This window comes from Xiphias gladius, chromosome 6 (assembly GCF_016859285.1).
Source record: "Xiphias gladius isolate SHS-SW01 ecotype Sanya breed wild chromosome 6, ASM1685928v1, whole genome shotgun sequence".
Taxonomy (NCBI): domain Eukaryota; kingdom Metazoa; phylum Chordata; class Actinopteri; order Istiophoriformes; family Xiphiidae; genus Xiphias; species Xiphias gladius.
In genome coordinates, this window is record NC_053405.1 from 10,414,102 (window position 1) to 10,536,217 (window position 122,116).

General features: G+C 40.1%; 6 protein-coding genes across 8 annotated transcripts; 2 read left to right on the forward strand and 4 right to left on the reverse strand.

The window, feature by feature from the left end:
• Positions 1 to 15,614: 15,614 nt before the first annotated feature.
• arrdc2 (arrestin domain containing 2) lies at positions 15,615 to 28,028 on the reverse strand. The gene is made up of 8 exons (XM_040128524.1): positions 27,918 to 28,028; positions 26,709 to 26,963; positions 19,033 to 19,250; positions 18,827 to 18,929; positions 18,470 to 18,726; positions 18,253 to 18,361; positions 17,390 to 17,655; positions 15,615 to 17,070 (listed from the first exon to the last, which is right to left on the reverse strand). Exons 2-8 carry the CDS (start codon positions 26,959 to 26,961, stop codon positions 17,017 to 17,019), a joined length of 1,260 nt encoding a protein of 419 aa, XP_039984458.1. The 5' UTR covers positions 26,962 to 26,963; positions 27,918 to 28,028; the 3' UTR covers positions 15,615 to 17,016.
• A 3,143-nt stretch (positions 28,029 to 31,171) lies between these two features.
• Positions 31,172 to 35,288, reverse strand: si:ch211-198o12.4 (uncharacterized protein LOC555550 homolog). Its single transcript, XM_040128525.1, has 8 exons — positions 34,775 to 35,288; positions 34,414 to 34,523; positions 33,362 to 33,450; positions 32,939 to 33,039; positions 32,160 to 32,278; positions 31,743 to 31,932; positions 31,582 to 31,667; positions 31,172 to 31,352 (listed from the first exon to the last, which is right to left on the reverse strand). Exons 1-8 carry the CDS (start codon positions 35,286 to 35,288, stop codon positions 31,224 to 31,226), a joined length of 1,338 nt encoding a protein of 445 aa, XP_039984459.1. The 3' UTR covers positions 31,172 to 31,223.
• Positions 35,289 to 37,171: 1,883 nt separating this feature from the next.
• uba52 (ubiquitin A-52 residue ribosomal protein fusion product 1) lies at positions 37,172 to 39,584 on the forward strand. The gene is made up of 5 exons (XM_040128224.1): positions 37,172 to 37,284; positions 37,709 to 37,820; positions 38,295 to 38,381; positions 38,773 to 38,875; positions 39,431 to 39,584. Exons 2-5 carry the CDS (start codon positions 37,718 to 37,720, stop codon positions 39,522 to 39,524), a joined length of 387 nt encoding a protein of 128 aa, XP_039984158.1. The 5' UTR covers positions 37,172 to 37,284; positions 37,709 to 37,717; the 3' UTR covers positions 39,525 to 39,584.
• A 3,213-nt stretch (positions 39,585 to 42,797) lies between these two features.
• LOC120790561 (homer protein homolog 3-like) lies at positions 42,798 to 91,548 on the reverse strand. Its single transcript, XM_040128223.1, has 11 exons — positions 91,400 to 91,548; positions 91,160 to 91,287; positions 70,940 to 71,096; positions 68,452 to 68,583; positions 67,562 to 67,669; positions 60,696 to 60,704; positions 57,815 to 57,951; positions 53,642 to 53,798; positions 47,435 to 47,545; positions 46,407 to 46,487; positions 42,798 to 44,436 (listed from the first exon to the last, which is right to left on the reverse strand). Exons 2-11 carry the CDS (start codon positions 91,162 to 91,164, stop codon positions 44,251 to 44,253), a joined length of 1,083 nt encoding a protein of 360 aa, XP_039984157.1. The 5' UTR covers positions 91,165 to 91,287; positions 91,400 to 91,548; the 3' UTR covers positions 42,798 to 44,250.
• Positions 91,549 to 96,238: 4,690 nt separating this feature from the next.
• On the forward strand, positions 96,239 to 103,385 carry ddx49 (DEAD (Asp-Glu-Ala-Asp) box polypeptide 49). 2 transcript variants are annotated; one of them, XM_040128101.1, is made up of 13 exons: positions 96,239 to 96,353; positions 97,063 to 97,186; positions 97,796 to 97,881; positions 98,224 to 98,345; positions 98,740 to 98,927; positions 99,838 to 99,978; positions 100,418 to 100,493; positions 101,010 to 101,086; positions 101,225 to 101,322; positions 101,486 to 101,560; positions 101,990 to 102,078; positions 102,334 to 102,405; positions 103,124 to 103,385. In XM_040128101.1, exons 1-13 carry the CDS (start codon positions 96,239 to 96,241, stop codon positions 103,298 to 103,300), a joined length of 1,440 nt encoding a protein of 479 aa, XP_039984035.1. In that variant the 3' UTR covers positions 103,301 to 103,385. The 2 variants fall into 2 exon arrangements, with proteins under 2 accessions (XP_039984035.1, XP_039984036.1); XM_040128102.1 differs by lacking the exon at positions 96,239 to 96,353 and adding an exon at positions 96,436 to 96,535.
• A 22-nt stretch (positions 103,386 to 103,407) lies between these two features.
• Positions 103,408 to 120,063, reverse strand: LOC120790518 (regulator of nonsense transcripts 1). Of its 2 annotated transcripts, none has more exons than XM_040128100.1 (24): positions 119,667 to 120,063; positions 119,152 to 119,294; positions 117,556 to 117,645; positions 116,785 to 116,952; positions 115,754 to 115,934; positions 115,339 to 115,500; positions 114,919 to 115,003; positions 114,554 to 114,652; positions 114,243 to 114,351; positions 113,789 to 113,948; positions 113,371 to 113,489; positions 113,077 to 113,241; positions 112,440 to 112,554; positions 111,846 to 111,989; positions 111,147 to 111,360; positions 110,886 to 111,003; positions 110,150 to 110,306; positions 109,720 to 109,862; positions 109,095 to 109,269; positions 108,524 to 108,605; positions 108,182 to 108,346; positions 107,720 to 107,940; positions 106,923 to 107,045; positions 103,408 to 106,377 (listed from the first exon to the last, which is right to left on the reverse strand). In XM_040128100.1, the coding sequence occupies exons 1-23, from the start codon at positions 119,835 to 119,837 to the stop codon at positions 106,926 to 106,928; spliced, it is 3,306 nt and encodes a 1,101-aa protein (XP_039984034.1). In that variant the 5' UTR covers positions 119,838 to 120,063; the 3' UTR covers positions 103,408 to 106,377; positions 106,923 to 106,925. The 2 variants fall into 2 exon arrangements, with proteins under 2 accessions (XP_039984034.1, XP_039984033.1); XM_040128099.1 differs by having other exon boundaries at positions 114,916 to 115,003.
• Between the last annotated feature and the right edge of the window lie 2,053 nt (positions 120,064 to 122,116).

Genomic DNA, 122,116 nt, shown 5'->3' on the forward strand with positions numbered 1-122,116 from the left:
AACAAGTTGCTTAGTTGTGGAAAAGAGCAAAGACCACCAACATAAATCAGTTACTCCAGATTATTCTCCCTTAACATAAATATTCAGAGCAAATGTTTCAAGACTGCAACCCAGATGCCCCACAAGGAGACCGAATGACACGAACAGTGAATAAAATCAAAACCAAAAACCTGCTTCTCTGAGCTCTAGGTCACAGCTGCCGTAAATAAGTTTTCTGTGGGAAAGGACACAGTAAGGAGACACAGGGGAGGAACAGTAGCATCATTTGGGAATAAAAGTAGAGTGTAGAAACCAGACACAGCATCACACTTGAAACCAATACATTTGGTTACACTTGTCTTGTTTATTCCTTAAGGTGTTGAGGCAAGTATATAAAAACAGAACCAGGTTCACTTCTCTATGAATAAGCTGAGTTGAAAAATGTCAGGCAATCTGCACAGTTTGCACAAAACATCAACCTGAGACATCTACATTAAGTGCACTTAACCAAAGCCTAATCCAGAGCACTTCGTTTGCAACCAGAAGGTTACCCATCTTCCAAAACTTTCTAAAATTAGCACAATTCATAAAAATGTATGTAAGGTGCTCTGTGCATTAGGATCATGTGGAGAAGAGATGACAAGAAGGAGCTTACATAATAGTAGAAATGGTCATTTAAAAAGTGTGTATAGAGAAGGTAAGATGATCAGAGACATTTATTTTCAGCTCTAACTGCCGTGATCACCAACCAAAATAACCAGAATTTGATGCTGGTGGTACATAATGTTCTTTGTTTCTGTAAACAGTTTCATGAAAGATTATCACTTCAAAAATTCTAGATAAATTGTGAAACTGGATGATTAAATGTCTCTTTGGTCATAAAATGAATGTATTTCAGAGGAGGAACTCGAAGGTGATTCCTTATGGAGGCCATTCCCTTCACACTGAATCGCTATGGGAAAAGAAGAAATACAGCACTAAATCTCATTCTCTTGTTCCCATTCTTCTTTTTTTCTCAGGTCTCCAAACTTGACCTTAGACTATGTTTGTCTCCTTGTCTAAATCTTATTGACAGTGACAACAGCTCTGTTTACATGGGGGCTCTTCCCTCAATTAATCTTTGTTTACTTACCCATAAAGCCTGACGTCAGAACCCAGGATAGCCCTTCCTCTCGAGGGACGACCATAAGAGGATGAGCTGTGAGAAGTGAACATGATTAAAAAACCCACAGAGAGATAGTTTCTGTGTTCACTTTGTTGGATGTGTTATATAACATATACAGCTGGCATGACAACAAAATAAAATAGTTGACCACTAATTGACCTACGCGGAGCACCATAGTGAACAGGATGATCTGGCAGCCAGCGTACGAAGATCTGATGTACATGCTGTGGAAAAAAAAGTGAGAAAAATAATTGTCAAAAAGGAAAGGGGGCTGAGCAACATTTTTCTTGGTAGCACTTTATGCTAAGTCCCCCCTATTTAGCATTTATAAGCAGTATGGAAACACTTAATCAATGGTTTCTAACACACTATAATGTACTCTTTACAGCTGTAAGGTTATTTTATGTGTTTATTAATTTCATAGCATTTATCAACAATGTCTTCTCCTATGAAGACATTGTTGATAATAATGATAAATAATGATATAAATTATTTTAGATTATTACAACAGTGCTTTACTGTATTGTCATTCATTATCTTTTTATACACCGGCCTGCACTTATGGGTGCCCACAGGAGGAGTTAGAGATGTTGACAGGTACATTAATAAACACTTATATCCGCTTAAAAAGACATTATACTGTGATATAAACCGCCCATTGCATCTCTATACACTGCCTATGAATGCTACTTTACTTTGGTAATAACCTGACAGCATGATCATCATTTCCAACCTCCACTGTTCAAGTACAAATTTCTAAATAATGACTTAAACGGATTGATCATTGGTGCATGTGTAAGATACAGTAAATAATGGAAGCTAGTTAGTTCCAGATTTGCTTAATTTAACATTGTGGCCACAAGAATGGATGTGTATAGGTTAGGAGCTGAGTCTATCTCCTCTTATACTAAATTAAACCATCAAACTGTGGAAAAACAAGAATGTGGTTCATGGATCGTGCCATCCAAAGACCAAAAAAAAAAAAAACCCTCTTCTTTCCATAAGCTACAGAGGCATGAAGGTCCCTGACAACCATTTAACAAAGCATGGATAATCTGGAATTTTAATTCAGAAACCGGTTTATTTTTAACCTTAAATTTCTCCAAGCAAAGTCAACTGCAGCAAGACAAATTCACATAGATAGATAGACAGATAGCGTAGATAGCATTGAAAAGCATCTGAATATATTTTGATGGAACTGATGAAGGTACAAGATTGTTGAGTAGCGCTACCCAGCTACAGTATATTTCCCTCTTTGCACCATATGGAGCCAACCAAAATTGGGTGACACTGTTTACTAAACAAAAATTTCACTATAGCCATACATTTTCCATGGTCTAGCATTTGAAGGTAGATTTACTGTCAGTGTAAAGGATGTCTTGTTTTGTCCCAATACCAAAGGAGTTCAGATGTATGTCTTGACATCTGATATTTAAATGGAAAATTTTCTGCTTAGTATTTAAACATTTCCACACTAGGATGTTGTTGTTTTTTTCCTGATGAATGGTACTGCAGGATGGCTACCATACTATGCATACATACTATATTCGATAAAAGGTGCAGTTGATTGAATTCAGCAGCAATTCAGGCTGATGATTAAATACCTTTGTTGTCATAAAATGAGCATCTTTCAAAAGTTTTGAAAGGTTTTCAAAGGCTTTCCAAAAGTGGAGAGACCTCAGAGAGTTGAAAGGCATGAAGACGGATGTGGAGGTTGCTCTGTTTCTGAATGGCAGGTGTAAAACATTAGTTTTGCTATGTTTCCCTGAGCCAATAGTCCAGTATTGTTTTGTCCATCTTGCTAATGTTTGTGACAGCTAGTCCCAACTGGTTAGTTAGCAAGCAGGTACCTGTGTCACATTTGTGTGCATGGTAACGTTAAATTACTGGCCCATGGACATTCAGGCTACTCTCTAGATTACCTAGATATGGTGTTGGTGTGATGTTAGGTATAGTAGCTGGAGAGTTGTGAGTATTGTTGTCTGCAGCTGGTGTGCCGGCAACCATCTCTTCCTCTCTGGATGTTAGCTTTGCAGCAGCACTTGTAGCAACAGTTCGCTAACCTACAACCTTTGCTCTGTATCATGGTATTTGTCCATACAACATGTGAAGGGTTTTATAGCAACGAAGACCTAAAAACACAAGTTTGCTAGCACAGTGGATATTAATTTTCATTGATGCATAATTTGAAATGCTCTGCCAGTAGTTTTGTAAGAACAATGTAAACAACTAACTCTGGCCAGTTTTAAGTGCATTGTGTTTTGGATGCTGTGTTTGTGTGCACTGTGTTTGTTTGATCACGTTTTGTATTCTAAGGTTTGTTTTACTTCAGCTATGAGAAAGGGAATCCACTTCCACGCCATATAAGATGCTCTGGATTCCGCCATTGTGTCGTTGCCCTGGCAATGCGTGTCCATGCAGTAGGGGGGCGGCGCTTCTGAAGGAACACTGAAGGGAGGGGTGTATTTGTTTTGCTGTGGAGCTCAAATGTCAACAGTCTTTCTCCAGAATTGCTTTCTCTTTCTTTAAAGCATGACATCTGCTGCCATGTGTTAAAGACAGTGAGTGAAATGGGTTACAACTCATTGGTGTTCATAAAAACACACAAACAAACAAACAAAATAAACAATAAGACAATAAACCCTGTGTCTCCTTAATGCAAACGTGAGAAAGTAAACAATAAACAATAGTAATTCTGTTTCTTTCCACTTATACACTTTAAAGTGGTTCTGATGTTTTTCCTGTGTTACTCTGGTTTCCATCAGCTCTTGTTGACTGCAGGCAGGGCAGTCTAACATCGACCCCTTATGTCTCAGCCAACCAAAGCCCATCTCTTACCCTGCAGGGAGTTACACCTCCCCTCAGCAGATCAGATCACTCCAAACAAGGAGCCTCTCATGGCGGGGCAACAAGTCCTACACAGGCTGAATCAGATTACACTCACAATAACATTTGCATGCCACTGGCAGTGTGCAGGAGTACAGTAAGCTATATACCCAGTATGCCCCTCGTCAGTGGTAAATTAATATATTATTGATTCAACATATAAGCTTTACTTTAAGAGTGTAGTGGGTGGAGGTAAAGCTACTGTGATTTTCATTAATGCCATATACTATTAAGTAGCTTAAACCAATAACAAAGCATCATATTTTACCGATCATATGTTTTGTGTGTAAAAATGTAATAAGAAATGTAACATGTGACTATAGCCGTTAAAAGTACTGCTACTAGTAAAAAGTACAAAATTTCTTCTTAAATGTTGTGGAGTAGAAGTATGAAGTAGCATCAAATACAAATACTCAAGTAAAGTACAAGTACCTCCAAGGTGCACTTCAGTAAAGTATTTGAATATCAGAAGTAAAAGCATAAAATCTGTCATGCAGATAAAAAAAAAAATGTACTTACTTTCTTCCTTTAAGAACAGCATGATGAACAGTGCACATACTTTGAGATTAAAAACAGTGACATGGGGGGAAACTGATTGGGGCTCATCAAAAACAAACAATTGACCCAAATAAACAAAAACAGGAATATTAACATCATAATGATGCTTGCACACATTTAGGACGCAGGACACAACACAGCCACTGGAGCTTCGGTCAGTATGAGACCAACATCACCATGAAGGTTCACATGGACCCTTGGAATTTATAATTTATACCATGATGTTGCAAAAAAGGCAAATAATGCTTTTATGCCAAGTTTATGCAGGAAGACACTGATGCTATTACTCCATTTCTCAGTTAGTTTCTAATGATTTCAATTTCATTTCTAATGCATTTCATTTCTAATGAATGCAATGTTCAGGCACCAGTGAAAAATAGTTGCGTCAACACATGACAGGTTGTTTAACTTCCACTTTTAGAAAAGAACTGTTTTACTTTCTAAAATGTTTGAGTATTTCAGTTTGTCTTTATTTTCGGTTTAATTTTCTGAACTATCTGTATTTCAGTTTTGCTTTTCCCAGGCATCTCAGACTAATTTCCTCTGGTTCATGAGACAGCTTACCCCTGCTGATTTTTGTGACAACAGCCGATTTATTACAGCAAAGGAGGTGAAATGAAAAACATTTTACACACATATTCTATGACACTTTGCATCACATAAAAAAAATACAGATACCTTGTGCACTCACTTGTATAGTAAGAAATAAAACACACTCAGTGCTCTTGTCAGCAGTGATCATGATGGGGTTCTCTTACTTCTCAGCCGAAACAGAATTGCCAAGAGGAGGGAGTATTTTAACAAGCGGATACAGTTACCTGTTGAATACATCAATTTGCTGATGTCAAAACCCCAGTTCTGAATGCCGTCAACAATACTTGAAGCCCAGTTTCAAAAGACTGATCACAACAAATCAGAACTGCAACTGGCAGCAAACAGAAACCCACAAGTGAAAATGATAAAATGTGAGAAGATTTCAGGTGCTAATCTTCTTCCATATGACTAAGATGACACATCCAGTCCATGGTGGTAAAAACAAATCTCTCCTCTCCCAGAAGAGGGAGGACAGCTTGATACAGCAGTGTAAATTTGATTAAATACTTTGTTGAGTGTTTCAGCTGCTGTATAGTATCAGTCGATTTGACGCTTTACTCTGATGGGACTACTTCATCAGAGTCAGAGATACTGTCCCACCAATGATTCTCTATGAACCTCCCTGTCAAATTGTGTTGCAACAAAGATCCTCGTCGGCTCAGTTTCTTTTAGCCCACTGAAATTAAAAATGTAAAAATGTAAAAATGTGGAATGTAAAGTAACTGTGAAACCGATGGTGGCACGGAAATGAGTATCTCTAGTTTTGCTGGAAGAGAAAAAAAACTGCAAAGGTGTCGCTTGTGTTGGAGGCCTGAGTTTATCTCAAACCTCCTCCTCCCTCTACACATCTCAACCTAATCCAGGGTATCTGGCACCTTGCCCTTGCCACATCCCCTTTTTCTGTCTTAAGAGTATTTACATCTGACTTGTTTTGCTTTCATGGGACATAGTGTTCTTTTTGGCCTGGAAAGGCCGATGATTGGGCAATACGTTCAAGTCAAAACCTATTTGTCTCATCAGCTTACCCCTGCTATTGTTTTCCTGCTCTGCAGCTCGAAGAAAGCTACAGTATGTGCTAATCTTGCGGTCTTTCCAAGAAAAATACATTCCAGAGCACTGCTTTCATGTTTGTCACATTATGGCCGAGAAAGTTTCTCCCTGCTGGCAGGCAGCCAGCTCTCCCAGCCAAACAACCTGGCCACGTGCACCGTCGCATGGGAGGGGAAATAGCTTGCATATGCCTCCTACGCATATAGCACAGAGGGAGTACATTCACACTACGTGACCAGTTGACTGTGTATTTTAACAGGTAGCCACAGCCTGAGCTGACTGAAACCACTCATGGTTCACTGATGCCACTGAAAAGTGGCAGACGACAAAACCAGACATTAAAAATTAAAGTTCTAATTTAAATTCCAAATTCCAGTTTATGTCGCTGTCCAGTGAACAATTAAGTGTTTACTTATGAGTTGAGAAAATGATCCTGCTTCTTCAGATAAATGACCCATTAAAAAACCTTCTGGATTATCTAATGGATTGCTTCAAAGCTGAAAACACCTGAAACCAGTTTTTCTTAGAGAATACAATATCCATAATGCATCACATAGAGCGTCAAAATGAGCTATGATGCCACTATTACTGTATTAGAATTGTACATTGTAAGTGTAAATAGGCCTTACAGATACATTACAGATATATATTTCTCACACATGTTCACTATTACAAGTTATGTAACTTGTTGAATTATGTTGAGTATTTGTCTATATATGTCTGTAAATTAAACCTGAAGAGGCATACTAAAATTGCATACTAGAGCTAAAAGGAAATGTACTAAATGTTTCCCTTCATAGATGGGACATCAGTGCTGCAGTAATTTACTGTCAGAAACAGTTACACAGAGTCTAAAATAACCTGTGTGGCTCACTTATCAAAGGCTGGTAAACTAATAAATGATACCTACTCAAAATATCACTGTTAGGTGTTTGGCAGGTGTTTATTTCAGAGATTTTAGACTCTGAGATCATCACTTTTTTGTTTTATATCTGATAAGATGTCTGATAAGCCATGACTCGTGGTGATGGCACCTCAAGATGCTGAAGATTGATTTATTTGTTAATATTGATCATGTCATGCATTTTGGGGCTTTGTGTGGAGCCACCATTGTTTTGAGGAGGATTCAAAAAACAAAGAGTGTCGCAGAGCTCTGAAACAAAGATAGACGGATCATAAACAACACAAAGCAACAAGTAAAATTTTGTGGAAGCCTGAATTACAGCCGGGGGAGGAGCAGACATAAACAAAGCTGTTCTTTTTGCATGTTGTTGGGGATGTTTGTCTGTTCCTACATGGTATTTTTCCCCTTCCAGAATATTCTTGGGAGCAGCTTGGCATGCAGTTCGCTGCTGTCTGCTCTGTGACCCCTCTGAAGTTACACTGATTTCCATGAAGTCTTAGAAAGGGAGGGGAGCTGCAAGCTGATCCTCCCCCCCCTTAGAGTCAAGAGGGCGTTTATAAGAACCAACGCCGATGTCCTGACATCACATCGCCTACGTCCAAGCAGGACAGAGAGACATGTGGGCGTTACACGGCCAAAAGAGACATTTCATTGGTCAGATCATCAGCTTGATGTTTACATCAAAAGATGAAGTCATGCCACACAATTCATTTTTGAGTATCCTACATATCACACACAGAGATGAGACAGCCTCCAAACAGTGTTAGAGCAGGACGGAATATTTCCTGGAATGTGTTTGACAAAACATCTGTTCCAAGTTTGCAAATTTATATTTTTATTCGAAGAAATAATGAAGAGATTACTTTATGACTAATATGAAAAATTTAAACACAACAAGCAAACAGCCACAATTCAGACTTCAGTGTCTATAAATATAAAGGATATACAGTATCAACAGGTCCCTCAGTAGTTGACTTCTGTCATTGTTGATTGGCTGCCTCTTCTGCTGTAAATTATCTGGCTTGTTTACTTTTAAAGAAAAAGAACTGCTTTGTTTTTACAGCGGCATAATATTCTGACCCAATGCCAAGAAAAACTCCAAGAAATGCAAAGACAGAACCGAGACTGAAGTAAGCTCTTTGTCCATAAAGGCAAAACATATGGACGAATCTGCACACTCAACACCCAACAAGCTCCCTGCAATCCCCTCAGTGCACAACAAAGCCTTATGACGTCTTTGAAAACAACCCGATGATATGTCCTCTCATTCAGGCGCCTGAGCACTGGAGGAAAAGCAACTCTGTCTTGTTCTGGTTTGTCTGGCACTGTTCCCGCCGGTCTTGTTGTTATCTGTTTGGAATGTACGCCGAGAACAATTTTTAACGTAAGAAGAAAAAAATCAGGACAACTGATGTCCTCCAGCATTGCGTGCCTTTTGCGTTTAGTTTTTTATCAGGTAACAGTGATGCTAAATGTATCCTGATAAGACTGACTGATGCTACTTTAAAGTCCCCCTCCCAGACACATTTTAAATTATGTAAAAACACTCTGCTTTGATTAATATTTTGTTTAACATGGTTTTCCGACATAAAAAATAAAAAAAACTCTAAAAAGGGATGGAAGCACATCTATGCTTACTTCCTCGATGAGAAATTCTGGATCTATGAATATTCCAATACGTAAATATCACAGGCCTTGTTCCCTGCCCACCCCCGCTGCTTGCGCTAGGTTGAGCGGTGAAAGAGCAGCACGCATCAAGATGCTTAGCATTAGAGCAAACATCGGAGAGATGCAGCCATACATGTCTGAGTCTGTTGTGAGCCAAATTCGGTGCCTAGCAGACACATCAGAATGGTAAGTCTAGTTAGCATTTTTTATTTGTTTGTTTGTTAGCTTGTGAGCTTGCAACCGGCAGTGACTGACACAGCATTAGTGGTTGCGCTAATGCCAACTCTTGCTCTCTTTACTGTAGGTGTCATTTGCCCCATCCCACAAGTTGACAGGATTGATTCCATGGGTCTGTGACATATGAAGCCAGGGCTATCCGTGTTATTGAGACTGCCATTGGTACACTGCATTTCCGAGATGGAAATACTCAGCCATGGTGTCAACTGCTTATTTCACTCACAATGTGTCTTCTATCATATAAAAAATACCCATATGGGCAAGGTTAAAAACTCCAACTTTTCATTGGAGGGGGCGCTTTAAGACTTCACAGATATGAAGAGTTACACAGCTAGACAGCTGAGTTACAAGAAAGAGGCAGTTTGGTATCAAGAGTCCTTGGTCTGCTGACTGTTTGCCAACCACAGTGTCTCAAAACAAAATATTACTATGTAACTCCATGCGCATTACAGACATAAAAAAAAACAGCTAATAATAGATACCAGAGTATCCAGGGTCAAGTTTAGCAAAAAGTATGAAAATGTATAAAAAACAGCCACAAGAAAGTAAATAGAGTAGCAAAGCAGATGTAAAATTATGTGTGAAAAGGTAGCAAAAAATCTTACCTGTCTCTTCATCTGGACCCGTTTACAGTGGAGTAATGCTAACAGATAAAGCATCATAAGGGCCTTATAACACACTGAATGTAAGATAGAATACTGCATACTACAATAAAAACGGAAATATTTTTTCAAAAACTGGGGGACAATTGTGTCGTTAACATAATGGTAGTATTTCAAATGCACTATACAATAATAAACGTGCATTTGCGCTTTTCACATACTGGAAAAATTGCATAGCTCACCTACACACCAGGCCAAATTACACTTACACACATTCTGTTTTTTATGTTTGAGTTTTTATCCTTTACTTATTCCTATTATTTTATTGTTATTCTAATGATCATTCCTCTTTGTACACCAGGCTCATGAGTATTCCACCCTGCATTTCATTGCACATGTGACAAATAAAACACCTGAATCTTGAATTTTTAAGAGCATTAGTTGTTCCATCATCCTATGAACATAAAAATCACGGACTTTCAAAGCTCATTGAAACTTAGAGTTGGCATGTTTTGAGGCACATGGCCGTTGTCTTAATGAGGTTTAATTTACTTGTGATATTGTCATTTTGGAAACTACTTTAAAAGCTACAATCGGTCACTGGATTTTTCTCAGTATGAGACGTACAGATATGAAATTCAAAGACCGAGGTGAGGAAAACTGATTAGTTTTGTAATAATATTGAACTGCTGTGCAATCCACCCATGTTTTTTCAAAAACTGCTGAAGCCGTATTTAATTTTGTCAAAACTTCCAAGAATCTGTCTTGTTGTGCCCCCTGTTATATTGCTATTTTGTTATAGTGTAAAGCTTTTCTAATGAGCGTCTAATCTCTGTGTTTCATAGCGCACTTATAGTGTTATGAAATTAATACGTACATTATGCAGCTTTGGGCATAAAATAACTCTCATTTTTGCTGTCACAATCAAGACAGATGAAGCCGTAACTGGCATGTTCAGGCCGCAGCGAATGCTGATTACATCAGTTTCTGTGTTGTGTGTCATAATTTTCAATAAGTTATTCTGCTTATTTTGCACTTATTGGTAAAGACAGTTTGGCCTGGCTAAGTCATCATTGATTTTGTCCAACCACTACAGGTGGCAACCTCCAAGATACAACTCGATGAACCACAGAATCAATGTTAGCAAGACTATGGAGAGTCAGCAAAAATCCCAACTAAATCCTGAATAGTGACAACTGAAGATAATGACAGCTGAGCTGACACAGACATAAAGAGGTGTGTGTGTGTGTGTGTGTGTGTGTGTGTGTGTGTGTTTAATCTGTAAGGATTTCACTTGCTCATGGTTCAGGAGGACTGCGACAGTTTACACTGGAGAAACTTGTAAGGTGTTTTTGTGTTTTTTAAACACCTTACAAGATGTTAAAGGGAAGTCTTTTTTTTGCAGAGTACGCTCCCTTGCAGACTTGACCTCCTACAAACAGGAACATAGTTTGACGTCTTTGACATTAACCACAAAAGATGTAATATCCAGAAACTTCCCCATTTATGTGAGAAACCCATGAGCTGCTTGCATGTATGTGTCACCTTAGTGCCATATCAGCAAATCTACGTTTACAAAATATACACTTTTAAAATCTCGGGCTTGTTGGAGCTGTTAGTCTTGTATTGTGTGTCCCACGGTGTCTAAAACTCAATATGTTGCCAGTAGGTCTCCCTCAGCTTAAATGTGCTCTACAGTTAAAGGGCTGTAAATACAGTTCTGATCCTGACACTGTCCCATGCAGGGGAGGCAAGTTGATATGTACAAAAGGACTGGTTGGTGATGCTGTCTCTGGTGCAGCCCTGGGTGTTTCCGTGTGTGTCTGGTGGTCTGATCAGCCAAAGTGTTCAACAGCCTCTCAATGATGTCTGGACAACTACTCTGGCAGGTCACAACGACCCACACACACACATAAGTACACATATAAAAATTGGGATGTACAGCTTTAAAGGTAAAGTAAGATTTATTTATGTCGTCCCAAAATTACAAATTTGGATTAACAATTTGTACCACATACGATGACAAAATGGAGAGCAACAGAGGAGGAGTCCGTATTTCAGAACAGACGGACATGCAATAGATACCGTCTACTGAGTGCATATTCAAGCCACTATATCGTGTTTTCCACAATGTCAGGATTCCTGCAAACAGGATCCTCGTTGGAAATATCCTCTTATCCTTCCCCTAAACAACTAGCTTACAGTACATCTACTTTACAAGGATACAATTTTTGCAGTTCTCAGTTTACAGCTTTGTGGCAACAGTTTGGGGAAGGTCCCCTGTGCCGTGCAACAACTTTTGCAATTCATTGCTCCTCAGAAATGAAATTAGTGATTGGGACTTTGTCTCCATTTGTCTCCAGTTGGGTCATGTGATTATGTTAACTTAATTTAACCCTGAACAAAGACTTCTGAGGAAATGATCACTGTTGGTCAAAGACAGTTTTTGTCAATTCGTGGTTTTTCTGCGGCTTGTAAGGGGCTGAGAAACATACAGGCGTACAGACTTTTTGGAACACATCGCTGAGTGGATTATCCTTCAAACTTTCCTGCTGGAACAACCATAGAGTGATTAGATTTTAAAACGATATCAGTATTTTACATTCTGCTTGTCTTCTGTTTCAAAGTTTGTATATTTTTAATGCTTTAAACGCTGATTTCAAACACTGCTTTCTACGGATCTTGCCCTCAAGAAGAGAAACGGTTCTACATTTGGATTTCAAGCTGAAAATTCTCTCTGCTTTTCTCTTGAGTCGACTTAAGAGTTACAGCTCAGATACAATCAATATTTTACTTAATAAGGTCAAGAAAACAGATTCACAAAAAGATCTGTTGTGCATGTTCACCTTAGATCTAGGGCCACAAAACACCCTGAGGCAAGACTGGAGGTATGCAGGTTAAAATGTGTGACTCTACAGGGAAAAATAGGACATCAACCCACTGAAAAGTGTGACAAGTAACTCAAAACACTGTTAAAAGTCTTGTGGTAGATAAGTGAAGCCTCTGGCTGATATTTAGATGGACTAAATCTTCAGTAATTTAGAGGTTTTAACTATATGAATACATGTAATCAAACCCAATGATCCTCCTGGAAATGTTGTCATTCCAGCTGCAAGCTAGAATGGAGCTCAGTAGAAAGCATGCCATACATACCATACCATAACATAGATGTTAAGGGAAGTGATAAACACAATTCCTGGATCCATCCCTTTAACTGGATCCACATCGAAATTTAATGAGCTCTTCCCTGACCTGTGGGCCATCGCTCCACCACGTTTGGTGCAAATTGATCACTTTTTGCGTAATCATGCTGACAAATAAATCAACCAACAAACAGACATTGTGGTGAAACAATGAACAGCTGATTTGAGCCATGAACAGTTTTTTGTTGTTGTTTTTTTTGTTTTTTATGAAATCAGTTTGATTGACCTATTTACCAGAATTCTCTTGGGGGCTTTTGTGGTTGACATCAAATATAAGGTGTGCATGAAGGTCTCTGTTACAACCGGACCGCTCAGACACAGAGGTACAGAAAAAACATTAGTGAACCACACCATTTAGATGAATATACTGGGTGCAAACAGAATTTGGGCTGTAACTTCACACACCAAACCAGATGGGCAGATTTGAGAACAGCAGAAACCAAAAACACAAAACACCTAAAAGGATAAATGACTCACTGGGACTTACCCTGAAAATCTATGAAAAGCATCACATAAACAAGGATTACAGAAACATGGTGAAATACAAAGTCAAGGAATTTCTCGCTCACTTCTTTCATGACTTCTGTTCTCTACGTGGAAGAGTCCCTTTATAAAGAAACCCACAGGTTCACAGAAGGGTCAACCAGGAAAAGTTCAGGGCAACATACGCCTCGGTGCTCAGTTACTTCAGTCCAATACAAATACCGAAACAATACATCATGCTGCATGTACGGCATTCATTCTAAGTTTAACCTTAAATAGTCAAAGGGTATTTATGCAGTTTAGCTTTACAATCACTAAAGAACAGAACCCTTCATATTTAAAAGCCACTTAAACTTCAGTCCATTAAGATTAATGTAAAATACTTCTGAGTAAAAACAACTTAATTTAATAAGCAGTCTAACCAATTCATTTGAGGTTTATTTAAGTAGCCTTATGATGTAAAAAGGAAAGTTAAGGTAAATTAAGTTCAGAGAATTTAAAGAACACCATATTTATGTTTAGGGGTATGTATTATGGGAGGATAAAGGCATTTTAAACTTTTTGAAGAGATGTTTTTCTGCTTGTGACTGGGTTTGGCATTTGTTTATTACAAAAAATGTTGCATGGCATAATTTTTTCCTGCACAAAATCCACTTTAATTCTGTTTTATTGTTTTTACAATAAAACAGAACCATGTTTTGGTGTTGACAGTCTGAAATCTGAACTTTTGGGAACTTTTTCTTGTCAAGCAATAATACAAATATATCTAATAAGTAAAAATATGAAAACTAATAATCTTTTTGGAACATGAATCTCACAAGAATAACAATAGCTCTGTTTCTATTTGATGTGAAGACTTACTTAACATTAAAAAGGTGACATTCTTCACAAAGTTGTGACTTCAGTAAGTTACTCTTTCTAGTCATAGAAACAGAGTAGGAAGAGCATCTTTCAGAGCATCCAGGTTCAAGCCTACCCCCCCGCTGAGGTGTCTGTCCTTGAAGCAAACCACAATCTAAATAAGTGCTGAGTGCCGATATCTACCGGCTGACAGCTGAGATCAGACTGTCCATCCATCATCAAGTCTGTAAAAATGTATCGACAGACTCCTACCAGGTGTCAACAGACAAAATACTTGTGTACATACGGTAAGCCTAGTTAAACAGAATAATGTCTTTCTATGCACAGAACTACATTAATTCCACGGCTACCACATACGTTGCTCTGCCTGACCTCGGAGCAGCCTGTGGTGAGAGGCGAGAGGAAAGCCTGGGCTCAGTTACAGTTCTGTCATTTGTTTTAATTTAGGGCCAGACCTGATGTTTAATGTCATTACTGGCTTTTCTATTGAGTGTTTTCTTTATGAATTGTTTGGTCTATAAAATGGCTCGTTTCGTCTGATTTACGGTCCAAAATTCGGTTTACAATATTATAAAACAGAGATTAGTTTGGATTAGCTGGAACCACAGGATCTCTGGTATTTTGGCTTGAATAACTGATTATCACAATTGTTGATGGTCGACTAATCAGCTACTTTAGTAATCGTTTTAGCGCTAAATTAGGAAAAAATATATGCCCAAACACTGTGTTTTTGTTTCATTTAGAGGTGATTTTTAGTGACTTCTAAGTTGTTCTCTCAAATTATTGAGTATGAGTGAGGATAAAAGCTTCTCACTGAAACCTGTCCTCAGTACTGCACTGAACACCTCCCTGTCCCTCTATTTTAAGGCAATTCGGTGAATAAACCCCAGAGAATTTCTTCAGCTTTGCCCCTTCATCCAGGTTTACAGCTTTGTGTAACATTGTGTTTAATTCACTGAGCTGCTTGTTTGTTCCTATGTGTTACGTGTTTACAAGTGGCAATAAAAAATAGCTAAGAGTCTTGTTGGAAATTCATGTAAACATAGTACAGAGTGTACAAGAGGACACTAGATGAGATAATTCAGTTGTGATATGAAGCAATAATTTCTGATTCCTTTGGGGGTTTTTTTTTTTAAAAAGAGCAACTGAGGCACCCAGAAAAACTGGATCGCATAAGTTGACAATATTAGAGCTGTCACAGGCACAACTGCTCTCTGTAATTACTGTTATGATCCAATGAGTATAGAGTGTTTCTCCAGTGAACCCTGCCCTTGGCAGTAATATAGTTTTGACTCACACTGTTGAACATGATGTACCGATCCACTGGCACGCAACATGCTAGACGGAGGCCGTCTACTATTTCCCTAACAAAGTGTACAGCTTACATACCAGTCAAGGTTTGAAGGAAACACTGGAGACAAACATCCATTTAAGCTTTTTTATTAGAAAAAACAATTACAAAACTTTGGCAAGATTGTGAATCAACAGTTGCATTTGTATAAAAATACATTCGGTTTTTCAGTGCGTGCCAAGGAAGTTGCACTGCTGACCCTGAAGACCAGTTTTTTTGGAAGTTGAGGAGAAAACATAATCCTCGACTTAGTTTTTGGAATGTTCTTTGTCCATACATTTCAGTGGCATCTCCAGCTTAAGGCTCGACTTGAATGCTGAGCGGTGTGCTCTGGCTGAGCTTCACAACGTGCCCCACAGCACCGAGGCATCTGGCTCCCATCAAAAGCTTCAGACCACATGGCTCAGAGGTCTCCATCTCCTCCTCCTCCTCCTCCTTTTGTTTAGCAGCTGGGAGAGCTAATCTATGAGCCTCGTGCAGCTTTATAGACAAACCGCCCATCCTATTTTATAACTGTACTAAAATCAACAACCACAGCTATCTGACACTTCAGCCCCTTAAGCCTTGCATTAAAAAACAACTCTCGGAATTCATCCACATACACTCCAACTGTTTTCTCTCTAAATTCTTTCAGAATACATTCAGCTCTATTCAAATCTATGAGAGAACGACTCCCTGAAACTCTCATCGGATCTTCCACTGCAGATAATTAAGGCATACGTAGTTTTCCCTTTTGCATATTGTTACCTGCATGCATAAAATACATCTATATCTGCTTATTTGACTTGTCTGCTCCACCATCACACCTTCACATACAGTATGTGCTTAAGTAACAGTAGAAATCATCACAGGCACACGGCCGTTGAGTCACACAATGCATAGCAATGTAGGTTGTTAAAATCTACTGTGTTGCCTGGCAAAGGAGAGTTGGAAATTGAAGGCAATAAGTTTCTTTACGCCACTCAAAGATGACAATGTACTTCTAATCATGTCATCTTATCAAGAGCGATTTTTTTTTCCAAACATCTGAACGCCAGTTGCAACTCCAACTCTCTGGAGTTGCACAAATAAGTGACCCCTCCCCCACCATTATGTCCCAAACTCCTTAAATCTCAAAAATCTCTTCACGCGAGGGAATCGTTGATTGGGAGGTATTTGCAGCTCGCTTCATCAGGAGCCAAAAATCACTTGGGGAGGACAGGAACTGATGTAGAGAAGTTGCTTCCCTCTCAACAGAACAGGAAAGCGTCCACTTTACTTTATGGACTGGAAACGAAGTGGCAGCTCCTCCACTGACACCACGTTCCTGTGAGCTCCTTCTTCTCTCCTGACCTCTCTGTGGCGCTCCAGTCCCTCTCCACAACACTTGGTGGGAACAGGTGCCATTTATCAGAGAGAAGTAATCCAGGAGAAGACAAATCTCTTGATTCTTTTCATTAATTTTAGTCGCTTGACTCTCAGGCAGGGCTCATGGTTCAACACGTCATGCATCGAGGTCTCATGTTGAAGGGCTGAGGGTTGGGGTCAATCTGTAGGTAGGAAATGGAAATTAAAAAAAAGGCACATATAATGAAGGTTAAGTAACCAGAAAATGCAATCTTTCTCCAAGAAAAACATCCAGAGCAATGATACATTCTGCCTACATTTGTCCTACACCCACAGATATATTTTCACGTAGATACTGTTACACAATTCAGCTGTGATTTCAATAGTAACTTTAGCAGGGATGTTTTAAAATGTATGTACATGCACACAAAAAAAAAAAAAAAAATATATCTATAAGCTTTTATATGTGCCAATCAAGCCATCGGTGAGGGTGGGTGTCATTTCCAGCATTTGGTGACTCACCTCGCTGTACACCGGCGGAGGTCGGAAGCGAAACTCTTGGACAAAAGCCATGAGGGGACGCTCCAGGATCCCACTCAGGTCCTCAGCCGGCTGTGGGGCCACCGTGTTGTTGCACTGCTCGGCCTCCTCCTCTGTCACCACAGAGCTGTAATCTGGAGGAGCTGTGGGGAAAAGAGGCAGGATTAGTCCACTGGTCTGACTCAACAGAACAGTAGAGGTCCAAACGTTAAGCTGCTGAGTCATCACTGCAGTTAAAACTCTTAAAAACCCACATAATATTTACTGCCTTTTGCACTAACAAACACTGATTTAATCCGACATGAATCTCGGTTGAATCGAAACCTTTGTTTGTTTATGCATATTGGCATCTGACCCAGTCGTATTTTGGCAGTCAGTGATCATAAAAATAAAACAGGGAACAGGTCCACAAACTGATAGAGGTTAGGGAAGCTCTTCCACAGCAAAAAATTATAAATATCGGAATTCAGTTGTTCCTGTGAATCAAGCTTACTGGAAAGATGTGCGAGAAGAGCGCACATATCCCTGAATGCCGGGAAGGGTATATAAAAATGGTCAAAAAGACAAAAAGAGTGTCATGTGTTTATCTTCCCAGTCTGAGCACTAAATGTTGAAAAATGTTCCGCTAAGTGAGTGAAAAAAAGACTGCCTGTAATGTTGTGTTTGCTATAAACAAGAAAAAAAAAAAAAAAAAAAAAAGTTAACAGATGTTCCTTCCTTGTTTTTGTCATAAAAATAAAAATGTCGCTCTGCCTGCTCAAACCGACACATCTCTGCCACTGCAGTATCAAAAGACACTTCCAGCTCAGAGCTGCATGCGCATCCAGCCTGACACTGACACTTACACTGGCTGCTGACTGACACTGTCCGGCCTGGGATGATGGGATGGATGGTGATGCACCATGACCACAGCAGCAGACACAGCTTTGATGTTCCAGGAACATCAACACACACCTGTTAAAAAAAAAAAAGGGAATGTTAGTTAGATCCAGAGCAGGAAAGCGGGGCGGGAATGGAGCATCCAAATTCCTGAGAAATAAAGCTGCTGTTGACTAAGCTCACCTTGAGCATGTACTCCACTTTGATGATGCGGCACTGCAGGATGGAGGGGCCCACGGGTGGGATTTTGATGGCGCGACCGTGCCAAGTCTCCCGGCTTCTGGCGCCCACGATGTCACCACACAGTGTGGCCACCACGGAGCGCTTCTGTTTCATGGTGCCGCGGGCAATGAACGTCTGGGTCTGAGTGATGTAGGCTTTGGGCACAATTGATCTGGAGGTAGAGTTGTCGAACTCCGCAAAGACGGGTATCACCTCACCTGCAGAGAGGGAAAGCATGTTAGAAATTGCAGACAATTCTAATCTGCCCAACAAAGAATGCGTTTATAGAGGGGGTTCTTTCAGATGCCGGACTATCACCTGGTGTGTAGCCTTTGCGGTCGATTTTTGCCGTTACAGACACCTGTCCAAAGTTGCGATACCAAGCCCGTGCCATCTTGTCCTTCGTTCCAGCCTGTGGCGCCTGGGAATGAGCAAACCCAATGAGCAAGTGCCTCCGAACACCCAGAAAACCCATGAAGTCGGTAATGAAACATTCACGAAAAAGCCAGGGCTGAGATTCTCACCAGTAAGGCCGGTGTGTTGATGTCGATGGGCTCGATGACTGTAAACTCCTTCTTGAGCTTCTTGACGGTGGCCCACGGCCTGTGTAGCTTAACTTTGACCCAGTAGCGGATGCTGCCATGTTTCCCCTCGAAGGAGGTAACCAGTGTCTCCTCTGGTAGCTGGAAGCTGAATGGAAATTCATGTCTGCCAGCAGGAAGGACTGTTACTTCACCGTTATCTGAGGGGGAAGAGGAAATAAAAAAAAAAGGGAAAAATACATTAAAGTTACAGTTCATTCACTTGTTGTTTTGTTTTTGTTTCAGTTCTAGGACTACGGGACTTTCATGGTAGCTTTAATCCCTTGATGACCAGTCTTTTCCTTTCGGTTATTTTCAGAAAGCAAAGCATAAAGTAATAAATCCATTCAGCACAATGAAATGAAGTTTCTTAGTGTTAACTGTGATCGATAATCTGATCATGTGTAAGGTGATCCATGTTTAACGGCTTCTTCTGAATAAGGAAATGAAGTCCGGGGGGGAAAAAAACAAAAAACAAAAAAAAAAAACTAGTTTTCTTTATTAGTTCATATAGATTAAGCTGACTTGGTGAGAAAGTAGGAACAGGTCTATTAGTACAACTTTTGCTGAAACAGAAATCTCTCTGTCTTTCATTGCCATCACATGGCTTCTGTGCTCGCTCGGAGGGCGGTTCTTGCTCCATTGTGCTAACCGAGAACATGTTTTCCTCAAGCTGTATTATATAGCCCATCTCAGCTGCTCTGTTTTTTTTTCCCCACTCACTTGCTGAACAAGTCCAGGAACACGTGTTTGCGTTTAACAAGCTCAATGTGTTTTGTCGCCCTTTGTTAGCTGCAAGCTCGTATTTGATTTCAATTATAATAATGTCACTGTCTAATCCCATTAGGGGTTCAAGTGGGTTGTTGTGAAGATTTTTTTTTTTTTCCCCAAACACACCTCCAAAAAACGAATTCATTTACCACAGACTAAACTGATACACATTATATTATGTGTTTTTAAATTGCTGGTTGGATGCAGGTTTTGAAAGAGGACAAACTGAAGCTGGAAAACAGCATAAAGTCGACAAAAGCCCTGGCTGTGAATTATTTCCTGTCTACTCTTTAAAACCAAAACAACTCTGTTCCCAATGAATGAAGGCGGACACCGGAGGCTCTCCCCCTCAAATCACATGAGAAAAACAAACCAGGATTTTCTTTGACTGAGAAAAAGTCTTGCCGTCAGTACTATTTCGTTCAACAGATGTTTTCACAGTGCCGAGGCTGTGCATAGACAGCTGCTGCAGCATGTTTTGCTCTCTCTTCCTACACAGCAAGATTTTTTTTTTATTCCTGCAATATCAAGCTACGACGCACAACAAAACCTCTCATTTATCACAGCAGCCCCCCCCCCCCCAAAAAAGGCTTAAATCAATGAATGACTGGATGTCTGAATGCTTGTTTTGTGCATTTTCTGAATCTGGGTGTTCAGTTTTCACTTCGTTAAGGAAGTTTTCAAAAAAAAAAAAAAAAAAGGTAAACGTAAACATCTCTTCTTCAAAGGATAAAAGTCATCGTGCTCGACTTTTCTTTCATTCACTGAGCACTACCCAGTCAAGTTTGCATCTACGGCTGAACAAGTTTATTAATCCTGTCCTAACCAACAAAACGTCTCGGATGCGAGGGAAACAGTTAGCAGAGGAACCAAGTATAAAAAAAAACAAACAAGTGCCAGCCTGACTTCATTGGACTTTTGCACAACCAGGGAAGAGGGACTATTTTCCATCATCCGTCTAACCATCATACTGAATCGTGAAAACAACGCCGTCTCCAGTTCACAAACAACTGGTCCCAAACAAATAAGCCTGTCTCACTATTGTTTCGTTCGTTTCGGCGTTTGGTCAGTGAGAGGACGCTGGCGTCGCCGTCTTTCGTCCCCTACATGCGGAAAAACGTTACAAGTTTTACGGGCAGGGTACACCCTCTCCCGTCACCGCGCCCGCAGAGCGGACTGACCTGCCTGCAGCAGAACCTCCCTCCGGTTCAGGTACTCCACCTCGTCGCTGTAGTTCTGGGTGTAGGCGGTGCTGGAGCCGGCGGACCGGGACTCGGTCCAGTGTACTTTGGCAAAACCTTCGGCGTGGAGCTTCAGGGAGTCCACCCTGCTCTCCCCGGTGAGCTCCAGCACCACCCGTCCGGACACCACGTCCCCGCTGCTGAACACCGGGGGACAGTCCACCTCCGGAGAGTCGAAGACGATGTCAAACTTTTTCACCTTGTCGAAAATCATTTTTTTTTTGTTGTTTTTTCCCCCTCAGGATGTGCGAGTCCCTCGAAAACACAAAAGTGAGCGATCCTTTATTCTTGCTCCGCAAGCGTGTAGAAGTGAGTCTTCGGGCTGCGGACGTGTTTTTGTTCACTTGTTTAAAGCTCAAACAGCTGAGCACTTTCGGATTGCAGCCCTATTTGCAGCCTGAAAAGTGGGCGGGTTTTTCTGAATACATTATGTAAGACATCAGGAGAGGTTTGAAGACTGGTCGGCGCTGCCTTCAGGAGCCGTCCTTTGGCTCCGTCTTTTCAGTTGTGCTGTTTTGACCGCTTTCTGCGCCCAAGGCAAAGCCAAAACCGACCAGGGAGGTTTTTCGAACGGTAAAGAGTGGAAAACCTGGAGTGTGAAGGTTTACAGCAAACAGTGCGGCAGCTGTTTCCAATCATAAGCACCCTTCCGGGGGGGGGGGTTGAAATAAGTTGCTGCTGCTTAAAACCGTAAGACTTGCATCTTAGTTAGAAACCACTGCCGTTTTGATTAAATTCTGTAAGTGGGTTTGTTTTGTTTTAAGCATCATTACGCAAAAAAATCTCATCAGGCCAGAAAACTTTTTAACTTCATTTACTAATCAACCTTCAGTTATCACCGAAATTTTGCACATTTACAGGTTGCCCTCTTTGTGTTGGGGGAAAACCACAATCATATATTATTATACAACCATCATTACCAGCCTTGGCAACCCCCCTCATGGTGTTGACTGTTACAACAAAACAAAAAAAAATCCCCACCATAATGAAAACGAAACTAAAAACACATTACATATATGCTCGGGATGGTGCCACAGAGCTGCCGCAACTTCCAATGACAGCAACTCAGTCACATTTTGGCAACTTTAAAAATCCCCGCTCCCTTAATTCTATTTACCACTTAGTTGGGTTACTTCAAGTGCAGCCCTTCTCACAGCTTCCATATTCCCAGACTCATCCTGAAGGCAGCATAATAAAAACACACAGACTGGGTGTGGAGGGAGCAGAGAGGAAAACAGGGCCTGGTGATGATTGATGGTTACAGGTTCTTAGAAGAAAACAGGCCTACTGAGCATGCCTCAATCTGGCACAGATCCTCCCTGCACAGCTCAGAGGAAAATAGTTTCACCCTGGACCAAAGATGTTTACTCCACTTCTTCTCTATTGCTTTGAACATACTGTTACACTGCCTGGGCCACCACACATGGAAAACACATGACTCTGCACAAAACCCTTCAACATATGCCAACAAATCCCCTCGTGAAAAACAGCTACAATTATTGTACCTTCAATAATAAAAAAGGGGTACCATAGAGAAAGCACGGGAGAACTACAAGTCACCCCTTACAGAAAACTTATCCAACAACTGGGTCTCTTGCTTGAATCATAGCACCCATGCAGCCTTTCAACACCTCAAATTCACCTCCAATATTTGTAAACAAAGTCAGTTCTGAGCAGAACGATTTTTTTCCAAACTCCTCTGCAATCAATAAACTAGACAAGGACTTCAAAGTTGGATTACTGTCTTCAATTCAATTCAAAAGCCTTCATATGAAAATCAAGTCTGGTCTGAGAAAAACAAAGTTGTTTACTCCTTTGTTCCCAGGGATGAGGAGTTAGCTGTCCACCGCCACCAACTGGTGATGTGGGGGCAGTGTGCACAGCTGCGGGGCTACCAGGATGGTTTTACAGCAAGATGTGTGTGAATCTGGGAAATGTTGTAAAACTCTACGCAGATGATGCTCATGAGATGTGACGAACTAGTGTCTCCCCTGAAGGACTCACTAAAAAAAAAAACAACCAAACAAACAAAACAAAAAAACAGCTCAGTGGTCCAGTTCAATTTGTCAGTTTTTACTTTAACTACATTTAGAAGCCCTGGCCTGGGGTAAAAATGAAGCCCAGCACGCCACCTGCTGGTGACCAGGAGCAGTGCCTGGCTCTGCCAGGGCCCCATGGTCGCTGGCAAGATGAACATGTGGTTCCCTGCACAGAACGATGGGCCCGATAAAAGCTCCTCCTGCGCAAATGACTCAGTATGATAAACCTAATCATGGCTGAAATCATGTTTGCCACTGCTGCAGACTAAAGTAAACATATTTATCCCCGTGAGTTCATCTCTGTTTACCAGAAGAGCTGCAAAGTAGCGAGCATTATAAAACAAATATTAACACAAGCCCTACATACTTTGGAGCAGAGAGGGGCTTGAGAAAGTTTAATTCCTCTGTGGTGTTTGCAAGAGAAACGAGTCTCACGAGTTGACTCTGAGCTAATTTTCTTTCTTTAAATGAAAAAAAAAATTTATTCATTAAAAAAAAAAAAAAGTTTATGAAAAACTAAAACGTACATGAGCTGAAAATGACAATATTGTAAAATGAATGGAGAAAAGCAGCTGGCTGAAGTGTGGAGGAGGGCGGGGCCGAGGAGAGCCACATGTTTTTCTGGTTGCCACAGCAATGCTGGCTGCATTTTTTAAAACATCCCCCACCCTTTCCCTTTTCCTTCCTTTCTCCCGTCTTTCACCTTCTCCTCATTTCTTGCTGCTGCTGCAGTCCCAACTAAATACCGCCAAACACAACATCCTTATTTCTACTTCATAACATTTAAATGTACGACTTTCTCCAGTCACTTGTATGTGCAAACTTGGTGGGTGCGTAAAACAGATTTTGTCCCTGGAAGGATTTGGGGAATTATATGGGAAGGTTGAGGCTTTGCAAAAACAATTAGCACTGATATTTTCTGGAAAGATTCTGCAGATGACATTGGTCTACACAGAGTGATGGTCCGAGAAACCACCCACAAACCGACTGCAGCTTGGCCTTTTACTAGTGCAAGTAATTGTCTCAAGTCTAGAAAACAAAATTGTATGTAATTTAACAGAAGGGCAAAGTCCATTTATATATCAGCTGTAATGGATTTGGCAGATTTTCTGGGTGAGGGATGAAGAAGAAGACTGGTGCCTTCTAACCTCCGTTCATTTGAAACATGTAATGGTATCCTATTTGTATTAGTATTTGGAAGTCATTTGTAGTTAAACCTAGATTGAGCAAACCAGTTTTTTGGTAGCTCCAAATTGCTGAGAGGGGAAGCAGTGTGAAAACTGCATTATTGAGAAATCGTGATGGTGACATCAGGTCAAGTCAATTTTATTTATATAGCCCAAAAACACAAATTTGTGATTTTTGGTGATCACATCATCTTGTGATGCTTTACGAAGGACGGGAGATATGGATCTTTTATTACAGTATGGGATTTTATTACATTACATATTTAATACATTTTCTGAAAAATCAATTGAGAGATTGTCAGTGGATAAATTAACCAGTCCAGACTGTTTGTTTTTGGCTATGTAATAAAATAAAACACACTTCATCACAATGACTTAAAAAAAAAAAAAGATAAAAATCCACTTTTGCACATTAAAGTAATGAAGCTCATTGATTAGCAACTTTGCCTATGATGGCCTAACAACACCCAGGTATGTTAACGGGATAGATAACATGCTATAAATGGTAGAACAAATTTTCCCTTTATTTAAAAGGGACAAGTGATGCAAAAGAAATAGGCCTATTTGTTTAATTTTGATTTTGAGTCACTTCTGGTGTGAAGCAGTTTTCACACAACAAATACCGTATTTTTATTTGGCAGAACGGGAGGAAGCAACAATAGTGCTGAAGCAATTAACTGATAATTAATGTAATAATCAATTTTATGTTTAACTGTTAAGGGCTGGTAATTTATCAAGTAAAAAATACCAAACATTTGCTTTTTTTCATCTTTTTTGCTTACTTTTCTGAAACTTACGTTATCAACTTAATGTTTTGTTTGTTTTTTTGTTTTTTTTTGCAACTGCTCAGACTATGATAACAGTTAAAAAAAAAAAAAAAATCTATTTCAGCTCTGGTACCTGATAATTGACAATGACATTTTCAATATTTTAAAGCTTAAACTATCACAAAAAAAATAACTGATGGATAATCACTAATTGAAATATTTGTTAGTTGTGGACTTCATCTCAGTTAAGGGGTGATGTCTCACTTTTTTTTTTTTAATCACAGTGTCTGATTTAGCCTGAAATGTAGGCTGATATTAACATATAACGCCTCCCTATTGCAGTTTTAACCACAGTGTAAGTAACACAGCAGTAAATAACCTGGAAATGACACGCTGTTTGAAATGACATTTTGGTTAAGCTACCCTGAAACTTGCGTGGCTGCGTGTATTCTGCAAAAGCAACAACAGCAATAACTCGCCTTTTATCTGAGACTCTGCATCTGGTGTCCATTTATATTTACCTGTCCGACCATATTGGGGAGTCAAACCAAATGTAGGCAACTGCTCACAGAGCATCTAATGAAACATTAACTGCCATCTACAATTTATTTACTCAGCTACTATGGCCTATATTCTCTGCCCCTGTTTTTAAGCTGCCCGGTGCCTCCCACACTGGGGCAATTTCACACGTTACAGTGGTACATCCTGTACAACAAGGCACTCAGTAAACCAGTTGTGTGTATTTGGACTCCGCACTAATGGATTTGTGTTTAATGTTAGGATTATGCTATCTGCCAGATGTATCTGGGTGAGCCAGGGTCGACATCTCTCCCAGGTTTCCATGCAACCCATTTGGCCCAGGTGGCTTCATTTCGCAAACTGCCGTGACTACAAGACACAGAGGCTACCAGCCGGCATGGTCAGAGCACATCAGCAGTTTTACACCCCATTATTCAGGAGAGCGGAAGAGAGAGAGAGATTACTTCTCATCCACCGGCTTCAATTCATGCTGAAATACAGTTAGTATGTAATTCAAAGCAAAGCTACAAACTATTGGTTATATATCTTACAAGAATATTATACAGATGCAGTAGGGGAAAAAAAGAAATTACAGGAACTACAACAAGGACAGCACGAATGATACAAATGCCCCTCGTTATAAAGAAGGGAAGTTACTATTCTGCATTTTACATAACCATGTTTATTTCAAGTCACCTTTGGACTACCGTAACTCCAGTTAGTGCATCCCAGCTGAACCTGTGGATTGGCCCTATTTGGCTTTCTTTGCTAAAAAAAAAAAAAGCAATATTAAAATGCATTCATTTGGCCCAAATATAACTAACTAGGCCTAAATTTACACTTTATTTGCAAAACAAAGAAATTTGTATTATTTAAACTTTTAAATGATAACTATGAAAACAAATCAAAAGATACACTTAAACTGGAACCCTGCAGGATGGCTATGTGGTTGCTTGCAAGAAGCAACCTCATAAGATGCAGCGATGATTCACCCAGGTTTTACTCATTGCCCAACCAGTCTGATGAATAAACACAGTGTTAACTGCATATTAACCGTTCAGGGGACTAACACCATCTGCAGCTTTCACCACTGACCTCGGATCAGATGCTGCCTCTTCCTGAAGTAAGTGATCTTGGAGGTGTAGTCGTTATAGACGGAGTTCATGCCACGGTTCTCCAGCCAGTGTGTCGTGGCCACCCCTCTACCCTGCACCTTCATGGAGTGCACTCGAGTCTCCCTGCGGAGCTCCAGCACCACCTGGCCAGACACCTCCTCCCCGCCGGTGAACGCTGCATCAGCCGGACCATCCAGCTCCAGCGTGAAAGACTTTATGGAACTCAACGTCATCCCTTTGGGGACATTAATAAACAGGATGTAAAATACACATTTTGACAAGGGCCATACGCTAACAAATAACTCTGGTGCACAGTAATGTTGGAATTGTGTGTAGAAATTGTTTTCAAGTGCTGTAAAAACCATGATGCAAATAGCCCGAGCCAGGGGCCTGTTTATGGCTTCTGTGGACACTGGGGGACCCCAAAAACAATCAAATTAAACACTGTGCCGCCCTGTGTTCACTTTTTATGTCATTTTATGCAGTGTTTCTGGACTGCTTTTAAATGTGCACTTGCCATTAAACACAAACTCTACTGAACGTATTCCTCATGGGTCCTCGGCATGCCAGGGCCAGCCCCGCCAGCAAATACTGTTCTCGGGTCTGTTTTTGTTTTTTAAACACGTTTTAGGAATGGTTCATTACCTATAATAACAATGTCACTTTTTTTCTCTTACGTTGGCTCTTGACCACTACTAAACAAAGTGGTTGATTAAAACCCCCCCCCGCGTTTACTAACATTTTTCGTTTAACGTTATAACGTCATGCCTTCATTTAACAGATGCTTACGTAAACGAGTGTGATCGTCATTTTCTTTTCACGATTCCTAAACAAATCAGGCAGGGGTATTGGGTCTGCGCCCTAATACGCGCGCAAATATAAGGTCAAATAACGGCCAATAAGAGATATTCTTCTTTCTATCAACAATGTGTAGATAATCGTCACTGACGGTCACGATTCTCCTCCGGGACAAGTAGTTCTGTTTCGGCAGGTCTTGGTTTTTCCGCGGGTCTCACGTTGTCCACATCTTCTGTTACGCGTGCCGGTGCCTGTTCAACGTTATTCCTTTTTTCCTAAACGGCCGAGCGCAGGTCGGTGCAGCCAATGGGGGATCGAGAAGCGGGACTGCGCTTTATAAACACGAGACGCGAACGTCGCGTGGTTTGTTTTGAAAGTCTCGACGTCTCACCTGCCGGACGGGAGCGGCGTGGCGGTCCTCGCGAACGTGGGCCTGGCGGAGGGAGCTTCGAAATCCGCGTCCACTCCGACTGGATGTTCGACGGGGAGCCGGCTTTTATAAACGGTGGCAGGTTTGGACGCCCATAAACAGAGCGGCTCTCCGTTTTGCACCAATGACGGAGAGCACACGCGGGTCACGCCCACTCACTTTACCCCCGAGGAGGAGGAGGAGGAGGACGAAGAAGAAAACGTGGACAGATTGACCGTATTTTCCGGCTGTACCTTTCAAAATTAAACTGCGTGTGGTGTATTTAATCGTTTACAGGTAGATCTCATTCAGAGATATAAAGACGAATATAATACTTGACAGCAGAATTTGATTTTTGTTGTTGGACATCGGCTTTTATTTTGAAGGCAGTCAGCTGAGCAAGGCTGGCCAGCTGCCGGAGGGCCCCGGATCCCCAGGGACCCCAAAAGCCCCAGATTTATTCCATATCATTTCTGTCAACAGAATTTGATTAACTGCACATTTGTTAGGAATTTGGTCCACTAATACAACATGACGGGTACTCCATCCTTCATCTTGTGGTACAGGTCTTGAAGAGGAGGGAATCTACTTTTAAGATCTCAATTGTTTCAGATTATATTGAGCTAATTTGTTGTAAATTTGTTCCATCCAGTTCCTTTTTATTTTTTCCTGTATGTAGGGTTATTAACACACAGAAAAACCTCAGGCAAGGTTGTATTATTCTGTAACGGGAGCAGGCCGACTGTAAAGCTGCAAGCAGAAATTATTTTCACGATCAATTCATCTGACTGTTCTTTTCGTTAATAACTGATATAAAATGTCAGAAAACAGTGGAAAAATCCCCATCGTTATCCCAGAAGCCCAAGTTAACATATTCAGATGTCAAAAACTGTCAAAACCCTAAAGATGTTGAGTTTCATAGACAACTGTTAAATTACCAAACATCACATTTTAGAAGCTGTTGCCACTAAAGTTTTGGCATTTTTGCTTAAAAATGCCTTAAACAATTAAAAATTGTGTCAACCAACTAATCTGTCAACCAACTAATCGATTAATCAAATAATAAATTCAGCTCTAGAGTACAGGTTGCTTTCTGGGTGCAGGCAATAGTGGGGGTCAATAGAGGCAACAAATTATTGGGTGATAGTCAGTGTGTATAATACTTAAGTATTTTCTCTTTCGTCGTTATTGGGAATATATAAAGAAAAAAAAACTAGCACTGAATATACAAGTATGATATGACACTTGAATTATGTACAGATAGTAGTCTATTTCACAAAGTAATACAAAAAACATGTAAAAGAAGGAACATAATAATAAAGTAAACTGAAATGAAAACTGAAACAATATGTAATGTAAGATACATTTAAAAAGAGAATTCTGAGTGACTTCAGGAAATTGTGGTTTCTCCCGGTGTTTTGAAAGTCATGTGCCTCAGCAGCTGAAAGAGTCACATTATCGCCATGTCACGTGTTGGCTGAAACATGAGTTTATGACATGATCACATCACTCAAGCAGTTTTCCTTGTTAAACTTTTTCAGGTGTAAACGCTTTCAGGAGTTTACCAATTAATGAAAAAAAAATCCATATGATGAATGAATAAATCGAATCAGTGGGGAATTCAGTCTGAAATAAGCTTATTTGGTGTCCTACGGCACTCTTATAGTTAATAGATTTGCTGAGATATTTGCTTGTATTGTGCTCAGATGTCAACAACATTAACATTCAAATTAGCAAGGTCACAGGTGTGATTGAGGAATGTGTCCTTGAGCAGGACCTGCTACCTGTTCACTCTTGAATGTACATTGTTTTTAAACGACCAGGTGGACAAAAAAGTGCCATGAATTATCTAAAAAAAAAAAAAAAAGAATTTTTCATATAATCCGTGGTCTTAAATGAACATTTCTTGCTGTATCTGGCAAGTCTCAGGCAAAATCAAACAAGCACACTCTAGTCTTCTCTGGTGTTTAATCTGCTATTAAACCATGGTCTTGTAGCTTTACACCCTGGACCTGAGCTTGGTGGTCAGTTATCATTCCAGCCCATACCTGGACTGCTGCCGTTTGGCCAGGTTGATGAACTCCAGATTCAGTTTATTTACATCCGCTTGCCTGCCAACTTTTTTTATCAGCACAACCCGCATTTCAGGGTCAAGGCTGTGTTTTTGCTACAACATTGATTGTTTTCACAGAGTCAGTCATGCTTGAAGGAGGAGATGAGAATCTTTCTGCAAAACAGACGCTAACCTTCTTCCTAGCAGTTTAGCATTGATAGTGTAAACAGGGTGGAAGTAGGACAGTTAAGTTCGAGGCTGCTTCCCTCCCTGACCCAAATATGACAGGCGAGGCTAAGGTTTATGTTTAAGCCACCTAACTGCTAAAGCTGCACTTGCACATTGCTTCAATTTCACACTCTGATGGCCCCTGTGCTGTTCTGGGTAAAGGTTTATTTATTTATCATCCTGGGAAGATTATGAACATTCTGATGCATTTAATTGAAAAAACACACAACTCTGAGAGAGGATGTGACAGAGTGGCTTTGGTTGGATTCAAGCTTGAAATTTAAAGGAATTGGAAGTTCTAATGAGCTGGATTTTAAGCATCAGGAACAGGGTTAAAGTTCCACACATGAATAGAATACAACAACACCTCTTCTTGTCGAAGAGGATTCTGGGAAATGTAGGAACCATTTAACCCCTGGAGTTCATCGAGTTCACTACCTGTTGTTTGTTTTTTGTTTTTGTTTATTGTTTTTTTAATCACACACATTTTTAAGGCTGGGCTTAATTCGTTCAGAAACCTTTTTATTCAATTCAATCCCTTTTACTCACTTATTCATTAAGGAATTCTCAATTGATTTTGGGGGGTCTAGAGGACCTGCAACCAGTCTCACAAAGAAGCTAAACATAACCAATATTATGATTAATTTGTGGGATTTTGAAAATTTCATGGTGAGAGAAAATTATCTTCCAGTATAAAATTCAGAACAACTCCCTTTTGAGCACAACTTGTTCCTTGTAGCAATAATTAATGTCTGACCTTCAGAGATAAGCTGCATGTAATGTGTTAGTGTTTTACTGTCTGCTGTTAACAATTGTGCATAGGTGCCCATGTTGAAAAGTACGATGCTGAGTCTACTATCATTACGGCTAATTCACAAAAGGTCTCAGCAGCATTGTAAGAAGCTCAAGCTACAAAGTCAGGAAAAAAACTCTTGACTTTGACTTTAAATCTTTTATTACGAGCTGGGCAAGAGCACAGATGCCAGCAACTTTGTTGTGATTCTCTGTCACTTCTTGACAAAATGGGTGAAGAGCTGGCTGCAGCTAGGGCGCTGCAGGATCAAAGGTTTGGCCGTGTAGTCTTCACTGTGGGTGGTGCTGAAGTGCGATTTGGCCAGTGGAAACCTGATGCCGCTCTATTTGATTAACAGACAGCAACAAACAATATATTCATTTTTTTTTTAAATATTAAACTGAGTAAAGACAAAAATAGAGAGAGTCCAATGCTATTACCAGCATTGCTACTAACATTATTATTGCTACCATTATGACAACAACTACTACCACTTCTGTCACTATTACAATTGTTACAGTAGAGTGGAGAATTTAACCAATTTTTTTTTAGTTTAGTTTGTGATCTCTCACCCCACGCTTTGACGGACAAGGTGTCTGTTTGCAGGCCTTCAAAGGGAGGAAGTCAGCCTTGGTGGTGTTGAGGCTCAGCCCAGGTTCTGCCAAACAGATTAAACACATCCAATATCTACATGTACCTCAATTTAAACACAAAAACAGGACCGATCCGTCACCTGGCCCACTCAGTATGTTGCTTGGCAGCTGAACGGCTGGTCTGGCCTGCTCTCCGTCCTTTATGCCGTAGTGTTCTTTGGCCATGGTTGTGTAGTAAAGGCCTGATAGACGAGAGGGGCTGAATTGTACATGGCTTTTGGTCATCAGGTCAGGCCCTGGCATATATACTGGGCAATCTGTGTGGTTCAGCTATAGAGAGGAATTGAGTCAGCATGATCAAAAATGACGTCACTGATATTCAGCCAAAAAACTTTAACATAACAAACTCCATCAAATCAACGCCACAGTTTATTGGAAAGTATGTGCAAAGGGCCTAAACTAACCTAAAGTGAATTAGGTTTATGATTTATATAAAATTATGTACCAGTAATATAATTTTTAAAAAAATGAACTAAGTAAAAGGACTGTTATCTCACTTTAGGGAAGGAGATTCTGTTGGTGGTGACTGACATCCTCTCTTTGTTGCGACTTATATCAGTGTCCCCCTTCGGTAAAGAACTAGAATTTTGGTTCCTCCTTGTCAGAACAATCGGATCTGCTGGGAAATAAACCAAACAGACTCATTCAGACAAAATAGCTGAGATTAAAATAATAAAGTAGGGCTTCACCTGTAATACTGTGTCATCTTAGTCTGATTGGTTTGAAATAAAAGTAACATAAAAGTCCCAGTAAATAAAATGTGTATTGTACAGTGACACACAGTCTAAGTCATCTAGGTCATCCAGGTGAAACCCTGGATGAAACTGTATTTGTGACAGAACACGAGTGTCAACACAAAAGCAATGTACAGAAAAGTAACTGAACAAGCAGGATACATTATTCTAAAGCTATATGTTACCATTTTAAAGTCGTGACCAAACAGTAACATGTAAATACTTAAAATAACTGTCCAGTGTTGGAATGTGCAGATTAATCAACAAGGATCAAAATCAGTAAAGAAAACTAAACAAAAAAGTACAGTTAGCACTAAACAATATCAGCTCAGTACAGTTCCTTCCAATATAAACAGTACAAAAGAAACATGAGTTCATTTATGTAATGATGATTTTACATTTGATCATGTGGAAGCCTCCCAGTGTTTGAAGGCCCTAAATTTACCTTTGCCTTGGGCTGTTATTAATGTGTTAAAAGTCTTCACCATGGGAAATTTTGCATCAAATCTGGAGTTTTAGTAAGCAATGCAGAAAACACTGACCCGGCTTGTGATAACAAAAGGCTTCTTTGGATGTGGACGACCATGAGTCCTCAGAGAAATTTCCAAGAGTGAGCTTCAAACGCTCTTTCACCAGAGGTTGACTGTAAAAAAAAACCAAAGTAAAAGATAATGCTTTTATTGCATTTGGGTGGGGATAAATTCAACACCAGATAATGTGAGCATTCAAAGAGTGACAAATAATAAGTCTGAAATTTAATATTTTAGACCAATTTAGAATTTTGAGTCAATAAAGTGTCAAATTGAGAGCCAAGACAGGAGCCATGACTTAACCAGTAATGGATCTGAACGGTGACACCTGGCCCTACAGCCATGGTTTCCTCCACTGTTTGGTATCTCTGTGTATAGGATGTAAACTGAGTCACGTGGCGGGATTTTTTTCAGTGAAGCAGAAAAGCTGCAGACCTGCAGACGGTGGGCAGGCTGAATGATGCAGAGTGGGTTGTGTCTCTTTCTACAATCTTCACAGGATCACCCATAGACACAGAGGAGGGCTGGGAAAAAAAAATAAAAACAGTGACAGTCGTGGTCTTCTGATGATAACACTCATTTCAAGTAAAGTCTCATAAAAAGGTTGATACTATGAAAGAGAAAATGGCTTCTCTGGAATTACTGAGCAGTTAGATGGTCAAACTCCTAGTTTTTTGTTTGTTTGTTTGTTTGTTTTTTAGCCTTTTAAACATATTAACAAAACCAGTTTAGGGTTGTTCCTAAATCTACTAGTCATTTTACTAGTAATAGCTAACTATGGGATGTAAACCTATGAGAAAATAGAAATGTACATTGTGAAAAAGGAGGTTCCACAGTGTGTAACAATGTGAATGTTTAGACTGTACCTTCTCAGGAATGTGAGAAAAATTATGCTTTAATGGTAAAAGAAGTATTCAGACCTTTTACACGGTAAAAGTAATAGTACAACAATGTTGAAAATGCTCCATTACAAGTAAATTTATCTGCTAAATATACTTTCAGTATCAAAAATAAAAGTACTTTATGCAGTCCAAAGGCTGCTGTGAGTGTTGGATTATTATCAGTTACTTTTATCAGATAATAATGAGATGCATTTCAGGGTTGTATATAATCTATGGTGAGCTCATCCTACCTATTTTATACACTGTTGGTTTGCTGAATCTATATAAATGTTGATATTTTATATGTTAATCATAAGTGTGGAGTGTAAAATCTCAATACTCAAAGTAACTAGTAACTATACCTTTGTTTGAGTAAAAAGCACGAAATTTCCCCCTGAAATGTAGTACAGTGCAGGTAAAAAGTAGGAGAAAATGGAAATACCCAAGTAAGGTACAATGATCTCAAAATTGTACTTACATACATCTCGAGTAAATGTACTTTGTTACTTTCCCCCACTGTTTAGTCGATTTGGACTAAACAGTGGTGCCTTATTTTGGCTTAGAGTTATCCCTGTTTTAATTAAATATGAAATTAGCTGCTGTTACCTTGCTCACAAGTTTAGCAGCTCTGCTCCAGGCTCCCTGGAAGACTTCGTTGTACTGGGAGACAAAGCCGTAGTGGCGCCCATCTCCTTTTATTGTGGGAAAGCCCTCTTCTACACAGAAATGCATTATTTTTAATTTTTAAATTTTATTACACAATACTTTCCGAAAGATTCAGAGATAGACACTCACACATATTCCTTCATTACAAGGCAATGATTTCGTAAGCCTGAATGTTTACCCACTTCTAAATTTGATGATATATAGGGCTTGCTGCTGAATCCATAATCTATTTTGAGTTTATTGTTTTACCCAGAAAATGAAGTAAAATAAACTGATTAAAATTAAGAATGCTGTCACTCACCTAGATGTTTAACTGTGGCTTTTACAATAGGAGAACCATAGTTCGGAGTGTATGTAGCTTTGTTGGTGCTTTCTGGAGGCTCTTCCATCTGCTGGATCTTCTTGATGGCCTGTGTCGGTCGGATTGGGGCAGGAGGCGCCTGGAAGTGTTGGATCCGAAATTCCTGGGACTGTGTGGTGAGAAAAGCAACTTCCCGAGGGTCTGTTTGCATTTTGAAGTTAGTGCAAAGCGTTGACCACCGTGGTGTGCGAGTCATCTGTGGCAATGGGTGACGGTGGTAGGAAACCCTCGCCTCTGTCAGGTAATCCTTGATGTGCCTCAGGTCCTTGTGGTCCACCTGGGCTGTTGTGAGCTGACGAACCATTTCTACTTTCTTGGAAGAACATGGCTGGAAGTCCTCCCAGAAACGGGTTGAATGTGCATCTGGATTGTGCTTGTCACGCAATGGGATGTTGGTAGACAGCAGGAACTCAACAGGATGGGCTGGAGTCACTGTTTTCACCACCGCTGTCATGTTTGATACCACCAGTGTCCTCCTTATGTTACTGTAACTCTTTGGTTAAGCTAGCCATCTTCTTCTGAAGCGGGTGAAAAATGCTACAATGCCTCACCATGGAAACCTCTGTGCTTTGGAACATGATGATGTTGATCTATGGCTGCTCCTGCAGAGAAACAAATGCATGCCATGGTGTCCTATTACCAGCCTAAATGCAATGAGTGGACACACAAAATATTCAGTTGTAACATTTAATTCCACAACAATGAAGCAAACAAACCATTGCTCACTCTTAAGAAGCGAGGCCAGATAGAAAAATTGAATTTTCCTGGTTATTAGATATGTCGTGGATTATCTAATAGTGCGACTATAGACTTCCTTCTATCTGGCTTTGCTGGTGTTAGAGAAAGGCAGTACTGGCACAAGTTACCTAAACCTATAAGAACCTACTAAATATAGCTAAAACGATTCTTCGATTAGCTGATTGACAATCAAATTAAAATTTTTTATAATTGATTCATAATTTAAGCAAATTTTTAAAGCAAAACTTTCAAAACATTGCTGGTTTCAGCTTCTACTATGTGAAGAGTTGCTGCTTTTCCCAGCTGTCCATGATAGTAAACTGAATATCTTTGGATTTTGGATTGTTGGTTGAACAGACAAAGGAATTTTAACACGTTTAACATTTGACACTTTGTTTCTAGGAAAGTTTGATGTTAATTTTTCACCGAACAACTAAACGTATTAATCAAAAAAAAAAAAATCAAAAGATTAAAAAATAATGAGAGTAATTGTTAGTAGCAGCCCTACTAATAAATATTTGGAGTGGACACACTTCTCTTTTTCAAGAGTCTTTTGCATAATTCAGCATTACCTTATATAAAGTTACAATATCAACTTGCAGGGTAGCATGATTTTGACCTGTAATGTCACCATTTGGGAGTATAATATCAGTATATTGGAAGCATTTTAATTGCTTGCTATCAAATAAAAAAAGGCATCTATATACAAATATGATACCACATTAAAAGATAAGCTTTGGTTCGATATAACATGCATGTTGTATATGGGAAAGTAGGCAAGGAATACAAAGTACAAATTAAATATAATTTAATTCAAATTTTAAAGAAATGCATTTCATGCACAAATTCACACTTGATGCTGTTTGTTCATGCATGTTCACAATGTGGCTCAAAATCACTTCAGTCAGTACAACAGCAGGTGTCAGTCAAACTTCATTTTCGATCAGTCGTGTTCAGCATAGAAACTTACTGTATCTCTAATACACATCTTAGGTGCTTAAAACTCAAACTGTGTTGTTTTTTCAATTAATTTATATACTGCTTGTTAGCTTGAGAATTTCCATTCTTAACCTATAATAGTACATCATAATTTCTTGTTGATTATATTTGGTATTAACAATCTGAATCCTCAAAATCTGACTCATTTAAAATTAAATTGAATTAAATTTAAATTCAAATAACTAAATAACTAAGGCAGTCAGATAACTGTGGTGGAGTAAAAAGTACAATATTTACCTCTGAAATGTAGTGGAGGAGAAATATAAAGTAGCAGAGAATGGAAATACTCAAGTAAAGTACAAGCAAAAGTAATCTCAGAATCAGAATGTGATTTAGTTACAATGGATATTTAAGTATTAGACGGTTTTTGCACAGGGATTGTTTCTGCTACTACATGACTGAGCTAACTGTTCATCAGGGTGATGGTATGTGGGAAGAGGCTGTTCTTGTTCTTATGCTAAGGCTAAATGAGCAATTAAATTTGTTACATATAGACAATAATAAATGAGTTTGTTTTATAGTTAACAGCTTTTTCCAAGAAAAAAGAGAAGATTTCAAAGAGAAATTTAAGAAAGATCTACTCAGACATGATTTAAAAAAAGAAAAAGAAAAAAAAAAGATTTCATTACCAAGGAATCCGAGAAGGAGGAAGTGACGTATTTCAGCGTCAGGTTCTTCCGCTCTCTTTTCGTTGAGGCTCAGCTAGCGGCCGGGTGGGTACACGTTTTGTCCAGCACATTTTCTCGATTTTTAGCTGGTGTCTGAGTTATTGATGCGGTTAAAATATGACATAGTTACCCGAATATCAGCAGCAGTTCGGTATTAAGTATTACCTATTCCGTTCAGAGGCAAAAAACAAAGAAAATTGTGACAAGAGTTCCACGCTAACGGCACGCATGTGGCGAGGCCCTGCACCGAGTCCACTCTGCGGCTAACGTTAGCTAGCAGCGTTACTGAATAACATTCTGCACAATCCATCACAGTCAATACGGCGGTTTAGAAACAGACGGTGTATTTATTACAGTGTAATTTCTTACTTATCTAGTATGACTGGCCTTTCTTTTACTGCCTTTAACGTGAGCTCAGAGCGATACCTAGCGAGCTGCTGCTAGAGCTAACGTCAGTTTTCTCTCTCAGCCTGCAAACATGCAGATCTTCGTGAAGACGTTGACGGGGAAGACCATCACCCTCGAGGTTGAGCCCAGCGACACTATCGAAAATGTCAAGGCTAAGATCCAGGACAAGGAAGGTGAGAGTCACATTTAGCTCTGAACGTGATGGGAGTCTTGACAGTTTGGTAACGTTGGCTAATGAAGTTACACTTGGGCCGTTAGGACTTCTCGAAAACTGTCTTTGTCAGCCGCTCATTATCTTCGAGTTTACTATTTTTACCAAGTGTCTAAGTTTAACTCTTCAAGCTGTATAGTCATAGGACAAGCCAATAGATTTAGTCTAATGGGAGAGAGGATTTCTCGCCCTTTAGTCAGACCATTATGCTCCTCACCTTGCATTTAATGGAACTGACACATACTGTGATTTAAAATCAGAGACTGATTTGTAAGCAGGTAGGCATTAAAGTAAAATATTTAATATTTGACATGTTTAGATCATGGTCAGTATTTTCAGCCAATTGGCATCTCTCCCTCACGTACATTGTATAGGAGTTGTTGTTTATGTGGAAGTGTAAATGCAAGTTGGTTGATAAGTGTTATTGCGTTTGCAGGAATTCCCCCTGATCAGCAGCGTCTGATCTTCGCTGGCAAACAGCTGGAGGATGGACGCACACTGTCTGACTACAACATCCAGAAAGGTAACAGCGTATTTAAAACAGGTCATATTGTCACAGAAAACATGACAAAAAGTTTGTAATTATAAATAAACTCTTAACAGGTAACGATTGAAATAAGTGAATACAGGAGTCACCTAGAAATCTTAAGGATGATGGTGTTACTAAAGTGTATACTTACTATATTTGTGTATTATGTGCTTAATTTTGAAATTAATATGGATTTAACCTTTATTGTGATGGTGTAGATGGCGCAACATCTTTGTTTCACTCTTAAAGGAGATATCTCCACTGTGAATTTTTAAAATGTACCTGGTGTCTATAAGATGCCCAAGTAGAGCAGGCTTCCTGTAGGTCTGTATGTGGATGTGACTGAACTTAAGATTGACATCAAGGTATTTTAACTGCCCACCAGAATCCACTCTGCATCTGGTTCTGCGTCTGCGTGGTGGCATCATTGAGCCTTCACTCAGACAGCTGGCCCAGAAATACAACTGCGACAAGATGATCTGCCGCAAGTAAGTCCAGTCTTGAATATCATTCGATGAGTCTGTTTTGAATTTTGTGTGCAGTGCTGCTGTAATGTACAGTAAAGTGGTTGGTTAGAGTTTAGAATACAACACTCTTTAAATGGCACTGCGAGGAGCGTTCTTTGGTTAGCCAGGGTTTGATCAAATTATGCACATAGCTTATTCTGTAAAAAGTAATGAACTAAATGGAGATGAGCCAAAACAGAACCTCTGATTTGATTTGCAGGTTGTTGTGGTTAATTTGGGTAAACATGGGCTGAAATGACAAAACAGCAATTGTAGGCTCCATTGTACTGACCTTAGTCGTCGGCTGACATGGCTATTAGTGTTGCACTTTTTTCGGGAATAAGCCAGTGGCTCACAGTAAGATTAAGTTTTAATTTTTGATTTTTCAAATGTGGCAAAAAATTCTAATTTTTTTGGCACTAGAACTAAATATCCTTGTTTCCCAAGAACCACAAGATCCATTGTGACTGTGACTATTAACTTAATGTAGGTTCGGGAAGATTTTCCTTGTAGTTGACCTCTGACTTTGTGTTATAGGTGCTATGCCCGTCTGCACCCACGTGCTGTCAACTGTCGCAAGAAGAAGTGTGGACACACCAACAACCTTCGCCCCAAAAAGAAGCTGAAGTAGACAGTTGGACTAAATTGGCCCTGTGTGCCATTTTGTGTTAAAATAAATGTGAGAAAATGATGCTGCTTGTCTGACTTGTATTATTCAGTAAAGCTTTTACAAGGCAGGAAGAAATGGAGAGTATTCGGCTTAGTTTGGATTCATTTATGTAACATATGGTTGTGGGGCAGCGCAGGGTGATCTAACTGCAAGAAAGTTACCAGACTGACTGAAACAAGATGAGGCTCTTGCAATAAACTCATGTTCCTGTTTGCCAAATGAAGATTAAAGATTCATGAGAAGAGTTTGGCAAGTGGTTTATGTCAGAGGCCTGTTCTAAGAAGCCTGTTATCGGGGTAATATAGCAAACCTGCCTCTTGAAACTGGCCCTGGTTGAAACAAACAGTGGGTTCGCTCCAAAACATAATTGGCACTGTGCTGGTTTGTATCAGTGAGGTGTGATTTCCACTTAATTTCAATTTGGCCCCCAAGCTGCATGTGCCATCCTGAATGGACAACACTATTTTGCAGGTGAACAAATTGTCACGTGTCCCGACAGCATTGCTAACAATAGACTATTAAACATTTCATATGGCTGGTAGTGGTGTAATCCAAATGCAAAAGGCACTGTACTGTGAAAGGTTAAGTTTATCACAGCACTTCCATCACCTGCTGCTTCATATGCTACTTGCCCTTGCTGCTACATAGCAGGCGGCATGGCCAAATGGATCGCAGCCGCTGTCGACTAGAAATTGCCAGGTCAAGGTTTGATGAACTGAGTTAGTCCAAGCTGACTGCCGAACAGAATTTTCATTATCAGCTGACATGCCGAATACCAAAATCAGTTCAGTTAAAGAAAAACATGAAATCACGTGGAAATGTAAAATGCAAACTACAGGAATACTGAATAACAACACAACCCCGAGTTTCTTTCCCTCCCATCAAACAAAAAACAGCAGTGACTTTGCATGACTGAGTTTTAATGTTAAACAGTTCTATACAAATATAAGGAAATCATCTCACATTGTCAAATCCAATACAAACACCTGCTCTCCTCAAATTCAGTTATTCTTGTGAAACAAAATTGTGGCCTTGTCAACACCAGTTGACAGTTTTCCTCTTTTTTTATTTACCAGTACCTCAATGAAACTGACCTGAACTAACTGAAGTATTTTGAGGTATTTTGAGTCAAGGTAAAATGTTTTGGACACTGAGCAATGAGCAATTGAAAACTTAACTTTGAGAATGCAATGGAGATGAAAGTTCAGCATCAAACAGATGTGTGTTTATTCCAGTTTATGTGGCTTCAGCATGACAGTGGTGCATCTTTGGTCCTGCATTCTCTCGTAGGGCTGGCAACAGATGTTTTAAAAAGGCCTTATTCCAGGGTATTTAAGGAGGAATCCACCCCAGATATTCAAACATGTTTTTTTTATTGACATTTATTGTAGGATTTTTTCCCCCCAAAAAAAGAGACCGTAGTTAAAAGGAGCTTTACTAAAGTGTCATGTTTTATAATGTGAGCCAGAATGGATTATAATGGAGACAAAAGTGTAATGTATATCACCAGAAGGTGCCCAAATAGTCTGACATATAAGGTGGATTTCTCCTTTAACTTGTTGATACACAATAATACTTACGCTCTAATTCACTTCCTATTATAAAATTATGACACAGCTGATCATATAGTGTACCTTAAACGCTAACGTGCTGTTACATCCATTCAATACTATATTGATTGTGAAAGGAAAAATCAGTCCTCTCTGTTGCCCCCACAACATCTCGGTACAGAGGTCAGACACCAGGGGGGAAGCTGTGTCTTGCAATTAGAGGACACTCTCTCTGCCTCCTTTCTGTGTATACAGAAACTACTACTGCATTCCCATAGTGTTATCGGGTGGTAATTATACACTGGAATAAGGCTGTTGTGAAGCTAAATGTTTCTGACATTAACTTTGAGGAGCTCGTGCTCAGGAGCTGCTGGCCTCTCTGTATTTTCTTCGTGCTTGATAAAAGGCCGGTAACAATCTGTTCTAATCTTTCAAAGCCATGAGGAAAAAAAACATGAGAACAGCTGTTGTTAAAATGGACGAGGACAGGCGACATTACCTACAAATTACTTGCATTAACTATGAACAGGCATCTATGCTAAAAACTTTATTGCTAATTCAGTGATACTTGCACGTAGCAGCTGATGCCAGAAACGCCAGACATTGTAATAACTGGTCAAAGTAGTGAAACCTCAATCTAATTGGACTGAATGTGTAATAAAACCTCTTGATGTGATCAATGCAGTAACATTATATTATTACTATTATTACTCTATTAGGTTTGCTGAAAAGGCTGAGATGCTCATTTTGACTGCATATGATAAAATCTCAAAGTTAAGTAACTTAAACAGTAAATGAGTAGTATAATAAATACACCATCAGTTGAAAATGGTACAAGCCTTACAAAGTAATAATTGCAGGTTAATGTAATAATACTATCACATTGTCTGGCAGTTTATTACATCAACAGATTTCATTAGGACCTGTTTAAAATCCTGTTTTGACATGTTATTATGATTCTGGTGGTTACTGCATCATCAGCTGCAAAGAACTGCTCCCTATTTGTACCTGTGTTACTGTCACATGAAGAAATCAATAACTCATCAGGGGGCAAAAAAGCAAAGATCAATAGTGTGCACCAGAAGTTCACATACAATGCTGGACAGACATGTCAATTAAGTACCCATTTGCTAAAACTATTGCAGTTGTGCTTTTTAACTCGAGCAGTCTGAGGTAGCACACTGCTAAGTAGTGCGTGCACGCACTCACGCACGCACGCACGCACACGCACAGTTTCACATTACTTGGCAGGTACTGGCTTCTGCAGAGCTCATGCAGTGCTCTCATAGTGATCTGTGCTGTGCGGCCTCGCTTAGCCTCTCTCTAGTGTTATTATTACTATTATGGTAAACTGTAGTGTTGGGAAACACAGAAAGTACATAAAGTAGAACTGGACCACTTTGTGAACACAGACAATGTAAACAAATTATAACTTGGCACAAACATTATCAAGTGCAAACTCAAGTTCGACTCATCGACACCAGGGTGGAAGAGCAGCGCATTTGTCCACGGGCCACAGCGACACATTAAGACCTTTCCTGCAAATGCTGATCTACCTAAGTGGCCGGTGGAGAGGACAAATCCATTGGCCGCAGCTTGAATTTAGCATCATTTTAGCCGGTAGCTATTGTTGATATCCCATCTTGCCTGTGATTAACCCATCGATGGACAAGAATAATTCTCATGAAACATGAGCAAAAAAAATGGTCGTACGCTGGCGATCCTCAGAGGAAAGCATGGAAACAGGTTGTTACATCTCTGAGTTTGTTGATGTTCTGGCTGGTGTGAGGCCGGTCCCAGGCTGCTGATTGTGAACTGGAACTGACTTTGTTCAGGGTCTTTGCCTCCATGTGTCCTTACCCTGACCAAACTCCCGGTGGTTGCATCTCCACAGCGTTAAAGAATGACAACCAAAATAACTTCAAGGTTGTTAGTGAACAAAAGCAGACATTTCACTTGTATAGCTTGATTGTTTTTCAGTTGCCTTACTAGCACTCACTTTTGAGATTTACCAGAAACATTATAAGAAGATGTAAATCTAAAAGTTTTATTCATTTATGTGTGGGCCTCAGGCTATTAGTTTGATGTGAAAAGGGCTTCTGCCAAACTGCATTGAAAGAAACCTTTATGGTAAGTCTGTTTGAGGTTTCTATAAACCGAATGTCCAGAATTATGATAAATATTTATATTTACTATATCTATAAAAATGTAACTGTTCCCAGACACAGTTGAGACCTCCAGCTCCTCCGGAAATCAGAGAACCACTGGCTTTTATTAAACACTGTCAGGCCCTTAGTTTCCAATAACAATAACATAAGTAGATCTGCCACTCTGTATTAAATAAAGATAGATCACAAAAAACATAAACTAACAAACAAGTAGAAAATCCTTTGATAGCTGTTGGAAATGTCCTTTGCAAAATAGAAATCTTAATATCAGTTTTGGTGCGAGTCCTCTTTTAGAGGTGCTTTGTCTAGTACTGTGTATTACTATGAACAAATCATCAACTCATTCATTTTGAGGCATCAGTATAATTAGCACAAACAAAGGAGACCATCACTGAAAAGACTTTCAGCTTCTTGCAGCCTCTGCTCTGCAGTTTTACATTATAAACCACCAAGTCAGATTTTGACAAAATACACTTGATTGCTTTGGCACCAAAGAGAGGAGGAGGGTGCTGTTCTCCCAGAGAAGATGGACCTACAGACCTGCTTTCAGAGTTATCAGTGATGGCAGATGGTGAAAAAGGAAAAAAAATTTGTGTAAAAATTATTTTATCCTGCTCAGGATTGAGGGGCTGAAGGTCAGGCAGCTGATGGGAATCGTGACATGGAAAAACAAGTAGCAGTAGCCAATTAGACCATAGTGTCAATTGTGTCAATTATTCCAAGGTTAATGTGACAATGACGCACAGTACAGATGGTTTATTCTGCATATGGCACCTGTAGGAGGTTTCTGGTATTGTGTGTTTTCCTGCACTGATCTTAAAAAAACAGATCCATGAAGGTAAACACCTGTACGTTTTCCTCCATGTTGCCTTGATTTCTCCTGTGCTGTTACATTAGAGAAACACAAATCAAGGCCACATGAAGGAGAAGAGCTCTGACTGTGGAGATGCAGCCCAGCTGCCGCTGTAGCTATTTATCGAAGAGTTTTGCTAGGCTCTGTCTCAGGTCCTTCAGGTCGCAGATTTTGACGTCCAGAACCTCGATGATACGTCGGACCTCGACCTCCGCCTGCTCCTGCTCCTCCCGGCTGGAGGCCAGCGTCTTTTCAGCACCCTGAACACGATCCTCCAGCTCAGCGTTTTGTCTCTCCAGATCCTGCAGACACATTAACTGTTGTTAATGACACTTTAATCATAATGTATTTCTAGATATTTTTTGCATTTGTCGATTCAAAGTGTACATTACATTTGACAAATTCTATGTATTTTTGTGACATTAGCACACGCAACCAGTGCTCTTTATTTCTATATAAATGTATTTTTTGTTGGGCCCACCTGGCAGAGTAGTATTGTAAATCACTCCGTCAAAGAGTGCCATATGTCAAAAATATCAATTTTGAGTGCAGTAATTCCTGCTATTTTGCCACCTCTGTCCACAAATATGCCCTGATAATAAATGTTATAGAGGAACAAAGGACTGGCAGTAACACACATGTGCTTTGTACGTTGCTTTGATGCTGTCAGAATGGTTCCTCTATCTAAAATTTCGGTGAGCAAGGCTGATCAGAAGTACTTTTTTAAAAGCAAAAAATTAGGACATTCTACACAACTGTTTATATCTGCAAACTGAGTCTAGTAATGAGAGAAATACAATCTATGCCAGTGTATGGCTACATGCCCGTACTCATTTAAAGTACGTTTAAACTTCAACGTGAATATACTGTAGTATGCATGTATATTGTAACAGATACTTCCCACTCAAACTGGGACAGAGAGCAACAGCAACTGCAGCCCAACAGCTTTGGGGCAGGTACAAGTAAAGCATCATGCTTAAAATCACTTTGGCAGATACGGTCTACTAGAGCAGAACTGTAGGTCTGAACAACAACCAGTTCAGCTCTTTCTTTAATGTCTGTAAATTTGTAATTTCTTGTTATGGCTGCTGACGGCAATAAGGTTTACTGAGAATTTCCTATCAGGCTTACTTACTTTAAATTGTTTATGCTGCAAATTTAACCGTGCTTTTTTGTGTTTTACAAGGTTATTCTGTATGACAAATGCACAAATGAACAGATTAGGGAACAAACACAAGGGCAGCGAATGTCAAATCTGAATATACATAATTCAAAACTGACACCACTGCTAAAAATGATAGAGGACCTAATCAAGGCTATGCAATATGCAACAGGCATAATCTCCTGCATTAACATGGAAATTCAATACAATGTGCTTTTTCCCTGAAGACCTCAGCTCACCCGTGCCAATTCTCTGCCGCACCGATGAACTGTACTGTCACTTTCACAATTACAATTTTGGTGCTTTGATTTTCCATTAGTTGACTGTGTGGCCCTGTGTGGTTTGGAAAACAGAAGAAACCAGCACATAAGCCGCTCAGCACTCTACAAAACTAGAGCTTCTCACTACAAGAAAGTCTAGTCTATGCATATCAAACCAGGAGAAGTTTGCATTGGTGTAAGACTGGAAAAGAAAATCTTTAAAAGACTGGACTGGTGACCTCTTAGCAATGGAACCACAAGCAACAACGGCAAAAAAAGACGTGAACGTCTCTGTTCACACTTAAAATGAAATGCTTTTATCTCTGTTCCTGTCAATCAAGTACTTTCCTTCTTTTCTGTGATATAATACAAGCTCTACTCGGTTAAGTAATGAAAATGTAAGGGAGGAAAACTGATTTGTGCAGCACACATTTAGGATAATTATGTTGACAATTTGCCGTAGAAATGTGGTTGAAGGAAAAAAAAAAATGCAGGATCACACTAGTCCATCTGAACCACCAACCAGTTCCCTTCCAGAGACCCGATAAGAACCTTTCTTTAAACAGTCAGAATTTCTAAAGATCTTGATGCATGCTTTCAAGAAACTGCTCTGGTCAAAGGTAATGTGGGCACAAACAAAAATCAAAAACAAAGGATGGCGGACCTTAAATTAACAGCATTGTAATCTAGTATACTGAGATGTTGCCTAACCTAAAAATATATTATTTGACCATTAAGAAAAAAAAAAAGCAAGACAGTGTTGTTGACTGCAATGTGTTGAGTTAGCCAGAGTACTCCAGAACAATTTTTAAGGAAAATGAAAAACATACTGAACTTCTCATCATCTCACCTGGAGTCTCTGCATGGCGTCCTCCCTCTCCTTCTCTAGTTCACCGACATCTGTTTTCTTGCTCTGCAGATTGTGAATTTCCTGAAATGGAGTAATTTCAAACTGTCGTAACACCACCTTCACACTGCCTTCCTTATACCCACCCACCGCCACCCAGTTTATCAGAAAATGGAGCATTCATCTCTTGTTTTGCACCAAAATACTTCAATACATACCTAGATGTGGCTCTATAAGAAGCCAAGTCATTTAGCATACACCAGGTTGGGGCTACGATTTGGGACACCTTGATGGTTTTTTGTTTTTTTGTGTGTGTTCTGTGGGTTCTGTCTCTAGGGAAACATCATTTTAAATGATGAGACAGACATTGTTATGTTAATGAAGCCAGAGGACAGCTGCTTTCAGTGAATATTTCACTTTAATATCCCTTTCATTTACCAAGGGGAAATGGCTTTTGGCTGAGTGTACCCAGCATGCATTTAATGGACTCTGACTTGGCCCAAACAAGCACAAAATGTTCACAAGATGATACTTTGGCACCATAAAAATTAACATTAAAGCAGGATTGTAAAAAGTTATGAAGGTGATTCAGATGGGTGTTAAATCCTGATTTCACTTAACATGTAGGTGGCAGCTCTTATTAGACATAGAGTCTAAAAGCAAAAACAAAACATGCTCTTTTGTCTATATCCTCTTGAATTTTTAAACATTTTGTCAAGTTATTATTTTTTGGACAAGACAAAAACAAGATTGTTGAACCAGAAAGATCTTGTTTAAAGCCTTCAAGGTGATTCAGAGAACAATTTCTCAAACTGACACTTGCACTTTTCTAGCTCTCCTAGCTTTATACACTTACAAATAACAGTTTTACTGAATATTTCCAGAGTTTGTTTTCCAAGGTAAATGAATATCAGATGGAGATTCAGGCTCATACATCCAATTGATTGCTTGCACTATATTCTGTGTGCTAGTGCATTTTGCACTTGCTTTCCACACTGAGCTTCCCCACTGAGTAAGACCTGGTGTCTTACCTGGTCTTTGGCACTCAGCAGGGCTTCCAGCTCCTCCAGTGACCGGCTCAGCTCCTCTCTACCAGTCTGACCAGCAGCAGGATGCCCCAGCTGGGCCTCCAGATCTGCCACCTGGAAATCACACACACACACACACACACACACACACACACACACACACACACACACACACACACACACACACACACACACACACACACACACACACACACACACACACAAACAATTAATACATATTTAATGATAAATTAAATTTATATAGTGCTTTTCAATGTATTCAAACATGCTTTACAAGATAGCAGCCTACAACCATTTTATGTTAGCAGCTCTATAGGGCTGCACTTAGGCACAATGCTGCTTTGAGCTAAATGCTTTTTTCATAGCCAGGGAGAACCGGTGTGATGTCTTTGGAGCAGGCATATTAAATCTGACGATTCACAAATCATCTGAAGTATTAATAATAAACTCTCTTTTGAAAACAATTTTATTACTTTGAATCATACTGTAGCAGCAACAAACTAGACATAAGAAAACCACGATTTTCAAAAGTGGTTTCCAACACTCCATCTTGCTGATACACTCAAAGTACAGTGGTCCTCTCAATTCATTTTCTTAGCCTGCAAAAATCACTTTAGGAGATGGAAAGTTTCTTTCTGGTTTAGTTTCAATTATTTAATCTAACCAATTAGTCCTCAGCCTGAAGCTGATCAGTCCAGGTTTCATGGGAATATGTTATTGGGCTTTTCCCATAATTTGCTGATGAACAAAGGTGAGAAAGAAGAATCTGCTTGGTGGATGTAAAAAGAAAAGGGTAAACAGGAGAATGACGATCTCATTTTAGAGGTTATCCCATGAATGGGCATTGAAAAGGTTGTATAAACCTAATGTGTGGTGTAGTTTTCTAAATCCAGAGAAAAACAAATGGCCCTTCACCTCCGGTGAAAACACGGATATCAGCATTAAGAGGTTTTTACATAACAGCAGCAATGTACAAATGCAATAGTATAATCACTTACGAATAACCACACACACCCGCATACAAATTCACATACTGTATGTTTGATGATTACTACTGAGGGAGGGAAACCAAGAGGGTCATCGCCTACCCGCCTACACATTCTCACATACACACAGATGCAGTCAGAAACTAAGAGTGTCTTTAGCTGCATCCATCATGCTTCACTCTGTTGTGCACTCCACAAATGAATCAAGGACATTTCCTTGATTCATTTACTCCACTCATCTCTATTGACTCTCCACAACACACACACACACACGCACGCACGCACAAACACACAGATGCACGCACACACAGATGCACGCACACACACATACCAACACAACTGTGATGCTTCTGTGGATAAAAAGCTTCACTGTCAATTGGTCACAGTACTGACGCCTCCTGTTATGGGCAGTTTTTTTTTTTTAAACTGCTGGAGGGACGTGACCTTTTTCCCACTCTGACCCACTTCCCTGTGTTTAACATATTAATGGAAAAGCCAAAGAGGGTAAGTGACAGTTTGACTAAGCAACGACAAGCTGTTCAGCCTTTGAAGTCTTAACTAGATGCAATTTAAAGTTTGAAATCGACCGTGTATCTACTCAAGTTATGTTTCAGGGCTCTGTTGCTCAACAGTCAGAGCAAGGCACTAACACTCACAGGGTTAGGGGTTCAGTTCCCATAGGCTTTGCTTACTGAAAATGAAAACATTATACTGCATGTTTTGCTTGCTGTGGGTGTAATCAGATTAAGACAACAATCTAATTTAGTCCTGAGTGTTTCAACAGGTTGAAGCAGCAGGCTTTGATAATAACATGCTTTACATGTATTTATTCCAAAACTGATAAGGCCCTAGCTGCATCACGTTGTTTGTTTTGTAAATCTGACACTGGCTCTACTGACCTTTCATATGCACAGTTTCACAAATTATGGCCTGTTACTTATAATAAAAAGAATAATCTTAAATTCCTCAACTGCCAGCCAAATATTCAAATAGGAGAAGTATAGGGAGGATTGAAATAACGGTAAAAATATGTATAGATCTGAAATGAGTAGAGTAGTAAATTGACAGAATATTAATTGGCATCAATTTTAATAATCAATTCATTGTTTTTAATTTAATGTTTTAAATTTATACAAGAAAATCATCGGTCCCAGCTACTTGAATATAAAAATCTGCTGGTTTTCTTCATCTTCTATAAATTGAATATCTTTGGGTTTTGGACTGTTGATCAAACAAAACAAGCAGTTTGAAGACGTCAGCGTGGGCTTTGGGAAATTGCGTCAGCCATCTATCACTAGTTTCTGACATTTTATAGACCAAAGGCTTGTTTTGATTTCAAAGTGGGTCTTTATAGTTCCCATGCTACTCTACAGAGCACGCCATCCACGCCGAGCTTCAGAAGACCGCCGCGGGTTGAAGGGGGGGTTGGGTCCACATGGTCCAAGAGGACTCAACCCCTTTGTATCCGCTTTGTATGTGACAGCTACTGTCCCCAGAGGCACTAGCTCCATCTCTCTGAAATCCACACAAATATACATGAAGGGAGAAATCCTGAGAAAACTGTGATATCTTTTTTAAATTAATGTTCCCAGGAACATTTTAATCTTCATAGATGGACAGGAGATTGAAAAACCAGTGGTGTTGTATGTATATATAAGAGCAGTGAGCTGAATAAGACATCACAGCAGATGCAGCTTCAAAAACAGTGAGCCCTGACTTATAAATTTAAACTATATACCGCAGGGTTAAACTACAAATGTCTTTATGTCTTTATGTCTGGGATGTCTGTGTTCACCTCGGATTCATGGCAGTTACGACTGATTCCAATGATGACCCTGTTTCACTGCAAAAAATAAAAGCTTCAAAATGTCCACAAAAACGTGTCAAACCCTGCCAGTCATATCATCCATCCATATTTTTTTACAAAAATATGGCTTAATGCACTTGTGAGCAGGCAAGTGCAATGGCTTGTGCATGTAAAGAGTACCAAGGGATTGGTGAAAATATATATACCATGAATCAATTTAAATTTGTCTACTGCCAGAGATTCTGTAATAGGGTTTATACTGTGTTATCCTTCACTCTAATATATCTGGAAGTATTAGTCCATTGCAGGTGATGTTGCAGATCAATGAGCAGCTCTGCTTTATGATAACATTACATTTTTTCTTCATTTCTTTAATGGTAACCCTACTTTAATCCCCTCATTTAGCATTTACAAACACTATATAAACACTTAATAAATAGTTGATAACAATAATATATTTATAACACATTAGACATGAGAACATTGTGTCAACCATTATAACTTCTCCTACGAAGACATATTCCATATTATAACAATTACAGTTTACTATAATGTCATTCATTATCTGTTTATACACCAGCTTCCACTCCTTGGTGCCCACAGGAGGAGTTATAGTTGTTGTTAAATATATTAATAAATGCTCATATCTGCTTACAATTACATTATGTTGGGTCATAACCCATTTATTAAATGTTTATATACAGTTTGTAAATTCTAAATTTGCTGGATCAGATAAAACACACAGTCTTGTCTGGTATCCATAAACATTTCCTCGGGAGAATTTCCAGAAAATGTATCATGTCCTCATATATATCTCAATAGCATGAAATAAAATCACATTTACTACAACAGAGGATTTTATTCACATAAAACCTGGCTCACTCATTTTTAGGTGGCATGTTGCTTTAAGCCAACTAACCCAAAAAGTTAGGATCGTGCAGCTTTGTTGGAGGCATGCACTTTGTGGGTGCTTACTATGCTTAGACAGTTTGTGACTTGAATTTGAGAGTCTAAAAATTCATATGCATTTAATTTTGTCCAATGCCTAGAAATTCGATTTGAACCCAAAAACTACAGTTGCCAAAAAAATCTGTGAAAATCAGTAACACAAACCAGAAGGCAAAAATAAAGCCACACTGAAAGCGTAGTTTTTGATGCAAATCAAATTTTCTTTATATTTCCTATTTTAGCTCTTTGTCATATGTTCCAGTGAGTGTAGCTTAGGTTCCTGTTATTATAGGCTGATTTGCAATCATGTATCATACATAATTCAATATAGACCTTGCAATAGACACAATTTCAAATGTTGCAAAATATATCAGTAAAACGTCAAGTCAAAGTGATGACTTAAAAAGTACCAAACATTAGTAAACAAAAGTAAACAAAAAATCTAATAAATTATCCCACAGTCCAATGCAGTATGTCACCTTACTTTTTTTTTTTTTTTAATCCTGTCTTAACACCTTTCATGTCTTATTTTAAACACTTTGAACCGCCTTGTTGTTTAAAGGTACTATAAAAATAAAGCTGCCTTGCCTAAGTAACAACCAACATTTCTCGTTAAAACTGAGCAGGGGTCAGAGTCAACCCTGAAACCCAGAAAGTAAACCGAGAGCCTTTCTGCGGCAGATGAACACCAACATGGCTGATGGTGTGACGAGGGAGAGAAAGCCAGCCAACCCCAGCCTCTCTCCTTCTGGTCCTGTGGTGATTTATCTTCTTCCTGCAACTGGGGCAGAGAGAAAGGGGGAGGGGGGCGGGCAGTATAGGGTGTCCTGTCCCAAAAAAAAAAAAAAAAACATCCCTCCCCCCCTCAAAAACCCCATTGCCAAACCCTTGAGGCCTGCTCTACTTCTAGCCACCTGGTTGACTTTGCTGCAGTGTGTGTGTGTGTGTGTGTGTGTGTGCGCACGCGTGTGTGTGCGTGTGTGTGTGTCTGTACCTGTGAATGCATATATTTTTGGGGAGGGACTTTCACCTGGACTCGTAGAGAGAGATGAAACCACAACGAGGGCTAAAAATAAAAGGGCTGGTTTTCTGTCACTGGGGATAATAGTGTCATTGCAGGGTGGATGCGGCAGCACTGAAGAAACCTTGTTAAGCTTGACCAAGGGCATAATTTCTCTCCCTAAATTAAAGATGAAATGTCTGCATTCTGGCCCTGTGATTATCACGGGAGCCTGTCAACAGAAATATCCCAAGGAGGGGGGGGCTGGATGAAAAATGCATCTGCAGTTTGGAACAGAACAAGCCCGTGTGGGGATTTTAGTGCGATACTTATAGATGTAGGAATAATAATTAAAAAAAATCATCACATCCTGATGCTATTTACACGATGAGTGGTCACATAGGGCAAGCATGACAGGAAACTGTTAAAGGAAAGAACAAAACTGTACACTCTACTTCTGCTTTGCTTTTAGTAAAGTGTCAATTGATCCTGTTTTTCACTTTCTTGTCATTTTAAACCATACATAAGAACATAACTGCATACACATAAGGGTTTGATGGTTTGATGTAAAATTATAACCCAGATCAGGATAAGTTATAAGAAAATTATAGTTAGTTTGCAACTATCTACATGTACTTTATGATTACCCCAATAATGCCGTAAGTAGTGTTTCTTTTTAAACATTTACCAGTTATTATGTTTTATTTTTTTGCTAGATTAGCTTTAATGTATTCCGATTACACTGAAAAGAACAACTGCGCAGCCCTAAATAAAACACAGGAATGTGACAACATAGTTTTTAGGGTGACCTGTTTTTGAAAGATTTGCTGGAGGACAAATTTGCTCCTATGGGTGGGAAATGACTGACAGGAAGCAGAACACCACATAATGCAGCCCAGATATGAAAACACGCATCTCAGCACAATGAAAATAAAACAGGAAGTGTATCCAGGTTTACTGAGGTGGACTATCCTGTTTTAGGCAAGTTGTCGGCTTTTGAGTTTCAATTACTAATTTTTGGTTTTGATGTTGTAATATAAAATGCAACATCACCATATCCCAATAACCTAACACTATATGATACAATGCAAATGTCTTTTATATACTCAGAAATCACAAATTTTTTCAAGAAAGCTTTGCACGCTGTTCAACATTGCTTAAACTGCTTACAGTAGCTGCCACCTGAACTTCTGCCACATGCGTTGCTAACAAAGCAAATCATGTGATGAAGCTTGAGGTAAGTCTCAAAAATCTTGACGACATATTATACCGAGCACAGGAACAGCAGTCACAAGTTGTGTATTTGCTTAGAAACGCTTCAAACCACAACCTTGAAAATGACAGCTGAGTTGAATCAGCATCACCTCAGTGTCTCTACCAAATATAAATTGCACTACTATAAATTGCATTATACGGTGTTATTTTGTACATGCTCTTTACATGGTCACCTGGTCTCGGAGGCGATCGGTCTCCTCCTGGTATTCAGCCAGCTGTTTCTTCCACTGCTCCACGCTGCTGTTGGCTTCCTGCAACGCTGCCACCAGCTTGGCGTTACTGTCCTGCAGTGTGAAGAGCTCAGCCTCCAGGTTTATCTCACACATGGACCTGAGGAGAAGTCACAAAATGATACTGTCTCATTAAAAGCTGTAATAATATATATAATTTTTACATATTCATCAAACACAGAACATTAACATTCATTTTGAGTCATGTTTTGCCAACCAACAAATTTAAATCCAATACTCATTCTCTTTTAGCTCTGTTTTTGGTCTCTACCAACAGCTGAGGGAAATATCAGGCTCTTTAGCTGCTAAATGCTCCATTACATTCACCAGCCAGTTGATATCTTCGTCTGTCTCAGATTAGGTGCTGGGAGCTTGGAGGGGGGCTGGCACCGAAAATGATGAGAGCAGGGAGAGTGAACCAAAACACTGAGCTGAAAGACGCTATAATGCTTCATAGGGCTGTGGCGAACAGCACAGTCAGGGGATAATTATCTGTGCACTTGTCACTAAGAGGGATGTCTTTCACATTTCACATAATCATATGATCTACTACTAATATAAATATTGATCAGTGCAGCTTTAAAGCCATCAATTCCGTTGGATGTTACTGTCAGAAAGAAGTATTGCTGGTGAGGAAAAATGCAGAATATAACAAGGTAATGAAGTGAAAAATTTATATTATGTTATTATAATGTGATGGGACATTTATTTGATTTTGAAGAGCTATAAGCCCATTCATTTCAATAGTTTCAGAGTCATTTTAAACTTGTAATTGCCTGTACCCTTAAAGTGACTTACCTTTTTTCTATTATCATTTAAATATTTTATCTCTTCTGTCATTCATGTCTTTGAGAGGCATCTTACAGTGCAATCCTGCAATGTCCAACATGGCTTCACAAGCTCTTGTCCAAGGTTGATAATTTTTTAGCTTTGGTATTTAATTGAAAATAGTCCCCAGTGAGTGCAATATTAAATTAACAGTGAGGTAAAGCCATATTAGATTACAAGTTTTCTCAAAATTACAGCATTTATCACTTTAGTCACTATAGTTGGGTTGTTTCAGGTGTTTATAGTGCATGTGGATTTTTGAAAACAATTGGCCTGCAACAGAACAGAACAGTGTGCACCTTTAACAGCAGAAAATTACACCATCCGGTACTATGTAAAAACGAAATAGTACATGGGTAATGAGTTCTCCTTTATTAAAAAGTGGGAAAGAGAGATCAGGTTCTGTGTGCCGGAAAAGAACAAGATTCAGCGGGGATAAACCAGGGCGCTTTCAGATGAATGAGGATGGAGTTTAGGAAGCTGAATCTTTGCAGTGACGACCAACTAACAGCTTGGCAACCATAAAAATACTCACCATAGCAACAGGAGAGAAAAGCCTGCATAGACTCCTAACAATCAGAAAATAAAATCGGTGAGATAACAGGATTTAAAGCAGCCTAGGACACATTTTTTTATGCTTCCTGTTCTCAGATGGAAGTTTGAGTGATCAATCATGGCCACCATAATGACAACAATTATGAGCTGCTAAACTCAGCGCCAATCAGGCCTGCCTAGTCTGAAGTCATGGACACATGCACACACACTAAAAGCAGCATGCAAAGTCAAAACTTTGGGCCATGACTCAGGCAAGTGCTAGAAAATGGTTATGAACAGTTTGGTCTCCCGTGTACTCTAAACATGTGACAAACAAACCGCTACAGAAGGGGGAGAGGTAGCGTCCACCTGTAGCGGGTTTCCCGGGCAGACTTCACTTTTCGCTTTGTGGGAAAATGCTTTTAGACTGACCCACTGCTGCTTTTCTACTTAATCAGAGCTGTTATACTTCTTAAGAACTGAAAGCGAGCCTTGCTTACAAACCATCCCAGCCAGTCTGTGATGTTTTCTAACAAAAACAGAGGACCTACGGGTAAGCTGTTTTTTCCGAGTGGAGTGTTCATTCACTGCTGTTAAGGGAACAGTTTGTGTTTCCTGACTTTTAGTACCTAGTATGAGTCAAGCTCCCAATATCCTGGATCAGTGGTATCCACTCCTGTTCCTGAAGAACTACAGCATTGAATATTTGCCATCCCTCTATACTCTACCCACACGCAATCTAAATTTCTAATCTGATATTATAATTTGGTCTCTCCATATAGTAATTTCACATGCGTGCAGACACATTTCTGTCTGTAAAAGTTCAAGCCCCTAGTTTGTAAAGCAGGTTGTCTGTTAAAAATTTCTAGTCTCCATGCCGACATGATTAAGCTTATTTTCTCAAACTTAACAAGGTTCATCCAGAGCCATAGAAGACTTTAAAACAGCAGAGTAATACTGCCCATGATAAGATTATCTTCATTTGTAAAACTGGATTTGACCTTTTAAAATTGTCTCTTGTGAGTCCTTCCATATTTGTCGAAGTGCAATATTTAGCTGCCGGACTACCCCTTTAACTTTGGATTTACTCCCTGTGTGGAAAAGTGACCATATGGGCACCAGAATTCAGTCACCAGGTAGTGGGGGTGTGATTCTCTACTCTGCTGCTGTCAAATCATACTGATTGGAAGTTAGAGACACGGACCTTTCCAATTTACAATACAATTTTCATTTTCTGCCGCCAGGTCTTTGATAATGTGCCACTTTTTTTTCCAAATAGCAGCTTTCATTTCAGAGAGAAACCCTTCAGTTGCAGTGTGGTTACCAGCAACAGTATGTTTTGTTCCCTGTGCCGAGGAGGTCAACACTTTTCACTTGGTTTGTAAGAGGGATACCTCAAAAATGTGTGAACAGCTTTCAGTGAATTGTTGGTGAAAAGTTAAGTCATGAGCCAGAGAACAACTGTATATTTTTGAAAATGTTTGCTATTTTCTCATGAACTACTGCCATCACTTGACTGAAACAATTTTGAAAAGAGTATTGTGATTCAAATCAACATTTTAGAAGCATTTCTATTGTTAAAATAACAAATGTGGAGGACTGTTAAGCCTTACCAGAGGTAAACACTCTTTAGATACGTTGCATTTTAATGTCTTGTAATTGTCATATCCTTTCCTCCTCTAACAGAGAACGGGAATTAGGCACTTTCAGTCAGTATCATTCACAATACAGAGCTCAACAAACTGCTTTGGGCATTTACATCTGCTAACGTAGCCAAGCTGAAGTTTAGGCACTGGATTACAAAGTTTTGTCATAAACTTTCATAAACCTAACAAATAAAATTTCCATTCCAGTACTCCCCCACACACACATCTGCTGCTCTCGCTGTTGTTTCATTTTAATGAGTATTTTATGTCTATTGGTTTTGGTATTATTGGTATGAATTGCTGTTGTTATTCTTATGCTGTATAGTTTGCTGCGAGCCAAATACTCTCCCATAAACATCACAAGTTCTGAACATAACTGTTCACTGCATGCTGTCCCTCTCTTTTTTTGTTGTTGTTGAATACATTTTCTAAATCAAATGAAGGTATGCAGTATGCAGTCTAATAAATGCACTCATGAAATGTATATTATAACATGGTTTCGAATGGATAAAATACATTTTTACCATACTCCTCATTAAACGCAAAGTAAGATTTGCATTAAGGCACTAAGGAGTAAAACCTTTGGTCCTTGTCTCCTGACGGAGGAAGATCACAGTGAAAATAACATCTACAGATCTACAGATACGTTGGGCTGGTAGAGTGCACTAGGTAATGTTATGTGTTGGCTCCCTTTAATGGGGAAGAGAGAGCTACATAAGTTAAACAATAACATTGTTCTTATACTCATTATCGAGGAGTGAACTGGAATGTCTGAAATATGACTGCACACCAACAGTGTGGATGCATGTGCAGCATGGCAAGTAAAATAAAAACTGAAAAGTCAGTTAAGAAGTTATCAATAATGAGATTCTTTAAGGGTCTGACCACATGTTCTGATCATTGCACCATTGTTATTGGTTATTCATATAAACTACGAGAGTAAAAGGCTAATAAGGTTAATAAAAAACTGCTTGAAACTAAATAAAGACTCCCTAACTGATAACCAAACTGAAAAAGTTTGAATTACATTGAAGTGTCAACTGTCAAGTTTGGTGCACACAGAAGTACAAGGTGTAAATGTCTTGAACGACAAAAAAATGATCATCACCCTTCAGACAACATCTTCTTTACCCTCTCCTTCTCTGCTGTCAGCTCCACCTCAGCACTCTTACTGCGAAACAGCTTTTCCTCGCCCGGCCCATTAACTGTCAGCAGCGGCGGAGAGTGACGCTCCTCCGACAGCTCCTAGATCAACAACACATGAACCAACAAGGGACGATAACACAAACGGGACATGAGCTCTGTTATAGAGTTAAAAGGGAATTCAGCAGCAGCTCTGTAACGTAGCGTAATCAGTTTCATCCAGTACAAAGGCTTCTTGGAAACCAATGAAAAAGAAAAGAAAGTTGCAAAGATTAGTCGATTGATCAATTAGTCTATTAAAAATTTAGTCGGTCAATAGAAAAATTTATTAGCATTGCATGTGCATTACAAAGAATGCAATGCATAATCGATTAATTGTCTTGAGTAATTTAAAAAAAAAAACAATGCCAATATTCTCTGGTTCCAGCTTTTCAAATGTGAGGATTTGATTTATTTTCGTTGTTTTACATGACAGTAGAGTGAATATCAATGGGTTTTGAACTATTGGTCAGACAAAACAAGTCATTTGAAGATATTACATTGGGCTCTAGAACCTTGAGATGGGCATTTTTCACCACTTTCTGACATTTTTCACACCAAATGACTAATCATTAGTCAAGAAAATAACAGACAGATTAATCGATAATGAAAATAATCATTAATTAAAGTCATTAGAAGAAAAGGTTATAGATACACCAGCATCTTTTGTGTAATAATTGTTAAAAACTTGATTAAAAAAAGCGACGCTCCTCAGAGTTTCTTGCGATTACACTGTAAATCGTAATGAACTACACTACAGATTTGCTATCAGTGGACAAGAGTCCATTAACAGAAAGAGCCTGATTATAGAACAAGAGCACTTGTAACATGGTAAAACTACACTTTGTCTGCACTTTTTCTACATTATTTTAATCAGAGTGGACATTAAATTCTTTAATATGCCAACATGGCCATATTCAAAGATTACTAATTGTGGGTGTTTCACTGTCGATACAAGATTAAGCACAACCAGGTTTGAGCTGTAAACAGGCCCATTAGTGTCTCTATATTCAGACCTGTCTTCAGAACAAAACGGACGCGACACAGCAGCGAGACAGGACAGAACTCCACCTGTCAGTGTAGATACTGTATGTCTCATCTGGGCTTCTTTAAACAGGCTCTGCGCCCAGCGAGCAGCCGCGCGTGGGGCCCAGCTGCCTTCTCTTCATACAGCCTCAGAGATCTGATTGGACCTGTATGTCAGCCATTTCAACGGGATATGACAGACATACAGTTCCTCGTTCCAAGGGTTCCTCTGGAATTTGTGTGCATGCGCATAGAAATTGTGCACGTGCTGGTCTGGTGAGATATTACATGTGTAAGTTGTACTTTTCACTATATCTTTACCGTGATCATAATTTATAATCACGGCTTTAAACAAAAGCATCTGCCAAATGAACGAATTCTAACAATAAATTAACTTGATGGTTCATTTAAATTATATCAATATCCAGAGACATTAATGTTAATTTCAATCTGTCTTTGTTGGGACCTACAAGATTGATTAGTGATCCATCTGACTGTGTTCCATATAGATTACAGATGGTTTGCAAGCAGAACTACCTAGAACATGTATAATATTATTTAAACTACTACTTTTAAGTGGTGACTAGTATTTGCTTGATAATAATAACTCATAAACTTAGCTTGAGGAGACTTTGAACATGACATTACAGCATGCACATGGCTTGACTCCAGCCTGGCACAGTCAAGTCTAACAGATCTGCTTTGATATTTTCCTTCCCTGCTGCCCAGAAATGGGTTCAAGCTTCCTTTCACACAGTTTTGTGAACCATTTTCCTCAGTTTGAGACTGTGTGTGTGTGTGTGTGCTCAGTGTCCCTTTTTAAAAGCATGCAGATGAATTAGCTCATGCACATTTCTGTACCCCCATTGCCCTCTGTCTTCGTCTTTCTGCGTAGGGCACCTAAACCTAAATTTGTCAATGACCAAGTGCCTCAGTGAAGCATTAAACCCTTCACTTACAGTAGAAAAAGCTTGTATTATTTATTTAAGCTAGTCTGGCTGTATTCCCCTGAGGATGATGGTTTATTATCTGTAGCTCAACAGCTCTCTGGCTGCCCTGATAGATGGATATGTAAATAAAACACACACACAGCCGACTCCATGATGTGGATGAGCGCCATGTACAGAGGAAGGAACCCCGGAGCAGGAAAAAGCCAAGCTAAGGGAACTACAGTCTGGCCCCAAAATCAACGGATTGGCTGTGCGTATCCCTGAATAATTCATACTGTGGATCATGTTTAAGTCATAAATGGGATTACAAATTTACAGCAGTTTTTTCCGTATGTTGTTCCCTAACAGGCTGAGTAGAGACAAGCCAGAGACATTAGAGCTCAAACCTGCAAACAACCAACTACTAATTAGTCCGATTTCAAAGGGACCTGAGAGGAATTTTCATTTTTAAAGGACGTATCCGTTTATTTTCTGCTCTCTGAATATTCAGTAATATCAATGGAGTACGTACTCTGGACTTTCTCACTTTTGAGGAATGAAATTCAGAAAATGGCTGGTGAATTTCGCTGCATGTTGCAATAACCCATGCATCTTAGATAAAATGTGCAGATTAAGTTACATTTTGTGTTGTTGCTTCAGTCGTTAGCACAGAATTTTCTCTTTTGCTGCAAACACCAGCTGGGTTCTGAAGCTAAATTTGTGCTGAAGTCAACTTTGATCAGACTCCAGATGAATTATTGAGCATGATAGTCCATGCCACACTGTGAACACCGCAGTCCCCTAGACAAAAGAAGATGGTTGATGGTTGTGTGGTGGCGTGTGTGCTTTCACCTGGGAGAGCTGAGAGATGAATATGTCCCGTGATGCATCAGGAAAACAGAGAGGGAAGGGGCAAATGAGGAGAAAGAGAAAAAAATTGTTATTAGATAATAAACCATGCATTAAGCACTATTATTTTGATTACATGGGGATCCATCCCGTTCCCAGTTAGTAAAAGCTTCACTGTTAACAAGACTCGACCGTTGTTTCTGCACAGGAATTAATGGATTTGATGTCTCTGATTTGTTTTGAGTTAAGAGCAGAAGAGGGAAATCGGCAGGAGCAGTGATTTCAACTGAATGCTGAACAGACAAAGAAAAACAAACTGTATCAACAGAGGAAGAGGAGGTCAGAGTCCCACCCACACTGTTTGAGTGAAAGCTGATCCCTAGGAAACACAACAACTGTGAGCACTTAGCTACAAAAGATGGGGACAGAATAAAGATGGAAGTGGAATAAGTTTGTTTTTTATTTCATCAACATCATCAACAAAGTGAACACAAACACAAACCATCCACCTCAATACAACCTGAAAATAAATGTGGATATGTGGATGTGTGTGTGTTGTATTTTAACAACACCTCCATTCCTATAGCAGCAACTTCAAAATTTTTCTGAGAGGGGGCTTGCATTGTATTCGATGGGATTCCAGATACTTTAAATATTAAACGGCTTTCCTGAGAGCTTTCATCCTGACGTCTCTGCTCCAAAATTCGTCTTTAGTACATCAACGCCGTTTACTTATTTATCTTGGCATGAGTCCATTTGCTCCCTTAGCTTTATAAAGCTCCTGTTTCTACACGCTGTGTTTGATTGAAACCCAAAAGCTGCATTATTTAATCCTGTGTCCATGCATCATAGGTACATGCTTAGGCTCCCCTTGAAGTGACCGTATTCCCCACTACACCACACACATACTCAACACACAACACACACACACACTTCTTTTTTAGATGGTTTTTTGACGACTGTCATTTCCTTCTGCCTCTGTATAGGTACCATGTATGGGAGGAGATTTAGAGGAATGAAAAGCTCCAATCAGCAAGTGCAAACACATGACAGCTGTTACCTGTCAGAGGAGCGACACAGCGTCTGTATCCTGCTACACGGTTTGCCAGCTGATTAATGGACAGAGATGTTATTTCTTCTGTAATGTTTCAGGCATTTATTTACCTTCACTGTGTAGCTCAGTGGTTCCCCACCTTTTACTGTTTCACAAATGCCACGACCCAGTCAGATGAGCTCAAGTACCCCTTCATTAACACCAAACATCATGTTCCAAATGTGGTTGTCTGAACTGATTTCAAACTGTTTAACACCATTAGCTTTTTTTTCCTGTAGAAAAATAAGCAAAATTTGCGTTTGTGCTACTACCACCATTTAAACCTTTTATCCACTCCTATAAGCAATCCATTTTGACTTGTTTCAATTGAAGGATCTAATGTTAAAAGAATAGTTCGACACTTTGGGGAACAGGCTCATCTGCTTTCCTGCTGAGATTGATGTGAGGATCTCATGACTGTATGGTAATTATGTGGTATTAACCTTCTAATCTAATTCTCTGCAAGAAAGTGAATAAGTGCAATTCCCAAAATGTCTTTACTGTGTTAACAACTGACTGAGTGGTTGTGGGAGGCGTGCCATGATCAGACATCCCATCACTGCTGGTAATTTAAGGGTTACTGGGATAGTAAACATACTGAAGATCAGCCTCACACCAATTTGTAATCATATTTTTGTGTTTATTCTCCTACAAAACCAAATGTGTGGATATTTTTAAACATCATAATTTTATCGATTCAAATTAGCTTAATCTTTCCATTAACCCTGTGGATATCTGCAGACATACCTTCTGGAATAACGGTGGAGAACGACGCAACAGAGGTCCCCTGCGAGATTTGAGTACAGGACATAACTGTTTTCATTGCATGCATGTTATGTCTTTCCTTCATCAATGCATTACTGCATGCCGTAGCTGCTCATCATACCGACCTGTGACGATCAATTCATCTGGTGCTGTCAGAGTAAACGGATCGGCCCAAAATTAGCAGTCATACAGGTGATTGTGTTCATCTAAAAGTTTGTAGTTTTTTGTAGAATTCGCTTTTGTTTTGAAGAGGTATTTTCGCTCCCATGTGTCTGTTCTTATCTTTCTGTAACAGAGTTTTCTGATTCCTCTTCTTGACTGGTTGGATCACCCTCATAATCACATTTTATTGGATGGAATTGCAACTGAAACTTTTAGATGATGTCCACAAACACAGGATTAAAAAAAAAAAAAAAAGTATAAATATATTCTTTGGCAATTTCCAGACGGAAAAAAAACAATGACATTGAAAACATAAAAGGACTACACTAAACACCTACGTGTCTATTAATCTTGCTGGTAAATCTAAATAAATTTTTTTAGCAGAGCCAGATGAGACAGTAGGAACACAACTGTAATGGCCTGGTAGGTGTGTCCCTTTCATCTGTCTTAATATTTCAATATATATATGTCTATTTATCCTCTTTAATCTCGAGGAGAATTATTTAAATTGTGTTTGAGGGCTTTGTGTTTTATAACATATAAAGGCACTAATCCTAAAAGGGTTATGGGTTCAGTTCCCACTGGGGCCACCATAATTTTTAATGTTTTTTTATTGCATAAATCTGTTTATTATCTTTGCACTTGCCCATTTGACAATGCTCTCTGCGTTGCTCTGTTTATCATTCTTCATCTCACCGACTTCACCATCTCCGCCTCCATCTTATCTTCGAGCTCTGCAAACAAGCCTGAAAAGCTGAGGCTTGACTGGCTGCAGATCCCCTGCTGCCAACCACATATCACACTTGGAATATGTGCTTGGTAAAGCCCGAGGTTATATAGATACAGCTCTGCAACCCTGTGGATTGGTTACTAACCACAGCTGTTACTGGCTGGCTTCAGGTGATGCAAAAACACTACTGATACACTGGCTGAGGGAGAAAATAAAAACTGTACACGACACTGCAGCTTCTCTCCAGCATTGTTTAAACCAACATTTTCTTTATTTTCTTTAGTTTGTCATGATGTAAGGTTTACATATTTAGCTACTTATGCTGCATTTTTCCCCCAATATTATTACGAAATGACCTTCCTATTCTTCTACCTTTTGACTTTTTGGCTGGGCTTTTTGTTTTTTGGTTGGTTATTTCCATAAATAGTTGCATGCTTAAAAGTGTAATCTGCACAAGTTAGTGATCTTTCCTGTTTTATTTCTCATTCTCAGTATGTCCAAGTGTCTGTAGAAAGCTTTCAACACCACGCACATTTTGGTGCATAAAACCCATTTCAAACTTCACAGAGCTCTTAACTTGCATTACAGCCCCTTTGGATCCCATCAATACTTGGCTGTACTTCATACATAAAGTAACATCATGTACTCGCACACCATAACAGCTTTGATTGGGTAATGTTTCTATATAACACAGGTTTGGACACTCAGCGGTAAGGTGTTTTACGACATGCTGGGGTGAGTCAGAAGTGAGAAGAGGTGATAATACCCACAACAGCACATCTACAACACCTCTGTTTGCTGCCTGACACAAAATCAATGACTGTTGTCTTATAGATAAAATGAGTACAGGCTGCACAGCTGCTCCTGTCCTTGTCTGAGTTTTATCTTTTCCTCAAAGCCATGCCTAACACTCAACAGGGTCTCCGGTTGCCACGGTAAGTGGATTTAACACCTATGTTTACTGTCCTGTCACTGACCCAGTACTAAAATGAAAAATGTATTCATTGATCATTTTCCATTTCTATTCCTATTTAGGGACACATACAGTGTTAAGTGTTTATGTGTGTGTGTTTGTGTACAAATGGTGGGATGAAACTATGTACTTAAGTGCAGTTTTGAGCTACTTGTACTTTAATTGAGTACTATTGTTATATAATACTTTCTCCTTATACTTCACTGCATTTCAGAGAGAACTATCATACTTTTTCTGCACTACATTTATTTCACAGCTTTAGTTACTGGTTACTATGTGTAGTAAGATTTTGAGATTAACATAATCTTGACTTAAATATAAATTATGGTACATTGCTGTAGAATAAACTACCAAACTGTATATAAAGTAGATAAAAATTAGCTGCATTCGACCAACGACAATAGTAAAATAGTTCATCATCCAGTAATAGAATGGGGTCATTTATCTAAACACTGAGTGCTTTTCCTTTTGATACTTTAATATAAATAAGTACATTTTGCTGATAATACTTATGTACTTTTACTTAAGTAGGATTTTGAAAGCAGGACTTTTACTTGTAATGCAGTGTTTTTACTTTGTTGTATTGCTACTTTAACTTAAACAAAGGATCGAACTACTTTTTCTACCACTGTTGTGTGACATGCAGGGGCAAGAAAATCATTAATTTCTTTGTCCTTTTTGTCTTTTCCTGACTTCTCCACTTTGTTTTACTTTGTTTTTGTAAACTTTTGTAACATTTGCATTTATGTTTTCATCACCATAAGGCACCTTGTAACAATGTTCACTAAAAAAAGGGGGTTTTGTACAGTTCCTGGTGGCTGAGGGGTTAAGACGCATGGCATGTGACTGCAATGTATCCGCTTCATGGACCTTTGTTGTGCGTAACACCTGTCTCTCTGTCTGCTTGTCTCCTGTCTGCAGCATCTCTGTCCCATAAGGACAAAATGCACAAAAGATTTTTGTCTCTGCAGATATTAGAGTAATCAAAAAGTGAGTAATTAATCAATGTCAAACACACTGAGGCAGTAGCAAACTGAACCATGATCTGAAGTGTCAATATTAATCAAAATAGGACAAATTAAAGTCAAATTTGCAGTTTAAAAGAATTAACATGACATTTCTCACTTCAGACAGAACCAAATTACATAATGTATTTGGATTTAAAATACAAAGACTATTGAGTGATTCTCAGGTCTGCTTCTGTGCAGCTCAGTCCAGCATCAATGTTCTGATAAAACTGATATAAGTCCCCTGGCATTGTGAGAAAGAATATTTAAACTCTAAACTCAGTTTTGAATCTATGTTGCGACAACAACATTGTTTCCTCCATGTTTGTACAATTAAATCACAGTCACATCCTCCCAAACCGGGTTGTGTACTAGTTGTGTTCTCATTGTTGATACTGTAAATGTCAGAAGAACTGCCCCAGTAAATATCACTCTATCTTGTAATTACAGGGTGGATTTTGTGAGGGAGAAAAGGTGAAGGACAAAAAGTTGCTACTGCAGGAAAACTTTGACTTCTGAACCTCAGAGTTATGAAGTCCACCAAGTAATCACATACGCTGGCAGGATAAAAGCCGGCCATTGTCCTCTCATCTGCAGCAGCCAGATTCCCTTCAATTATAAATGAGTCAGCTCCCTTCCAACTCTCCCCCATCTCCCCATCCTTCATTCTTCTTTCATTCGTTCTCGGCCATTACTACCCCTCCAAACACCTTCAACGCCGGCGTCGCTTGCTGCCTCCCATCTCCATTTTTCATGCATGAAATCTTTTAATGGAGTTAACCAATGGGAGAAATAATGGAGTGGCCAGATGGGGATCCATCTAATCCCTCGTGATTCTGCATATGTTTAAAATAGAAACACAGCCACTGAGTTCACTGTCATATTACTGCTCCGCTGTTGCATTGGCGTGGGGGTTACAAACACCATCATGTCCCTTCAAGGTCACAAGTTCAGTCGCTACAACCCAAACCTGGTGTACATTCATATTCTTATTAAAGTCTGCTAAGAGCTTTCACTTTCAGTGTCATCTTTTCAGATCATATTTGTAGCACAATACCAGGGGTTTTTAAATCATTACTGATGTCTGCACACAGTTGATATAATTGCAGATATCAGCTAATTTTACTCCTTATATGGGTCAATTATAACCCAAATATAAAAAAAAATTAATTCAGTCAAGTGGAGTAAAACAACCCTCCGTACAGATTAATTAAGTTTTTATGGTAAGACTTGTACTTCTCTGCCGTTTAAGGGGTCTCCCATCACCCCATGACCATGGAGGTGAATGAACCTTGTTTTTGGTGCTAGAAGCATCTCAAAACTCATTTTAAAAAACTCAGCTCGAGTCTTTTTGTATTTTTCTTCCCTCTGATGCCACCGCTGTTGCATTGGCCTGTGGTTTACAGAGCATACAGTTCCCAATGAAAACCGTCCACAATGAGGTTTTTTGGAAAGTGAATTTCCAGACAGGCAAATTTGAAAGTTTTCATGAGGTTATTTATTGTTATGCAATAAAACCAATAATCAATTAGCATAGCCAAACTGCATATATTGCTATTTAAATGTTGCGTTATTATTCACTTATTTTGGTAAATGGTAAATGGACTGCACTTATACAGCGCTTTTCTAGTCTTGTCGACCACTCAGGGCACTTTACACTGCTGCCACATTCAGCCATTCACCCATTCACACACACATCCACACAGCACTCTTTTTTATACATACTGCGCTTTCTACACATACACGCACACACACACACACACACACACGCACACACACACACACACACACACACGCACGCACACGCACACTCTCACACCGATGATACATCGGGGGCAATTTGGGGTTCATTATCTTGTCAAAGGACACATTGACCTTCCGGTAAGTGGACGACCCGCTCTACCTCTCGAGCCACAGAAATTAGATTAGAAATTTTTGGCTGATGAGACCTTGGCCTTTACAGGTCATGACTGATTGACCTCTTTGATATTTTTGTCAGATTTGTTATGATGGGACATTTTTTTTTACTACAATCAAGTACATGAAATTCCCATTTTCTACCTGGGAAATCCAGCCAAAATAACTAAGAAAACGTGCGTGGGTAGACACACAAACGTTTTATGAAAGTACGTGCGTTACCTGCGGAGCTGCAATGTTGAGTGCAGGGTTGGCCAGTTCAAACCTCTCCTGGGATTTCTCTCTGGCCAGACGAGCTGCTTCCTTCACCTCCTTAAACTGCTCTGCAAACTGCAGGAGGAGGGAGAGAAGGGACAGAAGTCACACTCTGAGAAAACCGCCAAGAAAACCTGAAAACTCATCGCTGCAAGAAACACACACTCTTCTAATCTTCCTTCATTACCTGTACGTATATAATAATGTTGGTTTATGAAAAACAAATAAATATCTAACTTTACTTTTTCATGTGGCCACTTCTCTATCATGCAGCTTTGGTCCAGAGGAATATCAGGAGGTAAGAGGTATATTTGTTTAATCTATTGTCCAGGTACTGTGACCTTTGATTCTTTTCTATATGTGCTTCTATGTCAGAAAATTAACAGTCTAGTTAATTAACTTAATTCTGCTGTTACAAGGTATTTCACTTAATAACAGCTTGTGTTGAATGTGAAAAAAATAAAATAAAACTCTTGCATAACACAACATAAGGTTCTCTCATAGCAAGTCGAAATCTTTGTGATAAATTAATATCACGAAAAAAATTGTCCAGTGAAATCTGAGCCAAGGTGAGGAAAAGAAAAAGTATGTATTTTCATATGTGGGAACATTATTGAAACAGATTTTGTAATTTTGTAAGACATTTTGTAAGAGCTGGTGTAACGATAATCCAGCTACATCAGACGCTGATACAAGACGTGTTTACACACAGTGAAAAACGTGGGGGCTTATCATCGAATCGCTGTCCTCTCCTGCTGCATGGTCCATCCACTCTCTCTGTGTAATAACTAATAAATGAAAGACTCTTTGAAGGATTTTGTTTGAATGTTGCCGCAGTGTTTGTGCGCGATGTTTACCTGCTGCAGCTGCTGCTCTGTGGAGAAGCCCAGGCCGTAGACGGTGTTGGCCCGGCTGTCTGCCCACTGGCCGAACTTCTGGGAGGTTTTGGTGAAGGTCATGTTGGGGGTGATGGTGCTGTTGATGATGGCCTGGCGCCACGGAGAACAAAACAAGTATTAAACGACATGAATGAAAAAGCGGGTCAATGATCCTGGTAAGACAAGTGGGACATTGTTATAATAAATATATGATATAAATAACATGACATAAATAAGAACAGAGCAAGAACAGAGAATGATATTAAACATGATGTATTAAATATGTAAAGTGGAGGGTGTTCAACCAAATCTATAGGTTTTGTAGAGGAGTAGTCTAACATAAATATGATATACAGACAGAAGAGAAAATTTGTGGAATTGTTATATTTCTTTCTATGATTTATATTTTATCTATATAATATATATAGTTATATGCTATAAATACAAACTCATATGTTCACAAGAAAACATTTATTATTGATAGTTCACATTCTGTTTTAATAATAATAATATGTTTAAATAATTTGTTATATTCGGCTTCGTCCACTATTTACAACCACGATTTCATTTCACAAATTTCTTCAAAATTTAGGCTTTCAAAGAAAAAATCCACCCCTACAGTAGCTGTGGTGAAGGTGCACTGACTCTGATTCTACCATAACTAGCTGGTGTGCTGCACGTGTACTTGATGTACTGTAGACACATGCATTTATCAAACTACTTCACACGCTAAAAAAGACCGTTTTCAAAAGAAGGTCCTTTTCAAAGACAACCAGTTCACAACATCCAAAGCCAGTGAGGAAGAACATAAATAGTCCCTGTCATCTTTAAAATGCGAAATTCACAACGGCACATTGTTATTTTTTATTTGTACGTACTTGACCTGAAAATATGCTGATTTTGAGCTGACTATCAAGAGTCCACCTTATCACTGTGCAGCAGCTTGTCGCAGCGAACAGGCTGGTGTTGGAGCTTTTTTATAGATACTCATTTGCAACAACAATTACTGTGCACTTAAGTACGGGCCTGATTGTAACATAAACACAAGCTACATTTAAGTTATGCAGTCGTCAGAATCTGGAGCCTTTGACGTTGTGTCACTTACAGTTAAATAATCATCATGGAGATCTGCTGGAGAAAGACATAACGCCTAACAACCAGGTCAGAGAAAGAAAGAGAGCTAAGTGAAAAAGCTTGTTGTGGCGTGTGATGATCTGCTCAAGTACATTCTCAAGTGAACGGTCTGATAGGGTGGCTCTGTTGCCAAATGTATATTTCTTTAGTTTCTTCACCAAAAGCTTCTAATCTCATTACAATAAATTGGCACACTAGTCTGATAGCAACAAAGTGCAGTGTTTTTCTCTGAATTTCATTTTGGTGCTAACAAGATATCCCGTTAGTGCCACGACTCCCTGATGCTTTAATGTTGCTGCGGATGTGGCATTACTGACGTGGATGTGTTATAAATATTCTGCCGACAATGTGCATGATTTACAAATGCATTCCCACCAATGACAGCCACGAGCAAATGGAAAAAAAAACAACAGATCTATTTCCATTCATTTCAAGAATCTCAGGACCAGATGCACAGAGCAGGTCAAATCAAATGAAAGTCTGGAGATTATGACACTACACAAATGTATAGCCTTTACACTAACACCATATGAACTTACCATATGAAAACTAGAAGGGCACTCAGAGAGCACAGACCTGTGCAGAAGTCAACGTCAAACAACATACACCAGACTTAAGAGAAAAAAAATTCAAATTCATAGTAAATGATCCGGATCTGCCCTTAAATTTAACGGGTTCTTCCCTGGACCATGCCCCATCCCTTACACCAAGTTTGGTGCAAAATTGGTTCTGTAGTTTTTCAGTAATTCTGCTGACAAATAAACCAACAAACAGACACCGGTGAAGACATAAGCTCCTTGGCGGAGGTAAAAATACTATAAACTCACTGCTGAGTGCAACAAGGTCAGTAATGCAATCTATGATAAAGCGAAACAAGAAAAACCAAACGCTTGATTTGATTTTTCATGCAGTCCCTCTGTATTATGATACACATCTTGTGCTGGCTTTATTTGACAGAAATATAATTATCAAAAATTTACAGCTTACTAAATACACCGATGTTAAAAATGTACTGTAGTTTAACACACAGTTTATTGGTCACCTTCTTGATATTTCTCCCCCTACAAGGATCAAAGCAGAATCGCTTGTTTTTTTGTGTCTTGACCTGAAAGTGGAACCAGATAACAAGATGTGTGTGTTGTGTGTCTCCCAGTGTAGAACATCTGCTGCCACACTTGAACAACTCCATGCTTACTGCGCTCTAACCAATGAAAAGCGTCTATTATATATATATCTGTGTGTGTGTGTGTGTGTGTGCATATGATGTGACCATTCTGTATGAAGCAGCATGTATGCATGTCTATGTGTCCATACATGTGTGTTGGGCTCACACCTTAGTCCCACCCACGCTGATGATGCGGTAGACACTGCGGCTGGCATCGTAGAAGAAGGACACGGTGACGGCGTGTTTGCTGGCCGGCAGCCAATTGCGTTTGGTGGCCGGGTCAATCTGAAAGACATGAGCTCTGGCGCTGAAGATGGGCTGCTCCCTTTAGAAACACACAGCAGAAAAACAGACCACATTAATTTCATGTTACTCCTGACTTAGTGTGTAAAAGGAGGGGGGCTCTCGGTGGCTAAAGCTGCCACTGTATACGGCCGACTAGTGGTTCTCAGCAACGTATTATACTTAATTAAATTTGCATAATGAAAATGCACAGAGCATTTAAGGGCATTTAGCATTTATTAAGTGTCATTTACAGCATGCTTACAGTATTATGTAGCCCTGGAATGGAAACTAAGGGTATCAGTGTGGCAAGAATGCCATCAATTTTTATTTTGTTTCAAACCTTTGGACAAACAAGAAAACAAGGAAATATCAGGCTTTTTCCATGTTGCATTTTGTTATCTTGTTCATCAATTTGCTAACCTTTCATGGCCTTCATTAGTGTTGTCTTCCATTACTCTGTGCTTAGTATTGTCCCAAGAGCACCTGCTTGAGGTGGTGCACTAGTAATCCCCTTTCTATTAAATTAGATGGGTGTCCTTTTTGAACTGAATCTTATATCAGTAACATTTCCTTTCTAAAGCTAATTTCTACCTTCATTTTATAGTGAGGGGAAGCTACAACTGAACCCCTTTTTCTACAAATATGTAAAAAATGTGTCATTTTACAAATAGGCTCAAAAAAGAAAAGTATGAGCTGTTGTTTCGTTGATTAAGAACCTCTACAATAATGTGGTGGGGGTATATTTTACTTTTAAGAAAACTGACAATTTGTCAGATTTAAAATATAAAAGATTGATACGAATAGAACAAATGAAAACATAACATAACCACATGAGTAAAAGCGTACACGTATACCGTTTGGATTTCACCGTATTTGTTTAAATGTTGTGCTATCAATCATTTTCTAACCATATGTGTCACTTTTATCAGGGGATGAATATATCACTTTCAGTCAGACCTCTTCTTTTGTCACTCGGCTCCGTCGCTAACCGCAAGGTGAGCCTGAGGTCATGAGTTACATGCCCGATTTGTAGGAGACACAAATGTGACTGAACCAGTTTCTCTGTGGAGAAATTCGCCTTGGGGGACCTGGATTTAAAGGTGCGCCAGCTCTGGAAAGTCAGAGCCCATTTTCAGACTGTCACTTCAAGTCTGATGCAAACTGCATCCACTGTTATAATACACTGATGTGTAGGGTTAGTTCTCCGCAAACACAAGAAACATATTTCACTGTCTCCTCTGTGCTATCTACCTACACTAGTTGTGCTTTTATTAAATGTTTTGAGACATTTGTTACTGAAACTTACTGTATGATTCCACACTTAAGCAACACAGTTGAAATGGAAATCTGTTTGTGGTGCTCGAAGAACAGAATTTGAAGAATGATTTTCAAAAAATTCAACGTCATGTCTTACCAGAAACAATGTCTTAGTCCACAGTTAGTGTTATAACTATTAATTGAATAACGTTTTATTTTGTTTACAGGTAATTTTATGGATAATCGTTAACAACCAGGACATTATTGAATTTAATTTTTCAATGCTGTAAACACCACAACTTCCATTTATCTCCATTTTCTCAGGTTGGTGTCAGAAGTCTGAAACAGAAAACCTTGACGAATAAAGCCAAACCTCTGGCTAGCTTTGGTTAGATGCCAAGGGTGCCGTTAGTGGGAAGATCTGTTTTTTGTGATTTGGGCGAACTGACCCTTTAGAGGTTAACGATAATAAATTTTCTAATATTACAATAAATAGTGTAGTTACAACATAATTCTGGCTAAGGAGAAATTTTTATTTATTTTTATTTAATTTAAATGAGCTTCTGGTTTTAATCTTTAATAGAGTTAGCACTGCGAGTCTCCCCATTACACCAGCCAGTTCTGCTGTGACATTGGCTTTGTTCTGTATTGGTGTTATTTTTGGATGGTATATTTTTTTAAGAGAAAGCACTACATTTCAGTTAATAGGCTATCATATGTTGCTTTATGAAAAAACAGAGAGACCATGATAAAAATCCCTTCACAGCTATCCTTATGAGCTATGCAATACTTAGGAAAAATGGAAATGTCACACTCAAGAAACCTTTTTTAGTGCACTGATCAAAGCCACAAGGCTAAAACATCTGTACTCATCATTAAAATTAATTGGATATCATTATTATTTCATTTTGTTAATCTGTTTGAGTGAAAATTGTTGTGACTTTTTCGGTCCTCTGAGTGTACAATGATGGTGGATAAAGCTATAAATAGGACAGAAACACTTCAAATTTCTAAATGTGACTCTGTTCTTCGGAGACCTTGAGGTCATTGATGCTCTCCTGGCGTAATGAGGCTTTTGGTGCACATGAAGCTGAAGATTTGCTATCTACTAGCAGTCCAATTAGCCGCCCTGCTCTCTTTGAAGACAAACTAAGACAAACTCGCTGTGGGGACTAATGGTGGATAGAGGCTCACAGGATGACGAGGGACTGCACAGGCACTTTGGTGAATTCATGCAACATTACACAGCTAATAGAGTTTGCATAATGTTAATGTATGCAATGAGCCGTTCCCATTGCAAGTCACTTATATACCGATATTAATGAGGATGATGTGCACTGGGAGGAGGCTCTGTTCTTTGTCTAAGCAAAAGAAATAACCCTTTATGTGGGTCAGCACTGGCTATATGAAGCATTGTTCCTGCTGGATTTGGTTGGCATTCCTGCATAATGGCATGCAAACAATAGTCGCTATTGTTTCGACACAGATTACTGAAGCTACAGTTGACAATAGGGAATAGCACCAAAGCCAAGGAAGCAGATTTAGGTGCCATCCAGGTCCAAGACAGTAGCAGCTAGAGATACAATAAATATGAATAACTGATGATACACATATGAGTCTAACTCAACTAAATAACATGGAGTCACTGGACAACAATGACAATACAAACAAGGCAAACTAGTAAATTTCTAATTTGTATACACTTGGCTCTAGGATTTGATTTACTGGTTTATTTCAATTCAAATATTCTGAAAAATACCCTCTCAATTCCTCACAGAGGCTGAAGAAATACTGTAACATTGTTTGGTTGCTGCCACATAAACAGGATTTCCATGGTAGTCATTCAAGGACTCAGACAAAAAAAGCCTGAGGTTTGATTTTTAGTTAAGCAGAGCACACAGGCATTCCTAGTAAAATTGTTCTGACCTTTGAGTTTGAGACAGCTTAATGCTTTGGTAACTGTTTGGCTGCTGAAAGACGGCTGGAAGTTTTTCTTTCACAAATATTTCTGTGCGGGCAGAAATAAATGGAAAATTATGTTGCACCATATTTTTCACTCTGAAAAACATTGAAAAATAAAAAATGTAAGTATGCAAATGCTTTCAAAATGAACACACCCCATACAAACTCGTCACCAAATGCTCTGGAAAGAACCCTGTTAATTTGTCTGCCATGAAAAACACTGCTACTGGAGAACTGCTTTCAGTCACTTCTAGGAAATAAAGTTGGTGTAAGTCAAAAAAGTTAGTAAATTTAGCAACAAACCACTGTTGCTTCCAAGCATTCAGTCACTACATCAAATTTAAGTGAATGGGTTATCATCTCTATCACCTTTAAGAGCTACTGTGCACTTGCAATTGAAAAAGGCCATATTAGCAACTATTTATCATGTGAAAATATCGAGGCTAATGTTAGAGACCATGTTAAAACCATGCAGCTCCCCAATATCAATGTGTGTAAGTTTATGTAAGCGAAACATCTATTTTTCTTTTCCTCATCAAAGAAAAAAACAAATATTCAGGATATTATAACAAAGCTTTGTCAGGTGAAAGAATTTGATATGAGGTTTGGGCTACATGTCAAAATTTATCTCACCGTCAGGATGTAAAATCCTTCTCAAAGCACCAGACACAAATCAAGCACATTAACAGCTCCAGGAAAGTATTTAATTATACTCAATAAAACGAATTATCTTGCTGCATAACAGATAACCAGGGCAATAATTGCATTAAGACAATAGGCCAAAAATAAATAAATATCAATATCAAAGCCAAATAGCTTCAATTAGGATTTCCCCTCTATCATATTTTCATCTTAATGAGAAATGATGACTGACTGCTCATCATCTTCCAGCCGTCACGGCAGATCACACAGAAATGAACTTCCCATCATTCATTTGGCCCATCTTGACATTGCTCTGTTAAAAGGCTGTCAAGCTAATCAGCTCACAGACATGTCAAGGTTTGATCATATAAGCAGAATAAAACTGGATTAAATTCTTCCTGAGGTGAAGGATAGCAAACACTACACAGCAGCTTGACATTCACAGAAGCCTGGAAGTCTAAACTAATGCAGTGCAGCAAAGGGAAGTGGAGCCTGGTTTGGTACAGTGTCTTGTGCTTTACACATACCTGATATGATTAAATTGAAATTCAAATTAATTGAAACTGTGTAGCCTTTAATTAAATCAGGTATTGTGAAAGTACAAACGTAAATGACTGGGTAGAAGTAGACAGCTGCTCATATCGAGAGCTTGAAGAGTTGTAAGATAAGCATTCAGTGAGTGCAAACAAGTAAAATGTTAAGCTAAATCTACAGAAATCAGCCCAACATCTCTAAGCTGAAAGGAAGAAAAGTTACTAGATTTAATGTACGTATGCGTAATAAAAGAGAAGGGAGTGTTTTCAAGTCCTGGTTCACAGACACCATCAGCTGACTTCTTTGCATTGCTAGAAGACGTATTCAGGTCATTAACTTAAAGATAAATAACATCACCATAAATGATGTCAGTTAATTCTTGACATTGGAACCAGCGGTTGACAAAACAATCTCAAAAAAAGGTCCGTTTAGTAGTAGCTATACTGGTTCTTTTGACTGTATCACACAATCTTACTCAGCAGATGGCCTTTGCCCACTTTCATGAACTGCAGATTTTTAAAATTTCCACTCCTCTGAGCTCTTCAAGCACTTCTCATTCATGTTGGCTTAAAGGTTGAGACTGAAGGTGCACTCTGGACTTTGAACATCAGTGGGGAAAACAAGAGAAAATATAACAGATAAAAAGTATAAAACAAAGGAATCAAGAATGAACTTGACTTTTAAGTCAAAATGGGTGAGAAGTCTTTAAAATGCTTTGCGAAGCAGTCAGCTACTGTAAAAACAGGCAAACCATAACTTGTCAACACTCCCAAGTAGCTTTTTTTATTAAAACATAAAACTGGTAGTTTGTCATCCTTTCAGGCAAATGGACCTAGTCAGTATTTAAACGTCCATTTCTATGCTGATGACACAATGTTCTATACCTCTGGTTCTACTCCAGCCCAGACTCTCACTTATCTTCAGTCTACCTTTAATGCTTTTACAGATATCACTCTATTTTTTAAAATTGTAACTACATAACTCCTGCTAATCAACATTTAGGAATTTGTTTCAACAGTGGACTTTCACTCTATTCATATCCAACGCTTCATCTGACAATTAAAAATACAACTCAGCTTTCTGTTTAGAATTAAAGGCTGTCTGTCTTTTCTAAGCTGTATAACGATTTTTCAGGTAACTTTTATGTCTGCACTTGACCATGGAGACAGTTTTGAAATGTTTAAAGTTTTCTATCAGCCTTTCCGCAGTTACAGTGGCATGAAAAAATTTCGGACACCCCTGGTCAAAATTTCTGTTAATGTGAATAGTTAAGTGAGTATAAGATGCAGTGATCTCCAAAAGTCTTATTTTTGTTTTGTACAAGTTTCGAGTGAAAAAAGGGAAAGAAAGACCATAAAAAGTTGGGGCACCCCAAGATATTTGAGTTCTCAGATAACTTTTTACCAAGGTATCAGACCTTAATTAGCTTGTTAGGGCTATGGCTTGTTCTGAATCATCGTTAGGAAAGACCAATTGATGCAAATTTTGAAGCTTTATAAATACTCTTTAAACCTTGTCCCAACAATTATCAGCCATGAGCCCCTCTAAGCTGCTGCCTCGCACTCTGAAAATTAAAATAAATGATGCCCATGAAGCAGGAAAAGCTATTAGAAGACAACAAAGCGTTTTCAGGTAGCTGTTTCCTCGGTTCATAACATAATTAAGAAATAACAGGAACAGGAATGGTGGAGGTCAAGTTGAGGTCTGGAATATCAAGAAAACTGGAGTGGTTGCGCACTGTTCTACTGTTCAGTAAAACCTGCAAAAATATGACCTTCATGGGAGAGTTATCAGAAGAAAACCTTTCCTGCATCCTCACCACAAAATTCAGCCACAGAAGTTTGCACAGGAAAATTTACACAAGCCTGACGAATTTTTGGAAACAAGTCCTGTGGACTGATGATGTTAAAATAAAACTTTTTGGCTGGGTGCCAAATTTAATGAAAAGAACACCTCTCCAACTGCTGAGCATGGGGGGATGGATCGATTATGCTTTGGGCTTTTGTTGCAGCCAGTGGCATGGAGAACATTTAACTGGTAGAGGGAAGAATGGATTTTAAAAAATACCAGCAAATTCTGGGAGAAAACATCCCCTCATCTTTAAAAAAGTTGAAATGAAAAGAAGGTGGCTTCTTTAGCGGGATAATGATCCTAAACACACCTCAAAATCCACAACGGTCTACCTCAAGAGGCGCTAGTTGAAGGTTTTGTCATGGTCCTCACAGTCCCCCAGCCTAAACATCATCTATATTTATGGATAGACCTCAAAAGAGCAGTGTATGCAAGACTGCCCAAGAATCTCAGGGAACTAGAAGCCTTTTGCAAGGAAAAAAGCATTTACAAGCTGTGATACTTGCCAAAGGGGATGTTACTAAGTACTGGCCATGCAGGGTGCCAAAACTTTTGTTTCAGGCCCTTCTACGTTTTTGTCATTTTGAACCTGTAAAAGATGGAAATAAAAATAGTAATATTGCTTAAAATATTAAAGAAATGTTTCACCTTTAACTTTATGCCTTTTGGAAATTAGTTCTTCTCTTACACTCTTAGCTATTCGCAGTAACAGAAATTTTGACCAGAGGTGCCCAAACTTTTTAGTGCCACTGTAAATCTAGTCTATTACACTGCGTTACGCCTCATCACTGATGAAAACTTTCATACTCATCATTACTCTTAACATTGGATGGACTACCATCTGTCAGCTGTTAAAAATAAGGGATAAGCTTTTTAATATTCATCTCTAAAGCCTGCACATTGTCTCACATCTTTTCTGTCATTTACTATAAAGTCTGATCTGGTGTTTTTTTACAAACACTTTTTAGCAACAATATTTATTAATGGCAGTAAAATGTAAAGATCAAAAATTAAAGTATATAAGGCCCGGAGTGGCATGTATTGTGTATTACGTTAAACAAATCTCTACTGATGTATTAACAAGTAAGCAGAATCTTAATTTGTAGCTGGTTAATGTGGAGATTTAATTAATTTAATTTATTCTGTTTTGTACTTTTATCTATAACAATGCATTGTATTTTATAGGTTAATCATATTCTGTGTGTGTAAATTATAGCACTCTGATTACGAGATACTTCCCACTGAAATGTGGCAGAGGTAAAAACAAGCAGATGTAGAAAGTAATATAAATTGGATATACATAAGTATAATACAAGAACTGGTTGAGTAAATGCATGTAGTTACTTTCCACCACTGCTGCTTTGTGATCTGAGACGGGAGCCTGAATCCACTGAGGGGTCATCTGGGTCAATTAATGTTAATCTATTCCAGGTCAAATGTACATACATCCACCCACCCCTCCACCTCCTTCATACACACTCACTGCTACTCATCGATGCATGAGTGGAGGGGGAACTCTATTTAGATTACAGCTCAGTGATTAAACGGGTCAGAAACAATGACAATTTTTTTTTCGAGGTGTGAATTGATCTGTTTAGGTGCTACATCCCATTGCTTTTTACAGGATTGAGAGTCAAAACTGCAATGTCTTTGTATGTGTTTTATGCTGTATGTATTATGGAAAAAGAAGGTACAACCAGAAACTAAACTAAAATCTTCCGAAAATGTATTATTGAGAGCTGCAGCTATGGCAACAATTATGATTAACAGTACCATTAAAGCATTATGAGAGCGATAACAAGCCATGCTTCTATAAAAACTTCCCTTTGTGCCCTGTTCTGTGTAAAGATACAGATTTTTTCCCCTAAGACTACTCCTAAGACCCTAAGAGCACTGACTTAAAATGTTACTTCTAGTTTATCTATCAAGGGAAATGCAGGAGGTATTTCACAATTTGAAATATTTGCCCAAAGTACTAAAAGGTCAACAGTTAAACACACCGGTCACAAGTATCCCATCCTCACACCGAGTACCGCCTTGTTCACCCACTGTACATCATTTTATATGAGAAGTAGAGCTGCAACTGACAATGATCTTCATTAAAAACTTTGTAAATTTGAAAAAAAAAATATCTGTAACAATTTTCCTGAGGCCAAGGTGACGTCTTGAAATTGCCTGTTCTGACCAACCAACCGTCCAGAACTCAGGGATATACAGATAATCACATCTCATAAGACAAAGAAAAGCAGCAAATCCCTATAAACGAGAATCAGAGACTAAGTGTGCACTGTTCACCATTAGGGATGGATATTGATAAAAATTTTATTGATACCTATGCCATTATGGATTCTTCTTATCTATCCGATTCTTTATCGATTCCATTACCAATTCCTGATCAATTCTCTGTGAAAAAAAAAAAGTAGGCCTTCACAGGTTTTCAGCGTCAAGGCAGCTGTTTAATAATCTGATTATCTGAGCTATCATCTGTCTATCATCATTTAAAATGGATGAAATGAGAGAATATTTGTACAGCATATATATAATGTTATTATAACATAGGATATTTACCCTCGGTTACAGACGTGCTGCTCTGTTGGGAAGTGTCATATACATGGCATTCCTGGAATTTAGGCTCATGTCGTGTAGAAAGATGTTTCAGCATATTGCTGGTGCCTCCACCCTTACCAGAATATCATTTTACAGACAGTACAACTACCAATGCAGTGTTTCCCACAGGTTGATTGAATTTACTGGTGGTGGTGGGTGGCTGGCGCGGCGTGTGAACGATGTGCATACAGAGACTCATAAAGTTTAGGAGGGGAGAGTGTAACCCAGGTTATTTGCTGTTGCTACAGTTTACAGATGTCCCCTAAACGCCTCACATGCAGACTACTGGTAGCGTTACAATTTACCAATGTCCCCTAAAGACCTGACATGCAGGCTATTGGTAAACACTAGCTAGGCGGCTGTGCACAGAGAAAACCTCTAGTCTCCGCTCAGTTACTGCAGCCCACACAACTCAGACAAGTGTGTGGCCTTGAAGTAGTTAGTTTGAAAAGAGTTAAACAAAGCGCTCTAATGTAAGATTTACCTACATTGAAACCAAGTTATTTTATCCACCTGGGTGACATGCCCAAGTAGAGCCTTCATATGGGAATCATTCTTCATGAAATGAAGGCACACTTTGGACCGTTTTTATTTCTCTCCGCCATGACTCCTTCTTGTTGCAATTTGGAACCGGTTCTCAACTGGAACCGCTTCTCGATTCTTACCATATTTGCCATCTTGCTGGAGAAATTACTTAAACGATTGGTCGATTATCAAAATCATTTTATCTCCATCAATTATTCATTCCAGGGCAAATTTGAATACAAGCTAAAAAAAACAAAATATTTTAAAAATATCAGTCTACATTTTTAGTGCCTAAACTAGAGATGTGGTAAAACTAAACTGAGTTACCTGAAAAATTTTTGAGAGCTGCTTTTCTTAAAGAAACTCTGACACAACAGTCTGTTACAAAGCTACTTTTTCATTTAAGGAGAAGAGCTAGTACATACACCTTTGTATTTTGTTTTATTTTTTATTTGTATTCGGGGTCAGAGTGGTGGAAACAGAAAAAGATGGACAGGCAAAACCTTGGAGACATGGGGGGAGAAAGCTCTGCTGGTATCTGAGCCCAGGCCATCAGGGATATGGGGCTGAATCCTCAAGTGTTGTTCAAACCTCTATTGGCACAACCACTTTTCATGCCTTTCTGGGACATTTCATCTTCTTTTCTGCAAGTCGCTGTATTCATGCACCGCACAAGTCTGCAGCAGTCTGTCGCAGGGAGCTGTCACCACTGGATCATCTCATGATTTTTTGATGTGGTGCCAACTGGCGGCTTAAAAACTATACTCTCCCTCAAGGAAACTTCTGAAAGTTTGCCTTAAGAAAACCTTTACTTTATATTCTGCCATTGTCAGAGGATGGGAGAGTAAAAGCAGCGGAGTCTGAGCTGATGGCTGAAGTTTTAAAGTTTTCTTTAATCCACTTAACATCCTCCACATCCCCCATAAAAGCAGCAAAGACACCAGATAGAGGAGGAGGCACGCAGCCCTGAGGCCATCAGCTACACCCAACCCCCATGATAAATTAATTGCCTTGAAGCATTCAGATGAATTTCAAGGATAAGGGTGTACATACAGGATGAGAGATCTGATAAAAAATATCAGACAGAGCCAAACAAACAGCCCTTTTCCTCCTCCAGTCTGTCTCCTCAAGAGGCTTCTGCGGAGCATTCAAGCTCTTTCTCAGCTTCATATTCATTCAGATGAAATAATTCCTTTCAGGGACAAGAAAATATTACAACGGTATTTGGCTGCTGCCTGCAGCAAAGGCCACTAAAAGAGGGACTACTATAATAGCTCCATCTGGACGAGCTGGAAGACAGACAGTAGGAGGGCTGAGCTTTCTACGGGGAGCCATCAGAGAGAACAAGGAGGCTTTACTACACGTCCTCTGAACTACGTGGCTGCATTCACTGCAGGCCTCCATGCCACGTTTCAAATTACTGCTTGGATATATTTGAATGTGGTTCATTACCTCCTGTAAGAGAAATCACATTTCATGTACAGTAGATATAAACTGACAGTCATGTAGGAAAGTCACGTGCTAAGTTTAACTGAATCAGGGCGATTATTTTTGAATCTCCACCTCCCCAACCATCTATCATGGAAAGGATGCCAGTGTTTAATATTATTCTCACTGCTGTTGTATCAGTTGAAGATTTATTTTAACTTATTGAAGGCAGCATGAGAATCAGGAGCTGACAACACATAAATGAGCCAACAAAGTGGGATATATGACTTGAAAATCTATCAATGTAAAGAAAAGAAAAAAAGTGAAAAATACTCATCACAGTTTTCCTAAATTCCAAGGAGACATCTTCAAATTGCTTTTTTTTTTAACTCAACCAACAGTCCAAAAAAACAATATTCACTTTACTATGATATCTGACAGAGAAAGCAGTAAATTCTCACAAGTGAGAAGCCGGAACTGGGGAACGTTTAACATGTTTGCTTGAAAAGAGACTGAAACCGCTGATTCATTTTTCTGTTGACTGACTAATCGCCACAGCTCTAGTCTTCATGAGTTTCATAATTCTGGACCTGCTCTTAAATGGACCCCCTGCAAAACCTACCTGAACCCAACATGCACAAATTCATTTTTTAAAATAAAATCCTGGTCCAAAATGCGGTGGACCATAACAGACCCAAACAGAGAGCGTCCCCACACTGACAGCAGTGTGACTTACCACCATGGCTGAGAGGTGCACTTATCCATGTCATTTTCCCCCTGCAGTTCACAGTCCCCGCTGTCTGTCAGCCTCAAGAACACATTTCCTCCTCGATGATTATGTCACACCATGCGATCAGACCTGATAGGCAAGCTCACTTCAATCCACTTGGGTATGACAGATACTGACACACAGACCTGAAACCAGTGGCAACAGAACAGGGCCCTACCCAGAATCAAATTAGACTAAACAGGTGGACCTGTGAAGACCTTTAACCCAAGGCCAATCTACTGTTTATTAAAAACCTATAAAAAAGGCTTGTGTCTCTGGCACGTTAACTAATCCAGTGAATGCAGGAGAATCAAATACAACAGCTTTTGAATGTACAAACTCATAACTAGAGTTAATAAAATGTAAGTTAGGTTTCGTGTCCAGTTATGAGAACACAGCATGTAAAGAAAATAATTGAACTAGAGAACGTTCAGATGTGGTGTGTGTAAATGAAAATAAGACCATGTTGCCGATGTTCTGGAGCGACTCTTGTTCATCAAAGACAAGACAACAACCAAGAACTGGGGCGGCTTTGTGGACGAGTTCAGACCCCCCCAAGCCCGAATCACTGAACCCCTCACAGACTTTTAAACGACATCACCTTTGAGTGTCTGAGTGCGGGAGGGTGTGAGCGCTCAAAAAGGGGGTGTGACGCTTTGTGAAATTATGGTAAGTGGACAGAGACATTTCTGTGGACAGTGTGAGGCCGATACTTCAGACTCTGAGTGTTTGTTGTTTGTTCTATATTTATAAATAAAGCACTTCTATTGAACCAAATCAACATATTTTGAAGTCACCATCCTCAGATGGTGAAATTTTGTACACACAAAATGCCGGTAAACAATATGTGTTTATGAATAAAAGGAAAATATCACCTTACTGGCTTCTTTTTTTTTTTGACGCTCAATTGCACTGCCATTGTCGTTTTACCATCACAACGCTATGCATTGTGAGTTGTTTTGTTTTTTTCAACAAGCAAAGTGTGCAGACTGGCAGAGTTTCAGTAAGTATGTCTAAAGGGCTCAAAAAGTCAGCCAGAGAGCCCTGCTGATTTCACAGTGGGGCAGCCCTTTGACGGATAAAGCCAGCACAAAATCTGTCACTTTCGACCTCGCATGTCCAACGGCACACATATACAGTAAAAGCTTTGGACTCCAAAAGAAAAGTGAGCATGCTTTCAAAAATAATGCCATGAATAGTTTTTGTGTATCAACTTACTTGATACAAAGTGCAGTAAAAAACGAATCAAATCAAATATCTGGTGTGACCACACGCCTTTAAAACAGCACCAGTTCTCCTTGATACGGTTTCTCAAGGTACTTGGCAGGTAGGTTGTTCCGAGTATCTTTGAGAACATCAGTGTTCTCAGTCTCAGTGTCTTCTGTCTCAGTGTCTTCAGTCTCAGTGTTTTCTGTCTCTTCACGTGAACAGAGATTAACTCCATGTTTTTGAGATCAGGGCTCTGTGGGGGCCAGACCATATATACAGTATATACAAAACAAATGAGTATCATCAGTAGTTTCATCAGCGTTTAAATATTTCCGTACTTTCACGCTGACACACACCATGGCTGGGTGTATCGTCATAACTGTTTAATCCTTCCTTGCTGGCTTCCTTCATCTCTCTTCTTAACCTCAGTACCCATTCACCGTCCAGAATCCCTGATCTGTGAAACAGAAGCTGCACCCTCCTGCCTGGCCCCGCAGTCCGATGCGAGCAGTCACTTCTGTAGCTGAGAAAATACGCCTGTGAATAGCCTGAGGGTGAAGCTGCAAAACCCACTGCAAAAAAAATCCTATTGGTTGCACTTAAAAGCCAAAGGCTCACACTTGAAATGGCAAATCTGAAATCTCGCAGGGGGTCTGATACGGGATGGGGATGACAAAGAGGTTAAGTAAGGGTCAAAGTGAAACATCCTATTTAAAGATGTATGCAAATAACCTTACATACAGCCGGGTTTCCAGTTGCTGTTTCTCTTTTATTTGATTCTTCAACCTTTTAATATACAGACACTCGAGAGATGTGTGGGCATTTAAATTTCTGTGACTTTTACTTCCTTCCATCTGCGCATCTTTAGAGAAAGAGAGGTGAAAAATGATGTTGCGGCTGGCTGAACTGTGCTTATGCCAAAGACGCAGTATTCTATATCTGAAGGTCAAGCTCGATGTTCTCAGTGGCTGTAACACAACTTTCACTCACAAACCCTGTGTTTGACGTAGTTCTAAAAAATTTAGTCTATGAATCGATTAGTCAAATAAAGAATTAACACATATTTTGACAATATATGGATCTTTCAAGTCATTCATCAAGCAAAATGTCAAACAATAACTGGCCCCAGCTTCTCAAATGTGATGATTTGCTGCTTTCCCCTGATTGATATCACTGTAAATTGAATATCTCTGTGCCCTGGGCACAAAGTCAAGTCAGGTTTATTTAGACTGTATGGCCTAATATCACAAATCACAGATTTGCACAGCATACAGCACCCTCTAACCTCAGACCCTCAATTAAAATACCCACTTAATACGATAAAGTCTGAACTGAAGCTTCATGTTACCTTAAATCCATTTTTGCACAGAAAGAGGACTGGGGATTTTATACCCTATCGCTTACATTGACATCTTGTTAATAAAGGATCAGTATTGACAGGATGAATGATTGCCTTGACCAGTAACCCTAAACGTATGCTTTAACTGAGGTCTCTTGTATTTTTTCCTTGTTGAGGGTTTTTGTTTTGTTTGGTTTTTTTGCGGGGGGGAAGGGTCTGAATCTGTTCAAAAGTTCCTCTTTTCATTTCCACAGACAATGTTTCCTCGCTGAGCTGCAGTGGCGGGATTGTAACACAGCGAGAGAATATTGTAGGAAAAGTATGACAAGGGACCAACAATTTTAACGTACATATGGACATGTGAGTACAGTTTCAAGACAAACTTGAAAAAATGTGAACCTATCCTGTCGCCGGCGCAAGTATAAAAACTCATGTTCAGCCTGCGAGGTTGAACAGCAAGTGTTGAGCCGTAAGCTTGGGTTTGTCCTTTTTGCTGCATCCATCTGAAATGAGTTCAATCTCGATGGGAGCATCGGCTGAGTGCTCCAGCAGAGCATCATTTTTCAACATGTGTTCAATAAGACTACACACAACTTGAACTCTACTGTGGTTTTACAGCCCCGGGGGACTTTGGGCTTTGCAGAAACAGGAAAAGCTTTTTTGCTTTTTCTTCGTGGCAGTTTCTCTCTGTTCCTCTGAAAGTATTTCTCCTTTAAGGGTCTGCGTCCTCTGACCTCTGAGAGCAAGCGGCCGCGTGTCCACATTCCTGAGCCAGCGAAAGTGTCTGGCCCAGTCCGGCAACATGACACGCTACAACTACCCACCAAAATAGCACAGCAAGGAGAAACACCAACTCGTACTGTAGCTGCTCAACAAGTCCCCGTATCTGCAGCACAAACCGCAACCCAACATATACACCTTCCAGGTTTCCTACACTGACACAGAGTGAGGAAAGCTTTGGAGTAAGACAAGTATTATGGTTGGCAGTTTTACATTCCCTTTGATCGGAAGATGTTGACCACCTCACCAAGCATCTCTTTAGAGCTCCGATTTATAAGAGTACACTCCATTACACGACCAGAAGCCTTTAACTGCCAAAACGCTTGGAAAAGTGCCTGAAACTTGAGCTCTGGTTGTGTCAAACAACAGCACGACCCTTCAGCTATCTGAAGGTCAGCTCCTCTTGCAGGAGTCTGACTGATAACTTACTGCTGTCTCCAATCGCGAGGTTGACACAAAGCCAGAGCGCCGTGTTTTGTGTTCAGGATATAAAGGTCAGGTAGAGACAGAGAGCGAGCGAGAGAGCGGGTCTTTCATTTCAATTGTCAGTTATTCACTTTCATTCCGGTAAAACACGGTGAAATGAAGTGAGTAGAAAGAGAGATGACTGTTTATTCATGCCGTTGCAGATGTCTCCAAAACAGCAATTAAGAAGCTCTTCCCCCCACTGAGCAGCTGGTTTCTCCTTGGCTGGTGGGAGGACGCAGACGCTGAGCAGTTTTCATGGTATTACGCTGCAGATTATGTTCCCTGTGAAACCAAGGCTTAGACGTCCTCTGTGCTGTAGAGGGAGGCTCCACTGTGACGCTAGGACAGATTTCAACATTGAATGAGATGATCTTCGTCCTCCCATATGAAACTATGGTAATTATGTAGAATGATTATCATACTGTGACCTAATCTGCCACATACTGTATATACAACTATAAGAAGTGGGCATACTGCAACCTTCTTTGATGTTTCAGAGTTACGGGAATAGATCAACATTTTCAATAATAATTTTATTCACTTGGAAGCATTGAAGCATTTCTTCAAAAAAGTGCCCAACAAAAAATCAAGTAGGGCTACAACTACTAGTTATTTTCACTGCTGATTAGCCTGCAGATTATTTTCTCAATGCCCATTATCCTTTCCCACATCCCACTAATGGGCATACATACAACATACATACATACAAATAAAGCAAATAACTTGTTTTATTTGACCAACAGTCCAGAACCTAAAGATATCCAGTTTACTATCATATATGACAAAGAAAAGCACCAAATACTCACATTTGAGAAGGTGAGAGCTCAGAATATTTGGCATTTTTGCCTAAAAATGACTTAAACATATAACTGATTATCAAAATAGTTGCATTTGAAATTTCTGTCGATTGGCTAATCGTTGCAGCTCCAGAGTCTTGACACTTTTTGGGCAGACCTTAACTCCTCTCCCTTGAAGAGAGCCACCAGTATTTCTCAGTGAAAGTGCTTCTCATGTGGCTGTGGCTCCCTGAGCTGACTGTGTTCAGTGACTGGGGGGGGGGCAGCAACTTCTTCGGTCGACCGGTCAGACAGAAAGGTGTTAAAAACAGAACCTCCACTACATACAGTATGTTTGACAGCTTCAGTTATTTTGAACATTAAGGTTTGACATGCAAAACGTACCACGAATCTTGTACAATGAGACGCACAAATTAAACAGTCCAAAAGTATATGGAGCAGTTGAGCTGCAATGGAGCGACTGACAGGAGGACGACGTGATGAGTGAGACACCGGGCGACAACAGTAAGAGGAGATCGTGCTGACAACATCTGCGACATCATGACAAGCATGAAACTTCCACTCTGTGAATCAGATTTCGCACTTAACAGTACGGTTACAATTTCCACAGATGCTGGGGGAGGATAGCTTTATGGAGACGTGATGAGTGTGGGTTTGGTTCAGAACCAAATAAATGATTGATGATGTAGGGATGGGCGGTTTGATCCCCAAAGTATCAATCGTCTAGTATCAAACAAGAATCAAATTCATTTATGCACAAAAGCGCTTTCTTCAATTTCATGATGTGACTGCCATTAAGAGCAGCCTTATTTGAAATTTTACAATAATTCCTACATTAATATTAGGACGTTTTACACTTGCACTTGTAATTTTAGCCAAATTACATCTATATCCACCACACTAACTAATTAATTATGACTAAATACCCCAGTCTTTGCTGGCATTTCAGCAGATTTTTCTGATGGTGGGCCCAGTGATCTGATGCTCAGCATTATTTGGTGGGGAGATCAAAATCCAAACCCGCAGTATCGCCCATCCCTGCCATGCAGAGCCACAACACAGAGACAACAGCATGTTTGTACCTCTCTCGATGTAGCGGGTACATTTTACAGCTCGCAGACAACTCCTCTGCAGCAGGAAAAAAGGAAAGAGGATCCAAGTTAAAAAGTGAGACAGTGTTACCTGTGGAGGTCGTCAGACATTATTTAGGGATGCCCCAATCAAGTTTTTCTCCCTGGTGGAAGTTATTTGGTCTGCTTATACCCGCTGCCAATCCAGAAGTGAAAATCTTCTACAACAGAGCAGCTGCACAGCACACACTTCAAGTGGACTGGCAAAAACCAATCCAGTTTAAGTCAGATCAGCTTGAGGACCGAAAAACCCCCAAATTCAGAAAGATTGCACTGAATCACAGCATAGCTTTGAAGACTTTCATTGATCAGATAAAATAGCAAGGTACACATAAAAATAGATGGATTCGATATAGACACACTCAATCATGTGATACAATCAAAGCATAACAGCGAAACCACAGCTCCACTTAAAAAAGGTTCCTTAACATACTGGTCACACTGGAAGCTGTTAAAACTGCCTCATTAACACTCATGTTGTAGCGTAGACCTAAATAGTGAATGCACTAAAGAGTCAAGGCGGCCCTCTCAGTCCAGAGGCTCCTCCAAATGTGGCCAAGGGCTTGAGCTTTTGTACGTGCAGATGAGGACGACCCAGCGGGTGCATCATTTTCTGCCCTCAACATCCCATCAGTCAATTGCACACCATTCATTTATCTCATGGCGCATTCAGGGTGGCCCTCTTTAACTGCTTGCCACTTTGTATTTACCAGGCATTTGCCTTTAGTTGGTCATCAGCTTCTGATAAATATAGAAATCAACTGGACGCATGGAAACACTGCTTCAGGTTGTAAATAACGGGGGTCTGACATAAACTACATTTTATTTTGTCAGCAGCCTGTTACAGAAAAATTAAGGATTTCCATTATATCAAGACCTTCTCTCCGTGAAATTATATATTTGATTTGTACACGGACCTTTAAGGACTCAGATGAGATGGATAGGTACTTGAAGACAAGATGTACACAGCATGAGAGCACCTGTGCACCTAACACTCATTTTGTTTATGTGGCTGGTTATTAAGACTCTCCTCCTCCTGGTGTTAATTACTGTCAAGTGGGTAGAAGAGCTGCAGGCTTGTGTCTGCACAGGGTGGCCCCGCAACTAAATCCATGTCCTTTCTGATTTTTATTTGGACTGGGGCATTGGACTCTGCTGCCTCTGTGACGCAGACAGTGATGGAGAGTTGATACGCTCAGTGAGGGCGCCAACAGTATAAACGCATCAAACATTATGAAATCCAAAAAAAAAACAGACCAGCCGTCAAACTGCAAGCTTTTCTGCTATTGCAGATGTTGCACAGCAGGTCTACATACGAGCTGCCGTGCCACCGACATCATTTGATAGGGCATAGTCTACCTGAAGCGTTGTACCTTGGGTGCAGTGCCAGTCTGACTCACTTGCCTGTCACATCCAAATTTACAGATTTCACTGCTCCGTGCCTTTGCGTTGTGTCTCAAATACTGTGCATGAGTGGTACAATATGATGGAAAAATTTGGAAAAAAATCGACCTTGCAAGCTTTGGAGGACCTCCTTTACACACCACCAGTTCCCGTGTCTCATTTGAGGACGAGGCAAAGGCTCAGCATGTCCTTAGGGACATTCAAAGGATCCACCCACGGATTTGAGATGCAGCTGTTTGGGCAATTAATAGGTGAGCGCCAACATTAAGTTGCATCGCTGTGCAGTTTTACTGGTCTGAAAAATTGTGACATCCCAACTCCGCAACTTCCTAAGTAAGTAAGTTGAAGTTGTGAATAAACAGACTATAAGACCATAATGAAACGGCACTTTGCAACCTATGTATGCATTAAAACGTGTTATCCTGTGATAGTAAAATGTATACTATGGTATGATAATTGGCCTGTGATGTAAATTTCTTTTCACTATCACTTTAAAGAGGGAGTACGAGCCACACTGCAAAAGTGTATTAATAATGCTAATAATAAATCTATGAGTAAAACCCCTAATAAAGATAACAGAGCACTGATAATACTCACATATTGTGCTCTTACAGTCATTTGAGAAGCATCTCAATTCAAGCGTCACTAAACTGACATAGAAGGAGGAGGCTGACAGCAGGGACTCTGGTAATGTGAGGAGGGTTCAGGTGTGTTTGAACCGAGCTGAAAGCCTGCATGTACAATGCAACACACACACACACACACACACACACACACACACACACAGTTAATGAGACTGAGCACAGCTTGACACCAGGAGCTTCACACAAGCAAACCCACCAGGAATCCCCTGCACAACAATCGGCCTGGAAGTGGTCCGAGCTCCATGAACTGTGTGTGCGTGTGTATGTGTGTGTGTGTGTGTCTGAAGGATACATGAGTGACCTCTGTTTGAGTGTTTTATCGCATGATCATAAAAATATCACAATCGGTTTTTGAAAACCGTCTGTGTACCAGCCAACGAGTTAAATGTACATCACCCAAGATCTCCCAAGGTGTCATTCCCACAGCTGTCATTCTGGTGTGATTGGACATCAGACGCCTGATGAAACTAGGTCAAGCTCCACAATTGACAAATAAAGGGTTTTGTTTTGGTATTGTCCATCAGGGTGTCAACAGAGAAAGCGACGCAGTGTCACATGTCGACTGATTCCGACCGATTGCTCCAAAAACGCTTTAAAGCAACGGAATTGTCCAAGCGATCAAAGCGCCACACGCTCGAGAGAGTCCTGAAAGTCACCACAAAGTTCACTTTTTCAGCATTTCGCCATTTCAACCGACCACTTCCAGACAACGGGACTGAACGAGCTGTAACATTTCACACACAAATCTCCAACTTACCCCATGCTCCGAGGATCTGGACGCTGTTCAGGGGAAAGATTCCACTCCGTAACTCCTTCTGTCCTTTTTTCCTCGGTCTCCAAACCGATTCCGTCCTTATCTGAAATCCTGGACCTTAAGTTAAATTTCTGGAAGAAAAAAAAAAAAAAAAGAAGACAAATCACTTCCGACTCCAGATTCCCCCGTTTCGCCTACAACAGTACTCCTCTCAAGTCAGTTGTTGTACTCCAGCCTGCTTGCCTTCCTTTGTCCGCGGGTGTCCACGGCGAGCAACACCACGGATCTGTCGTCCCCGTGCGTAATTACGCACCGTGGACCGTTTGGCTCTGCCCCGCGGGCCGGAAAGACGGAGGAATGGCGATGAGAGTGTGACGGCAGAGTGCTTTTGGCTCAAGACTCCTCCAGTGCTTGCGCTACGCTCCCCTCCCGCCTCTGTACCGGATCACACTGGGATCCCATTCAACTCACTCGCTGGGACGGTGGGGCCTCTTCAGCGCCGTCTGAAGGCCACAGTGCGAACGACACACCGGCCCCTCCTCCTCCCGATTCCCACTTTCCACATAAATGTCAGAATGTGTAATATAATATGTGGAAATGGCCCGCGGACAGTGTTAAACGCCCCCTCAGTGCGTATTTATGAGGTAGGCTACAGCGTAATAAAAGCTTGAAATATCTGAAACGAGTGGAGGAAGAACACGAGCCAAATGGCTGTTTGCAACAAAGCCTCAGCAAATAATCGGTCAGATGCACAGTGCAATCCCGCACCCGCTGTCTGTGTCGATCTCGCGTTGAATCAGATACTATTCAGAAGAGAGCTGTTTGTGAAGAGCTGTGTGGCGATCCCCAGCAAACACCACGATGTATGAAACCAAATGGAAACGTTAAGCATCTTGCTGAGAATGGGAAAGGACAAACTATAAGCCTGGAAACCCGACTGTAAAAACACCATAAAGCTCAATAAACCTACTGTAACCTACCAACATTGAGTCCCTACTGGGATATTATGTATTCATACAATGATTTTATTCATTAGGGAGTGCAAGATATTTCATAGCCATGATTATGAGTCTTGAAATACCATGCAGAGCATCAAACCTGTTCCTTAAATACTCTGCAGAGTAATGGATAAGATCAATAATCGTGTTTTGAACCCCTGAACTTTCTCTTCACATGATGTTTTTAAAACTACCCCCATTATTTAAAAACAAACAAACAAAATAACACACAACACGTTTTTTACCAAATCTAACTTGATCTGACATGTTTGGTCAAAAACGTATAAAAGAATTCACATACACATACACCTATAAAATGTAAAACTACAAAAAGTATATTGCACGCTGCAATATTCAAAAGACACTGTGTAAAAATAAATTCATTACATTCCGTAAAGTACAACTAGGAAAGCAGTTTAAAAAGGGTTTTGGGAAAGTGTAAAACTTTCATGGGGTCACTAATTGTTAAAAAAAGAAAGAAGGAAAGAAAGAAAACACAAGACACCCATTTATTTCTGCTCGTTAAAGCTTCAGAGACTTCCTTATAAAACTGGTGAAAATCACTGCCAACATCCTTAGAAAGAGCTGCTTTTCACCTCATTAATTCATACAGGCCTCGGTTCGGCGTCACCACTGATTTAAAATGAATCACTCATTTGCCTGAATATGGGCTGAACATGGGAGAGTGGAGCAATAAATGTAGTGGAAGAGCGATGGGAGCAGCTCCCTTGCACTAATCGTGCTGCTCAGTGGCCTGTTACAGAAATGCAGCTGACTGCTCCTCCGTGCTTCGGGGAGGCAGCAGGAAATATCAGATCTCCGCCTCGCATGCCAAAACGACCCTCGTGTTCATTTAGAAAGACACTTCGCGGCCAGTCCGAGGCAGTTCGCTGCACAGCTGGGAGGTCTGGGCAGGACAGAGCTGATCCTCCAGGCCTCCGCCTTTGACACACAGGGCATTAATCACCTCTGGCAGCCCAGTGCGCGGACACAGATGGGTCTTCACGGTCGAGCTGTGGCTGAATCGGACTCATGGAATTCTTCTTCATGCAGGTGGGACAGAAAGACAAAAACCTGCATGATGTGACAAACAAAGCAGCAACTGCACTGCACATCAAGTCTAGACAGAGAATCAAAGCCTAAATGGTTGCCATTTTCAAAGAAGCTCTAATTGTCTGAACTTTAGTTTGGGTAGGAAAGACAAATGGCACAAATATCAGCAGATCTAAAAAGTGAAAACTTACTTCGTGACCACAGCTAGTTGTATGGTGTGAAAATTCACCTGCGGAGACATGACAGTGGCTTCAGCCAGCCCAGTCTTATTTCACATTAAGGGGTGAAATTGCTGAAAACACAGCTTTGTCTGTAACCTTCACCTGCCTATTGTGAGCTCTGACGTTCAAGTTATGGGTGCAGCAGTTGAACATCAAATGAAAGAAACTGAGACACGAACATTGTCCTCTGCTTTTCAGCTGTCCACGCTCAGTTTTTTCAGATGTCTCGATCATCCTACGAACGCATCACTCCCCTGCTTTTTAACCTCATAGCACTGCATTATCTCACTTTGTGAATATGACATTTGGAAAAAAATATATCCAGACATGGAAAAAGCAAGATTCGAGTCTTGGCATGTGGATTGTTGTTCTGTCTAGAAATGCAAAAGTGCGTAAAAGTGTGGTGAGCCTCGTTGAGGGGCTTAATAATAAAGGAAACAAGAGGATAGTGGTGTTACAGTGGTGTCATCGTGAATGCCTTGTTTAAGACTCATCCAGTGAGGTATCAGTCCATCCTGTTCTCCAGGCTACTCTGCCCAGGGTGTTTGTTTGTTAGACAACATCAGTATTCTCAATAAATCCTGAAGATCTGTCAAGATGTGAGATCATTCCAGATTTGTTTTTTCTTTTTTCAGATTTATGATGCACTAGTTTGCCCGTGAATTTCCCCTGTAGTGTCAAATGCTTGATATCCCGGCCAGTGTGAAGCCCGAATGACCAGACAATAAATTGGAGCTTTTAAATATTACGTTTTTTTTGTTTCATTCCCACATATAATAAAACACAAATGTTGCTAGTTAAGAGGACGGTATTAAAACTTGAATCATCCTGCTCCATCTGTTCGCTACAGCAGCAGCAGCAGCACAGTGAATTCCCGCACGGCTCTGAGACTTCGTTAAAATCAGGAGGCGCTCCCGGCTCGGTTATTTCAGATCAACCACAGGAACCAGACTCGGTCTGAGCAGCGAGAAAGCAAAGAGAACCACTAATAGCTCAAGGTTTAAGTTCAGGGCTTACTTCCATCCAGACCAGCTGGGGATGTAGAGGAGGCTGTAAACCCACCACAGCACACATTAGCCTGCCTCCGAACGTTGCTGAATAAAGCTCACTGACATTTTCAGGCTTGACATGGTAAAATTACGGGCTGCAATAGCAAAAGGAATTTTGAGGCTGAAATTATGTGAGGATAAGATGAATAAATATTTTTTTTATGATTTTTTTTGCATCTGCTGGTCATTATGGGGAAAATGGGGAACACAGACCATTAAATAAACAACATGACACAAAATTCGATTTGTCAGTCACATGGAGAAAGTAGGAGGTTTTAACTGATCTGAAACTCTGGCTTACTTCATCATCAAGCTGTGAATGGGGAGGATTTAAGACAGGCCATCTCTATTAAATGGCTGAAAGGTCATTTTATAGTAGTGAGCAATACAAATGTGTGTTGATATGAGGCCTCAGAAAACAAGAAAGAATGAATTACATTTCCTCAAATATTTTCAAAGCTAATGTATCACAAATACAACAATTCCTCTGGGGTTTGCACAGCTTTCTTATAATAATCTGTCTCATCCATTGACCCAGCTCTGCTGGCGCGTGCAAATAATAACCTTAATGACCAACTGTATTATCCATACTGGTCTATCAGTGTTGGCTGCAAGTCAAGAAGCAAGGAGCAGGTGATGAGCTTCAAAACAAATTGACAAACTGTGCGCAGGTGTAAGCAGCCGATCAGCGGGTTAGCAGTCTTTAGTACTGATTTTGTGATCCTGCGACAACTTTGGCAGGTTAAAGCAATTTGGCCACGAAAAAGCTTTCATATGCTTTGATTTTACTGCCGCAGCGCTGAGGGGCGAAATAAACAAAGCCAGATCGGATTTAGAGTACTGTGGAGGTGTAAACAGTTGAGCTCATCTGGGCACCTGGTGTTACACAATAACATGTCATTTCGCTCTGAACAAGGCTGGATTACCAACTGGGCAAAGCTGAAAAGTGTCCCAAAAGCCCCAGTGTGTGGATGGTCTGTGCTCATTTTATTCCTTGAAAATGTGTTTGTGAAAACGCAGCCTGAAATGACAATATCGGCTGAATTTGAAATGACGAGATCCTATAGATCCATCATTGTTACCCAACCCAGAGGCCCTGTCTTGTTGAAGGACCCTGAGCCCCCAAAGCTGGTTTTAATACCTACTTAAATTACTGTAAATTAGCATTGTGCTCACATGGTGCATAATCTCTTTAATGTGTATGTTTGAAAGTGCAGGATACATACACAATGCACAGAGGGATGGTGGCGGGGTTGTCAGTTGGGTCCCACAGGTCAGTTTTGCCCCAGGACCCCAAGTGGGTTGATAAAAAAAAAAAAAAAAGACTGGTCAGTTTATCTAATATTGATAGGCGACGTGTCACGGCTCAACAGACAAGGTATGCATATACACTACCCCAAATTATTATATGTGACCCTATGCGATTAAAGCTATGGGGGAGGCTTATGGGTAAAAAACGAAGGTGGGATCCGCATTTTTGTAACGGTGGTTACAGTGTGTCAGCATTATCTCCAGAGACGGTTGACCAGCAGAGGGCGGCAACACGCCCCTCCCGCCTACCCTACCTGCAGAAGAAGACGCCGGCGTCGCGTTTTTTCTACGTGGTAACACAGCGACCGTTGACGTAACGCACGAGGATGGTTTACTCAACATTAAAATAGAGTACCTTGGTGATTTTTTTTTTTTTTTTTTTTTTTGGGGGGGGCGACATACTGTAAACAGAAGTGGTCTTCAAGCTTCGGGGAACGTGATAAATCCGACATGGGTGACTTTTCGTCGCTGGGGCTCTCAAACTGGCTGGTCAAGCAGTGTAAACAGCTGGGAATCAGCAAACCCACTCCCGTCCAGGAAAACTGCGTGCCAGCTATCCTAGAAGGTAAGACAAAGCGGTGTCAAATCTTCGGGTTGAAAACATGTCACCAGGCTGTCTACCTGTAATGTAAATATCTTCTTACCTGACTTTGAACAGCCGGATCAGCGGTCCCGACAAGTAACGCAGATGCCCATTGGAAAAAAAATAATAAAAGTCATTTGAATGCTCAGCGATTACCAGTTGAGGTAAAACCCCTGGAAAGAGCTGAGTACTCAAAGTTAGCGAACACTGTTGTTTTCGTGCCGACAAGATTATATTTATAGTTAATGTTTTTTAGAACTGTTTACTTTGTTTTCAGTGATTCAGGGGTCTTGGACGAGGCTACTTACCTTGAATTTTCTCAAATGAAATACACAATAGTGGTTGTCAACCAAAAATAAATCTAAAGTCGGAAATTCGAAAATGTGTGGCATCAAAGTGTAGCCGAACTTACCAGAAAAACCTCAAGATAAAAAAAAAAAAAAATGCCTTTAATGGTGATCTTCACGGTTTGTGGAATTTTTGCGACAAGCTTTGACGCATAGAAATCATCTTTTTTTTTTCGGTGGAATTTGAGCGCCGGCCATTTCAGGCCATTAGACGAGGAAATAATAAATAATGCCTTGCTGGGTGAAATCCTTTTAAGTTACAGGACTGGTGCCAAAGTAGACCCGGACTCAGAGCAGGTGAATGAAGGTGTTCTGTGTTTTTGTTTGTTTGTTTGTTAACACAGGTCGGGACTGTATGGGCTGTGCCAAGACTGGAAGTGGGAAAACAGCAGCATTTGTGCTGCCAGTGCTGCAGAAACTGTCAGAGGACCCATATGGTATCTTCTGCCTGGTGCTCTCTCCTACCAGGTCAGTGCCCTGTAGTCTCAGGAGGGAAGTTTGGAGACAGAGCTTGACTTCTACACTTTTACATCCAAGGCCGTATTAATTGCGGTAGCTATTATTACATGTAAGCTTCATGGTCCATGTATGGATGGTTCATTTTCCTGTTTATTACTGGCTATGTTAGATCGTGTCTTTTCAGTGGCGTGTGCTAGGGATAAATGTTTTAGTGATCTAAAACAGCAGTGGTAAAGGACAGGCTTGTGTGTCCTTCGGAATAAAAGTTCAATGGCTCTTTGTCTTAAACTGAACCGTCTGAATATTCAGGTCCTTGGCATGTCAGATACACATGAGCCACGGATCTTAAATAATATTTCTGAGATATAAAGAGTCTTATTCCGAACCACAGACCATACCTTAAAGTTAACAGTCAGGATTTCAACACAGGCGATTATCATTTCAGCCCACGAGGACGACACAATACCAACTGTTTTTCAAATAAATCTGTTTCCATCAGATCTGTAATGCGTGTGTTATTGATACTTAAGCTAAGGTGAATAGCATTGTGACCAATATGTTGAATAAATTCCCTCCCATGTTTCCAGCTGATAATGTTGTAAATATGATGTCATGCAGGGAGCTGGCCTATCAGATCGCTGAGCAGTTTCGAGTCTTGGGCAAACCCCTGGGTCTGCGGGACTGTATTATCGTCGGTGGCATGGGTAACTACATACCGTGCATCACTGGAGGCTACAACAGAAGCACGTGGGCTGCTCTGTGAAGTTCTTGCTGTGTCCATGTATAATTCACAGCACCCACATCTAAAATAATGTTTGTTTTGGCTTTAAATTAATAAAGAAACTGCAGTGGATATCAATCAATTTGCAGTCATCAAAGCAGATTTATCCTGTCTATGTGAATAAGATCCCATGTATCTACACACCTCTGTCATGTTGCTTTATAAAGACCATCACTTAACATGGGAACCCCGTTGCTTTAAAACTGTTGGTTCTGTCTGATGGCTCTCCTGTGTGCTGACCTTCTCTCTGCCGCGTTACTGACAGACATGGTGAGCCAGGCGCTGGAGCTGTCCAACCAGCCTCATGTGGTCGTAGCAACACCGGGCCGGCTGGCCGATCACATCCGCAGCTCCAACACCTTCAGCATGAGCAAAATCCAGTTCCTGGTGAGTCCAGGAGTTCTTTTTAAACTCATGTTTATCTCAAGTAGACCAAGCAGTAAATAGTTTGCTAAACTGTGAATAAGCAGTTGTTAATGTCAAAGCACACTCACACACACACACACACATTACTGAGCTGTTTCATTTTTAACCCCTTCGGAGCCACAGTATCATAGACATCTTTAATCGTTTACATGTCTTTTAAACAGCTCACTGACATTAGATTTTGTACAGGTCTTTTAAATTAAAATAAAGTAAAAGTCATAAAAATTTGACATTTGTGTTGGAAGAAACTAGTTCTACGACTGTATTTGTGGGTGTTTGAGAATACTTTTCGATCCACTACTTCCTCAGAAGCTAACTCATACAGTTTGCGATGTTGTGTTTGTGTGTTCGTCAGATTTTGGACGAAGCAGACCGGCTGCTGGAGCAGGGCTGTACTGACTTCACCAAAGACCTGGAGGTGATCCTGAAGATTCTGCCGGCCAAACGGCAGACGCTGCTGTTCAGCGCCACACTCACCGAAACGCTGCAGGAGCTGAAGAAGATTGCCATGAACAAACCTTTCTTCTGGGAGAGCACGTCAGAGTAAGTAACCTGCTGCTCTCAGGCTGTTGACAGGAAGTATTTAGCAAAGTGTCAGTCATGGAGACAGCAGAAAGACCGCATAGGTACGGCTTTGACTCGACAGCATGTTTGGCAGCAAGGCTGGAGATTGCTGCCGTCTTAAACTTTGAGTGTACAGGAGTTCACCTATCTTAAAGAGCAGCCAGGGCCAGATTTAGAAAACCATGTGTGCCTCATTTCAGAAGTATTCTTTGCCTTCAATCTTGGAAGTTACATATGAAACAGGAGCAGCAACTCGGAAGCTAATTTTGAATCTGATCCGAGGCGCAGCTAAAGACTGAAGTGAATTTTTCGCATGAATGTCCTTTGATTTTTAAGCGAGAGTCGTGCAAATAATGGGAGAAAAAAAATGTTAAGTGTGGTTGATTGAACATTCGGCTAGAATTACTACTGTTCAGATGATTTGCAGGGTTCAGATATGCATAGACAGCAGGTTCAAACTTGGGTTCAAACACAAAGCAGAGCAGGAGTTTTGCCTGTGTGGTTGTTTAACTTGACTGAGCTGCAGTGTGGTGAATGCACTCCTATTTATTCAATATTTCTGTTTGCTTCTCCTGTCAAAGAATCCTAACACGGCTGAGACGAGTTAGGTTTGTGTTGTGAAATCAAGTCAGTGATTTGACCACCTTCTTGATTTGGGCAGTTTTCATCTGGCTGAACATGACCACAGCGCAGACGCTATTGGTTTTTTTAACCTGTGTTGCACTGTTAAGGAGATCTCCACTTGTTTTGCACATTTGAATATGAAGGCATCCTGATTTGGTCATTACTATGAGTGACAAAGCATTTAAAAATTCCCCTACCTTTGTTCAACCTGGGCCTGAATCCAGAATGTACATGGAAGTGTGAATCATCATATTGTTGTGACCAGGACACGAACAGTGGAGGAGCTGGACCAGAGGTACATCCTCACTCCGGAGAAAGTGAAGGACGCCTACCTGATCCACCTGATCCAGATGTTCACAGATGAGCATGACGACTGGTCCATCATCATCTTCACCAACACGTGCAAGTAAGAAGCCCAAAAGTGATTCAAAGGCCATATACACTGGGCTCCTGTGCAATCCAGTGACGCTACTGTGATAAGCCTTGCTGCCTTAATGAAACTTATAGTGTTAGTTTTCTGAGAGAGTCTTCCAATATGTTGTTAATACAACTCCACTGGATTGTTATTGGTATTTTGTCAACCTTTATATACAGGTTTGTAAGAGGTGAACAAAATGCTTTATTAAAAATAATGTACCTTTTTGGCTTTTATTGTTAAAGAGGTGAACAGAAATTTGGCTAACAAGATGAGAAAAAGAAATTTCATTCAATCATTTTTTTAAGGCTTTGAAATTTACTTTATATCTTAGTACGATCAGTAGCCAGGGCTGTGTATTTGGTTCGGTTCACGTGAAAAAGCATAGAATTTGTTTTTTGTTTTTTAATTTTTTTTAAATTTTCCCCAGGAATTGCCAAATCCTCACCATGATGCTGAGGGAATTTAACTTTCCAACAATCTCGCTGCATTCCATGATGAAACAGGTGAGACACAAACTTGTTTTCACAGCTCTTAACTGAGTCCATCTCTGTGACACCAGATCAAGCCGCTGCCTGATCGCTGAGAAAGAACAACATCCACAAGTAAACTTCAGTAACGAAGGCTTGCTGGAGGATTTTTTTTTTTTTTTAGGGTTAGGGAGGGAGACACCTCCATGTTGGAAGAATGACAGCTGAAGAAGAGTCTATCAGAATCTGTTTTTAACTGGTCAGTTAAGTTTGCACATACAAAGAATTTGACTTTGCCTTGTTTAAGAGGGACAGACAGACAGATTTCCTCCAATGCATTGACGTGTCTTTATCACCAGCCGTCAGAGCTGCTCGACAAGCTCGTGCTGGAGGTGGAAATCATATTCGTCCAATTAAAGGGACAAAGACAGTAACGTGAAGTGAGCACAAAGCCTTGGCGATAATAGAGAAACAGTTAGTGCAAGGGATTAAAGTGGATTAAACCAGATGAATGGGCCTGCGGGATAAACGACAGCTCTTTATCTTCTCCAGAAACAACGCTTTGCAAACCTTGCCAAGTTCAAGGCCAGCGTCTACAAAATCCTGATTGCGACCGATGTAGCTGCCAGGTAAGAAGCTTTGCTGAGCTGCCGCGTTTCTAGTCCATTTAAAAGCAGCCTAGGAGCATTCAGACAGGCAGCCGCATAATGTAGACAGGCTGCAATCGCGTTGTTCGGACATCCTTTCCTGTTTTTTCTGACCCACAGGGGTTTGGATATTCCAACTGTCCAGGTCGTCATTAACCACAACACCCCCGGCCTTCCCAAGATCTACATCCACAGAGTCGGTCGAACAGCAAGAGCAGGTAATGGTTAACATCTTTTTAGTAGACTTTCCTGTTTCCTGTTGCTTACCTTGCTCAGGAACACCAACACTGATCCTCCAGTGTCCATGATCGACATGCTCTGTGGCATTACATATGTAAATTGAATGCCGCTCATACATGACCAAGTTTTCTTCCTCCATAGGGAGGAACGGAGTGTCCATCACGCTGGTGACGCAGTATGACATCCACCTGGTCCACTCCATCGAAGAGCAGATTCGTAAGTCGCTTGGTTATAAAGACTGAATGTTGATCACAGGAAAATCTTTGTTTCCTTCGTGTCTTTGGTTTAATAGACTGATCCAACTGGAGTGTCTCTAGGACTCAACTTGGCTGTAGGTTTTTGGTGGGTGCAGGGTAAAGATATGCTTTTCTGGAAATGAAGCTGATTGGATGATTGGATTGTAGGTTGTTGTTTAATGGTTATTGTCAGGAGGGCATTCAGAGACAGTGTTATGTGATGAGATCCCAGGCCAGATATGAGGCCAGTATATTGCAATTGCGCAGCCTCTGCCACCTACCAGGCACCTGGAAAGAACTGGAAGTCCTCAGCTTGGGTGGCTTTACGCACACCAGTTTCTGCCCAGGCCTGTGCGCGTGTGTTAAAACATGGTTTAATTACAAAAAGTGGTCCGTTGTGTTTTTACAGAGACAAAGCTGAAGGAGTATCCTGTGGTGGAGAAAGAAGTCCTGAAGATCCTCACGCAGGTCAACATGGCCAGACGGGAGTGTGAAATAGTATGGACGCCTCTTCTCTTCATATTCTGTCATTATCTCACCTCTTGGTGTTAGCTGGATGTTTCCGGTGTTCGGGGCTATATTAATGAGGGATTTCTTCCAAAACTTGAAACCACTTGCTGCTTGTTTTCATAATGACTGACAGTTCAAAGTTCTAAACCATTCTCCGCTCATGGCTGTTGATATTTTTCAAATGGGGATCCAGGATTGTAATGGATGTAATGTTTTGATACCAACCTCTTTTCTGTCTTGTAGAAACTCGAATCAACAGACTTTGATGAGAAAAAGGAGATCAACAAGAGGAAACAGCTGATCTTGGAGGGGAAGGCAAGTTCATTTCTGTTCATTAACAACTATCATAAGTCTTTATGGAACATTTTAACAAAGTCAAGTTTAATGTGTGAACACTACCAAAATGATGCAACACAAAGGGCAAGCTCAATTTATTTTAAAGGCCTCATAGGTTCCATTGATTTTCTAGAGGCCCCAATATGTAACCGTAAATTTTCTGGTAAGAACAATATAATTTGGTCTTAATAGTAGAGAAGCTGGAGGCTAGGTTACCTAAGGACTCTTATCAGTGCGAACAAGGCAAATAAGAATGTAAAATTTGCCTACAGGCAAACATAATTAAAAAAAACAAACATGGAAAATAAAGTTTCTAATGTTTAACTAATAATGAATATTTACTGTTTAAATGCAGTTCTTTAAAAGGAAATGCATTTGGAAATCAACATCTGCTTATAAACTCTCAAATCTATTGTCCCTCAAATAATTTAATAGTTCTTTCTAGAATATTAAAGTTACAGGCCTGTAAATTAAAACTTTACCTCAAATAACTCTGATTCTTTTGATGTGGTACCAATATGTGAGGGACTGAGCCTGACCGTAATAGTCAGCCAGTCATACTAATCAGTGTACAAAGTCCCCAGTGTAGAAACCATTCATCTCTACAAACTATAATGGTGTAGGAACTAATGATTTTGGTTTTAATGAAACGTTAAAAGTGTCCTGTTGCTGATATGTTATCCAACTGCTGTTCCAGGATCCAGACCTAGAGGCCAAGAGGAAAGCTGAGCTGGAGAAGATCAGGAGCCAGAAGAAGAAGTTCAAACAGAAAATCCAGGAGAGCATTGAGAGACAGAAACGTGGACAGCTGAAAAAGAAACTGATGAAGAGAAAACAAATGAAAAAGAAAAAAGCGGCGCAGGCAACGGCGTGAAAACTGCTCAGTCATGTATATACTAGTTTTATTACTGTGCAATATCTGTAATATTTTCATATTTGTCAGCAACTGCAAAATAAAATTCATACCATAAAAACAACTGCTCAAGTTGACAGCCTTTATTGGTTCAGCTTAACAAGGGAATCACCATGTTTTGATGAAACTTCACTGCAAATAAGACTCATTGTTTCAAATAGGTATTTACATCACATTGAGATCTCTAGTCCATTAATTTAATCTCTACCAATTGATGTAGAGTATCAAGGGTTTGGATGCAAATGTTTAACAACTAATCTACAACTGAAACACTTCTTCAATGGTCACTGCACATGTTGCAAATAATCATGGCTCAGTAGATGGAAAAAAAGAAAACACCAAAGCAATAATAGAACGGCAGCAGGTTTTTAAAGCTATAACATTTTAGAAGTTCAGTGGAACTGGTTGATATGTGAAACTAATCCATCGCACAAATGAAAGATTCGCACAATGTCAACAAAAACAACTATTCCTAAGTTAATTAAACATGGTAACGTCTACTTGCAACATGATTGTCACATGTCTGCTGAAATGAGACGCAGGTGAAAAACCAACAGTGGAGTACATTCTTACTGTGTTCAGAAAGCATCTTTCCTGGAAGAGTTACAAAACTACAATTCCTCGGACAGTTCGAGGAGAAGATACAAAACTCTAATGAAAGGAAACGGCGGACGCCTCATTCCTGTTGTCAGCAAGTTGCTACAAAAAACTGATTTTAGGAAAACTGCACAAAATGGCTAAATAACACCCAATTGAACTGAACAACATGATGCACAAAGCAGCAAATCATCTGACGAAAGCAAAGTTTGGATCAACTCAGGGTTCTGGTTCACAGTTCTCCAGGAACAGGGTTTAGGATCCACATAAATCTCAAGAGGAACTCCACAAGGAATTCATAAGGGCAAAACAGCTTTGCACAAATCAGAAGTCCACATAAAAAAAATTCTACCAGCCTCTGTTTGTTTTACTCCACAGAGAAGGAAGGTGGCTTTTTTCCCCATCAGCTCATCCTTTACACAACCCAGCTGCAAAACTCACTGACCTCATCATTACCTGGCCCGATTTTATTTAAAAAAAAACAAAACAAAAACAAAAAATAAATAAAATAAAATAGAGTCCTTTTCTGTGGGTTTCTTGAGCCCTCTGGTGTCTGGAAGGTTTTTTATATGCTGGTAGTTTGATTTTAACTACATTCATGCTTGTGCTGCAGCTGTTTATCTCAAAGTGATTGGTTCTAGGCACTGATTCATGTTTCTCATTCACTTTTCATTTATATCCCTGCCATCATCTCATCAGCGCTGATGGCATTTCCACTGTGTAACTGGGATAAAGTGTCATTTTAATCCACACAAAGAATCCTCTCAGATTCAAATTACAGGGTGTATTCTAGAGTTTCGAAAGATTTCCTTCATAAAGTCGGAATTTTTCAACCCGATTATCTATAAATTTGAAGATTTTGGTCATATGTAGTTTACTTTGTGTGGTGGACTAATATGGCCATCGGCATGGCTATATAGCCAGTGAACATTCGTAAATTCAAAATGCTGTGTGAAATGACAGTGGGTCAAATCTGTGGCCATCTGTTGGGACTGAAAAGACCTCAAGCCACATTGTATCCCTCCCTCTGTATCCCTTCCAATGACCTGAACTTGTTTTCCAAATGTGGAAACTCTCATATCCTTCTCTTCCTCAGCCACCTTCCTTTTCTACTCCTTACCTGTGGTGGATTGATTGCCACGACCGCCTGTAAGCCTCGACTATCATCCCCCCCTCGCCCCTCTTGTTTGGTTTCTTTCACCTCAAGCAGGGATTTGTGTGATGAGTGTGGACAGTCCACAATCCCCTGAGGAATCACTTAATGCATTAAAGCATTCAAGCATTTGCCAATCTAAGTGTACATAGAGTATTTAAAAAAGACATCTGGTCATGAAGCACAGCTGGACATTAACAACCCCTGCTTTCAAAAGATTAAAATAAGGAAAAGCCTTCGCTGAAACATCATATGACACAGAGTTGAATATTCAGTGCTGGTCATGTTTGATAGTTTCGATGACTTTTTTTGCAATTTTGTGCTCTGTGATAAGAAAGGTACTTCAGAAGAAAAACTGTCCCATGATGATCACGATATCAATGGGATTTGCGCCCCATGCCTTGAAAAAAACAGTCTGAAATCCCTGTGCCGCTCCACCACTGACGTGTGGTCGAAACCACCCCGTTATAGACCTTGTGAATGAGCCAGTGGTTCTCAAGGCAAATGAAAGGTATTTCAATTCAAGGCTTTTTTTATATCAGACTCAAGCACAGAAACCGTGTTTGTATTTCCTCTCCGAGAGGGTGTGTCGACCGCTGCTTCTTTCAGAGGCTGCTGAGGGTTTTGGGCCCAGTAAATGATTGTTGGTGCTGCTCTCCTCCCATAATAAACCTAATTTAAAATAGTCTGGGACATCATACGGGTTGAGCAACCAACCGACTTTTCGCATGGGGATTGTGTGTTGCCTGTTTGAAGGCTTTCTGTAACCATGTCCATCCAGGTTTGGAGAACTAGCTCTTCAAATTCAGTTGGGAGGCTCTGATCCTCCTCTGAAGATGAGTGTAAAAACTTTAAGAGCACTCCTTTCTTTCCTGGAGGCTGTGAGGTGAAGAGGGTTGGGTGGATTATTTTGTTGGGAGTTGAGCCTCATTTGGATTCCCATGAGAGACCGTTGAGATCTCTCCCGTTTCCCTCGGCAGCTCGACCACACGCCGCCATCTTCTCGACTTCCCTCCTTCACTTTGCACGGGCATCGGTCCCTGCCTCTTGCTTGTTCACTTGGACTCTTGCCATTTCCCTGCCCATCTGTTCGTGCCCTCCTCTTCTTCTACCCTCTTATTTCTCTCGCTGGTCATTGGTTTGGTTTCGCTATCCCGTCGCTTTCACTCGGTGGTGCTTCGGTTGTAGCAGAGGAAAACAGGTATCCATTTTATGTTTTTATTATTTCCCAGATTAAAAAGCTGATGAACTAAGCTCAGCTCAAGCCTAGCTCCCTTCTTCAAGCATCCTGCAAGACACAAAGCAAGGTTTATTAGTTTGTCCATAGCATATTAAGCGAATTAAAAAGTCAACACAGCTGGGAGAAGTTTGCCCCTCTTTGTTTTTTTTGAAAAAGTGAAAAATTGAACACTCATTACAGCCAAATAACATTTCCAAATGAACCTATAGCTTCTATTTAATGGACGATAGGAATAAATGTCACAAATGTCATAACAATATCCATCACTCAGGTTCATTTTGAGCTTTTAAGTGCCTTAATCTAGGGTTTTGTGACCTGGTATCTACGTCTACTTATCAAAACAATATGAAGCTACAACATAAAAGACTAAAGTCATATGATCAGAACGTGTCAGTCTGCCAAGATCCCTAAAGATTCACCTGAAGCCCGTGGCCACACAATCAGTCAAAAGAAAGCGACATGTTTCTTTCATTGACAACACATGATAACTGAACACCGAAAGCTTTCAGTGTATTATGGTCTTGATTACCCTTGAAGGAACCAATGCGCTACACTACAACTAAAGTAGGTCATCTAAAGTGTCATGTACTTACACTTTAGTACTGTGACAGTCCAGTCACGCCGCCATGCTGGTATGCACGTTCACCCTGGTAAGTTGAGTCCTGGGACAAAGCCACATCGATTTGCGACTTGAACTCATCGCCCAGGTAGCTGTCCTGGACAACAAGAGGACAGAAACAACATTACAGCAGCAGACACAGGAGACTTTTATCACTGAGCTCAGGAGCCGTCCATCTTTTATAATGTAAACCTGCCCCACAGTTTTACTGGATTTGCTGAATTCAAATTATGAACAACATGACCAATGCAACAAAAAAATTATCACTCAATAGGTTCTATACACTATACAAGTGAAAAAATTATTAAAACTTTTAAAATCTGGAAATGAGCAGCAACATTACAAGATCTATCTACAACAAATTCAACAACATACAACTTAACAAGCCAGAAAATAACCTTCCAATAGGCCTTGTTACAGATAAAGACAGTTCCTCTCACAATATGAAGTATAAGATAGGCAAGCAATGATTCACAACGAGGAATGCTGCAAAGAAAAACATGGACTGGACGCAAGAAATAAACTAGTGAGATAAGTGGTAACATTTTAAGGATTAAAAAAGGGACACGGGCCAACTATTCAGTATTTGTGTATTTTCAAAACAAAAAATGTCTGAGAATTAATGTATAAAAATAATTTTGAATAAAAAGTGAAAAAGGACAAATATAACCAAAATCTGAGATATCTGAGATAATGATCAAACATTATTATCATGAACACGTCTTAAATATTTGATAAATCTTCTTTCATTAAGTAGCAGTGATGTAATACCTGGGAGAGCTCTGGCTGGGAGAGGCCAGGCTGGCTCATCTGAGAGGGCTGGCTCATGGAGATGTAGCCCTGTGTCAGCGGCCCCTGGGAGAAGGACTGGGAGGGTCCATCCTGGCTGGCCTGGCTGTTCGGTCCGTTACCCTGACTGGCACCCTGGTTTCCAGAACCACGGACCCTCTGCCGCCCGCCACGCCCAGGCTTGCCCTTCATAGCTCCACGACCTTGATGAAAAAAAGACGAGGACCAAAGTCAAGACAACCATGGTAGCCAACCATTGTTCTAAGGTCACTATAAATTATTTACACTAAACGGAAGAAGAACCCCAGTAAGGTAAGCTTGGGGCGCGCCGGGTATTACTGCTGGTTGACAATAAAGACGGTGTGAGTTCGGTCCCTGTAACCTGACTTTTGGATTGTCAGCTCTTAAGGTGGTTCAGTGGGTTATTTCCGTGCTGTGCTATACCTGCAGCAGGGCCGTTGGTCTGACCCAGGTAGCTGGGTGGAGGCATTGGCGGCATCACCAGGTTGAAGGGTATGGGGATATTCATAGCAGCCATATGACCGGGGCCTGCCCCAATCATCCCAATCTGGTCATGAGTTTGAAAGTACATGTTGGACGGACGCCCGGCTGAAAGAGAATGCACAGAACAAGGCTCATGTCAGTTTTCTATTAAGAAACAAGACTAGGCAAGCCTTTTTTTTTTTTCTGGATTGTAAATGCAGCCAGTTGGTAAAAGAGTTTGTCATTGGTTATTATCTTGAGTCATACCATGAGATACTACAAAAATAAATAACAAATAAATACCAGCATTGCTGCGGTCATATGCAGAGCCAGGGATGAGGGCCTCACGGGCATCGTACATCGCAGTGCTCATAAAACGTCCACCCTGGAAAACACCACAAAGTTGCCATTTAGTATAGTTGCATACTTGACAGATTTAGGGCTGCAACTAACAATTATTTTCACTGTTCATTAATCATCTGACGTTATTTTCTCAATTAACCACTTGGTCTATATAAATTCTATAAAATATTTCCATCTCAATTTCCCTGAGTCCAAGTTAATGTCTTCAAATGTCTTGCTTTGTCTGTCCAGTAGTCCAAAACCTGAAGATATTCAATCTATCATGGAGGACTAAAAAAAAAAAAAACAAAAGCGCAAATATTCACATTTGAGGAGACGGGACTAGTGAATTTTGTCACTTTTGCTTTTAAATGAAATCAATACTCTTGCTGAATAAGGGATGTGGAAAACAGCAGCAAAACAACAGCTCAATTCTCCGTAACAGCTCCATCATTATCAGTTTGTCATCATGTCTTATGATGCACTGTACATCTCCACAGCACAATGAGTGCGCTTAGTTTGTTCTACTTACAGGGTTGATGGTGTTGACCAGCTTGCGGGGCTTGCTGAACTGCATGAGGCTCTCCCTCAGGTTGTTGAGGGGCCCCTCAACCAGGACCTTCTGCTCCTTGTAGTTGTTCAGCAGGTTGTTCCACAGCGGTTGCTTGGAGAGGGCCTTGGGGTTCCCCACGATGATCACACCATACCTTCATTCACGAAAGATACACACGAGTGTGCTAATCAGGGATTGGGTAAAAGTTTTATATTGAAATCACTGTAGAATTTTTTGTGATGATAGCGTCTTACAAATTACTCTGGCGCAAGTTTGTGTGTAGAAATTCCAATAGTCTAATTATTCCTACCATGAACACCTACATAAAATTAACGAAGCAGGCATGTCTAATCTACACTTTCAAGATTATTACAGTGTGGAGCGGATCCTATGGGTGTTCACAGTGCAACAAATCAACATACAGAATTCAACAGCTGAATTTTACACTAGACTTGACTACCTGTCAAGAGTGTCTGATTTGTATGTTTCTTAATTTGACTCTACAAGGAAATCTGAGTAGTTCATCATAAACTAATGAGCTGGCTGTGTGCTATGTCAACTTTATCCAATGTGATCCCTTTTAAATTTATATTGAGGTTTTTACTTGGCTCTGGTCAGCGCCACGTTGAGACGGCGAGGGTCATTCAGGAAGCCGATGCCCTGATGCTCATTGGCACGAACACAAGAAAGGATGATGAAGTCCTTCTCTCTTCCCTGGAAGGCGTCCACACTGGCAATTTCCACTTGCTGCAATGGAACATGACAAAAAAGGGAAAGAGGATGAAATTGCATTGTAAGAACAAGAGAAAACAAGATTTTTTTTCCACAGAGAAAGCAATGAAAACCTTGGTGATTGCTACAGTACGTAATGAGAATTACATGTCCATCTGAAATTGAATGTACTCCCAGCTCTGGCTTTCAAAACAACTATTCCTGAGTTGCCTTTGACTAAGACACACAAACCCAAACTAGCTCAATTGACATTATTTTAAATCTAAAAATAACTTAATTATCTTCTCAGGTGTGTGGGGTACCTGATAGAGTTTGGTGTGCAGGGAGCCGCTGAACTGCATGTACTGGACCAGGTAAGAGCGCTGACCCTCGTATGGGGTGATGATGCCGATTTGGTCGGGTTTTGCTCCAGCCTTCAGCAGCCTGGTGGTGATCTTCTCTACGTTGGCAGCCTCCGTCCTTGAAAACACCAGCAGGGAAAATTACCTCTCTATTTAACTGGAGTAGACTAATGTTGGTTACAACTGCAAATCAAGCCCATTGTGCATCAATATTTGCATGCCCTGCATAAGGTTCAGGATGATTTTACTTGCTAAAAGAGCAAATAAATGAACACAAATTGGTTTAAGTGATGGTTATGTAACTTTCACTGCACTGCTAAACTTGAAGAAAACCCATAACAAAAAGCACATAACAGCACCAGTTTAATCTTTTTCTGATGGAATACTAGCCCACCTCAACAAGGTCCGTTTATGAAATTAAGATTGTTTTTAAGAAACCGTTATCCTGATTGAAATCATTCCTCTTTCTCTGTTCTGTGGAGGTGAACCTGGCATTCCTGTTTATCATTACTGAAAAGGGGAAGGCTTTCTTCTTCATAAAAATATACCTTGCAACTATTTAAACCTGTCATGCTGGTCTTGATGTGAAGGCTATGAGCAAGCACCTTTACCAGCCACTGCATTCAACGCATTTTGTATATTATAAATGAATTTAGATATTTCAGTTAAATTACGCAAAGTAACCCAAGAAAATTACCTGTTGAGGTAGGAGGTTCCAGAGCTGGCAATCTCCTCCTGGCCCTGAGTCACGTAGAAGAACATGGGCTTGTCCGGCTGTGGCCACTGGAAGTCAAAGCCTTTCTTAATGCGGTCAGCTGGGGAGAACAAGGAAATGTTGCTATGTTTTTAGTCTTTAGAGGAGTTTGTAGGTCTTTTTACCTAGTAATGTACCAGCTAAAGTGAATATTAATTTGCCCCTCCATCAAACCAGATAATGAAGTGCTGAATCTTGACATACCTGCAGTGACACCATTTTGCAGGGAGCCCTCATAGAAGATGTTGGAGGGGAAGGCACTGAGAGCCGGATGCATGCGGTACTGGACCTGCAGGCGGATTGGCCGGATCCCCAGAACCACCAAGCGTTCAAACAGGGACTGGGACAGACCTGCCTTGGCCGCCTTCTTACACATTACCACAGGACCCAACTGGCAGTGGTCACCCACCAAAATGAGCTGGGAGGAGGAAAATGAGTCACACAAGTGTAACATGTGGGTTAATATAACCGCATAATGCAAGTTTTGTCTCTGGATGTTCAGGACAAATCATATTGCATATCTTAACAGTTATAATTCATATTGCTAGCCATACAAGATCCTTCACATTTTAACAAAAAAAAAAAAATCTGATATGTGGTGACAATGGCAGGTGCTCATGTTCCTATGACATTCTTTTTTATTTTCTTATTGACATGCTATTATTCCCAAATGTCCGTTCCTGCTGCAGTGCCCTGATTAATCAACAGAGAGCAATCAAGTTCCTATAGTGTTTAAAAGTTTTTTTTCTTTCACTGTCAAATTATTGACAGATGCTATCAGTCAAAGATGATATTGAGCTATTCAAGTGATATTTGAATATCAACAAACTAATAATTTGTTTAAACATTATACTGTTGACATCTCCAACATTATAAGTTCACTTGGCAAAAAAGTGTGTGTACCTGCTTGGCTCCCAACACCACAGGGACCATACACTCTGGCTCGGTGGCCTGGGTGCTTTCGTCAATCAAGATGGAGCGGAACTGCATCTTGGCTAGGCGGGGGTCTCCAGCCCCGACACAGGTGCAGCAGATCACATCGGCATTCTGGACAACAAAGAGGAAGATAATTTACAATTCTCAAACAGAAGAGGGAGCCAGGACGTTGTGGTGAAACACCAAGGTGTCTCCTACTGTGATTATATGACAAATAATCATCATGTCATGTGGTGTTGTTTCTTCATTAATGTTACAAACTCAGTTGTGTACTGCTCCAACAAAGCAGAGAACACAGATGAGAACAGAATAAAACAAAAATGAGATTAGTAACAAGCTTCCTGGTTATCACAGCACCAGTATGGAGATGATCATAGCAATGATCAGAATGAGTTTTGACTACTTGTCTGAAACTATTTGTTGTAGTAGCAATGACTGTAGACGACCGCTTTGTAAAACTGATAACTCCCAGATGCAGTGACAGGAAACCATTCACATTGACAACACTTTGAGTTTCAACCTTAAGCTGTTTTGGTCTAACACTTCGAAGATCCTCCTCACCATGAGCAGCTCCCTCTCAGCAGTGCGTTTCAAAGCCCTGTAGCGTTTCTCATCCGCAGATGACAGCTCACCAGTCTCATCCTTTAGCTGCTGTAGTTTCTGAAGCTCTGGCATACTATGCGGATAAAGACACATCAGGGTGACTACAGAGACCCTGACTACATTTATACTGGTAGTTAAAAAACAATGCTAATCTGTGATCTAATTACTCTGTATCACATGCATCCTGCAGTCGTGGCAGCCTAAGGATAAGAGCTATTTGCTTATGTCTGCAACATTTCAGGCTCAGATCCTTACAAACAGAAATCATGGCTCAATATTCACAGCTGTCAAGTTAAATATAGACAAGTCATCTGTTTTAAAAAATTCAGTTGCAATTGTTGGAGGTCTGAAGGTCTATGATTAGACATCAGATTTTATTCTGTTTGAGCACTTGTCATCTAGATGTGCATTAAAACTAATAACTAATTTACAAAGAGATAGAAAATTAAACTGCATATCCCAAAGGACATGCTTAAGGACCCTGTTTGCCAAGTTTTGAGTATGAATCTGGAAACCATGCGAACTTTGAAGTCAAAGTAACACAAGAACAATATGGAAGTGTCTGGAGGACTTAATTTCCCTACATGCCACTGACCTGTCCATGTTGCTGATCTGATTGTGCAGAGCCAGAAAAGACACTGGTGACTCAATGGCCTCCCGACTCTTGGCACACAGCCTAACAACCTTCAGCCCAGTCTTGTCAATCTTCTCAGTTAACTGGTCCACAGCAATGTTACTGGGAGCACACACCAGAACTGGGCTGCAGGACGCACACATATATGCATCATAGAGGGTTAGTAGAGAAACTGGTAAAATAAAGTTGCTGGAATGACAAAAACTGTAACGTGCTATTTTTTTGAGTATGTAACTATAAAAATCTTTTTCTTACCCGTTGCCCTGTCGGGACAGGTGATAAACGATAGTTGCAGAGGTGACAGTCTTCCCAGTGCCGGGAGGACCCTGAATCAGACTGAGAGGCCTCTGTAGCACTGTCTTCACAGCGTACACCTGAACATACAAGCAAGACAGAAACAAAACAGCGCAGGTGAACTGTCACAAATACAGACATCAAACCTCTCTTAAAATGTCTATCCTGTTATAGAATCCCCATAATCTGCACTGTATTCATCCTTGTTGCAACAATGATGTGAGATCTAAATTCCACATTAGAGCCATAACAGATAACATGTTTTGCCTGCTTAATGAAAGGCTTGCCCTACCTAACGGAAGTCACAAGCCTCCTCAAGCCTCAAGGAATGACAGAACAACAACAGGAACCAAAGGGACTCCGTTTAGTGAGGTCTGACCTGTGAGTGATTGAGGTCAGGCAGGCCCTGAGCAGTGAAGCGCTTCGGCAGCTGGCACTTGATGGTGACATCCTCCACCTCATGTCCAAGCAGTTTGTGGTAAATGTAGCCAGACACGGAGGTCTCGTCCACCGCAAACGTTTTCAGGGCGCTTTGCATCCTACAGCGACACAGACACAAATGTCAGTCACGATCACTTATTTGTATCATCAGGGAACCTCTGACCTTGCCACAAGAGTGAATCTGCGTTGACATCTTTACTTCACAAATGTAAGATTTACACAAAATGATCTCCTGTAAACACTGCATATTTAGCTCTGTGCACTGTGTGCAGGAGGGGGGAAAAAAAATCTTATTACTTCCTGTAATGTGGAGTAATATTGTGACTTAAAAGCAATAAAATTAGATGTTCCCATCACATCTGGAATTTAAGGGGCACAAGATTCCTGCCTACCTGTCAAAGGAAGTGGATTTCCACACAAAGTCCACCTGGAAGTTGTGGGGGATTTCCACAGGTGCTCCAACGCTGCTCCGCAACTCGATGGCAATTTCATCCCCATAGTCTTTAAACACAGGCTGTTAAGGAAGCCCAGCATTGTCTGTCAATTATATCTAGTAAATCGGGGTGGATGGGGCTATGTTGTCTCTACTAGTCTTTTATAGTTAGATTGTACACTTCCATCTGGATTAGTGCCAGTTTTGTAAGCCAGACTTTAGGACACTCTAATGCAATGGACGATCAACTGTTAACAGCGTAAAGGATACTGTCAGGGACTTTGATGACATGGCCAATGCCTTTCCACAGTGGGGCCATGTCTCCCTTGTACCGCAGGCAGATTTCGTCACCTTGCATCAGCCGCATATCTGAGATTGATAAAAAAGACACGAATTAGAAACTTTTCTATGCTAACAATGACCTACAAATAAACTAAGGAGGGTGAACTACTGTGCACCTACAAAACAGCACAAAACCCCACTACAAAAACAGAACAAAACCAAGCACACATGCCACCAAAAGATGCAGGGTTCAGGGAGGCTGCGTGCAATTCTGAGGACTGAAGGGGGATGGGGAGGGGCTCTATCTGCACCACTGAACCACGGGGAGGAAGTCAAGCTCAGAGAATTACCACCTGAATCCGTCTTGGGCAGTGTGAAATAGGCAATCCGCTTTTTATTCAGCCCCAGGTCCCACCTGACTGTTATATTGTCTTGGGTCTGCAAAAGAAAAGTAATAAAATAAATGTATCATCAACTACTAATCTGTACGTCAAAAGTACTATATAGTATCACATCACTGTGACATTATTCCTGGAACTCTAGATCACAGCTGCAGTGGAGTAAGTGCATCATGTGCACCCATTTTAACAGTCCAGTGTGATCACTGCACAAGATTAAAATAATCCTCACTGTACATGTAAAACTATGAGTTGGATTAATGGGTTTTTGAGGAGAGTTTCTATATCACTCAGAACCTGACTCACATGTTAGATGACCATGGACATCATTCTATAAATTAAATAGTCTCCAATTTAGAAATGGTGCTCAGGTACCTGGGACTCCTTAAGCTTCTTGTCGTAGTCAGCCTCCAGTTTGACCAAAGGGCCAAAGATGTTTTGGTACTGGTAGGCGTCCTCGTAGCGCAGCAGCACATGCTGGGGTTCCTCATCCACTCCAGGTTTCTCCAGGTCTTCCAAGGTGGCGGTGGGATTGTCCTATGAGGAAAGTCACGGCAACTATCAATCCTATGTACATCACACACTCTTAATCCACAAACAGATTCTACTTTCACTGGCAGATGCCTCTTAAAACTAGTATTCAACAGGTAGATACCAATCTTGCTAAGCAACTGTCACTGACAGCCCTCTAGCCTGTGCTAGTCACGTTAAGTTCATAATCTTCTTGTTACAACACTGCTCTGAATAAGAAACCCCGGAGAAAAAGCCTCCAAGCATGTCAGGTGCATACCTTCCAGAGCTCCTCCAGCTTGTTGATCTGCTGGGCAGTGATCTGACGGGCTCGAAGCTGCTCCTGCTCTGATGGGATCTTCACCAGCCAGGACAAAAAGCAGCGATCCTGGATCAGTGGTTGCCACTGAGAGCTGTCCCAGTTGATGTCTTTTAAGCTACTCTGGCTGGCACATGGCTGCCTGCATGGAGATACAAGGTTCAGAAAGACAGAAACTTAGAAACATGATATGAATCAGTACAAGCTTCTCTGCTTCTAACTAACTCATCAAAGATGTAATGACATACATGTTGGCTGCTAAGTAATAAATTGCCAAACACTAATGCAACGAAATGTTTAAGTAACTTATAATGTTACAGTTACACAATCTGCGCACCAGACAGCACTGACAAGTTTATTTCTAAACTGTAAAATGTTCTGCTCAGTATATATTTTAGTCTACTTTAATAAACAAATTTAAAGGTTTCTTATTGGTCAGGCTTTAGTTTTAGTCATATAAGCACAACGGCCAATTTAAATAAATAAATAGATACAAAATTGTATTTGATCATTATGTCATACGCTTGATCTGAATTTAAATGGTTACTTTTTCACAGCTGTTCTGGAGCAGGGCTAGCTTTATGCTTAACTAAAAAGGTTTATTCTCATTATTCTAACTTTCTTTTCTTCTTAAGTTTTCACTGTCTATCGCTGACAAGGCAAAGTTTTGTTTCGCTGCCATAAACATTCATAAACTTGCTAATATTCCCACCTCGCTGACTAATCTAGTATTTCAGAGAGGCTGCATCAGTTTCCGGAGCCTCAGAATGCATAACAACTCATCCAATGTAAGGACTGAAACCTGAACAACTGATAGGAGATAAACGTCCTGTTTCAAAGCATGAATTTGAATGTTTTGCTTTCAGTTCATGCTCCAGGGTAGCTTATGAGAGGTTCAAAGCTGTTGTCAAGGACACTCTTGACTGAACATACTGGATTTGTAGGCATTGGTTACAGTCTATGTTCTAAGCTTCTGCACCGCTAGCACTTACCTGCAGAGTAACACCACCACAGAATCGGCCTTGGCCGGGATGAAGCCCAGGAGGAAGACGTTGCGACAGCCGCAGTTGTAACACTCGAGCACCGTCTCGCCCAGTGGCCCATCTTTATGCAGCGTCACTTCTTTGCATTTGGCTCTCACCAAGTGGTTCACAATGTGGCTTGAAGTAAGAGAACAGAAGTCAGATGATTATAAATAAATATATGAATGAATGAATGAATGAATGAATGAATAAATAAATAAATAAATAAATAAATAAAGACACTTCAATCTGTGGGACACTACTTGCTGTAGCACTGCAGCAGGAATCTATTGATAGATCAAATAGTATATTGCCTTACAGTACAAAAACAGGACAGATACTGTAGGCCATTCACAGTCTTAAAATAACATTGTAAATGGGTTAGTGTATTGCAAATGTCAACAGCTGAGAGTAAATAAACTTGGGTTAGTTAACCACGGTTTCCTACCAATGCAAATACAATGAAAAGGCTTGTTTATACTACATCATGAAAATCTCTCTTTATACGCACATCATCTGCCTGCCACAAAGCTGGCCAATTGTAGTGTAGGTAATAAAGTGTTTAATTACAATTGTACTGTGAAAATTTAATAAAAGAAAAACCCACACTTGTTTGTTATTCTGATTAAAAATAAATAAATAAATAAATAAATAAAAATCAATTTATGGTCTGTCTTAATAGCTTTATGTTCTGACACCTATATGTGAGGTGATAAGATGAAGAGGAATTCGATTACACACCTGCCGGATGTGTTGCCACGTCCATTACAGAACCACTTCTTGCTGGTATTGCAGTACACCACACACGCTGGATCGTGGATACCACAGTAGCTGAAAAACATATCAAAACACCATCTGAATTACTGCACTATTTAGTAAAAATACTGTATGAGTACAGGAAACACGGCAAACACAAAGCAATGCCAAACTGACAACAGGCTGAATTAGTGGCAGTGTCAGAGGCGGTTAGCATTTTGTATCGAACATGTGTTTAAGAAGTCCAAAAGTAAACATGAAATTCAATGGAGTCATGCACTGTCCATACAGGCAAGACTCTTACATGTTTCTGGTTTAATTTCTAAAAGGCGATTGTTTGTTGAAAACTTGATGTTTTCCAAAATTACTACAAGTTACTCATGTTCAGTAACTTGCAAATAAAATGAATGTGTTATTGTAAAAGCTAATTTATGACTGGAAAATCTGACTTTCATTAAAAAACACTCCTAGATCTGTTTAGGGGACTCTATCCTAGCCACAACAACTATCCCAAGGCTGGGAGACAATCAAATATTAAATGCAGTAATAAAATTTAACCCTCTTTTTTCTAAAGACAATACCTTTACCTTGCAAATTTCTCAATAGTGTCTCGATTTTTTTCCGCAAGCAACTTTTGCCATTTTACACATGTGAATATTACTATATATGAAGAAGAGGTGCAATGATTAGTAAATTAATTGATCTATTTTGTCTAATATATTGTCTATTTTAATAGTCAATTTATCATTTCAGCCATTTTCTCCATCAAAAAAGCTAAGCATTCCCTGGTTTCAGTTTCTCAAATGTGAGGTTTCTCTGCTTTTCTTTGTCATATATGATATAGTAAACTGAATATCTATAGTTTTTGTACTCTTGCTGTAAAATTTGTTTTAGATGCTTCTTTGGGATGTGGGAAATTATAACAGGGAATTTTCTGATACTGTATAGACAAAATTACTAAAAGTTTAGTGAAAAAAAAAAGATAAATCAATAATGTAAATAATTGAAGCTTTGATAGCATACTCTGCCTATCAGAAACGTAAGTGTTAAAGAGGATATTGAACACTGAACACTATTTGTGGTGTGCAACATCAAGGGCCACAGAGACAATAAGTACTATTAAAACAGTTTTGTTCAATCACCATCAAAGAAAAAAACCCAAAACGAATGCAGTATAACAATTTATGAAGTAAAATGAGCTAAAACAAATGCAGTTTAATACAACAGTCCAGCAATAAATTCTCCCTTCATGAAAGTTTGAATGTTTAGTTAGTGTTGAAACTCTTTTAGAGAGGTGTTGATTCAACTTTATGATCGTTTTTGGAGGCTGCAGTTTGTGGTGCTTTTGAATTGTGTGGCATTATAAAAGGACAAGTGTCTGTATTATTTTGGCCACCCCATTTATGTCAATGAGGGTAGACTAAGTAACAGACACATCTCTCTGTATAACACAATACAGTTCAAAAGCAGCACAAATTACACCCTTTAAAATGCTCATAAAGCTGAAGGAGGATTTAGTGCAGGACTGTTGCATTAGTAGTACACTGTCGCCCTGGCGTGGTGCGGCTCCTGTCAGCGTACCTGCATGCGTGCACAGGCAGGTCTTTGGTGTAATATGTGTCTTCTTCATCCTCCTCAAAGTTGAGCTCGGCCAACAGCTGGCTGGCTTTGGCCACAGAGTCATCTACTCCACCGTTGTGAAGACCCTCATCAGGACCATTTATCTGCAGCACAACACGAAATTTACCAAACAAACTGAATGCTATAGATTAGCAGCTAGCGGCTAGGGCGCGGAAAAGCCAGTTGCTTAACTAGAAGTTGACAGGTTGTCACTGCTCTTCACGCTAATTTTGGTTATTAAAGTTGCATTTCTGACTCTGAACAGTTCAAAACAAACGCTCTAAGACAACTAACATTACTTTGGGAGTTAAGTTAACGGGCTTACTAGCTAGCAGCGAGCTAACGGCAACAGCTAGCTAGCGTGAAGCTAGGCAACGCTACATCCAATAATAGCGGGCTAGCAGGTTAGCTAACTGCCGCTAACGCAAGTAAACCACGCTTTATCCTGCCTTCCTGTAGAATTTCAAGCCTCAGACCTGGGTGTCCAGTTGGCTCTGGGTCTGGCCTTGAGTTTGCGTCTGGCTGGGCAGGGTGAAATCGGTGAAATCATACTCGGAGCCCTGGGTATCCGCTCCGAGCAACTCCGCTTCCTCGGTGTCCAAGAAGGTGAGGGTCTGGGAACTCGGCCCGTACGCCTCCACGCTCATCTCGACTCTCAACTTTCGCTTTACTGAACGATTTCCGGTGTTCGCCTGTTGATGAACTAAGTCCTCACGGTATTTGTTTGTCGGTAACCCGTTTAGTTGCCGATCCTGAGAGTGTGAATTTGAACCCAAACAAAAAAATGGAACGGATCAGAACCTCGAAAGCTCCGGCAGGTCCAGCAGAGACGGCGACGGACTCCCTACGCCGCTCAACGTGTGACGTTTACGGTGTCGGCTGTAGCCCGAGACCGGTTAATCGATAAGGAGCCCTCACTCTGATCTTTTTCCGGAAATCAAAACAGAATCATGAAACACTGCAGGGAAAGTGGGGAAAATACCTAGTACAAAGTTATCCCCCCTCCCTAGTATTTTATTGATTTTGCCTTTTGTAAGGGACAAAAAAATATAATGTTGCCACTTGTCACTGAAGATAGGTGTTGATGATTCTGGCTGTATGTTTCTGGTTGTTGTCATGCTGCAGAATTAATTTGAGACCGATCAGACGCCTCCCTGATGGCATTGTGTGATGGATAAGAATCTAAACATTCGAATGCCTAAAACTGTGCAGTAATGTACAGTAATGTATCCATAGCTATATCAATAGCCCAACCTCTGGGAGGGAAAAACAATTCAGTAATTAAATGAATGAACCGGGTGTACTCCGTTTAATTTTCAGCATTCGAAAACAGAGAGAAATACACAGATTCGTCATTTTCTAACCACGATCTGCTCCTAATCATCACCTCAAGCCACTGTGTTCTTCAAAGCAAAAATACATCAGAGGTCGACAAACTCCAAATCATTATGTAACTCAGCGCTGGACATGTATTAATACAACACACAGAAATACGATCAAACATAGGATACGAAAGATCAACATCAGCTATCTATCCAGATCTTTTTTTATGTTAAAAATATTTCTCCATTTTAAAGTATATTTCTCTAAACAATCTCTGACTTCGTAAGACCCGTGTTCGTATGCAGGCATCCTGCCAAGCTCTGTAAACCAGTCCTGAAATGACTGGGGGGGGCCCTTACGATTCCCAAACATCGCAGAGTCCTCTGCCTCCCTATCATAAAACCCGTATGAATCCAGTCTGATCCGGCAGATTGGGCCACCTCTTTGAGGGGGGGGGGGTCTCTAATACATCTCAATTTGGATTAAAAAAAAACAACCTCATTATCTCCTGCATGAAGTTATGAATCTGGTGCCGGTATTTCTGAACTACTGGCCATTCCCATACTACACGTCACGTTCCCTGCCAGAAAAGGCCGACGTCGTCCCTCCTTGAAGAAAAAAAAAAAAAAAAAGAAAAAAAAAAGTTTGTTTAGAGCAAGTCACGCATCGCGCCATGGCGCCGCAAAGGCATACCTTCAAATGACGCGTGGCGTGGACGCCTTGCGTGATTTCCTTTGCTCCCGAACAGTAGACTTCCAGCGTGTTACTTTTCTCATACTAGGCGCCGAAACAGCATGGCACAAACACGGAGGCCTTTTTAAACACCCTCTCTATAGAATAAAGTCGTGACACGTGTTTTGTGATGGAGGAGCTACGAGCACGTGCGAGCAGGAGTCCGGCCAATTATTGTCGACAGAGTGGTGCTTCATTGTCACATCGACGATCTTCGATTAAGGCCTTTTATGCCGACTACCGACGGTGCCTTTGCGCAGATGACAAGTCAATTACGTGCCTTCAACAGGCATAACTACTGAGTGGTGGAAAAAATACAAAGTTGAAATAACAGACGCAGCGACATTATTTGTAATCTTTTAATTCTCTTTACTTCGAAGCCTTTCCTTTTACAAAGCCCAAGATTACTTATTGTAACAGTGCTTTGTTAATGTCAGAAGCAATAGAAGGACCCCTTTTCAGAGGATACTCCCTAAACAGAGGAACTTGCAAGAAATCACAGAGCCATAATGTTATTGTACAACAGAGCACACACCGAGATAAAAAAGTATTCTTGAGGTAGCCACACATTTGACTGGACAGCATCAGTATTATATCTATGAACTGACCACTGAGCATTTTTAAGGCCTTTTCATAACACACATAAACAAGAGCAAGGCACAGGAGAGAGTCAGGGTCAGAGGTCACCTCATATGTAAACTTGAGGCTTTCACATTTGAGAGCGGACATTTTAGGGGCAGCTCCTCCACAACCATTTCACTCTTCAGCACTCACAAAGCAACACAGTAAAATACCAGCACCTGCAAACTCAGATCTAAAACCTGCCCATCAATAACTCCATAAGAGAGTTTTAAAACCACATAGCCAAGAC

Coding starts and splice junctions, on each gene's coding strand:
- arrdc2 (XM_040128524.1), bottom strand. CDS start 26,961: ATGACGTTGAGTTCCATAAAGTCTTTCACGCTGGAGCTGGATGGTCCG. Junction 19,251..26,708: donor GAGGCAGCATCTGATCCGAG/GTCAGTGGTGAA, acceptor CTTCCCCCTCAG/ATAACGGTGAAGTAACAGTC. Junction 18,930..19,032: donor TCAACACACCGGCCTTACTG/GTGAGAATCTCA, acceptor GCTCATTCCCAG/GCGCCACAGGCTGGAACGAA.
- si:ch211-198o12.4 (XM_040128525.1), bottom strand. CDS start 35,288: ATGACAGCGGTGGTGAAAACAGTGACTCCAGCCCATCCTGTTGAGTTC. Junction 32,279..32,938: donor CTTTTGTTATCACAAGCCGG/GTCAGTGTTTTC, acceptor ATTTCCCAGCAG/ATCCGATTGTTCTGACAAGG. Junction 31,933..32,159: donor ACAGAATCTCCTTCCCTAAA/GTGAGATAACAG, acceptor TCCTCTCTATAG/CTGAACCACACAGATTGCCC.
- uba52 (XM_040128224.1), top strand. CDS start 37,718: ATGCAGATCTTCGTGAAGACGTTGACGGGGAAGACCATCACCCTCGAG. Junction 37,821..38,294: donor TAAGATCCAGGACAAGGAAG/GTGAGAGTCACA, acceptor TTGCGTTTGCAG/GAATTCCCCCTGATCAGCAG. Junction 38,876..39,430: donor GACAAGATGATCTGCCGCAA/GTAAGTCCAGTC, acceptor TTTGTGTTATAG/GTGCTATGCCCGTCTGCACC.
- LOC120790561 (XM_040128223.1), bottom strand. Junction 53,799..57,814: donor AAGAAGATGTTGTCTGAAGG/GTGATGATCATT, acceptor ACTTCTCCTCAG/GTCCATGTGTGAGATAAACC. Junction 44,437..46,406: donor ACGCCATGCAGAGACTCCAG/GTGAGATGATGA, acceptor ATGTGTCTGCAG/GATCTGGAGAGACAAAACGC.
- ddx49 (XM_040128101.1), top strand. CDS start 96,239: ATGGGTGACTTTTCGTCGCTGGGGCTCTCAAACTGGCTGGTCAAGCAG. Junction 101,087..101,224: donor GCGACCGATGTAGCTGCCAG/GTAAGAAGCTTT, acceptor TCTGACCCACAG/GGGTTTGGATATTCCAACTG. Junction 102,406..103,123: donor AGCTGATCTTGGAGGGGAAG/GCAAGTTCATTT, acceptor CTGCTGTTCCAG/GATCCAGACCTAGAGGCCAA.
- LOC120790518 (XM_040128099.1), bottom strand. CDS start 119,837: ATGAGCGTGGAGGCGTACGGGCCGAGTTCCCAGACCCTCACCTTCTTG. Junction 115,501..115,753: donor AGCTGGAGGAGCTCTGGAAG/GTATGCACCTGA, acceptor CTTTCCTCATAG/GACAATCCCACCGCCACCTT. Junction 111,004..111,146: donor GCAAAATGGTGTCACTGCAG/GTATGTCAAGAT, acceptor TGTTCTCCCCAG/CTGACCGCATTAAGAAAGGC.